At 41.9% G+C, this 144,179-nt stretch overlaps 2 protein-coding genes across 3 annotated transcripts; one reads left to right on the top strand and one right to left on the bottom strand.

Annotated features, from left to right (window-relative positions):
- The first annotated feature begins 5,249 nt into the window (after window positions 1-5,249).
- On the top strand, window positions 5,250-64,095 carry plppr1 (phospholipid phosphatase related 1). Of its 2 annotated transcripts, none has more exons than XM_044012810.1 (8): window positions 5,250-5,443; window positions 24,105-24,214; window positions 36,241-36,429; window positions 46,560-46,692; window positions 51,450-51,700; window positions 54,466-54,642; window positions 61,124-61,255; window positions 61,583-61,783. In XM_044012810.1, exons 2-8 carry the CDS (start codon window positions 24,155-24,157, stop codon window positions 61,586-61,588), a joined length of 948 nt encoding a protein of 315 aa, XP_043868745.1. In that variant the 5' UTR covers window positions 5,250-5,443; window positions 24,105-24,154; the 3' UTR covers window positions 61,589-61,783. The 2 variants fall into 2 exon arrangements, with proteins under 2 accessions (XP_043868745.1, XP_043868744.1); XM_044012809.1 differs by having other exon boundaries at window positions 5,254-5,443; window positions 61,704-64,095.
- Window positions 64,096-65,879: 1,784 nt separating this feature from the next.
- On the bottom strand, window positions 65,880-115,268 carry grin3a (glutamate receptor, ionotropic, N-methyl-D-aspartate 3A). Its single transcript, XM_044011766.1, has 10 exons — window positions 114,199-115,268; window positions 102,834-103,561; window positions 88,590-89,259; window positions 87,064-87,447; window positions 86,327-86,472; window positions 82,382-82,497; window positions 80,689-80,840; window positions 74,020-74,181; window positions 73,834-73,904; window positions 65,880-67,573 (listed from the first exon to the last, which is right to left on the bottom strand). Exons 1-10 carry the CDS (start codon window positions 114,946-114,948, stop codon window positions 67,009-67,011), a joined length of 3,744 nt encoding a protein of 1,247 aa, XP_043867701.1. The 5' UTR covers window positions 114,949-115,268; the 3' UTR covers window positions 65,880-67,008.
- Window positions 115,269-144,179: the final 28,911 nt, after the last annotated feature.

Consider the following 144,179-nt stretch of genomic DNA (forward strand, 5'->3'; position numbering starts at 1 on the left):
ATGCCATTAATTAATTACAGTCATATTTAGCGCGTTATGTTTTTTAATCTAATTTTTTTATCTCTAACTTTACTGTTTTCTGTACGTTTTATAAAATCTGCTTCTTGTGCTTGAGTTGTTGGGCTTGGAAAACAATGGTCAGTCGCACCCTGAAGTTGTCGGCCCAATGAACGGGACATTTACATTTCAGAAACGCCCCGACGGCACCATTAATAAAGGTAAAGAGATAAGCCTTCTGTGTAAGAAGGAGTTAGCTTACCACCGAAGCACCTCAAGTTTAGCCTACCACGTCAATGCTAGCGTTAGCAGCGAAGATGTTAGCAATTTAGCGAGCCATAGCAAAGCTCTGAGCTGCCACAATAATGTAATGAAAATACCTCACGTTGTGGTATTTATAGTCATTTTTAGGTGCAATTAAAAAACGAGATTAATTAGATCAATTCATTACAGGTCATAATTAATTAATCGCTCATTTTTTTAAATCTCTTGACAGCACTAGTTTTAACACATTTGGCTTGTTTTATGTTTTGAGTTTGGGGGATGTCGTTCCGTCCTGACGTCGGGATTAGACGGACCTTGAGAGTCTCCTCATAATCTGACATTGGTTTATGATGACCTAGAGTCTACATGTGACCTATACAAATCATGTGACCTATACAAATCAATGTCAACTTCTGAGTTGACCATTTTGTGCACAAGCTATTTCTTCTTCTACATACAGTGTGTCACATTATCTATGCCCACTAATAATCCCCAGAGATTTTATTTTATTTTATTTGATCAAGTCAACCAAAAGTCTGTCTGGACACAAAACAACAACAGATTGGCCCCTAGAGAACAAAAGTTGCGATATGTAGTCTTAAAGAGACTAAATGGCCACAAAGAGATAGAAAACACAGCGAAGAGACAAGAAAACTAACCATAAAACACTAAAAACACTTTGACTCAAGGCTTCCGTCTGTTTGACGGTTAAAGTTAAACATTTGGCAGAGCAGAAAACAGCTTTCGCTGTTTCTTCTTCAAGGTCTGACGAGTTCAGAAGCGGTGGAATTGCCACCATCATACAGAGCAGCTTATGTGCTTACGCTTCAGCTAAATTGCGTGTTTGTATAACTCCCGTCTGACCTCTCTTTTGTCCACAAGCCTTTTCAGACGTCTCAGGACCGCGGCTGACTCCGCAGCACTTTAGCACAGAGACACTGGAGACACTGGAACATCTGCATGTCACATTTATGAGGAGGATGTATTCCACAAATCAACCGTCGAGAGGAATATGTTTCTCCCGCGATGAGAAACATCGCACACTCAAGATTCTTCTTCTCTTGGAGCAAGTTACCAGTGCTATATGTATATATATATATATATATATATATATCTATCAGAAAAGAAAATGCTGAGGCGGAAATTTCTTCCACAACTGTTCAACAGTGTCTCTCCTGTGAATTAGCCAAGTTATAAAATGTAGATACACGACAATATCAAAAAAAATGGTCCTCAAACTTCCACTAACGCAAACTGAAGGGTGAATTGACATTTTTATGTAGATAACGTTGCAATTGACAGTAGTTTAATTACATATTGAAGTCAAGCGATGGCATTTTACCTTCTATTAAGGTTTATCTGAAGTGTGCTCCTTCCTAACGCTGTCTCAACCTATTATGACTCAAACTCCGATGTGAAATTCATGCCATGTGCATTCCAACCATTACATCACAGCCTTCAGCATATAAACACAACTCTGATGGAACATAGTCCTTGTAGCAATTAGGTCTCCCCAAACATAACTTACGAATAATGAATATAAATGTGATTTCTAGAAAACAAAAAAACGCTTAATACCTTATTGAACATGTACTATGTATCTGCTTTGTTCACACATTCAAAAATTCAGAGGAAAAACAAAACGTGATTTGTTGTTTGTCTGTGTTGAGTCAGTGAATTCTGACAGCAGTTTGGAAATGGACCAATTTTCCTTAGTTCTTATTTTTAGATCTAACGCAGGAGGTCGCACAGTCAAGTCTGTCACGGCTAACTATGTGGGAAGAGTTGCTAACGTTGTCATCGTGGTGTTGGGTGTATCTTCATCCATTAATTCGCTTTAACCTCCACATGAGGGTCGCCGGGGGGGTCCCCATGCTGCCTAACATTGGCAGCATGGGGAACAACCTTGTAAGAGCAGATACGAGATAAATGATGAGCTTTTTAGCCTGGGGATGAACCTTTGGTGGATCAGGAGGTGTTTCCGACACACCATGATATGCCATGCTGTGTCTGTTGGAAGATTTGCGAATTTGAAATCTGAAAAGTAAATAGTTTTCCTGTCAAGATACACGTGTCAAGTGTTAAAGCATTGGTTTAGCCTCTACAAACGATGTCCGCGAGCCATAAAGTGTTTGAGCTAAACTGATAAACGCGACTTGATTGGCTGGTGCCACAGTTGGTACATTTGGATAAGGTGTTTTGACCGACTGACGCTTGGAAGGTTGAACATTTGTGCCGCAAAGCAACAGACCCACAGGGAAGCGTTTCAGTTGACGTCTCCAAAAAAAGTTGTAAAACTCAAACTCAAAATTTGCCCAACGTCACCCTGCGCCACATTCAAAACATTCCTCCAACACATCCCAGCACCAAAAACACCCACAGTCCTGAAGCTGAGGTATGTTTTTCTACTCCTCCGAGTCTGTTTATCAGAGGTTTGTGTTTGTCACTGCAGTGAAGCCAGAACTCAATACTACGCTTGAATGCGTCTCGTGTAGACGTGCGGACGGACGGAGCTGCTGTTACTGCTCCGCTAACAAATCGATCACGTTCTGCTCCACCCAAGTGTAGACACTCGGGTGGAATTTGCTCGAAATCACTGTGGCGGCTATTTATAAGAGTTTTGTTCATTTATCCCCGATTATAAATGGTAATGGTGGCTAATCTTGAAATTTAAACCCAGCACCAGTCCATCACTGCCCTCATTTAGATCCAGTAGAACACCAAAAGAATCTGGCACCGCATTCATCCACCACATCCTCACAGCTCTTAGGCACCAATGTTAGCTATAAAATCACGCTGACGCCACATTTTATGATTTTACAGCTGTCTTTTTTTTTCTGCTTGGTTTGGTAAATGTGACTGTAGGCCATAGATGGGAGATAAAGGGGAGGAGGGGAGGAGGGGAGGGAGAGAGGACTGTACGGCAGCATGCTCTCTGAATCTAGATCACTGAACACACGAGTGGTTCCTCAGAGTCATGTCTTGTTGCGTTGACGAGCACAAAGGTTGGACATCGTCTGTCCCCGCTCTGGCTCCTCCAGCGCACCCTGCTGCCACAAAAACTAGCCGAGTCACTGAGGTGTCGCTGCAAATTTAGACGTTCCCTCCTTCCAGGAGAAGATATATTACGCAATAACAAGATAGAGCAGCAACTGAACGGAGGGAAAAAAGACGGAGACGGCTATGACAGTTGGCTGGTTCCACCGAGAATAGGCTTTAAATCACTGTGTGGGCCTGGAGTGCTTAGTGCATGGAGAAATATTTCATCTTTTGTATTTAAACTGTGTGTGTTGTCGCTGAAGGACACTTAAAGAGATACCTCAGTCCTTTTGATGAAATGCTTTCATGAGGTATTGACACATTTTTCTATACTGACTTCACCTGCAGAGCCTCAGTGGCAACGTGTCTGCCAGCCGAGTTTAGCCAAACAACAGTAGTGTGCATAAGTCTGTGTTATCTTAGGAATATGTTTGCCACTTTATCTCCATGTTAGGCTCCGTCTTATCTCTGCTGGAACACCGTTTGTTTGTACGCCGCTGTCCCTCACCAGAGTCCAGAGAGAAAATCAGAGGTTTTTTTTTTTGGCTCACGGGGAGAAGCAGGAGCTGCTGATTTATTGCTGCATTGTTTGTGTCACTTGGATAAATCCAAAGCAAAGGATTTCAAACACCTACAGTAAGTCACAAAATGACATATGACTTATATATCTCCACATCCACAGCTGCACCAGGAGAAAATATGACGTTTATTTGGGATTTTAAAAAAGTTCAATTCTAAAGCAATCCACCCTGGGCCCCCCAAGGCCATTTGAGTTGAGACCCCTGCTTTGATGTGTCCAACCAAAATAATGTTCTACAAAGGTTCCCTAAAGGTTTTGACAAAAGTAACGTTAGGAGAATGTTCTGGGAACCAAAAGGGAATGTTCTATAAATGTTGAATGATAGTTGTGACAAAAGTAAGATTAGGAGAGCGTCCTAGGAACCTCTAGAGAACGTTCTGGAAACCAAGACAGAACCTTCTCTAAAGGTTGAATGAAAGTTATGACAAAAGTAACGTCACGAGCATGTTCTGTGAACCAAAAGGGAACGTTCTATAAAGGTTGTATGAAGGTTGTGACAAAAGTAACGTTAGGAGAATGTTCTGGGAACCAAAAGAGAACGTTCTCTAAAGGTTGAATGAAAGTTATGTCAAAAGAAACATTAGGAGAACGTTCTGGGAAACAAAATAGAACATTCTATAAAGGTTGAATGTGACAAAAGTAAAGATAGGAGAACCTTCTGGGAACCAAAAGAGAACATTCTATAAAGGTTGAATGAAGGTTGTAACAAAAGTAACGTTAGGAGAACATTCTGGGAACCAAAACAGAACATTCTCTAAAGGTTCCCAAAAGGTTGTAACAAAAGTAACGTTAGGAGAACGTTCTGGGAACCCAAACAGAACGTTCTATAAAGGTTGAAAGAAGATTGTGACAAAAGTACTGTAAGGAGAATGTTCTGGGATCCTAACGTTCCACCAAAAGCTAAAAGTAGGAAAACTTTCCGTGACAAACATTGGACAACCTATGGCAAACCTTCAGGGAAAGTTCCCACAACTAAAAGGTAATGTTCCCAGAATGTTCTGGGAACCAGAACGTCTTAGTTGGATTTAATAAATACATATTTAATTTAACAACTCTCATAAAATTAAATTCACTCTGTCAACAGTGAATCAGTGTTCATAAAAGCAGCTCATCCTGTCACTCTGTGCACGTGGATGCGTGAGAAACTAAAGGCATTCTGCTGCTTCTGTTTCTCTCTGCGGTTTAAAAGAACAAAGTGGACTCGTGTAAGAATAACAAAGTGTCCTTCAGTGGAATGCTCGTGCAGTTGGACTCAGAGAGCCAGACAGCGAGGACTTGCTCTTAACACAAGGTCTCTACTCAGAGTTACGCACGCTCCACCGGAGACGCGTCTTGTCTCCGCCCCCTTCGACAAGGCACAGCATCCATCCTCACGCGCTCTCACGCTGCGTGATCCCCATCACAAACCGAGAGCTGAACCCATGGAGTAGTAGTAGCAGCGGCAGCAGCAGCCTGCTCACAGTGGGGGAGTGCTCACGGCTTCCTTTCGCCCCCGTTTCTCTTCGTTTTTCTCGTCAATGGATTCTTCCTCTTTTCTCCCGGATTCTGCCTCGTCTCACCGCGGTAAGTGTGGGAGGATGCAGTGTGTGTGTGTGTGTGTGTGTGTGTGGGGCTGAACTGAATGGCCGGGGTTGTGTTGGCTATTGTCTGTTGCTGAAGCAAGTTGGGACCGTGATCAAGTCGAGGCAGCGGCGTGTCGTTTCAACGCGTCCGCGCGCGCGAAAAACGGAGCCGATTTCGAAGCGTTTACGCGGAGGAAGTGTCGCGTTTGAACGAGAGGCAAAGTGTCGATATTTAAATGGTTCATTTGTTCACACAGACACCTGTCTCTGGTAGCAACAGTGACCGCCCCTCCCGCGCGTCTTTACGCTTCCACTCAGCACATTTGTGGCGCTAACGTGCACCTCACGTGTAATTTATGCTCTCGTTCAGGGAAACAAAACGGGTTTTTTTTTTTTTTTGCGCAAACGTGTCTCCAGTTCAGCAAACATATTTATTTATTTTTTTTTGCTTTTTGCACATCTCCCCGCCCCCCAACCTCAGAGGCTGCATGACTGTTCCTCCTCCTCCAGCACCAGCGCCCCCAGACAGACAGTGAATGCCTTTCAGATCACTGGATGATTGAAATCTCATGCCTATGATGAAGATTCCTTGATGAGAGCGACAGCATAACCTTGAAATTAATCCAGCGTGTCACCCTCCTTCCTCTTCCTCTTCACTATCAGCATAATTCAGAAAAAAAAAAATCTGGTAAGAGTCAGTGCATCATGTGCAGCCTTGGCTTTGAGCTGAAGCTGGAGAAAATATAGAGACCAACCCCATCTTCTTTCCCTGCACCTGACACACGGAAGTGAGAGTTTCAGTCGTTTTTTGGTCCTGTGATCCTGCATCAGGGGATTTTGGACTCTAAATGTCCTCAGTAGACTTGATTTTCTGTGCATGAGGCTCATGGAGATCAGCTGCATTTGATTTTCACTCTCCATTCATTTCCTGTGGGGAATTTTCTGCTCAAAACGCTCAAGTTGCCAAGTTTCTTGGTGAAATTTAGGCAGAAGAAGAATTAAGAAAATAAGTGCCGGATGAATATGAGTCGTTTTTTGATCATAGCAGACACTGATAATGAAATAAAATGTGTTAAATAGCTACAAAATCTATCAGAAAGGATTATATTTAGTGAACACGTCCTCATTTTCTCAACACTGTACTTCTGCCACCAGACATTTGTCGTTGTCACTGTTGAAATGATGCAGTTTTTCATGGAGAGCGTGTGTGTGTGTGTGTGTGTGTGTTTTTATACGTGACATGTGTTTTCACCTCAAACCCACGCGTGTGACACAGCAGAGCAGAGACAGATGGCAGGTGACTGTGTGTGTGTGTGTGTGTGTGTGTGTGTGTGTGTGTGTGTGTCAGGTGAGCCTCTGCTGGCCTCTTCACTCACACTGTGCCCATGTTTTTACATGAAGACACGCACGAGTGTTAGTTGTAGATCTGGTGCAAACATCTGTTTGTCCTTCCGCGGTCAGTTCCGTCACTTTTGCTCAGTGAGATAAGACGGAGTGATGTCACAATGACATCATCGCACCTGCTGATGTGGCATTTCAGCCTCTGAGACCCAGCGCAGACACCTAATGGTCCTTGACTCGGTTCAGTTGGGGGGCGGCAACATTCAGCCGGTCTGAGTTGGCTGTGAATAACGTGTTCCCCTCGTCGCCAGAGGCGGCGCTGCATCGAGAATTACTGAAGACGAGAAAACGATGAACAAGAGAACTCGCAGTGTGTGTGTGTGTGTGTGTGTGCGTGCTTTCGTCTGACTTTATTTCTAATGTGCGTATGTTTTGGTATTGTTTACCCACAATGCCCTGCGTTGTAGTCCGCTTCCTGTGTTTGCTTCACTTGAAGCAAACCAAGACTTAGGTTTTTGGTTTTTTTTAGGCGGACCAGAGTAGAGCTGCAACTAACGATTATTTTCATAATCGATTAATCTGTCGATTACTTTCTCGACTAATTGATTAATCGTTTGGTCCATGAAATATCAGAAAACCTTAAAGAATGTTGACCGATGTTCGTCAAACCTGGAAATGATGATGTTCTCAAATGTCTTGTTTTGTCCACAAACCAAAATGATGAACTTTGAATGATTTCTTTGTTATCCGAAGCAAAGAAATGAAGAAAATAGTCACATTTAAGAAGCTTAAACAATCGTTAATCTGGTTTAATCATGAAAAAAGCTTCAAACCGATTCATCGATTATCAAAATAGTTGTCGATTAATTTAGTAATCGATTAATCGCTTCAGCTTCAGACCAGGGTTTGCTTCTCTGATGCGTGTCAGAGAATTGTCACCTCCCCCAAATGAACCTGGACTTTCCAAGCAAACGAATTAGGGTTCGGTTGAGAAGGTCTGGTGTCCTCTACGATCCAGTTCAGACCTGACTTTAGTCTTGAGTGACACGCTCACAAGTGGGAGGCTCTGAATTTGGTTTGAAAATGGCGTTCTCTGATGTATCTAACGATGATGCGTGTCAGCTCCGTGACAGAAGTCGTGATGATTCAGGTTCAGTGGGCAGACTTATGCAAACGTAAACAGGAAGTGGATTCTCTCTTGTGAGAAGGAGAAAGAAGAACACATAGAGAAGACCACAGCTGTTCACAGCTGAGTGTCGAGTCTCGGCTGAAGTGAATGAAGTTTAAACATTTCCAGAAGTCTTAAATATCTGTAACGTCTGCAGAAGGCTACAGTATGTATACACCTTTTTAAAGTTATGTGGGTGCAGCATCAGATCTGAGGAAGCACACGGTAGCTCAGTGGTAGAGCGAGTCGTCTTTCAACTCGGAAGGTTGTGGGTTAGAGTCCCGGCTCTGCTGTATGTCGATGTGTCCTTGGGCAAGACGCCACGTCACTCCTGACTTCACTGCCGGCACCGTGTTAAAGATGAGTGACATATTTGTTAATCTGAGATTTTAATGTTTATTCATTGTTTAACAGTTTCAACCCCACACACACACACACACACACCATTGACTGTTCAGTTTGCTCTCGTTGAGATTTCACAGCGAGAACACGTTTGTCTCAGGTTTCTCTGAGTCTCGGGTTGAAGGACGAGGAGCGGATGATTGCGCTGCAACCGGGTTAGGCATCTCATGAGATGTGTCGAAATGAAATGCGGCTCTCCGCTGTGATTGCCTCTTCACACAGTGATTGATCCAAACATACGTGTGGAATTCAACATGCCTCGTGAGCAGTGAGTGAGTGCTTCGGGAAACTGGATACACTGAAGTGTGTTATTTGTGGCGATTTAGAAGAAACGGCTGCCTTTTGTGGCCAAAAACCTACAAAGATTCACGTCACTATGTTGGAAAAGGAAAATCATGTTAGTGTAAAATTAGGGCTACAACTAATGATTATTTTTGATAATCCATCAATTTGTCAATTATTTTCCCAGTTAGCCGATTCTTTGTTTGGTCAATAAAATGTCTTGTTTTGTCCACTAATCAAAATTATTCACATGTGCTTAAACATCACAGAAATGATCTGTAAAAAAAATCAAACCAGTTTGATTTCTCATTAATTATTGCAAGGATAGGCGTTGCACTGAAATGTGTTCCAAATTCAAATATTAAGAGGGGGAAACACCAGGCAAAGCATTATGTCGTTAAAATAAAACCAATAGCAGACACATTCATAGTGGTACAGATGCAGGAAGCAACGACCTCTGAACTCTTGTCTGATGTCTACCGTCTCTTCTACTCCCACACTATAGACTGACTGTATCGTCACATACACTGATGCCAACGCACGCTACACACACACACACACACACACACACAAACTCCTTATATGGTCCACTGGTGGTCGTGTGTGATCACCGCTGTAAGTGCAGCAGTGGTGGTTTTTGTGCAGTAGATGTGTCACTGTGACGTCTCTCAGGGGAATAATTGGTTACCTCTAAGGCGAGGTCAGCCCTGTCAGTAGAGTCTGAGCTGCCGTCCGTCTGTCCATAAGGGGAAGGACCGTCACTGTATATCTTCTGTTGGAATTGTGTGAGCTCCCATAAAGAGGGGTCGGCCTCCCATGAAGGTAGTCAAATTGTATAACTGTGGGGGTCTGATTGTCCTTACCTATAGTAGAGACAGGACAACGTGTGTGTGTGTGTGTGTGTGTACCTTCTGTGAGCGAGCGGATTTTACGAGCGTCGTTGAATGCATCTCAGCCGAGCAGAACTATCTCTCTGGCCTGCACTACTTAACACACAGATTATTATTTTATTATTTTAGTCACTTTAAACAATGCAATGTCTCTAAGTCAAAAGTGTTTTAGAAATCAACACAAATATTATAAAATAAAAATGTTATATAATTATATAATACAGAATACAGACATGGAAATGTAACAGCACTAAAAATAAATATGCAGCATTATTAAGAGCTGCAACTAATGATTATTTTCATAATCGATTCATCTGTCCATATTTTCTCGGTTAATCGATTAATCGTTTGGTCCATAAAATGTCCGAAAACCTTAAAAAATGTTGATCAATGTTCGTTAAACCCGGAAATGTTGATATTCTCAAATCTCTTTTGTTTTGCATGATTTCTTTGTTATCCAGAGCAAAGAAATGCGGAAAATATTCACGTTTAAGAAGCTTAAACAATCGTAAATCTTGTTTTAATCATGAAAAAAGCTTCAAACCGATTAATCGATTATCAAAATAGTTGTCAATTCATGTAGTAATCGATCGAAAGTTCTGTGAGCGAGCGGATTTTACGAGCGTCATTGAATGCATCTCAGCCGAGCAGAACTATCTCTCTGGCCTGCACTACTTAACACGCATATTATTATTGTATTATTTTAATCACTTTAAACAATGTGATGTCTCTAAGTCAAAAGTGTTTTTTAGAAATCAACACAAATATTGTAAAATAAGAATGTATCAGTATTTATCGTTATACTCTCTGATGCTTTTAACAATATTCAACAAGTACAGCTTACACTACGATGTTCTGGTCCTTTTTATGTGAGGATTCTTTTTTAATATTTCATTAAATAACCCCCGGAGTTTGAGCGTCATGTGATGAGGCTCAACATCCGCATTTACACATTTACAAGGACGCGTGACTAATTAGAGGGAGAAGCTGTTCTATTGTTTTACGTTCTTGGCCCGGCTGGTTGTTTTTATAGCTCGCCATAATGTGGCGTGTGCGCGTGTATATAATTAGCCAGAAGTGAATGGGAGCTAATGAAGCAAGAATGACTTGTTTACAGCAGTTTTGTGTCCGTTCATTTTGCAGTAACTTAAATAAAAAATAAGAATAAGGAGCCCTTTTTAACAGCTCGTGTGGAGTAAATAAACATGGCAGCATGATGTTACATAATCATGTAATAAACAAAACGTAGAAGCCTTATTTCAACTGGAAACAAAAACCTAATTCATTTCCAACATCCAAGAAACTTTAAGAAGGAAAAAAACAACTATTCACTTTCTGTAATTATTGATTAAGAAAAATAGAGTGTATAGAGAGTTTCAGTATTTTTTAATTGATATTAGAGACTGTTTTCGGTCCTTTTTCATCTTTTATAAAATATTTTATTTTATTTATATATATATATATATATATATATATATATACATATATATATACATATATATATTTTATATATTATAAAAATTCAATAAAATTATAAGATAATAATTTTATTGATGTAAAATCTTTCAACACAGAGTTACAATGCGTGTGATTTAACAAGATTTAAATCGTAATAAAAATGGTAGGTTAATGTAGAAAAAAGGGGTGGGACCACTTTTTTGTGTCCGATACCGATATCACAAACTCGTATCAGACCGATATCGATTCCTATCCCTAATAGAAAGTAGCCAAAATACAGACATGGAAATGTAACAGCATGAGAATAAATATGCAGCATTTTTCAAATAAATAGATGAATAAACGATTAATCGATTATTACATATTTTCTCGGTTAATCGATTAATCGTTTGGTCCTTAAAATGTCAGAAAACCTTAAAAAATGGTGTTCGTCAAACCCGGAAATGATGAAGTTCCTGTGATGAAATGTCTTGTTTTGTCCACAAAACCAAAATGATTGAGTTTGAATGATGTCTTTGTTATCCAGAGCAAAGAAATGTAGAAAATATTCACATTTAAGAAGCTTAAACCACTGGAAATCTTGTTTTAATCATGAAAAAAGCTTCAAACCGATTAAACGATTATCAAAATAGTTGTCGATTAATTTAGTAATCGATTAATAAGCGATTAATCGTTTCAGCTCTACAATGGTGTTACTAAAAAATATCAAATATCATCATGAATCATCGTCCAAACCAATGAATCAGTCCATGTCTGGTGCTGTTTGTGTTTGGTTTAGACAAATTTGTACAAAGTTTGTTATTGTTATTACGGAACACATTTTTTTCCCTGAAGTTACAAAACCTGAGACTTCTGGGTGCAATTATGTGATTTGTGATCTTTTTTAAAAACGTTGACATCAATATATCATGCATGACCAGCACTAACTTAGAGACAAAGATTTCCCAGCTCTTCCAGCTCACGAGAAACGTTTTCTAATGCAGTGAAAGCTGCGGCAGAGTGATCCTCAAACAACATAAAGAAGAATATGAAGGTTCTGATGTTTGTTTATTGCTCTGAAAAACGTCTGAACACGCCGAGATCAAACGTCTCTTTCATCTAAATATAGACGCCGATGTTACTCAGCATTCCACACACACACACACACACGCTCGCGAACGGAGAGAAAATTCATTTTCTCAGCTTCACAACATTCACATTTATGCATAATGCAAATGCACCTGAAGCATTTGCACTTGTTTACTAATGAAAAGAGTTTTAAAGCGACGGTCCTCGTCCCTGTTGGACTCGCGGGTTTCGTCGCATAAACTAAACCAACTGCAGCTGTGGAACTTGAATTTTAATAGAAAAAAAAAAAGGAAAACTAATTTAGCCTTAATCCCTTCTTTGAGCAATCAATAAATCAATAAAAGTTAATTAAGTCGAGAGGGAATCTCGAAAAAATCTCACATGAATTCATCGTCACGCTGTGTTTATTCACCATTAGCCCAAATTCGATAATCGTAGCTGCTGATAATAATAACGTACCGCGTCTTTTTGTTCTGTTGGAAAATGAGTAGAAAACAGATTTGACACAATCGAGGCTCTGGAGAATGATCAGAAATAAAAAAAAACATTGTGTTTCATCAGGAAAATAACATTATCGGCGTGAACGTCGGGCCTGAAGTCTTTGATATGAAGAAAGTTTTCATCTTTTTATCTTAAATCTTTCTCTCTGGGATCGTTTTATTTCCCACTTTTAAGAAGTTCAGAAGATTCTCTTAAGAGATATTCAACTCCTCTTCCACTTCCGACCTCTTTTCTCTACGTTTGATGTCGTCTTACTTGTGACATTCACTTGTCCTCCGCTGTATATCAGGACATACATCTTTCATTTCCCACTGAAAGCCAATGGTTTGCATGTAATGGCAACTGTGATGAGCAAGAAAACACATCTTTTATTGTGTTGTGTTGTGTTGTGTTGTGTTTGATGGATTATCAAAAATGACGAGCTTCCACAGGAGACACCCAATCTTCTGAATCACCTGCTGAAATTGGATTTATATCGCACTTCAATTGTCTGTCTATACCTGTTTTTGGCTTTATTCTCTGTCTGCTGAGCCGTTGTCTGCCGTGTTAAACTCCGTGGTTAAAAAAAACAACCCAAAAACCAGAGGATAGATAAAGGATTATCTTTTATTGAACATGTACAGATCTCTTCTCTGCCACTGTTTTCCGTCTAAATAAACAAGGTATGATTTTAAAGTAAGCCACAAGGGAAGGATGACCATTTATAGCACAAAACAGCCACACTCTGTTGTGAAGAGTGTTAGCCATGGGACAACTGTGTGTCCATAAAAGTGTGTGTGTGTGTGTGTACGTGTATTTGTTACCTCTTTAGGACCTTATCTGGTATAAACACTGACCTTGTCAGGATCAGTGGCGTGTTACCACCAAGTGGAACAGTTCAGTTTGGTACGGTACATGTTTTTTTTTCGCCCCCAACCGTTCCATTTCTTTGGTAACCTTCTCTTTGGGTACTGTACGGGTGGAGCTAGACCCACGGCGGTCAGCTGTATGGGGCGACAGAAAAGCGTCACTCCCTCGCGACCGGTGTTTCTTCAACGCATGAAGTCTATTCTTACACAAACGGCCAAAAACTGAGCAGAAAGCAACAAGCTGCTGGGTGTCCTCCATAGTTAGTCACGCCGCCTACCAAGTAAAGGTACTGGTCTCTGTCTTTCTCTGGCTTTACCTCTCCAAACCGTACCGTACTGTACCAAACTGAACTGTACCATGATGGAAACACAGCTATGGAGACCAAAACCTGGTCCTAATGAAGTAGAACCTGAGTTTAGGGCTAAGATTCTAATTGTGGCTAAGTTAAGGTTAGGGATAATGCTTTTCTTAGGCTGTCTGAATGATTGGGGTTCAGTGTAATGTCCTTAGAAGAATAGCTGCACAAACGTGTGTGTGTGGGTACTTGTGTGTGTGTGGGTCCAAAAAAACACATAAACCTGTATTTGGGCTTTTTCCTGGTTAAAACCTGGTTTTAGGGATAGGGTTAGAATTGGATATAGGTTTTTGTTAAGGTAAGGGTTAACGTTTGGCACGTTGTTGTGATGTTGTTAGGGAATGCATTGATGTGTCCTCACTAGGATATAAAAATAAGTTTGTGTGTGTGCTTTGTTGCGAGGATTCAAAACGAGCAGTTTGGATTTCAGGAAGAACATTTGATTTATATAACACCTGTGAAAAGAATAAGCCTTTAATGACAGCAGCAAGAGTTTTCTTTTGCCAAGTAAAGAAAAAAATAAAAAATAAAAATCACATCACTGTGTTGTAGCTGAGTTGGCTCGTTTCCCGGCAGAGATTTTTGATGCAAAAATAGCCTCATATGGGCTGTAACCATCCAAGGTGTTTCGATAAGAACGTCTCAAAAACAATCATCAGAAGCAGCTGTTCATAAGCCCATGAAAAATCTGCCTAATTATGGATTTGGCTGAAACTCACGGCACTTTAAATGCATCTGTAAGGAGCAAAAACAACAGTGAGGAGCCTAAAAAGCAGTAAAATTGAAGGTGACACTGAGACGCGTGTCTTTTCTGTCTCCTCTCGGGCCGCAGCCGCAGAGTGGATGTCATCGTTATTTTAAACAATAGCAGCGCGTCAGACGGCGACGTGAAAAAGAGGTCGACAGAGAAGTCGTGATCCAAAATGGCAGCTGTGTTTGGCTTTAAGCAGCTTCACCATTAACGGTGGGAATCATATGGAGAGGCACGATAATGATAATATCATGATACTGGGGATGGGTATCGGTATCGGTCCGATATTGGTCAAAATGTAGAATCCAAAAATCCTATATGTGGCTCGCTTCACTCTGCACTGACTGTAAAAATGTAAATTAAAATCGTCAAAAGCATTTTTGCTGAGTCATGTTTGGGCTGTTCATCACAACAGTATTTGATCCACAGTTGGAGAATTATGTCTTTGGAAATGACATAATTACCAACAAATATTTCCAGAAATTAAAGATTTGTTGATAAATGGTCTAAAATGACAAAATAATATCGGTATTGGCAGATACTTGAGTTTGTGATATCGGTATGGTGGAATGGTGCTGTGAGACAAACTGGCAGAAAGATCTGTAAAAAACACTGGCTGCTGCACAAACACTGAAAAGCAGAGTTTCTCTCCGCTTACGTCATGGACCGGGCTAATGTTTGCCGCTTGTCCTTGGTGAATGAATAGGAGTGTTTTGTTTGAAATCGCTCTAGTAGTGCGTAACTTTTAAATATTGATACCGTTGTCACACGAGTTCACACAAGGTTCGATGAAGCCCATCAAGGCCACATGACTGTGTTTCTCTGGAGGGAAGGTGGACAGATAACAGCGATGCCAGTGAAGTTCTGGACTTTGTGTCCTCCTCTCAGAAATCTTCTCAGGCTTAATTAGATATAGGTGGGAATTAGAGCTGAAACGATTCATCGCTGAATCGATTATTAATCGATTACTAAATAAACCGACAACTATTTTCATAATCGAATAATCGGTTTGAAGCTTTTTTTCGTGATTAAAACAAGATTTCCGATTGTTTAAGCTTCTTCAGTGTGAATATTTTCTTAATTTCTTTGCTCTGCGTAACAAAGAAATCATTAAAAGTCGATCAAGACATCTGAGAACATCATCATTTCCAGGTTTGACGAACGCTCAATCAACGTTTTTTAAGGTTCTCTGATATTCTGAACGCCAAACGATTAATCAAGAAAATAATCGACAGATTAATCAATTATGAAAATAATCCTTAGTTGCCGCTCTAGTTGGAGTCACACGGTACCTCGCGATACATACTACAGTCCACGATACCAATAGTGTCATGATGCAACGATATCTGTCTCACTGAAGAAAACAAAAATGTTTACGTGAAACGTCAAAAGTGCAGGATTTCTATGTAAAGTCTGTGCTGAGCGTGGATTAGCGTAGCTCTCTCCACCATTATCCTGCCGTAAACTCCCTTATTCTTCAGTCAGGTAACTTCCGCCCAAGTCTCCCCTCATTCATTTGAGCAGCGCCACCGAGAGGAGACATGAAGTAGTGACGCCTGCGAGTGAAACTGGCAGGGACTGTTTACTTTTGAGCGCCTTCATTCGTTAATGAAAATATCGATATTTACCCAGGTGTATTAATTATCGTATCGCACGATGACGATATTTTGATGACCTAGTGAGATATATATTAAAAGATGTCGCCTTTTTAGGTGAAAACGCTTTAAATCACCCAAGTGTTTTGGCTTTATAGCTGGAGGTGATTGTTGTTTTTGTTGTTGATGGTATTATTCTGCCTCTGGTTGGTCAAGCAACACTATCAGACCTGACTGAGGGAGCATTTGTGTGTATACAGCTGCGGAGCAGGGGCGAGAGGTGTTTATCCTGTCAGACTGCTGAACGAGCGGGTTTTTTGAGCAGTAGAATTCACGTCTGAAACTTTTCATGGAGCTCGATTGTGTTTTCAGTCGCACTCCAACCTGTTTGCCGTCGCCTCGCTTTGTCTGTATCCTTCAGCATCTTGACATCAAGCAAATCACTTCCTGTCTGCAGCTGTACTGAGGAATACAGAGAGAGTCGCGTTTAAATCTAACCCTAACCCTGTGTAAAAGTTAGGCACTACAGCTTTAAATTCATAATCTGATGTAAAGACACCCTGGACACTTACTGGAACCGCTGTGTGTTAAAGTTTAATACGTGATCCTCCTCTGTTCAAGTGCAGAACAAGATAAGGTCACGATGAGTAAGATGCTGGCAGCTCATTTCATTGTTCCAGCGCCCGTTTTTCCTCTCCCAGCTCTTATTTCTTCACCGTCGTCTCCGCCGTCATCATAACGCTGCTGTCACACTCCACCGTCCTCGCAGCCGGGACGCACTCAGACGGAGACCAGGGGAGACATGGTCAGTCAGACGATGATGTTTCCTAATGGGTTCAATATTTCACAGTCAGCTCATTCTGTCTGAGCGCGGGGGAGTGAGTGAGAGAGAGAGAGAGAGAAAGAGGGAGAGAGAGAGAGAGAGTTTTGGGTCTAGACAAAGTCATCACAGTCGGGCCGAGTGTGGAGGAGACGCTGATGATTCCTGACAGAGCCTGTGGGGCTGCTCGCCTGATGAGCTCGCCGCATGCGAAGACAATCTGATCACCTTTCATGTGACTGTGATAAAGCGGCTCACACAATTGGATGGAAAATGCTCCCCGGTCGTGATCTTTCAACCACTTTTTTTTTTTAAATTTTTTAAATTTGCGATGTCCCGAGGGCTGAAAGGGAAAAGAGTAATCGTGTTGACACTTCACTGTGACCGAGTCCAATTGTTGGGGGTCTGTGGCTTCACGGCGCTGCGAGTCTGTTCTTCTGAGAGACAAATGTAGTGTAAACTCTTTGACACCCTTAAATTTTTCTGATTCAACTCGTCTGTCATCGAGCCCCGAGTCAAATTATCAAGCTCGCAGTCCAACTGTTAAATTGCCAGTTTTCTTTTTCATCGCCCTCTCCCAGTTCGCCCCAGAACAAGGACAAAAAAACAAAAACAAAACATACACTGCTCAGTGTCTGAATATTTCACTGAAATTGTTACAATGCTTTAACAAGTTAGAAACATCTGAGGTACGAAAGATTAAATATTTTGTGGCTATTGAATCACGTCAACACTGAAGACATGCCAATGTCAGTTATCAAGGCGGACACAAAATGGCCAACCATGGGTTGATTTTTTTTTTTTGTACCTTGTGGGTCATTATTTATGCCATTCGTTATTTATTTTGCTTTCTTTCTTGCTTTAAAGTTTCACTTTTTAATGAACAGGACACTAAAGTGTGGGGCAATTGCCCTACGGGGCACCAGCTCTGTCAACTGAGATATCTGGCGCCTCCTAATCAATTCAATTCAATTACATTTATTTGTATAACAACAAAAATCACAACATGCATTATCTCAAGGCACTGAACATAGTAAAGCAAAAACCTTTACGCTATTATAGAGAGGAGAGAAACCCAACAGTTCACACAATGAGCAAGCACTCTGCATCTGCCTAGACAGGTTGGGGTGAAAGGATAAATGGAAGACTGAGGAGAGGTGAGGTCGAGACAGAAGAAACTATTTCTGATGTCAGTTAAGTTCTTACCTTTGGATTAGAATTCATGTTGAATATTTTTTTATACAGAAACTTTGATCAAAATAACACAACAAAACTGTGAAGAAACATCACAATTTGATATTTTCCATGTCACGGGACAGATTGAGCTCAGCAGGAAAATTAAATTCCAAGAAGACAACATATGTATACAATATTTCAACACATCCGGACACTGACAGAAAAGGAGATAATTCAAGTTTCACATTTTACTGCTTTTATATACTTTTATGAAGTGCCATAAAAAACTAAGGGTTGTCACTTCTTGTTGCATGTTTTTGTTCGACCTATCTGGCTTTTTGTTTATGTTTTGCTCAACACTTTCATATTCCCTGGAGACTAAAGGTCTACGTCTTAGTTAATCTTATATTTATGCACTTTGTCAATGGTTTCTGCTGTTATAAGATTTAGTTTGGGCTAATATGAGTATATATATATATATGTGTATATATATGTGTATATATATGTATATATGTATATATATACATGTGTATATATATATATACACACACACACATGTATGTATGTATATGTGTATATATATGTACATATATATGTGTGTGTATGTATGTATATGTATATATATACACACATATATATGCATATACATATATACAGTATACAGTATATATATACTATTCATAAACTCGTTAAAATGGGGGTTGTCACCAGTGGAATACATATGAAGCTATAATGTAGAAGAATCTGAAGCCTGTATTCTCGTAAATGGCCATCAGGGTGCGACCTCACCAGTAGCAGACGTGATTTTATTTTTACGTTTCTGAAAGAAAATTGTCTCGATTCTCACAAATGGTAAGAGTAACCGTTGTGTTGAGTAATTTATGGTCCCCTTTGTTACTTTCAAGTCTTCCATGATACATCATGACGTCCATTTTGTAAATTATGCTGCCACTTTTCCTCTGAGACAAATATATCCTGATAAAATCATTCTTTCAGTGGAGCAAGCTGCAGTAATGATTAATAATTGATTTCCGGTTAGTGGTGCTGTTAAAAAACAAATTAATAATCATCACATGCATAACAGTGCTAATAAGATTAGCATGGTCAATTTACTATTGCTTTTATTTTCCCACCACCACCACATTATAAACCTGACACCTCAGCTTCTCCTCGGTGTTTGAAGTGTCTCCACCTGTCGTAATCTGGAAAGTCACTAAGTCCACGTAGGCTGATTACACCACTAATGCGTGCCGACTGTGACGGATAGCGTGGATGCTCTGCACTCGCGTTCCTCAGGGATTTACTGAGTGCAATTAAATTTACACGGGAACAAGAGTTTTCCTGGTAGCTGCTTGTGGTTTTAGTGAACCGGGGCATCCATCAATCCTGCCTGACAGCTCTCCACCCTTCTTACTCTAACAGGAGAATAAGCTCTGCGGTGAAAAGTGGAGCTAATTCCCCTATAAATGGAGATAAAGATGTGTTATAATATCTCTCTTTTGCTGCTAAATAAGTGTTCAGTATTTAACGTCTTCAGTCTCCCGCGGAGACACAGGCGAGTTCAATCAATCAATCAAAGACGCTAACGCACTTTAGTTTTGCGGAAACTTGAGTGAAGCACAGTAAGTGCTTTTGTTGGGGAATTTTGCCACCAAGGTTTTGTAGAACATTAAAAAAAGGCCCTGGTGTCGGTGATGAGTGAAGTCGAAGGACTTTATTTGAATATATTTGGCCAAGGAGAACAGAGGGAACATCAATCTGCCTTCAGTTGTGAAGATTAGCCTTCAAGATGACACATGTAATCATCTGCCTAATGACCTTTTTCATATTTCCTTAAAAACAGAACGACATACACTCCTTTGGCTCTATCACATGTTTTGGTTTACACCAGGCTCTGATTGGCTTTTTATTGGGAAAGAACCTGTGGCCAACCTTGAAACTAGTCTGTACAATAACATGTTCTCCTAATGCTAAAGGCTGACCGTATGTATTTGGGTCACATCTTTCACATGGGCTAGCACCGGCATGGTTTTACACCTTATTTCTGGATCTGTTTCAGTTTGGAACGTTGGTGCACTTAATGAACCAGCTCGCGTTCCAGAGGTTCCACCACCCTTCATCATCAACAGAGAGCAACGGTTGCATGGAGAGTGTTGTCAGCCACATTGAGCTTCTGCGAGCTGGAGTTCTAGGCGAAGCCCAAATTCCAGGAACTTGCATGATTTAACGTGACTTCAGAATATAAAGGTAGCTGTTATTTGTGCGATGTTTTGTGCTGAGAAATGCAAAAAAAGAACTGTGGATGAAGTCACGTCTGAGAAGACGGAAGCAACTTGTTCTTGTACGGTTACGGTACGCAACATTTATTTCCCTTCCATCCTTCCATCATCTACCGCTTTATCCTCCACCAGAGGGTCGCGGGAGGTGCTGTGCCAATCTCAGCTACATCGGGCAATAGGCGGGGTACGCCCTGGAAAGTTCGCCAGTCCATCGCAGGGCCAAACACATAGAGACAAACAACCATTCACTCTCACACTCACACCTATGGTCAATAGGGTGTCCAATTGACCTAATCCCCACATTGCATGTTTTTGGACTGTGGGATGAAGCCGGAGAACCCGGAGAGAACCCACGCACACACAGGGAGAACATGCAAACTCCATACAGAAAGGCTTGAACCCGGGTCTTCTCGCTGCAAGGCAACGTTGGTGCACTTAATGAACCAGCTCGCGTTCCAGAGGTTCCACCACCCTTCATCATCAACAGAGAGCAACGGTTGCATGGAGAGTGTTGTCAGCCACATTGAGCTTCTGCGAGCTGGAGTTCTAGGCGAAGCCCAAATTCCAGGAACTTGCATGATTTAACGTGACTTCAGAATATAAAGGTAGCTGTTATTTGTGCGATGTTTTGTGCTGAGAAATGCAAAAAAAGAACTGTGGATGAAGTCACGTCTGAGAAGACGGAAGCAACTTGTTCTTGTACGGTTACGGTACGCAACATTTATTTCCCTTCCATCCTTCCATCATCTACCGCTTTATCCTCCACCAGAGGGTCGCGGGAGGTGCTGTGCCAATCTCAGCTACATCGGGCAATAGGCGGGGTACGCCCTGGAAAGTTCGCCAGTCCATCGCAGGGCCAAACACATAGAGACAAACAACCATTCACTCTCACACTCACACCTATGGTCAATAGGGTGTCCAATTGACCTAATCCCCACATTGCATGTTTTTGGACTGTGGGAGGAAGCCGGAGAACCCGGAGAGAACCCACGCACACACAGGGAGAACATGCAAACTCCATACAGAAAGGCTTGAACCCGGGTCTTCTCGCTGCAAGGCAAGAGTGCTAACCACTACACCACCGTCTGGCCCCATTTAGTTCCCGTTATTTGTAAATATCAAACATGTTTGAGACTTGAGACCCTCACACTACGGGATAATTTGGCCAGACAATCTGTTCAAATCAGCCTAACATCAGAAGACAACCACGATTGTCGGAAGGGCCAGATCGGGACAAAAATCTGATCCTCCAATGTGGGGCGGGGCTTTAGTGAGACTGTCTGCAAGCTTTGTTTACAGGATACAGGTGATGGCATTTATTAAAAGATTTCATAAAGCCCTATATCTTTTCCGAGTGAAGATCGATATATCTAATATATCTTATATATCTTATATTATTTTACCTTGATAATACTCTGGGAGATGTTTGACACAGACCCGGCAGATGTTGCAGTGAAGATGACATTCTGAAATGTTTAAGCACGGACATCACACTGAGTTTTAAATAGATTTTGGATGTTTCCAGCAGAATTGCCACTGTGACAGTGTGACTGCTTCTGCTGCTGCTGTGATCCTCCTTATCAAACTCACTTTTTTTGCGGTGGGATTTTTTTTCGTTTGGTCGAGTTTTGTTCAGATCAGAGCAGCTTCTCTTCCACAGAACTCCACACCGTATGAATAAAAAGCAACAAATGTGAAGGATATGTTCCACATTTGAGCGGAAAATAAGTTTTGATATTCAAGCGAAATATAAAAGAAAGAAAGGGAGAATGAAAAGAGCAGTTCATCATTTCAGTGTCTCCACTATTTATTACTTTCATATCGTGCACTGTGACTCACGCTCTCAATAATAAACTGTTAAAAGAAAAAATGTCATGTCACTTTTTGTGACGAATAATACGAAGTAAAGATAAAGCAGGAGAAATAAGAAGAGGCTTGTTTTAGCCTCAGCTGGTTGTTTTACAGCCTGGAGGAAAAGTTAAAGTCTGATATGATTAGAACAATATGATCTCTTCAGGGCACTTAGGGTCTTAGATGCAGTGATGTTGGGGGGGAAAAAAAATGCAATAAAAGCTAATGTAACTGATGAGAAGTGGAAGAAGAAGAAAAGGAAGCAGCTCATAAGAGTTTTTATGATTGAGATCCACAAATCAATCCGTCCCTTGTGGATAACGATGAACCCAGCGGGCGTTTATTTGATTAAACATTTAGTATGTGAAAGGAAATATATTGCAAATGTGATTATGTGATGCTGATGTTGTGTGTCTTGTTTCAAATACGAGCATCTTCTGCTTTAAAGGTGCAGTGTGTAACTCTTTGGGAATATTTTGTCGTTTTTTTTTTTCATGTTATTATTCTGCCTCTGTTTAGACTTTGTGAGCAGAAATAATGTGACTGTAATTGTACGCCGTGTCCTTCATCTGAAGATCATGTGTCGAGCAGTACTGTCACTTCTGACTGAGGGAGCGGTGTGAACGTGTGTGTGTGCAAACGACATCAATGGGTAGAAGGAGTAGGAATGGAGACTGTGTCCATGTTGCCGCCATCTTAGGAGAGACACTGAGAGCAATGTTATTATACACAATAAAATAATTGTCTGCAATTTTCTGCCGTGGAGTATAAAATGAATATAAATCATTACATACAAAAAAAGATGCTTCAAAATCAGTTAAATGTCAGTAGTAGTGTGTTTTTTTTTCTCTATAGTAACTTTTTTCGCTTTGCTCGCACTGTGCTAGCAAAGCTAACCTCTGTGCTTCCTTTGCTCGTATTCCTTCCTCCCCAGACTTAAACACTGATATACTTAGAAACACGGTACAAGTTGAGCATATGACAGTGGTTTAAATCAAACGGACATTTATTTATATTCAAATGTTGGTCACTACAGTTTTATGTCTGTGCAAATGGTTAAAGAAATGCTAACGCGAGGAAATGTCACAAATCTCTGACAAGTTATAGGCTAAGGAAGAAGAGCTTTTATTGAAAATAAGAAATAAATCAATTAATAACGATGTTAAATGTTGATGATGGCGGTAGCGCATACGTGTCACTGCTACATGTCTGTTGTTTATCCTCGTGTCAAACTGCTGACTCGCTGTTTTTTCTGAACATCAGAATTCACTTCTAACACTCTTTTGTGGACACGTCTGACAATTTACAGAGTAAAAAGTGTGAGATTTATTGAAAATAAGAAATAAATCACTTAATCATGACAACAGTTGTTCACTGCAATGCTAGCGGGAACCAAACAGGTGCTTTTAGCAGAGGTAGCTTTAGCAGAATCTCCCTCTGGAGGTTTTTATGGGAACAGGACACAGAGTAGCTTGAATCTTATCGCTTTTCTGAATTTTGTTGGGATCCATTAAAAGAAATTTGTAAATGAAAAAATGGTCGTTTCATCATCCCGTTAGTTTACCACTGGGACCAAGAGAAGCTGCTCGTTAGTGAGAGGGCGACATTAAGGGGAAATTGGTTTTTCGGCACATGAGAAACCTTAACCGCCTTCTTTGTTTATTTATCTTAATTTTGTTGCCGATTCACCCTCTGACAGGAAGTTCAGTTGACTGTTGTCGCGTTAAATATGATTTCAATGACGCGCTGCTGCAGGCCGCCGCCTCCCGCGACTCGTCTGCCCGGCCTGCAGTCGCACAGGTCAGCGTTGTGTTTGCGTCGTGACGAGATGCCGATGCCGATGCTTCCTGACACTTGATGTTTTCCGTCTCCACAGAGTGAGCTGCCGCGAGTCCCGACAGGAAGAGTCTCCCAACAGGAGACAAGATGGCGTCCAACAACACCCTGCGAAGCTACTCCATCATACCATGTTTCATCTTTATCGAGGTGAGACACTCTGTGAGTGTGTGTGTGTCATGTGTATGTGCTCTTAAATCCCGGGTTTAGAGCTTGTACATGGATGTGTTTGTGTGTGTGTGTGTGTGAGGGGGCAATTTAGCTGTTAGCAAATTACTTCTTCTGGTAAATTATACAGGACTAACCGGAGCGTAAAGTGCTGGAATGAGTGGGGAAAACTGTGTGTGTGTGTGTGTGTGTGTGTGTGTGTGTGTTCCTCCATATTTAATTACCATGTCGGCTGAAAGTCCTTAATCAGAGAGATGTCTCAGGACGCCTTGCCCTCTCTCTCCTCTGACTCTCCTCTTATTTTACGATCTTTCCTCACTTTCTCTCTCTCGCTCTGACTTTCCTCTCACACTCCTGTTACCTTCATCTTTGCACCTTCGCACATATTTCTCACATTATATGGAAACGATCCGTGACGAATGTTCCGTGTTACCAAGATGACGTGTGCTGTGTTTGCACGCAAACACGCGACCGTGTTTCTGCTCGAGAGCTGCAATCTGCGGATTAGTTTCATCATGGATTAATAATAATTGTTGATTATATTCTCGATTAATGGAGTATTTGTTTGCTCAGAAAATGTAGATTGGTGGTTCTGCGTCAGTCGAGCGTTGTCCACACATGTACTCGATCTTGTGTTCCAGTAGAGATGATTTCTCTCTAGAGTTTTTTGTATGTCCATGTTTTCTTTGAGCTTTTTTGGTGCGGAATGGTTCGGTTTGATATGGGTACATATTTTTTTGCATTTCCATTAGAAATTGTACCAAACTAACCAGCCCCAAGTGTGCCAGAGTAATGGTGCGGTACAGAAAGGTATCACTCCCTTGCGACCGGTGTTTCTTCAACCCACACAGTTCAATTCTGTTCTCATACAAAGCTTGACGTCTTGTAGCGTCGCGCTACGTATCTTGAGTCAAAACGAACTGTACCATGATCAGGGTTCCCACGAGTCCTGGAAAAGTATTCTCTTCTCTGCTTCTAGCCAGGGCCGCGCTCTCAGATTTGCATGTCCTCCAGAGCGGTCCTGCAACCCATTGTTTCCATTTGACTACATCATTAGATTTAGCGCCTTTTCAGCCCCCATTAAGGACAAAACTAGTGACCTTCAGTTGAAAAGTGTTGCCAGCGTCGGTCCGCGACAAAGACTGTGTCGTCCACAACTCGTCTGTCACTCTGAAGCAGCTGAAAATGTCCTGGAAATAAGTTCAAGAAGAAATTTGGGAACCCTGATAATGGAAACACGGCTTGAGCACCAGCAGATGTTGTTGCCAAACCAGCTGGACAGGAAGTAGTCGCAGTCCATGTGGAATCCAACCCGAGGTGTGCACAGATTTGTCCACACAGGGTCCACCGTGGTTGGACGATGACTTTATTATCCCGTGGAGCTTCATGTGCAATTACTTTGACTGCGATTCATGACGTTTTCATCTGCTTCTCTTTACGTGAGTCACATTATTGTTTGGCACACACGTGAAACATGAACTCGACAAACCCTTCCTCCACCTATTGATTCGTCGGATATCAATAATACAAGCTTTGTGTCTTCGCTGGAGGACAGATGGCGCAAAAAAGGGGGGGGAGAAAAAAAAAACCACGTTTTAATGATGTTTGTGACATTCATTTTATTTGATTTCAGCTCCCCCACATCATCCAGGGAATCAGGGTGTGAAAGATTGCAGTTTTAATTTGATGAATTAGCTTCACTCTAATGTATTAACGTACTGTATTCCATAAATCAGTCAAGAAAAAAAAAGATTTAGCATTAAAAATGCGAGGAGAGAAGAGACATATTGGTGATTTATGGGTTTCATATGATTGTAACTGCCACATTAAATCACACGTAGGCAATTAAATCTATGCCATCACATGAGAAATCTCACTCACTCACTCACTCACTCACGGCACAGACGCTCTAATAAAACACCGACTCTGATTCTGGACACATAACGATCCCGTCGTCAACGTACAGCTGTTTGCTCATTTCCAGCTGTCAACAGTCTCGGCTGGATTTCATTATAAAAAAGTGCCGTGAATCAGTGAACGAGAGCGTCGTGTTCAAACAGCGTGGCATCATGGGAAATGGGGCTTTGTTTTTCTGACCTCGGACCTGCTGGAACTTTATCTTTTCCCCCCAAACCGTTCTCCTCTTTTGGAATTTGGACACGAGATGTTTTGGAGATGAGTGAAATGAAAACAATGAAAATGGTTGTTTTTAGCTTAAGATTTTGAGAGGATTTGCTCACAAGGTTGATGCCAATCTGCCTTTAAAGGGCCACTGCAACACATCTAGTTTATCAGCCATTATTTAAAGATGATATCATTATGGTTTTCTCAGGTCATTTTACATTTTTCAGCATCTAATTCAAGTTTTATTCATAAAACACTTAAAAAAACAAGCAAACCCCAACCCTAATAATATCATTCTGTAATAAAAACTAAGAAAAAATGTGCTTTTAAAGGAAGGGTTTCAGGAAAATATTTAGAATACAATTTGAAGTTGATTCTGAAGTGCAATTAGAAAAAGATTATCCATAATAATATTTGATTTATTTAGGTGTTTCAGTGTCTTATGGGAAATGTAGTTGTAGTGTTTGTTTGGCTGGAGGTGAAGTTTGATCTCAGCTCCCTCGGTTTTGACCACATTTTCAAGCATCTCCTCCTGATTGGTCGGAGAGTGTCGTCACTGGAAGAGTCCTGAGCGCGACGTCCGACTCGAGAATCAAACCCAACAATGCCGAAACTGTAGATTAAAGTTAAAAAGACTTAAAAATCCCTGAAAACACGCGTTAATCCCCAACTTTTAGCAAAGGAAATGTCTAAAATCTCATGATTTGTGTCGCGTATAGAACGCCGTGCAGCCGCGCTATGACGATGAAGCAACAGCGTTTCTGATACCAAACCGAGTAGAGCTAGAACTGTGTCGTGGAAAAGAGCCATTCGAGTAGAATCTTTTATAGAGATGGAACAATATGTTGTTGCCATAGTGATATAATGTATAACATATACTATATATCCTGATGAACGCTTTCATGTGATTTAAGCCTTTATTTTATCCAGCGTTGATAAAACAGGCCAATAATAATCATTTGTGTAAGCTGTTTTTGAACCATCAGTATTTTCTTGTGCAGCAGCAGCAGCAGAGTTTGCCACATCAGCAGCTTCCTTTGACTTTATTGCACTGTTTTCATTTATTCCCTCTTTCCCTTTTTCGCATCTCCATCCATTATCCCTGCCGCTTTTCTCTCTTGTTGTTTTTTTTTTTTGTCTCCCTGTTACCTTGTTTTCCGTTTCCTCCGCTCTTTGAAGTCTCCGTCACGTCCTCGCAGCGCAACATTTCCCCTCACTCCTCCCTTTTTCCTCTCATGGCATCGCTGAAGCTCTGCCTGTCGCGGAACAGAGCGATTATTTAAAAAGAAAAAAAAAAAACAAGAAACGAGAGGGGGCAGCCGCAGCGCGGTCACGTGACCGAATGGCGACGTCCTGGTTGGCTGTAGCTCGGCGCAGTCGTGGAGCGATTCTCGCTGGGGGGGGACGCGTGTTTGTGGCCTTTTGTTTACAAAGTCGTGCTCTGCTTTTCGTCAGTTACACGAAACCTCCAGAGCTTCGGTGGGTTTGTTGTCACCGTTTTGTCTCGGCTGGGGAGTGAAGGAGCGAGTGGAAGGGGATCTGTGAAGAGGTGATACCTCTCTGCGGAGGAGATTATGTAATCCACACAACCTGAGGCTTTCGCGAGTCGAACGGCAGCCGCCGCCGTTGTGTGTGAAACTCGAGCAAAATCCCGATCAACTTGAGATTTATTCGACTCATGCTCCCGTTCTCAGCGCGCTGTGATATTTTCCAAGGCCGTCTCTCGTCCAGAGACGAAAATAGAAATCCTTTTCCCACAGGGATCGTCTGTTACTCTGTTCCCTCGCTCTCTTTTAGCCTCTCTGATGCAATGGGGATTTTATTTTAACCCCCCCGGGAGGTTAAGATGGTTGAGATTATTTTTGGAAAAGCACACACAGCCTAATTAAACCCATTATTTTTATTTAGACTTTTCATTTTTCCTTTCCCTCCTCCTCCTCCTCCTCCTCCTCTTCTGGTCGCAGCTGGAAAAAAAAACATCAAATGGGAATAAACACGTTGTGATGTTCGGCGCTCCCCCAATTTACCAACGCTGGCATTACTCGGCATAATTCCGCAGCGTGATTTATCCAAGTGTACTAAAAAAATGAATGAATGAACAGATGACTCTGCGATTTTTGCAGCTTTTTCACGCGGCAGTTGAGGAGACGATGATGATTTTTGGTGGATCTTTATGTGAAATGAAATAAAAAAAAGGAAATGCACAGCTCTGATGTCAGCAGGAGGCAGAAGAGAAGAGAAGAGAAAAGAAAAGAAAAGAGACTCATCACGCTGTGACACCAGTACCTGCTTTAACTCCAAAGCTTTAACTAAATTTATTATGTGAAACAGGCTGAAAAGCTTTATAAGACGGACTCCACAGGGACTGCATGACCCTCCTTGAAATCCTGAATGACACAACATGCTGTACTTAACATATTAATGAGTGTGGATGACGAGAGGAGCCGTTTTTCTGTAATCTATTCACTGTTTTTTTCAGTAAAGCTTGTAATGGACACAAATCCAATCTAATCCAGATTTATTTCTATAGCATGTTTAAAAACAAAGGGCTGTACGTCGCATAACTACATGAAACAGACAGGGTATGAAACAATGTAAACTAAGAGCAGTATATAGAAAACCTCCAATAAAAATGGAATATAAAAGCATTAAAACACAGAAACAATGTTAATAAAATAAACTAAAACTGCCAACTCTTATATACTCTACTATTATACTTGCTATTAAAGCAGAGAACTTTGCAAGTTTGGCTATGGAGCGCCCCCTACAGTTTTGGAGTACATATTTTTACGAGAACACCTTAAACCTGTAGTAAAAACTGGAGAAAAAGCCATGTCCATGACTAAATCCACTGTGATCTGTACGTTGTTATGCAAATGTGTAAACGGTAAACGGAAAAATGTGGAGATTCTGTTGTTTATAGGTTTGAGTTTGACATCTCTGGTCGAAATGAACACTCTCACTGCCTTATTCTTGTAGCCGTTAGCTTTTTTTCTTGCAAGACCCCAGACTTTGTGAGACCTCCTGATGATTCTGAGGGTTTCCAGGTCGGCGGCCCTGGTCTTGCAAGGCTGTTTTTCCCCTAACAGACAGTAGGGGGCAGTAGAGACAGCTCCCAATCTCCCCGCAAGAAGACATTTAACCATCGCAATAAGTCAGAAGCTGTTAAATTGCATGTTAATGCTGCAAAGTTCTGCTAACTATTCTTCAATAACTCCACTATGTGCTGTTTTCTGTGCCGTGTGAAATGGATTTCCACAAATGTGAAGTGTTCTCAGTTCATTCAGGTCTTAGTCATCTGCAAACACGTTTTTACTTCTCTTCCAAGAGGCTTCTTCAGTTCTGGATGAGAAGTGAACCATGTTTAACACGAGAAAGTGTTGCCTACAGCGACTGAAACACACCAGCACCTGTGCAGCGAACCATTGTTTATGTCTGAATATGAGGTCACGTCATGTCATTCCCACTGTGTTTCATTTTTGCACTTCCTGATAGGGATGTCCCGATCCGATATTGGTCTGATATCAGACAAAAAAACGAGTATCGGATTATATCGGATTATATCGGGCTGCCTTTAAAATCTTCTATATAAGCGTTCCGGTACAAGCAGTCCATTCCGCTCCAGCACTTCTATCCAGCAGCGCCCGTTGTGATCACGTGGGCTCTGCGTGTTGGATGCATGTAGATCAACAGTGTGTGTGTGGATGCATGTAGATCACGTGATCACAACAACAGTGTGCTACTGCTATATCTCAGAGGCTACGAAGCCGCACAGCGAGTGCGAGCTAGCCATTAGCGCCACGCTAGCTCATCCTGAGGCGAGCTGCTAAAACAACGTTATTTCATAAACCAGCGCCACCTGTCGACTTTCAACAGCCTTTGTTTGTTAATTATAATTATACCCCAAAAAACAGCCATGCCAAGAGCTCTGTGTGTTTTAAATGTGTCCTGAAGCTCCACACACGGAGCCAAGTATGTCTGCAGGGCCGGTCCCCGGGTTCCGGGTTTACCTGCGGGACGAGTCACTCACCCTGTGTAGGTTGGGCTAATCCAAAATAGTGAAAACAAGGGGGGTGTTCTCTGAAGCTAGAGCACCCGTGTGAAACACCCCTGTTAGCACTTGGTACTTTCCTCCTGATAAATTAACCATAGACTGTATGAAATTAACATGGCAAAAAATCGAATTGTCTTTTGTTTGAAGGTTAAAATTGATGTAACCCATTGGTTAATAATAAATGGGTCAGTTTTTCCTCACACCTACTGTGTAATTCTCAGTAATATAACTTGATCAAGCCTATTCTAACATTCCATACTACAAAATAAGTCATTAAAGTACTGTATGTATAAAAATTGTGCTGATATCAGATCGGTATCGGCCAATACTCACGGCTGCAATATCGGTATTGGAAGTGAAAAATCGGGACATCCCTACTTCCTGAGTGGTGACAGATAACACTAAGCCTCCTCCTCATCCTCCTCCTCCTCCTCCTCTATTCAGTGATATACATAAAGCTCACGGGTAATTGAATTATTTGCAGTAGCCGCAGGAAGTCCTCGTCCGCTCCTCCTGTTGGAGCGAGCGGAGGTAAACGTCTGCACCAAACTGTCGTGTCACATAAAGGAGATGAAATGTTTCCTCTGAGGGGAGAAGGATGATGGTGTTACCATTTCTTCTTTTTTTTTACGACAGCCACTCTCGACTGTCTGCCCTTCACACAGCTAATGTAGCATGATGCCGGCTGTGGGGATATAATGGTGTGTGTGTGTGTGTGTGCCATAAACTTGTCCACACACCGAGGAGGAGACACTCGTCCAGGTGTGGAGCTGTCACAGGAAGAGCAAGCTCAGGAAGAATTTACAGCAGTGGTGAGCAGCCCTCGGGGGGAGGGAGATGAGACTGCACCGCCACTGACAGTGCAGGCATACGCTGACATATTTATCAAAAGATAATTATTGTGCTGACCCACAACCGATCCGGCCTGACAACAGGGACGAGGGCCAGAGCCTGTTTTCTTGTGGCATGTTGTTGTTGTTGTCGTCTGACGGCTCAGTTTGTTCAGAAGAAATATTCAAGCGTTCTGAGCTCCACATCAGAGAGTATGAGGGAAGTTTTAAGGTAAACATGGTGGAGAACTTGCTCAAGGACGTCTCAATCTTCTGAAACTCCAGCTCCATACTTTACAGCAGCAGTAGCAGCTTTTAAAGCTGCAGTATGTAACTCAACCCGTCTGTTGGCATGCGCACTTCTCGTTACCGTAACTCCTAGACTGTTTTTGACATGTAGAACATTCAAAAACTATCCAGTCCAATCCTCAACATCTCAAACTGAGTCAAAAGCCAAAGAGAAACAAAATGTGTTTTAAAAGAGGACTTAAGAACAGGAAGTGAGTCGATGTGCCTGATGTGCAAAGCCAACTCATTCCACAGTTTTCGGAGCAGCGACTGATGATGCGCGGTCACCTCTTCGTTCTTGGGGACGACTGACAGTGACTGATCTGAGCGTGAGGGTGTGTTCGACTGAAGCAAGCCGGTCAGATAATGTGGGGCGAGACCATGAAGACATTTAAACTAGAGCTGAAACAATTAATCGATTATTAATCGATTACTAAATTAATTGACATCTATTTTTTATAATCGATAATCAGTTTGAAGTTTTTTTTCATGATTAAAACAAAATTTCTGATTGTTTAAGCGTCTTAAATGTGAGCATTTTCTTAACTTCTTTGCCCTGGATAACAAAGAAATCATTAAAAGTTAATCATTTTGGTTTGTGGACAAAACAAGACATTTGAGAACGTCATCATTTCCAGGTTTGACGAACACCGATCAACATTTTTTAAGGTTTTCTGATATTGTATGGACCAAACGATTAATCGAGAAAATAATCGACAATGAAAATAATCGTTAGTTGCCGCTCTAATTTAAAGACATCCATCCATTTTCTACCGTTTTATCGTCCACATGAGGGTCACCGGGGGAGCTGTGCCAATCTGTGCTGACATAGGGCAGTTAGCCAGTTCATCACAGGGCCACACAACCATTCAATCCCACACCTAAGATCGGTTTAGAGTGTCCAATTTACCTGCATGTTTTGGGACTGTGGGAGGAAGTCGGAGAACCTGGAGAAAACCCACGCACACATGGGGAGAACATGCAAACTCCGTGTAGAAAGACCCTTGTTCCAACTGGAGCTTGAACCCGAGTCTTCTTGCGGTACAGGCAAGAGCGCTAACCACTACACCAACTGTGTGACCCTCATTTGCAAACATACCAAAGAATTTTAAAATCAATCCGCAAACGAAAACTATGGACTGGCGAATAGTCCAGGGTGTGGCCCCGCCTTTCGCCCTATGTCAGCACGGATTGGCACAGCAGCCCTGCGTGACCCTCATGTGGAGGATAAAGTGGTAGAAGATAAAAATAAAAGCAGAGAAATAGAGTTTTCCGTCCACATATTTGTCGTAACGGTAGAACCTCAGGATTTCTGCGGAATGACCGTCCAATTACGGACGAGATTCACCAGCGCGTCGCGCATCTGTGACGTCAGCTTCTCAGTACGTAACTCCTAGACGGATTAAATAAGTACCAGGTATTGAAAGTGAAAGATATTTCGGTAAAAGGGGCCGACACAACACTCACTCATCAAAATAAATCCAGGTTATCATGATGTTCATAAGTGACTTATTTTGGTTGTTGTTGGTTCTGTTTGGTCTCCGTGAACAGAAACGATGGAATGTTATTCATATGCTTCTTTATTCTTCACTATCAGACTAAGGGCTAAGGGAGTGTTTGTGCGTATACAGCAGCAGCACATGGGCGGGTGGAGACAATTAGAGTTTGTCCCGTTAAACTGCTGAACAACCGGGTTTTTTCAAGCGGTAGAATTCACCTCTGAAACCTTTTGTGGCGATTCGTGCCGTCTCGCTTTACTTGCACAATGTTGCTGTTGCCTCCCTCTGTCTTGAGATAAAAATGAAGCAACAGTAAGAAACACAGAGACAGACAGACAGACAGAGAGAGAGAGAGAGAGGGAGTCGTGTGAGTGAACTCCTGTTTGAGTCGTTAAAAGTTCCACACTGCCCCTTTACGTCTCCAGGCCCCCGCTGAATTCACACAAAAACTGTGATTGCTCTTGAAAACAAGCCTGAGGGGGAAGCTCGTTTGTTTCAAAAAGCAAATAAAAAATGAAGGTCAAAGTTAATGAAATTCCAGTAATAATAATTCAAAAAAGCCTCGAGTGCATCCCTGTAGTTAAAATGTCAGATTTGCGTCTTTCCTGTTGTGTCCTTGTAAACCTGACACACGAGTCATTACGTGGCATTTCACTGAAAGAATTTACATATTTTCAGAGGAGGCTCGTGTGTACATTAGTGCTGGGATTTACCAGGAAATGAAACCTTTATCGCTCGGTCTTGGTGATGATGGTGATGGAGGATTTGTGTGTGTGTGTGTGTGTGTGAGTTGTTTTACTTGGATGATTGCTGTTGGTTGTGTGTCTGTGTGCAAATAAAGTGTCGGCCAAGTTTTTAGTTTCCTCTCGCGGCGGCTGTTTGCACGTTCTCCTCGACAGGAGAACGCTAAAACAGCGACTGAACACAAGATGCTGACTCGCTCCATGTTCATCAGAGAGTTGGCATGGGAACGGGGAAACACACACACACACACACGCGCGCGGTAAAAACACGTAGTGTACCTGGCACCTTCACGTCGCCATCTGTCACTGGACGAGATCTGCCAACATTTCTCTCCTGTTCTCGGCTGCTTTTGTTACCGACGCTCGTACCAAACACAGTTAGTATTAAATTATTAAATAAATTAGACGACTCCGCTATCGTCCTTTAAAGCGTGGGAATGGACGACGTGAGAGTAAAACAGCAACACACTTTAATGTTAAACAAAAAGCCATGAGGTGGTTTTGACCTGAGTGTGCTGATGTCATAAAATAAATAATAATAATTATAATTTATTATTATAAATAATAATTCAACATACTTTAAGCATGTTTTAATACATTATCAAACAAGCAATTTATCATGTACGCTTACATAAAACGTATTTACATGTTGAGTGTTCCACTCCTTGTCAGTAGGAGGTGCATGTCCCGCGCCCCATGTGGACGTCTGTCTGTCCTGTCCCAGTATCAAAGCACTCATGAGGGATTTATTGATTATCGTGTGCCCGCCTCCACTCCACTAGGGGGCGAAACACCGCCTTCCAGCTTGTTCGTATGAGGCAGTTTCTGGTTTAGCTTCCGGCTAGTTGTTAGCATGTCTTTCTACCGTCCACTCACTTAAAAATATCCAATTCTTAAAGCTGACAGAGCATAAAATCAGTCTCCTCGTCTGCCCAAAACAACTGTCTAATTCTTTTTTGTAAGTTTCAGTTTCTTCTATTACTTGTGGGAATTACCTGGGGCGACTGAAATGTAGCACATCAGCAGAATGTTCTGGTTTGATTAAAAGTTAACACGCCTTAGTAGCTCAACTTCCAAATGTCTGGTTTTAGTCAAATTGACAATAAAACCTTTTTATCTCATATAATGTAAGCAAATACTGACGGTCTGAATCCCTCCAGCCATGTTGTCCATAATTGTCTCATTGTTTATTTAGCTGTTTAATACAAAACTACAGAAGACATCGATTGTGCTAAGTCATAAAATGAGCACAATATGTCATCAGAGATTAAGGGAACATGTTAAAGTGAAATAATGGCTTCAGTGATAACAGTTTACTCACAATTTACATGTCTTTTTATGTTCCCGTGAGTAAAACAGCTCACAGTAATATAATCTCACCAAACCATCACATACTTTAACCTAAGCTTTAATTAAAATATGATTTGGTTTAACTGAAAGATTTCAGGTTTTGTTAACGTAGGCGAACGTTTGTTGATTTCCTTGCTCGTAGTTATTTTGCAAACTGATATATTTGGTTTAGCATTTGTTCAAAAGCTGCAAATATCACAACAAATGTGTAACGTTGCAATGTGTCTTAAATTTTATAATCTCTGGCAAATAAAATGTGGTTATGATGTTGTGTTTAATGTCCTTTTCTTGTGGATTTATATCTTTTATTTTGTCTGATGTTTCAAAATAAAAGACTCACTGGAGTTTTGACCTCCTGTTCTTGTTGAAAGAACCCTTTTGCGGTGGCACAGTGACACCTTGTGTTGCAGCACCGTATTACATGAGGTTGAGGTTAACCATCACTTAGGAACCACTGACACACATGACATTATTAAAATGATCATTTACCCCAAACAAACCTGAACAAGTGCCATATTTATGATGATTAATCATTGAATCAGTGACAGATCTGTTCTTATGCCTCTGCAGTTTCTCATTAATATCAAAAACATGAAAACATGTCATTTTGTTTCCTGTGACGTTTCAGAGCAGAATATTTTTGGCAGAATTTTCCCAGAAACCCTCATCAAAAGCCTTTGCTGAGCAACGTTCGTCATCAGTGACTAAAGATATCGTTTACCAAAAAAAAACAGAAAAACAAAATGCCTGCAGCCAATTCTGGAGAGGGAGAGAGAGTGAAAGGAGGCCAGAGACAAAAGATTATGTTGGAGGGATAAAAGGAATGGAGGATGAGGGAGGAGAGGAGGTGGTAAGTGAGGATGATGATGATGATGGTGGTGGGTGCTTGTATGCAGCGTGAGGCGGAGAAAAAGAGAGAGAGATGCTGTTTTTTGAGGATTTAGGACGTTGTTTTGTCTTAGGAACGCCGAAAAAAAAACAGCCGACGGAGGAGCGGAGTCATGATCAGACGCCGTCTCGTTTAGAACAACAACGACGACTTTTTAACTCCTGAAAACTTCAAATAAGAACTCTCTTCTTCTTCTTCTTCTGCTTTTCTTCCGACATGTTTTTCTTCCAGCTCGTCATCATGTCGGGCACGGTGTTGTTGGCCTACTACATGGAGTGCACGGACCTGTTCAGCGTGCACGTGCAGGGTTTCTTCTGCAACGACGCGGAGCTGATGAAGCCGTACCCCGGCGCGGAGGAGTCCAGCTTCGTCCCGCCGCTCATCCTCTACTGCGTGGTCGCTGCTGCTCCCACGGCCATCGTGAGTAAAACCCCATTTCACGTCGCGTTTTAAAATAGACGCCAGAGTGTGAACGGCGATAATCAGATTAGACGTGTTCGTCTCCTGCTTTCACACTTTTCACATCTGATCCTGTCTGAACCTTTGATCACGTGACACGGGGCCGGGAGGGCACAAATCTGATCAAATCTGATTTTTAGGCATATCCAGATTGTATTTACGCTGGATTCTGGACAGCTCAAAGAAAACACACAAGATCCAATTTTTCAACCTGAACGTCTCGGTTGCTCAGAATCAGATTTCCAAGTGTCTTCCCCCAGGATTCCACCGTCTCCGTTGGGAACAGATTCTGTCGTTGTTCCGCTGAGAGTTCTATTTTTGCTGGGTGACGCAACGCGACGCTTCAACTCTGCAGAATTCAGCACGAGCGGGACAGGAAGTCAAACACTGATACAGCCATTAAGCATCCGTTTTCATCCATGTGGAAGTCTAGACCAGACAATATCGATGTGGACGCGGGCAGATCGGGTCTGATCACTTGCAATATACTGTATAATGTGAGCAGTTGGTCAGGAAGATCAGATTCTCATCAGATATGCTTACAAATCTGATTTGAGCTGTAGCCTAAACGAGGCCTCAGTGCCTGGCATCAGCACTCCTGTGCACAAATTAGGCCTGCCAAGATTAGTCACGATTACGTCGACTGTCAAATTCGCCAGCAACAAATTTAGTAAACGACGTAATCGTTTATTTTTCGAAGCTTTGTTTTTCTCACAAAATTGCCGCCGCGTCTTCCGCCTGTCTCTGTCCTTGATGCACTTGTAGTAGTTGTAACCGGGGTCAGCCGTGATGTCAGCCGTGTGGTCACCAGCTGAGCTCTGCAAGGCAAGAACTTTGTGGCTGATTACGTTTCTGAGGAAGAAGGACAGTCGTCTCGTAAGCTAATTGGCTAGTTAGCTGGTAAAAGTAACGTCAACAGTGAGCTACTTACTTAGCCTTAGCGCACACATGTTATGTGTTTGCTGTAACGTGATAACAGTGATGTCATGTTTGAATAGGAAATGTGATAACACTAATGTTTTATAATATATATGTATATAATATATATTCATAGCGCATAGTTTTTTTTAAAAAATGTTAAAGGCCAGAGTTGTGCCTTCATCTTATTTTATTTATCACATTAGAAAATGTATGTAAAGAAATGCTGCTACAAGCTGCAAAGTTCATAAAAACTTGAATGAACTACCATCTTAATTGTCTAAAATTATTTTGACCTTAAACACTTCAAGCTGGAAGCTAATGAAGGTGATATACCGTAAGTCCAGCCGCATGCCGGAGCGATAAGCTGCAATTTACGTATAATCCGATTAGTTGACTATCGCAAAAACAATCGGTGACTAGTCAATTATCGATATAACCGTTTGCGGCAGCCCTAGCACAAATAAATGTTAGCGCACATTAACAACATCAGTAAAGTTCATATTAGTGAGACCACTCAGTATTGAAGTGGGAAATATTTAATGTAACATAAGGAAAGATAGGAGAAATGATTTCACTGCTCTACTGTCATGCAGGTTGTGTATTTCAGAAAATGAATTTTTTTTTTTACATTTATGCGACACATATCATTTCTTTCCTCAGACAAAATACGTTTATATTTTTGAAGAAGCCATTAAAATGTACTCTGACTGTAGAAGTATAGTATCATATACATATTTGTAAAATTGGCACACATGACAAATACAGTTAATACCACTAACAATCTAGTTTAAGCCTTGACACGAGTACATTCACACAGAATGGAATGCAGCCCTTATTATCATTATAACCTATGTTTGCTGCTATGATGAAACAAAAACATCTAAAGTGAAAAAGCGTCTGTTAGAAATGTGGTAATATGATAAAGACAGGACAAATGCTGTGTAGCTGTCATTCACCCTTTTACCACCAGGTGTCACTTTTGCTCCATGTCTCCTGATTCCACTCGTCCAGCTGAGAACATCAGACCAGGCACCACTTGTTTCTGTGCTTCTGAGTCTGTTTGTTATGAAAGTCACGTCATACATATATATATTTATATATATATATATATATATATATATATATGTATATATATGTATATATATATATTCTAAACACTTCACAAAGAGCGTCTGCATCTGTCTGTCCACATTTTACTCAAGTCCTCCGACGGAGACGTATACAGTAATCTGGTTAGTTCTGCTGTGAGTAGCCGGTTCCTCGTCAGCCTCAAACGGGCTTCAGTATGTTTTATTCATTATGTCGTGTTTTATTCAGTGGGTCTGTGTTAAAAGATGTCAGTCAGTGAGTTTGACATCACTTCACTCGCGATGTGTATGAAAAAAAAAAAGTGGCTTTGATTTTGGTGAGCACCATCTGACGAGTGAGTGAGGTGTTGAGAAGAAAATGAAAGGATGTTGTTTTTGTGCAGCACTGAGTTGAAAAGCGGAACGAGATGATCAGATGCTGATTAAAGAGTCTGTACCTCTCATTGTCATAATTATTACCACATGATTTGGTTTGCAGTGTCACTAGAATTATATTTTTGGTTCATACCCGTTCTGGGTTGTTCATTTGGGATTGACACTCTCTGTCCTGAGCCCCTCCCATCAAATTAAGACAAAAATACAGACGCACCAACAGACTCGAGGTGATCTGTCAAGACGAGTTATATTGCACCCGTTGTCCAACTCTTTCTTTAGACTCTTTAAGATTGTTGTTGTTTCCTCATCAGTCCACGTGTTCCTCCTCTTGTCGGCCATTTCCAACATTTTTCTAGTTCAGTGAAATCTGGAGTGATGTTTCAGTCTGTTTCCTTATAATTGTCCAACCAACCACCCAACTAACCAATTATCCAACCAACCATCCAACCAACCAACCATCCAGTAGTCCAACCAACCAACCATCCATCCAATTGTCCAATCGACAATAATCCACCCAACTAACTATCCAGTAGTTTAATCATCTAACTAGCCATCCAGTAGTCCAATCAACCAGCCGTCCAATAGTAAGATCAATCAATCATCCATCCAGCCAACTATCTAGTACTTCAATCATCTATCCAACCATCAAATAGTCCAATCAACCAACCATCCACCCAACCAACCAAATATCCAGAAGACCAATCATCTAACCAACCACCCAACCAACCATCCAATTGTTCAACCATCCATCCAACCAACTGTCCAATAGTCCAATCAACCAACTATCCACCCAACCAATCATCCAACCACCCACCCATCCAACGAACCAATCAATCAACTGTCAACCAGCCAACCAACTAACTAACAATCTAAACTAATCTCATTGTATTTGGTGAACACTGGGTGTATTTAAGTGTATGTTACGAGTGTGTGTCCATTTAAAATATCCCAGCCTTTACAACCTCCCCAGCTTCCTTTTTCTATTACACTTCTGAAGAGGCACTTAATCTGGGATGTGATTGTTCAAGACGTCTAACTCCTGGACACACGCCACCCATCTATCTGTAACCGGATGAGAAATCACCGTTCTGCTGCCTCTTGCTGCGCTTCCTGTTGTACTCGTTTATTATCCGGGACATTTTGTTCTTCCTGAGTGCTGTCACTGGGCATGTTATGGCACAATCTGAATTAGTGCCACTTTTATTGGACAAATAAAACCACGTCCTGTGCCTTGTACATCGTCCCTGCGACTAAGTGGTGAGGATACACAAACACATTAAAATGTAGGCAGATTTTTTGCAATTGTAAAAATCACCATTGTGCAATTTAATTAGTTTAGTATAGTCTTGATTTATGTTCACGTTAAAACATTTGTTTTTCCTAGAAACTTAAGAAATCCTGCTAAGTCAACAAAACTTAATTTTTTCATGAAAAAGTTTCATTTGACAGAGTTAAGTTCCATCTATCTAATATTTAGGTTATACATTTAATTTAATTTACAATATTGCAGTACACTGCATTGCAGACACAGATGAAAGGTTTTGTAAATAAATGCTTAATTAAGTTGAGCAGTTTTACAAATAAAAGAAGGCATTTTTTAAAATTCTTAATTCTTTCAGATGGAGAGGAACAAAATACAGAGATATTGGCGAAAACATTGGCATCATATACTAGCTGCAGAGTGAAAGTGATGAAACGTTTTGATTATTTCACTCAGTCAGAAATGACTGTTTCCTTCAAACACCATGTTATTTTCTCTCTTCTGTAACACTTTTATTCTGTGTGGTTTTACATAAAACCCATTAAATCCCAATCGATAAACACTAGTCTTGCTTGTGTGCTGTGTCAGCAGTTTAAGTTCCGTTTAACGCTGTTGGTCATTTCCCATAGTTCCACCTGTCTATACCTCTGTCACTTTGTATCTCACGATCCCTTCGTCCATTTCCTTACACCGTCACAAACTTTTTTAATCGTGACCTTTTGAGAGTGCTGTGTCAGACGCTCGCGTCGTGCTGCGTTGTAAATCGCTCCGTCTCCGCATGCGTCATAAATTTGGAGACGTTTACGACCAATCGGAAATTAACGATGTCAAGGCTGGGATGTTTGGCCAATTAGCAGAGAGGCAGTAATTAATGTGAAGTGTTCCACATGGCCGGGTGAGTGGGAGGCTGTGGAGGTTAGTTAGGTCGTGCTCCTGCAACGATCTATAAACCATCGTTCACGCTCAGAGTCGAGATAATGAAACGCAAGATGTTCTTCTTCTCAAGAGAGGGTACGACAGAAACAATCTGCTGACTAATGGAAGGGAAAGCGCAATTTTAAACAACGCAATTAGCCAAATGCAAAGGCTGCAATTTAGGCAATGTTTTATGCAGAACAAGTTTATACTTTTCTGTTGAGAAGTAATTCATATCTTTAAGTTTTTATTCCTTGCATTAGTGGTTAATCAGCTTTGTATGGCGTGGTTGTAATGGTACAGTATATGCTGATACACAGTTAGAAAAATCATATTGTGATTATTTTGAATAGATCACTTTTGCATCTCCACTGTCTTTGTCATAAAAGAACATAAAAGTTATGATTCATTGCAACAAAAAACTTTGTTTTTGGTCCAGTTAATTGCAGAAATTCAACACAATGCTGTTCTGTCACACATTTGACCTTTATTAAATAATTGCAGTGTCTTTCAATTTGAATAGTATACTACGTGTTCTTTTTAAAATATTTGTTTATTTTATGGTTTAACTGGAAAGATTGAAATTAATTTTGGCTTAAAAAATGTATTCCATTTAAAGAAACATTGCTTTAATATTTATTTTGCCCAAATTATTGATCCCCAGTCACGATAAACTTCCTTTTAAGCCTGTAATATATGTTGGAATAAATGAAACTTATTGGCTCATTTAAAAAGTGATAAAACCAGCATTTTGGTGAGTAAGCAAAATCAAGCATTCACACATCGGACAGACACATGCAAAGCGGCATTAGCATTAGCTCTTTTGGTGTCATGTTTTTGGTCCAATTTCCACTCTTATGTTAAGTGTTTTTATTCTTTAACTGCTGTTACTTTTTGCTGTCAACTTTTACCTTCTATGATTCCCTTTTTCTGTCATTTCGCTCATGTAGAGCTAACAGCTAAGCTAGGGGAGTCAGCAGAATTGTTAGCTAGTGTGGTACAGAAAGAACCTGAAAGACTTTCACATACAAACACTGCTTTTCACACGCTTTGGTGTCATGATTTATTTGCTCAGCGTGTCCACAGTGCCAGTGTCACCAGCTCCTCAGTAAGGAAAGTAGCTTTAAGAAGCTAAGCTAGCAGTCACTAAATGATGTCATCCCCTGTGTATTGTAATAGACGTTATGGAGGATAACATTGTGGAATAGACAAAAAGTGAGTAAAAAGCACCCTAAATATGTTTAGAACTACAAAAGAACTTTCTTCTAATGCTTCTTGTGTCTTTTAATGGATTCACAGCTAACCAATGAGAATGAGCGTTGTTGATGACGTATACAGTTGAACACCATCAAACCATTGATTGCTCGCTGTAGTGGTGTAATGGTGCTTCAAAATACTTTTCACTGACGTTCGCTCTAATTTATTCGTCTCTTCGCATCACGCTTGATGTGCATAGATAAGCTAGATTTGGCACTAGTTGCTTTTTTGAAAAGAGTCGCCAGCGGGGTCTGAATACTCAATGAATATACTAACAAAGTCACAAAGTCTAGAACTTAATTGGGATTTTAAGGCTCCAGTTTGAACCTTCTCCCAACTTTGACTGTATATCCAAATTTCAGATAAAAAAAAAAAAAAACACTTACCCACTGTGTCCTTGACTCATTTCCAGTTTTTTCTCGCTGGTCTCTACATTTTTCTCATTACCAGTTGCTGCTATCAGCGCTCGTCTGCTGCGGTTGTAAATGATATTGATGGAGGGGAGGTTTGGTGGCAAAACAATGAGCTGAACGACACTAAAAAACGCTCCATAAATCTGAGGGGGAAACTGCGGCGTGTCGTGACCTCTGCGGGTACATCACTGCGAACTACCACCATTTTCATTTTACACACCATTATTTCCCCCATTATTTATTCAAGAACATTCATGTGCAGATTTAAAGTTAGTTGTGGTTTATACCGAACGATCAATCCGACCATCTTGAACAACCAGTCTATTTATATTTCACAACCTCATACTGTGCTGATAAATTAGAAATTCATTCTGATCATGAAATATAGTGAACAGGGAAAGATATAATTTATTCCTATTTTTAATATTTATATATATGTGTATATATATGTGTATATATGTGTATATATTATTATTATTATTATTATTATATTATATGTATATATGTGTGTACATATGTGTATATATATATGTATATATCTATATATGTATATATATAGATATATATATAGATATATATATATATATCTATATATATATATATAAGCCCGTTTTTGAGAGTTGCCGTAGCTGCCCGTACTGTATTTCTAAATAAGAAATGAATCAAAGGACATTAACGGCTTTTAAACGACAACAATCAACACGGCATTGTTTCTCTGCTGCCTGAGGCTGAAGACTTGATTGTTTTCTGATTAAAAATTCTCCGTTTTTTGGCAGCGAGTGTGGTGAAACAAACCGCACCATGAATCATTTATGGTTCTCCTCTGGGTGCAGCAGTCGCTGTTTAATGAGTAAAAATGCATAAAAAAAAAGAAGTGATTTTCCTCAATACTTTGGGCTGTTACCGTCTGTCATTTTCCTCAGTATTTTATGAACTTCCCGGGGAGGAAATTGTGAACCTGAGCTGCCATTAATCTTTTACATTCAGTGAGTAGGTCACATTCTGAGAGGAAGACTTTTTCTTTCATGTACTCAGACTTAGTTTTCCTCCGTGTTCCCTCGTTGAGTCTGTAACCTTTTCATTTTTCGTTGCTCAGATATCACCGTGTCAGGTTTTGTACAATTTGGAGGTGAATGTTTTTTGCCACTTTTCATGACATGAAAACAGGCATTTAGTCAGTTTTGAAACAAGAAAGTTGCTTGATGAGACGACTTACCTGAAAGGAAAGTTGTGTGTTAACAAAAATGTCCCAGTTTAAGCGGAAAAGTGTCATGAAGTGACTGCGTGGAAATGAAAGCTGAATATGAAGGTGTATGAAGGTTCACATGTAGTGTAATGTTATTTATGGATAATAATTAGTTGAACCTAAGTTTGTGTTAGCTTGTAGTGATTAATTGATTTAATTGCCAGCTATTATTATTAAAAGAAGTTTCTCTGATTTTTCAGCTTCTTAAATGTGATGTTTTCTGGTGTCACATAACAAATAAGTCATTAAAACTGAATAATCGTGTTTTCTGAACAAAGCAGGACATCATCATTAACAAGTTCCGAGTTTGAGAAACACTGATGAACATTTTTACATTTTATGGACCAAACCATTATTCAGTTTTTTAAAAATTAAAACTGTTTCTCTGGTCTAGTTTTTGTGAAACTATAATTTTTGCTTACAGATAAATCAAGACATTTAAGAGAATCATTATTTCCAGGTTTGGGAAACCCAGATCCTCATTTTATGGACCAAATAAATAATCAACATATTAATTGTTTATGAGAATAAGCTCTAATTAGACCCTCATAAAGCTGCGTAATAACACAGTGCAGAATCAAACAGCTTACAAAGAAGGACATGTCATTCACAGACTATTATTTAAAAGTCACTGATTCAGTAGCAGATGGATTTCTTGAAGATGTTTCACCTCTCACTGAATCAGTGACTTTTGGATCACTATGACCTGGATGAATGAGAATCTACACTGACTTCCTAGAATATAAATAACATACAATAAAAAAGATAGGGCAAAAACTTTTACACCTGCTCCTAAACGCGTGAAGCATTTGAAGGACGTCGCCTTGTTCTTCAAAGAAAATCTGAATCTTGATGACACATTTTAGGGTTTATTTTAAATGTATCTGCTATTTATTCTACTTTTCTACACATGAATTTAATCTAAATCATGCTGTTTTATTTCAAACTACCTCCACAGAGCCTCAGTATGACAGAAAGTCTTATTTTAACCCTCATGTCGTACCCTTTTTTTTTTTTAACCTTTTGTTGTCTTTCATATGTCTGTATTTGCCTGCATAGGTTCATGCAGATTCTGTGATTCTGTTCAATCATGTTTTACTACTACACCTACCTCTCAGCCACAACTACACAAGCTGCTTCCTCCCGCAGTTACACTCAGTGTGACCGATGTTTTTGGGTCATTTTACATGAAAAGTTGGATTTCCTGTGTCAGGATGCGTTCGGTGATCGCTCACGAGTCATTACTCGCATGCTTAATGTCACACTCGTCATCCAGGAGGAACAACATCAACAACAACAACAACAAGTGGAGGAATATTATGAATTCAGCCTTCACGCTGACAAATCCTGACGGAGCTGAATCCAAACATTCATATTCATGTTCTGTTGGAGAGCTGCCACTCCAAAGAAATCACGACATTGGTTGATGACGATGAAAATGGAGCCACAAGAATATGTTGATGTTAAAAAAAGGGGGTTGTCAGCAATTCTGTGCCTAGAAAGTCTTTTGTGAACACTATACACCAACTTTACAGTGTATATATATTTATATTTCTGGAGTAGCTGGCAACGAGTTTCATTTTGTGAGTCCAGCAGCAGCTTTTCCATTAGAGCTGATGTAATGTCCACACTATAATGGAGCTGAACAAAGGCTGCATTAAGACACTGGTTTGTTTTCACAGGCCAGACGAGGGCAAAGTCTTCCTCAGGTCGGAACGTCTAATATGTTTTGGGTTTTTTCCTCTTCCTTGTTCCTTGATCTGTGTGTGTGTGTGTGTGTGTTAGGGCATTAGTGACTTCTCGTTTCTTCAGGTCGACGTATCGGTCAATGAAGTGGAAAGTGGGGGTCAACAAGTCGTTTGATGGATAGCGCCGAATCATATCATACATTATCTCAAGGCACCGTACATCGGCAACATCATCGAGAGCAGAATTCACAACAATTCACACAATGAGCAAACACTAGGCACCAGTGGAGAGAGAAAACTCTAAGATGTGCGGCCATCTGCCTCGACAGGTTGGGGTGAAAGGGGAAAATGTGGGACAGAGAAGAGTTGGGGGAGAGACGGAGGAAAGAGACCAGGAGCAGTGATGACATGTTTGTAGAACTACAATGTCATTTATACAAGCAGGATATGAAACTGGATCTGGATCCTGCAACCTGCGAGATGAGGACACAGAGAAAACACAGCTGTACAACAAGAAGTAAATTTTTCTCTGTCTCAGTTCTCTGTCTTTGAGAACAGGCCTTCTCAAAGACATTTAAACAAAGCATAGGCTAATATCTTGAATTTTCAGATAATTTTAAGTGCACAACAGATTAAGATCTCTCCCACCCGGCTCTAGTCTGGGCTACATCCGTATACGGAGGTGTTCCTGGCCGCCGTCTACGCACCGACCGGGTCCCCAACTCTCAATTAAACCAGAGAGATTTCAGTGTGTACACAAGTGCACACAGAGAGAGGAAAAAAAACCCACTCATCCACTCCCCAGATGACTTGTTGACTTGCGCCAGTGACGCCGACGCGTCGGCTAATCGGCTTTTCTGTTAATGTGTGTGTGTGTTTAATTTCTTTTCCGTTTTTTTTTAAATTTAATCTCAATCTCATGTGCAGATCTTCATCGGAGAGGTCTCCATGTATGTGATGAAGTCGACGAGGGAAAGTCTCCTGGTGCAGGAGAAAACCATCGTGACGGGAGACTGTTGTTACCTCAACCCGCTGATCCGCCGCATCATACGCTTCATAGGTGAGACGTTGTATTTAACATCATGTGCCCACAAATGTCAGATTATCCTTGGTGTATCCTATTTTTTGGGGCCAGAGCAGACAAACAAGGTTGCTTTCTGTCTCATTTCTATATTATTCAATCTGGGAAATTGACTGGGCTTTGACCTCTTTTACTTCAACATGTTTTTAAGTTTGCATTTAAAACATGGCTTTGCAATATTAAGAAGAAAAAACACATAACACAATTAAAAATGACAAATTTGTGATTATTGTTAATGATTAAGCTGAGATTATTCAGTTCAGTTTTCTAACACATGACCAATGACATTGCGTCTTAAATGTTACATTTGAAAACATTTAAAATAACTGCTCCGGCTTCCTGCAACAGTGCGAGTAAAATTACCGGAATAACCCCATGGTGGCTTTGACGTACAACTTCTCAGCTTTCAGAAACCGCTGGAATTGTTCCGATAACACAAACCGTTGCATATTTGCAGTGATGCAAATTGCGCTTGTGCTTGCGTCTACAATACACTCGGTGTGATATGAAGCAAACTCAGCAGGTTACAGACGGTGCCTGGTAAGAATAATATCTACAGAGCTTCCATCTTGCAACTAACCGGTAACGTCTTGGTGGACAGAAGTCTTCATTTGCATCCACAGAAGAAGACAAGTGTCATTTTCAGCTGTTTCTCTCAGTGTATTAAGAGGCAGCAGCAGCAGCAGCAGAAAACAGACTCCACACCTTCACCTTCTCTCAGCAAAGCAACTGATTCATCTCGCTGTGTCCTGCTGTTCTCACACTGACGCAGCTTCTGGAGCAAACTCAGATCACAGGTGTTCACAGAGCGATGGGAAAACGTCCCTTTGTGAATGACATAGTCATTAGAACTGCATTTTTAACTGAGTTTGTTTGATTGTTGTTATGTCACATGCAGGGATGTTTTTTTTTTATCTCAAACTATACGTTACGACACGGCCTCTGTTTATCATATGTCTGAAATACTCCACTTATCTCTTGGCCTCCATCCCAAAAATCCCTGACCAATTACTGCTCAATAAACGAAATTTATATATGTACTGTGACAGACTAAATAAACGTGTTGCAGAGATTTTACATGTGGATAAAAAAAGGTTTATGACACACTGAGGGAGAAGCAACTTGAAAAGCATAATGTGGGCACTTTTAGGTCACTCTCTGACGCTTCCTGAGCACAAAAGTCTTTAAGTAGAAGATTAATGGCTCACTAAGTCATGCATCTGTAAAATCACAACTGTTCTCTGTGACTTTCACAGTTGTGTAGTTAGTGTTTGGGCAGCAGTGTGTGCTGCTGTTCATCATGGCTGACAGTTGAATGCAGGTGATGTAACAGTTACCCGTGACTCCAGAGGAAAGAAAAGTTACAAACTCGAGTGTGTCACGCTGATGATTCAGTGTCATTTCTGGGAGGAGGAAAGTTTGTTTGTTACAGAGAAAACTAGCAGGGACAGCTCAATGTCACTCTTTAATACCAATATCACAACATTGATACTGATTCCGACACTGATATGACAACATTGATACTGATATCAAAATATTGGTACCAATACCAATATCTCAACATTGATACCAATATCTCAACATTGATACCGATATCTCAACATTGATACTGATTCCGTTACTGATATCAAAATGTTGGTACCAATACCAATATCTCAACATTGATACCAATATCTCAACATTGATACCAATATCTCAACATTGATACCAATATCACAACATTGATACCGATATCACAACATAGATACCAATATCTCGTAACGATGATGCCGATATCACAACATTGATGCCAATAACACAACATTGATGCCATTATCAGAACATGGATGCCAATATCTCAGCATAGATGCCAATATCTCAACATTGATGCCAATATCTCAACATTGATACGATATCATAACATTGATACGATATCACAACATTGATACCAATATCGCAACGTGCCATTATCCAGAACATGGATGCGATATCTCCAGCATTGATACCAATATCTCCAGCATTTGATGCGATATCATAACATTGATGCCGATATCATAACATTGATACCCGATATCTGGCATTGATACCAATATCACAACATTGATACCATTATCAGAACATGGATACCAATATCTCAACATAGATACCAATATCTCAACATTGATGCCAATATCTCAACATTGATGCGATATCATAACATTGATGCGATATCGCAACATTGATGCCAATATCACAACATTGATGCCATTATCCAGAACATGGATCACGATATCTCAACATTGATACCAATATCTCAACATTGATGATATCATAACATTGATACCCGATATCATAACATTGATACCGATATCACAACATTGATACCAATATCACAACATTGATACCAATATCTCAACGATGATGCCGATATCATAACATTGATACCGCGATATCACAACGCATTGATCACGATATCGCAACGATGATACCAATATCACAACGTTAGTACCATTATCAGAACATGGATACCAATATCTCAACATAGATACCAATATCTCAACATTGATGCCAATATCTCAACATTGATACCTGCGATATCCATAACATTGATACCGATATCACAACATTGTCCTGTTATCAAGAACATGGATCGCGATATCTCAACATTGATACCAATCTCAACATTGATACGAATGTCATAACATTGATGCTGCGATATCACAGCATTACGATCACCAATATCACAACGTGATACCAATATCTCAACATTGATGCCGATATCATAACGTGATGCCGATATCACAACGATGATACCGATATCACCAACATTGATACCAATATCACAACATTGATACCGTTATGAGCATGGATACCAATATCTCAACATAGATACCAATATCTCAACATTGATACCAATATCTCAACATTGATACCGATATCATAACATTGATACCGATATCACAACATTGATACCATTATCAGAACATGGATACGATATCTCAACATTGATACCAATATCTCAACATTGATACCGATATCATAACATTGATACCGATATCATAACATTGATACCGATATCACAACATTGATACCAATATCACAACATTGATACCATTATCAGAACATGGATACCAATATCACAACATTGATACGATATCACAACATTGATACCAATTTCACCATGTAACCCTCCAGTTACAAGCCCACTTCCCCTCGGTGTCGCTTATACATACTGTATATGACACTGAACCTTGAATATTTTACAGGCACTTTTCCAGCAAACACATCCACCTTCTTGGCTTTTCTGACTTAATCAAAACAGTTTTGTTGGTTTTTCAAACGATTCGTCTTCACTGTGTTGTGTTGTGTTGTGTTGTGTTGTGTTGTGTTGTGTTGTGTTGTGTTGTCAGAATCACATTAAGGAATTCATATGATTTTTTTAACTCCCAGCTGCTCCTGAATAATCTGCCATAATTTCATGGTCCTCTGCAGCCCCCATCTGAGAACACACACTGCGCTGCACGCAGCAGAGTAATTTCATGGCTAAGCAGGTCAGATAATCAACAGTCATATTTCACAGTAACAGAAACTCTGGTTCTGCTCTCAGTGTTTTCCTCTCTCTCTGCCTGATGTTCGCTCCTCTTCCCCATTACGGTTTTATTTCATTTGATTTCAGCACTGCTCCCTCTTTACGACTTTACGAGGATTTAAAGGTCCAGTGTGTCACATTTACAAGGTTTTATTGGCCAAAATCGAGCAAATGACCCCATGAGTGTGTTACATTTGAATTTGTTTGGGGTTAAACCAACTAAGAAAAGGGAGGAAACAGCAGCAGAGACAAAGAGGGATAAAAAGCTACAGTAAGTTTGTCCATCTGGGATGCTGTAGAAACATGGCAGCTCAAAATGGCCTGAAAAACCTATTTTTTGTATTTATCACTCGTCTACTTCTGACTCTTTTGCTGTAATTTTCCCCAGTTTGGATCATTAAAATCTAATTTAATCAAAAAGGTTTATTCTGAGGCTATGAAAACTAAAATATATAGTATTTATTTTAACTGATTATACACTTTATGCACAGTATATTCCATTTTTCCCTGGACGCTCAGGTGGAAACGAGTATTTCCTCTTTATCCAACCAATATTTATTTCTTTTTTTTTGTTCTTAAAACATAACATTTCCTTGTACATTTCTCAAAATCAATAACTGAGAAAATGGAATAGGCTGGAACTTAAGGCTTATTTTGGCCTAACCTGTACAATGAATGCAATTACCCCAAATATCATAAAACAATAACCACAAAAACTCAGTGCCATTATCTCAGTGCCTTGAGATAATGTATGTTATGATTTGCCGCTATAGAAATAAAATTGAATTGAATTGAAATTGAAAAAACAAGTTTTTAAATATTTAAAAGCAACAAACAACAGCACACATTAACACTGCATTTACGCTCACTTAATTTTAAATGATAATCCTTGACAATTTTAACAATTTTGACTCAATGATCATATAATAACAACACTCCTAAAGTATGATTTGATTTTCTTAATGCAGGTTTTTGATAAATACATACTGGAAAATAATATTTACAACATTTTAGAGACACAATATCTGAAGATTTTAGAAAAGAGGACCTTTATGAACAACTTATTTGTAGATTTAAAGCACCAAGTTTAATATTACCACTTAAAGTAGGAAAGACAATGACGTGTTTAAAAGTCAATTTTAACCCCATATTTCTCACTGTAACTGTCCGTTTGTCTCCGTGTGTCCAGGTGTGTTCGCGTTCGGCCTCTTCGCCACGGACATCTTCGTCAACGCAGGTCAGGTGGTGACGGGCGGCCTCTCGCCCTACTTCCTCTCAGTCTGCAAGCCCAACTACACCGGCACCGAGTGCCGCTTTAATCACCAGTTCGTCGTCAACGGCAACATCTGCACAGGAAACCCGGTCGTCGTGGAGAACGCCCGCAGGTCGTTCCCGTCCAAGGACGCTTCGCTGAGTGTTTACTCCGCTGTTTATCTGACGGTAAGGACCACGATTGTGCCACCAGAGAGAGAGAGAGAGAGAGAGAGAGAGAGAGCGCGTGAATAAAATAAGTTCATAAATCAGTGTAACCACCAAGAATGAGGCGGCGAACAATTCCTGATGTTGTTTGTCATGAAAACAAAACTACAGTGTGTGAGTGAGGCCAAGAGTAAACGTGAAGCATGAAACAAACAAAAATAAAATCAATTTCCTTTTCCCAGAGTGTCAGAATGATATGTTTCCCCTGAGTGGAGTTTGGTACGTGACGTCATTCTGAGAATCTCAACGGCACATTATCGTTATCATTATCATTATCATTACCATTATCATCATTATTATTATTATTATTATTATCAATATTATTATTGTTATTATCATTATTATCATCATTATCATCATCCTTATTATTTCCATCATTATCATTATTGTTATTATTATTAGTATTAGTATTAGCATTATTATCATTATTATTATTATCATCAGTGTCATCATCATTATTATTATTTTCATCATTATCATTATTATTGTAATTATTATTATTATTATTAGTAGTAGTAGTAGTATTAGTATTATTATTATTATTATTATTATAATCATTATCGTCCTTATTATTATTATCATTATATTATCATCATTGTTATTATTATTAGTAGTAGTAGTATTAGTATTATCATCATTATTATTATTGTTGTTGTTGTTATCATTATCATCATTACTATTATTATTGTTATTATCATTATTATTATTATTATTATTATAATCATTATCGTCCTTATTATTATTATCATCATTATATTATCATCATTGTTATTATTATTAGTTGTAGTAGTATTAGTATTATCATTATTATTATTGTTGTTGTTGTTATTATCATTATCATCATTACTATTATTATTGTTATTATCATTATCATTATTATTATTATTATTATATTACATAATTTCTAACTTTGTTGCCGCCTGTCAGGGCAGTTGTAGAAATCAGACTCTGTGAATGAATGAATGGATGAATGGATGAATGTGTGTGTGATGAGCTGATTTTTATCAGACGTAGAGACGAGAAGAGGCGACAGATCGCTGAAGAAGACGAAGAATGAAAGGATTTGACGTGTGTTGCTCCTTAATTGAAAGGAGATAAATATTCATGAAGAGAGAGCGTGTTTGAGTTTAAATGTTACCTTTGTTCTTTTTTGCTCACACTGTCAGATTCTCACACTCCATTCCTCTTGTCATCTTTTATTCCCTGTGAAAGACAGAAAGAAAAAAACCTTTGTGGGTTTGTTTTTTAGACTTGTTTCACTGACATGATGTAAGTTTTTGACATCTTTCGCCGTCGTGACACAGTCAAATCGTACAAATGGTCTCTGTTTTTGTTTAAGGAACAACTTCACATTCTAACAGCACCTGTAATTCTCTTCTTTCTGCTCTTTGTAACAAGAACATCATTCAGCTCAGCTGCACTTTTGCTGACCACGACCAGAAAGAGAGAAACACACATTACACTCTTTTTGAGGTCATTACACTGGCTTCCTGTTTGTTTTATTTATCTTTTATTAGTTTAGAAAGCTCCACTTATTCATCAGATTTGCCTGTAAGGTTCTGGTTATTATGGTCTGTCTCTCGGGAACAGCCTCCCTGAAGACGTGAGGTCAGCAGAGAAAGTTCATATCTGAAAAAACAAAAAAACTACTTCACATCCGACTTTTTTTGTTTTTACCAAAAACAAAAACACCTTCACCAACGTAAGCAGCAGCAGCTTTTCTTCTACACCTGTTCCTCTCTTCCTTCTCTCCCTTCCTACTTCTTTTCCTCACTTCCTTCTATCCCTTCTTACTTCTTTTCCTCTCTTCCTTCTCCCACCTTTTACATCTTTTCCTCACTTCCTTCTCACCTTTCCTACTTCTTTCCCTCACTTCCTTCTCCCACTTCTTACTTCTTTTCCTCACTTCCTTCTCTCCCTTCCTACTTATTTTCCTCATTTCTTTTCCCCACCTCCTTCTATCCCTTCTTACTTCATTTTCTCTCTTCTTTTCCTCACTTCCCCTCACCTTTCCTACTTCTTTTCCTCTCTTCCTTCTCCCACCTCTTACATCTTTTCCTCACTTCCTTTCTCACCTTTCCTACTTCTTTCCCTCACTTCCTTCTCCCACCTCTTACTTCTTTTCCTCACTTCCTTTTCTCCCTTCCTACTTCTTTCCTCATTTCTTTTCCTCGCTTCCCTCTCTCCCTTCTTACTTCTTTCTCTCATTTTCTCACTTCCTTCCTCTCCCTTCCTACTTCTTTTCCTCACTTCCTTCTATCCCTTCTTACTTCAATTCCTCTCTTCTTTTCCTCCCTTCTTTTCCTCTCTTCCTTCTCACCTTTCCTACTTCTTTTCCTCACTTCCTTCTCACCTTTCCTACTTCTTTTCCTCACTTCCTTCTCACCTTTCCTACTTCTTTTCCTCTCTTGTTTCCCCCACTTCCTTCTCTCATCTCTTACATCTTTTCCTCACTTCCTTCTCTCCCTTCCTACTTCTTTTCCTTTTCACCTTTCCTACTTCTTTTCCTCCCTTCTTTTCCTTCGCTCCCTTCCTACTTCTTTTCCTCCTTTATTTTCCTTCTCACCTTTCCTACGTCTTTTCCTCATTTCTTCTTTGATTATGTTTGTGTCTTTTATTTGAGTGGCATTGTCCTGTATGAAAAGTGCCGTGTAAATAAAGTTTGATTGATAAAGAAACAGTTAATGATGTGAACTGTGTTCTGTGTTTTTTCACCTCTTTTCCAGATGTACATCACCAGCACCATCAAAACCAAGTCCAGCCGCCTGGCCAAGCCGGTGCTGTGTCTGGGAACGCTCTGCTCCGCCTTCCTCACCGGCCTCAACCGGGTCTCGGAGTACCGGAGCCACTGCTCCGACGTGGTGGCTGGATTCATACTGGGCTCGGCTGTCGCTCTGTTTCTGGTGAGAACAATGGCCGGGTGAAAAAGTTTTTGGGGGTGGGAACGAGGAGGGAGAGATTAGACGGAGAGCGGAGACGATTGTTCTGCTCGTGAAACTATTTTCAAATGATTGCAACAATTTTCTGCTCAGTTTTGGAACCGACCCAAACGAGTAATTAAATGATTAATCCGGGCGCTGCTGCAGAGTGGGTTCTCTGCCATTTTTAAGTCAAGTCCTGATGGAAATTTATTTGCTAAAATTCTCTTGCACTGCAGATTTTTTATTTTTTATTTTGTGCTTAATGTCTACTTAGATTTTGAAAAGGCAGGTTTAGTGTGAATGTGTGTAAAAGTGGGAGCCAGTTCACTCTGTTTTCGACGGCGAGGGGAATTCAGGTTTAGTGTGGACGTCTGTCGCACAAACACAACAACACAACGCACACTCCCTCAGACGTCAGGTGACCCTGCCGAGTGTTCTGAAAGCACGACTCTGTGTCCATATTCCAGCCGCTCTCGTTCAATATTTGTATTTAATATTTGTGCTTCCATCTTCCCTCCATCACTCCTCATGTAAAATGCATCACCCTGTGTCTCCACAGACACAGAAACAAAACACAGAGAGAGAGAGAGTCAGCATTGTGTGAACGGATTTGACCCTGGTTTAAATGGAGAAGACATTTGTTTGTGTTTGAAAAGTTGCAAACTAGAGCAGGGGCCTCAAACTCAAAATGAACTTCTAGTCTGGTCAAAATGAACTGTTTAGTGATTAAAAATGAATATTATGTCTTGATAACCTGTCATGATGTTGTAATTTGACATATTTAGGATGATATTGTGCTCCATTTCAAAGTAAAAGTGTTTGTTTTGATAGGGTGACAGTTATATACGGCCACACGGTGGTGTAGTGCTTAGCACTCTCGCCTTGCAGCGAGAAGACCCGGGTTCGAGCCCCGGTTGGAACAAGGGCCTTTCTGCATGGAGTTTGCATGTTCTCCCCGTGTGTGCGTGGGTTCTCTCCGGGTACTCCGGCTTCCTCCCACAGTCCAAAAACATGCAATGTGGGGATTAGGTAAATTGGACACTCTAAATTGACCATAGGAGTGAGTGTGAGTGTGAATGGTTGTTTGTCTCTTTCTGTGTCCCTGCGATGGACTGGCGAACTGTCCAGGGTGTACCCCGCCTATCGCCCGATGTAGCTGAGATTGGCACGGCACCCCCCGCGACCCTCTGGTTGAGGATAAAGCGGTAGATGATGACTGACTGACTGACAGTTATATACTTACATGTAAGTATATAAATGATGAATGTATAAAAGGTTTGGGCCAGTTTTCATTACAAATTCAAAGTGAAGGGCCATAGGACATAGACTGGGCAGCCACATGTGGCCCACGGCCCGCAAGTTTGCTACCCCCGGGACAGAGTGTCCCCATTCTCCATTGAAATTTAGTCACAATTCAAATAGCTCCAATTCTCGTGGTCCTTGTTCCTTTTTTTCCTTGAATTTCGACCAAAATGATTGACGAACAACGAGCCGTAGTAAAACAAATCAGGGTTTTGTTCATGATTAAAACAAGATTTCTGAGCGTTTCAGCTTTTTAAATGTGAATGTTTTGCAAAGAAATCATTAAAAACTGAATCGTTTTTGTTTGTGGACAAAAACAAGAACATTACCAGGTTTGACAAACACTGATCAACATTTTATGGACCAAACGATTAATCGATTATGAATATAATCGTTCTACTTCGGGAAAATTACTGGAAAAGCAGAAATATTATGTGATTTTAGAGAAGCAGGAATAGGTTCAATAGGCTGTCGGACATGACTCCTGGGGGGGCGGAGCTAACTCGACTATTTCCCCCCTTTTATTTTGTCTGGTTAAGGTTACTTAATTAATTCCTGTGGGGGAAATTTGACATTCTCTCCTCCTCTTCCTCCTCCAGGAACCTTCGTAGAACTATGATGTCATTCTGATCAATGTTTCATAGCGCGACAGCTCGAGTGACGGATGATGAAGCAGTCGCATTAATTCTGATTCTCCAGAGGCAGCGGCGACCCCCAACACGTGTGTCCTTAAAATCCTCAAAAAAATGCCTCGTCATCATTCAACGAGCTGCCTTTACACTGACGTCTGAAACGCTGCGAAGTGATCGAGTTGTTTTAGGCCGAAAAATGAATTCTCTCTGATGCTTCATTACTTGATTGTCAAAGGGCAATGAGTGTAAAAGCAGGGGAGCGGGGGGGTGGGTGTGAGGAAGAGGAGGAGGAGGGGGGAGTTTGGCTGATTCGATTTCTTCTTGATTAAAAGAGAAAGAATCAAATGGCCCTTTTTCAGCTGTGATTCATCATAATAACTTCACTTTAAATGACACTATTGCACGACCTGCTGGAAATGAACGTATAAGACGGCACGAGCGTGCGTTTGAAGAGGGTAGACGACGAGATGAAGCCCAAGATCTCCAAAATCAGAGCATCTCTCCATCATGATGGATCACTTTGAGTCATGTGATGTCCGCTTTGTGTCAGTAGGTGGCAGTAATGAGCTGTCATTTTAATCAAGTAAAATCCACTCTTTACGACCCCCTTCTTTTCCAGGTTAGTAAGCACATGGTTGTAAAGAAAGAAATAAAAGTGGAATTAGCTTAATGCAGTTTGTTAAAGTGGTGTTAAACGGGTAAGCGACGCTCACTCAGCTGCTTAAAGGACTTTTATTTTTATTGAGCAAAAATAAATGCCCAGTGTTTGGTGTGTGAATTAAGAGTTGTGTTTAAGATAAGGATAATTGGGTTACTTTTAAGCGCAGCATAAGGGATTTAAGCAGGAAGTTAAGAACCTGGGCAGCAGCAGCACAAATAAAACAACGTGCTGTTGACGTTGAAGACAAAGAGAGGACAAAAAAAAGCAAACGTTGGAGGAACTTGTTCAACTCGACGTCTCAGATTCAGCCTCCAGTTCTTTTTATTTGAAGTTTAAAAGTGTTAAGTGAGATTAACTCGGCCTTTTCTATGCCGCGGGTGCAGAAAGTACAAAAGTAGTTTTTCTCAGTGTCAGTGTGGACAGAACAAAAGGCCTGAGAACAACGAGTGTTTACCTCTATATTTGGTCCATGCTGAAAGGAATGAGACATGAGAGGAATGAGGTTGTTTAACAAGCATTTATTATTAACTAACGTTAAAAAAAATCCCCGCGTTACAGTCGGCGGGATTCAAACTACGGAGCAATCGCACTAATGAAGTGAAAACTTAATTAAGAAAACGTAATTAAATATGTCCGAGCAGGAAGTGCATGTAGATCACTGCACTCTGTGCGTCTTCTCTTATAATAATCATAATTATTTCCTGATTTGTTTCAGTAGTTTAGATCATTTTTGGCTGACGGAAGAGCAGAAAACGTCAAAAATATAAAACCACGTGTGCGTTCTCTGCTGATCCACGTAAAATCATTTCGCCTCAGAACAGTTGTCTTGTCCTTGTCTTCTTTGCAAGCTGCTATTTACTTCTGTTTTAGTGCATTTTAAAATCTTTATTCGCTGTGATTATTGGATACCAGGCCTCAAATTTCTGTCAATTTAGTAAATGATGGTCCTATATGAGTGGACACCAGTGTGATTGACAGCTAGTGTTGACCAATAGGAACCTGGAACCTTACGTCCAGGTCGCCTTCTAAGTGAAGTCATTTTCCTTCACTATCTGTGTTTGAGGAAAGCTTAAAGCCGACAGTGTGTGGTCACCATGGAGCGGCTTTGTCCTTGGATTATGAGGAGGAGGAGACCACTCATGAGGCTCTAATGAGGGATATAGGCTTCCAATGATTGACCCTTAAAAACTGACATGCGTGGAGTCAGTGATCTCCAGGGAAACATGAAAACGGCAAAGTCAATCGTCACCTCAGCAGTTTTGAACCTTCAGCGAAGGATGAACTCGGGGGAAATGCCGCTCCTTCGCTTATACGTGGACCTAATGGTCCTGAAGAAGTTCATCAAGGTCTTGTCACGTGAGGAACGAGGCGGTTTGATGGACAACCAATCTTGAGGGGCGGGATTAATTGGCACAAAGAGGAAGTAGAAAGCGGGTATTTGCTCAAATCCCTGTGGATTTTTGGATTGTTTCCTGAGAGCAGATTTAGGGATCAGTGGCAGGGAAGTTGGTGGTGGAGCTCCAGGATGATACCGGCACCTTTCTTTGATCTGAGAGTCCTGTAAAAGGAACCTTTAATTCAAGGCCTTTTGTAGTTCTGTACATGTGCGATGTCTTATCATGGAATTTCAAGACCAAATCCCGTTGTTTTCTCCCTGTCACGTTTTAAGTGGCTCCAAAACACAAACGTGGATTTGGCTCATCTCGATTTTTCGTGGTAGAAAAAAAAAAGAAGCACCTTTTATTCATACGAGGCTCAGAGCCAAACCTCGTATTGTCAGTATTTCCATGGCAATAAGCTAATTTCACTTTCCACACCTGAGGCATTAGATTACACAGCGTGGGTCGGAGAGTCTGTCTTGGCATGGATGACAGGACACAAAAATGAAAAGGGAAAAAAGTAGCCATCTATAATCTTTAGGGATGCAACGGAGTGAACAAACACACACACACACACACACACACATAAATGGATGCTGTATTTGGAACAAAGACCATGTTTGGGGTTTAAACCGGTCGCAGCCAGGAGTTGATAAGAACAGTCCTGTGAAAACAAAAGGAAATCTGTATAAAGTTAAGCTTCATTTTCAACATCGTTGACTTGCCGGATCAATCATCAGCACAAGTAAAATGACAGAATTAACCAAAGGGTCAGTTAACCTCCACTTCTGAGGCGGCTAACTCCGCCCACTGCAGCCGTAGAAGTGCAAGGGGGTGTGGTGTGGTTGTGAAATCTAATGTCGAGTTGTCGCTGTGTGAACGAGAGTGTTTGTAAAAGAGGGGGAGGAGTCTGAGACAACGAGGTGATTGCTGACTGCTGATTGGACAAGAGCGGGATGTCAGAGTGGACCAGTGAAGCCAATGAAAGGTAGTGACACACTGGCGTTTGACCAGAAAGACTTTAAACCCCATGGTTCTCAAACTGTGGTGTGTGTACCACCAGCGGTACGCGAGCTTCCTGTGGTGGTACTCGGGTACTCAGAAATACTGTATATACCAGGGTATGTGATCGGGGTTTGGCTGAGGAATCGTTGTGTTTTTCTGACTGTTTTTCTTTATAATCACTTATTAATGAGCCAATAACTATCAGTGAGTACAAGTTTTACACTTATCTTTAGGGCTTAAAGCAGGGGTGTCGAACATAAGGCCCACGGGCCAGAACCGGCCCACTAGAGGGTCCAATCCGGCCCACTGGATGAATATGTTATGAATTATAATTTAATCGTAATGTGAAGTATTAGATTTTTCACTTCCAGATCACCTGTGACTAAATGCTTGTGATCTGTAAGTTATAGTGCACATGTGTATATGGTCAATTTAGGCATCATATTGTTGAAATTGCACTTATTTCTCCAAGAGACATCATGTTTTGTAAAAAAAGATTTGAAATTCTTGTTTCTAGGTTATTATGCTTATTATTTCACTGGTCTGGCCCACTTGAGATCAAATTGTGTTGTATGTGGCCCCTGAACTACAAGTTTGACACCCCGAGCTTAAAGGGAAGTTTATCGTGACTATGGATGAATAAGACATAGTAATAGTGATTCTTCTCATGGCATGGTTCTCAAACTGTAGGACGTGTCCCACCAGTGGTACGTGAGTTTCCTCTGGTGCTGGTAATAATAAATAAGACAACAGATGATAATAAATCACATAACAATAATAATGATTAGATTCATCTTTTATCTCTCTCTCTCCATCTTAATTTAATTTTACTGCATCAGTATATGAAGTGTATGTGAGGATGATGAGAGAGTGAATTATCTTATTGGGAATAAATCTGCCTCCTGTGGAAAGTTCATAGCTGGCTCAGTGTTTTCTCAGGTGGTACTTGTTTTCACATGAAAACGTGGTTTAAGGGTGAGGCGTTGCACTTTTTAAGGAAAAAGTGTTTGTGATGTGTCCAATCTCTGTGATTCACTGGTTTCCTCGGTGTGGGTGTACGAGAGATTCAAGTGCCACAAACAAGGAAACCTTGAGCATCCTCCGGCAGTGAATCACCCTGCTTCATTTTCCTCCTGCAGTGCTGCCGCCACAGGGCATGATTGCCCCGGAGGTTTTTGGGGGTGAGACTTGTCTCTCACTCTCTCTCTCTCTCTCTCTCTCTCTCAGTCTGTCTTCTTTGATTAACTAGTCCACAGAGGGGTTCAGACACGCGGCAGATGTCTCTAATGACTGATGGACAGTGTGCAACGAATTGAACGGAACCGCTTTGTGGAGACGTGGCTTTAATATCTCCTTAAAATGAACCTCGCCATCCGAGTGAGATTTCAGCCGCGCTTCAGTTCCATGTCGGGGCGGCTGTCGCGTCCCTGTCAACGTGTGTCACCGTTAATTCCCAAACTCTTCTTTGTCCTTCTTTTTCACAGGGTATTTGTGTCGTGAACAACTTCAAAGGCGTCCACAGTGCGGCGGTCAAACAGAAGACGGAAGACTACCGCGGTCTGCCGCTAATGACTTTCCCACGCGTGGAGAGTCCTCTGGAGACGCTCAGCGCACAGGTAGCTAACAACGCCTGACCTGGAATCTCATGAGACAAAAAAAATAAAACTTTTATCTATTATACGATGTGATTTATTTTACCCGCAGTAATTGGTTGAGCTCCCTCAAGGCCTTTTTTTTTTTCTTAGATGAAAACTCACACCAAAATCCACACATTCCTCAAACTTATAATTTGGTTTACTGGAAAGTCGTTTTGTACTTACGTTTTCTGTTAGTGTAATTTTGCTGAAATGAATTCAAAATTCCTTTTGAGTTTCACATATTGAGTTCACCATTTGTTCTTTTTTTCTTCCTTTCTTTTTTCTTTTCTTTCTCTCACACAAAAGCAATGACACATGCACATGCATGACTTAACTTTTTTGCACTACCAACTCCTTTCCTCTCCCCTCTCCTCACCTCTCCCTTCCGTCTTCCTGCGTCTCCCTTCACCTCCCTCCTTTTTCGCAGAACCACTCGGCATCCATGACGGAGGTCACATGACTAAGGGGGCAGCACCGGGTCACGTTTGCGTCTCCACAGCACTTCCAGACACAATGACGAGGACGCATGCCACGTGGCTCCGAATGCTTCACACACACTGAGAAAAGGAACACGCCCCACTCCTGATATTATATCTGTTTCATTCACCTACGTAAGGGGGGGAGGGGCAAAATCCACCATGTTTGTAATGGTTCTCATCTCGTTGAGCTATGCTCAGTTACAGCACACAGATTAGCATCAGAACAACAACGACGACAAAAAAAGAGAAAATCACAAAACAAAACTTAAGCACAGATTATTTTTGAAACATGGGACATTTCCTGCCCCCCCCTCCTTTTCCAGGTGTGTGGTTTGTAGTTAGAGGACAGTGTTTTGTACATTTTGTATGAGCGAGTGCTGTAGCCTAACCTGACGGTGTTACACCCACACACTTCCTGTCAGCTTATTACATCACAGCTGAGAAACGCACCCCCCCCCACCCCCCCCGTCCGCGTGTCAGTCACCGCATCCGTCGCCGCTCTCAGTCTGGGAAAAAAAATAAATCTGTTATGTAAAAAAAACAAACATAAAAAACAGACCTATCGATGTTGTTGTTCCCGTGATGTTTGTCCTTTGTACAGAAAAAAAAAGAAAAAAAGAGCGAATCCTTTCTTTTGTTATCTCACTGTACATTAACTTGACCGTGTCAGGTCATATTTTGTAAAGATTTTTGTTAATCTGTATGACTATTATGATCCATATGGACCTGTTTGCCTGCTGTAAACCTGGATATGTTATGGTATCAGTTAAGTGTTTTTGGAGGGGTGGGAAAGACCCCTCTCTATTTTGGAGGAAATGACGAGGAAGAGTCTGCGTCATACTCTGAGTCAGGAAATGGGGTTCAGCTCTTGTAACGCCATGTTATCAGCCATTTTATGTGAAAATACTAGTCGAAAGAAAGGCCCAATCCCATTTGTACCCCTTCCCCCCTGGAACTGAGTTACCAGAGGTAAAAAAAAAAAAAAAGTGGTTAAAATTTAACCCTACGAATTGGGACTCTCCTTCAAGAAGCAGGTGCGACAGTTTTTTTTTTTATTATTCCTGGAGGTTCATTAAATAAAGCCGCTGTCAGCTGTTCAGCTGTTGTGTTTCCGCTTGTATGAACTAAGATAATTATATACCTGTCTGAAGCAAAGCTGTCGGAAAACCTTGGGAACACTCGAGGAGCAGTTTGTGGCGCTTACAAGAGACTGCAAAGAAAGTTTTGTTGTGTTTAGCATAGCTAAACCTGCTAATGAATGTTATCTTACAGTTTCTTTGGATTTGGCTAATATGTGAAAAAATTATGTTAAACAGTGTTGGCTTCATAAAGCTTTCCAATGTTAGCCTTATGAAGCTAACCAATGTTAGCTTGACAACGGTTAGTTTCTTTGGATTTGGCTAATATGGGAAAACATTGATTCAAGTCAACCAACATTAGCTTCCCAAAGCTTATAAAGTTAGTCTTATGAAGCTAACCATTATTAGCTATATGACAGTAACATTAGTTTCTTTGGATTTGGCTAAAATTGGGAAAACATCTCTTTAACACCATTTATTCCATCATTATCTTTATAACTTAGCTTCTTTAGTTTGGGTTAATCTGGGAAAAATCTCGTACAGCGAACCCATAATAGCTCTGTGAAGCTAACCAACGTTTGCTTTGTGACTGTAACATTTGTTTCTCTGGATTTGATTAAATGTAAGTGGGATTCTTTTCACCCTAACCCTCGACAAGAACAAGAACACATGAACGTGTAAAACGGAGAAGGGCTAAGTGGTCGGGGCTGAGGGTGAAATGGGTTTGAGCCAACGTTTGTTTCACCCCAATTTCCTGATTCATTGTGATGTTAATAGATGTTGCTGTACAGAAATGTCCGGTGGGGCTCGCAGCCTGTGCCAGGTCTACCTTAGAAATTCTCATTTTTAAGATATGATGGGGGGGGTAAAAGAGATACAAATGCTTTTTGGAGTGAAACTGAGTTATTAATTTGCCCCTTGACTGGCCCTTTTACAGAAAACAAGGCTAATGACTGCTTCACTTTTCCTCCTCGAGGTCTCTCTCTCCCCCTCTCTCCCCCTGTCCCTGAGCCTCCGGTGGATTGTGATGCAATGTTGTGACTCCATTTCCTATTGGAAGATACAGTTTGCCCCAGCATGAAGAGAGAAGTCGAGATGTTTTATAAATATTCCTGATTTGAATAACGCTCATTATCATTGTGATTATTATCATATTTTACTTTGAGAGCAAAAGAAGAAGCGTTTCGGTTTGAAATGCTGCATATATTTTTTTTTTTTTCTTGCTTTGTCCACAAATTAAATAGTCAGTAGCAACAATGTGGTCTTTGTGTGTGTGTGGTGTGTGTTCTAAATATTCTCTTCTTCAGCATTTTCACACTGAATTGAAACATTAAACTTTAGGATAATCTGGGTAACTCATATATATTTACCAGTGAACAGTGACTTAAAAGGAATCTGAGGATAAATCTGGGAGTGTTTAGAGTGTAGAGTTTGTATTATCTGATTGTGTTCCTTCTCACAGTTAAACAACCTGAAAAGAGGTCATTTATAAATCCGTTTTATAATCAGGGAAAACATCTAATATGGTTTGAATCATCAAACATTTGAATGTTGGCCCGGTTAAGGGAGTAGTTGGCCAAACCATGGCACACTAGACGTCTGAAGATGTGGTCGTTGGAGAGACTGTTCTCTTTCTATCACCTGAAACCAGTCTGGTCGTTACACTCTTCGTCTATAAAGCATTTTCACACAGCGCTGCTGCTCGCTGGTCATTTTCTCTTTAACACGGACCATTTTCTGTGAACCCAAGAGAGGATTTTCTGCTTGAAAATCCCAGTAGACCATCAGTTTCTGAAAGAGTCGGACTCGCCTCGTCCGGCACCAACAACCGTGGCTCGCTCAAAGTCACTTAAATCACATTTCTTCAACATTTTGATGCTTGGTTTGAACTTGAAGGGATCACAGTGACCATGTCTACACTCCTAAATGCATGAAGTTGGAGTGGCTCAGTGGTTAAGACCCTACCTTGTGTACCAAAGACATCATGGTCGCAAGTTCGATTCCACCCCTGGCTAAGTGTACTTGATTCCATTGTAAGTCGCTTTGGATAAAAGCGTCTGCTAAATGACATGTAATGTAAAAGTTGCGTCCTGTAAACAAGCAGTTGAGAAAAACGTGTTTTTTAGACCATTAACATATCTCTGAATATCTACTTTTGTCTCGTACAGTCTCACATCTTGTGAGGCGACACGTTTCACAAATTAGACCCAACAAACGAGCAGCGATGGCTTAAATTTCTTAAGTTCTTCCTTTGGTTGACACGTCTCGCTACGACCGCACCGACGCACCGGCGACGTGTTGAAAAAGTCCCACTCACCGACAGAGACACACAGGACGTGCTCTCTTTAGCATCGTCAGGTTTCAGCCGGCGTTCACCCTGCAGACACACTGGCTAAATAGATAGGAGCTGCCTCTGTGTGTGTGTGTGTGTGTGTGCGTGTGTGTGTGTGTAGTGCAGCAGAATTTGACCAGGCCATGTTTTTGTCTGAATGTGTCTGTCATCCAGCCCAAACAACTCAAATATCGCTTTCAATGGAGGCAGCAAAGCTCTGAGTGGGTTGTTTATGAAAAGCTGCAGGGTTGTTGGGTTTTTTTTTTATTATTATTGTTATTATTTAAAGTGACAGTGGGAGGAAACAAGCAAAAGCAGGTTAATCTCAACGGCCAACTTGAAAGAAGTAATCCCTTAGTTTTACCTGTCAGTAAAAGCAAATGTAGTGCTTTCCCGAGTGTGTCAGTGAGCGACTGTGACCTTCAGACTAACAGAATGGATGTCGTTCTTCTTCATTTGCATCATAAGCGTCCACCTCAAAAGACAAAAATGCACATTTTGTCCAGTTATGCTTCTGTAGAGGCATCGTGTCCCAAAATGGCAGTAAATTACTTATAAGGATATAAAGGATATATGAGGATTAAGTGGTAGAAAATGGACGTTGAGAAGAAGAACTCAGGGCTCCTCGCTCAAAGGAACGCCTCACCCCGATGAGGTCACATGGTCTACAACATTAAAGGTGGACTGAAGGAAAACATAAGTTGCAATCAAAGTAAGTGCAAATAAGAGAGGTAATCTTTAATAACAGAACACATTAAACCCAAACAGAAGAAATAAGGAGAACAAGGTCTCAGCACAGCGGGGCCTGCTTCAGTGTATTCAGGTTTTTTCTTTCTTTCTTTTCTAATTCACTAACATGTCAGACGGTATTTGTGTTGCCCTTTGAGGAAAGGACCATATGGTTAATTTACTGGTAATCCCAAGTGTGTTGGGTTGTGTATCAGATTAAGAGAAGGGGTCTAAAGGTGTTGGTTTTGGTCCCTGACTAGAAAACGTTCTAACATAAGTTAGAAAGAAGCCATTTGACTTCTTCAGATTTGAGTGTTGTTTATAACCCTGAAGCCTTTACATATAGATACAAAAACCAAAAAACTGGACCAGAACTCAAACTCTGACAAGGTAAAGGATGACTTGTAGGTACAGAAGTGCATTAAAGTGATCAAATCCACCACCAGATGCTGACCAGGTGTTGGTCATAACGTCATTATCTTCTACAAGCCAGTCAACCAGGAAAAACAGCCAAACACTCAACTGTCAAAGGCCCGAAAACATTTAATTATCAAGGGTAAAAATCATCAGCGTCACCAGCAGTTCTTCTTCTTCTTCACCTCCAAAGACATGAGGGTTTTCAGCAAGACACGAGGACAGAAAGACTTCAAAGAGGTCACTTCACACCCTCGGTGAATCTCAACGTAAGACTCAAGAGGTGAATTAGTCCATTAAGCTTAAATACCGAGGAGTCTTCACACGTGTGATCGAGGTCATGGCAAGCAGATCCGTGTGCCCTTGAGGAGGCGAGAGAGGGTTGAAGGAGGAGATGAGAGAGAGAAGAAAGAATGGAGGGGGACGTGACGAGGATGAGGGGGGGTCGCACACCTCTTCAGCAACAGCAACAAGCTAGTGAGATCAGGTTTGGTTCAGGATCCCTGGTTCCACCTTTGGTTCAGTGCCTCACGTCCAGCACATCTGGAAAGTGGAACATCTCAGTCCAGCCCTCCCGAGCCTTAAGGAGGATTTCGCTTCCAGAACTCTTCCAGGTGAGTATCCCTTTTCCTAGGTTCTGGAATCTGGTCTGATGTCAAACCAGGTTTCTCCAGGCAACAAAACAAAAGAGCGGCGCTTTCAGAACTCCGGGAGTGTGTTTGTGTGCTGGTTAGTCTGTTGGTGGGCCTGCGTGAACTGAGTGAACTGGTTGGACTGGAGCGCTGTGACTTGGCTGGGCGCAGTCTGGTTCGCCGTCTGGTTTTCCGATTGGTACTGTTCTATCTCCCTCTTCCTCCTCATCGCCGTCTGGAGCTGCTGCTTGATGATTTGGATTTGACTCTCCAGTTCTGACAGCTCCTGCATCATGGGGTTGCGGCCGCAGTCGCCCGCGGCCAAACCCCGGCACTGTGTCGAGGCCCCCGGCCCCGGCACGTGTCCCTGGCTCAGAACCCGTCCTAACAGGTCAGAGCGGCCGTTAGACGCGGTCACTACGGGCATGTGTTTCCCCAGAAGGGGGAGAGAATGCGTGTGAGGCAGGGCGGACGGGTTAGAAGAAGACGAAGAAGACGAAGTAGGAGGAGGAGGATCCTGTGACGGACGTTCCAGGTCGTTCTGCATCTCCTGCGGAAGGAACCTCCGCCTGTTGCAGTGCGAGGACCCGGCCGGATTCCATGACGCGGACTGGTTGTTCCCCTCGTTGCACCTGAAGAAACAGACACAGAGAAGAAAAATAATAATAATAACAAAAAAAACAACTTCAACTCTTTTCTTACCAAGAATAACAAGGTGGAGAAGTTGTTTATCGTCTGCCTGGATTCTTACAGGCTGAACCCTTCATTAGTCCAGAGCCTCAGGTGGCATCTCTCTCTTCTTCTTATATATATATATATATATATATATATATATATATATATATATATATATATATATACATATATATATATAGTACAGTGCAGAATTATTCGATGCATGTTGATGAACATGAACAAAAAAAACAGAAGAGAAATGTTCCTTGTCTCCCTTACTCAGAGCAGAATGATTGGTCACCAAGATAAATAAAAAAAGTGTTCTCACTGACAAAAAAACCAACTCCTTTTTGTGTGTTTCTGTTTCTGTCATTTCAGTGTCATTACCAGGTCAAAATCTGAATTGCTCTCATATCTTGACAACAACAACAAAAAACTCCAATCGCCTTCTCTGCCCACTGCCGATGCTCCGTGTTTAAACTCCCGGAGTCGCCTCGACCAGCGGATAGTTACTCATTTTTGCATTAACAAGCAAGTGGAACAGGCGTACCTATTAAAGTGGCAGCTCCGGCACCCTCCCTGTTTCCTTCTATATCCCTCACATCTGTCTCTTTCCACCAGATACTCTCCACGTGTCTCTTTTCAAAGTTGCCGTATTCTTCCCTTCATTTACATTTTCATAAATATTAATCCCTCACCATAGGCCTACATAGTTATGCATGTCCTCGCAGCCTACAATAAATCCAAGGCTGCTTCTACTCGACTACTTATATTTTTGTGTGTAAACCACGATGACAAAGTCAATATTCAGCTCAAAAACCCAGCTCACTTTGTGTTTCCCTGCGTCTGTGAGACGTTGCAATATGACACAATATTTCACCGCTAACCACTATTTCCCAGCGCATCTGTCAGTGCAGCTGCTGCCACTGCCAGTCAAAAACAAAACATGGGCACAGCTTGTAGCTCTGCTGAATAGGTGGTGGTGGTGGGGGACGGGGGACGGGGGGGGACGCCGTCCTTCAAAGAGCGGGGACACAGGTGCTGCGCGGAGACGTGCAACCTGCTGAAGAGTCCTCCCGCCTGCTTTTAAACGACCTTTCTGACAGATTTAGTCTCGGGTAATTACACTTCTTTTGTAATTGAGCTGTGCTCCAAACGAAAAGGCACGTCAGGAGTGAAACAGGGACGCACAATGTGAGCTTTGTGGCTGCTTTACTACCATTTTTGAAGACGCAAACCGACCATTTATCAACCAACTAATAGGTGTTTGTTTAATGAGTAAATCACAGCTTCAAGTTATGCAAGGTTTAAAAGAAATAGCCACACAATTCTGACGTAAATTGGTCACTTTATTAGATACACCTAGTCAGTTCATCAATTTTGTTACGTGTCTAAGATTAAAGTCAGAATTCTGAGATTAAATTTAGAATTCTGAGGAAAAGTCTGAATTTTTAAGATTAAAGCCAGAATCCTAAGAAAAAATCAGAATTCTGAGGAAAATAGTCAGAATTCTGAGGAAAAAAGTCAGAATTCTAAGATTAAAGTCAGAATTCTAAGAAAAAAGTCATAATTCTAAGATTAAAGTCAGAATTCTAAGAAAAAAGTCATAATTCTGAGATTAAAGTCAGAATTCTGTGATTAAAGTCAGAATTATGTGATTAAAGTCAGAATTCTGAGGAAAATAGTCAGAATTCTGTGATTAAAGTCAGAATTCTGAGGAAAATAGTCAGAATTCTAAGATTAAAGTTAAAATTCTGAGATTAAATTTAGAATTCTGAGGAAAAGTCCGAATTTTTAAGATTAAAGCCAGAATTCTAAGAAAAAGTCAGAATTCTGAGGAAAAAAGTCAGAATTCTAAGATTAAAGTCAGAATTCTAAGATTAAAGTCAGAATTCTGAGATTAAAGTCAGAATTCTGAGGAAAAAAGTCAAAATTTTGAGGAAAATAGTCAGAATTCTGAGATTGAAGTCAGAATTCTAAGAAAAAAGTCAGAATTCTGAGATTGAAGTCAGAATTCTAAGAAAAAAGTCTGAATTCTCAGAATTCATGCTGTTTTATTTTATTTACTTTTTCTTACATAATACTCGACGACACCAGGTGCCACTCTGTTCCGCCTTGTGTACCTAATAAAGTGGCCAGTGAGCGTATTCTTCATCTGGAGTTGTTCACACACCACGGACTATAATTGAAAAGTGATGTACGGCAGTGAAAATAATCCCTACTGGAATAAACGTGTCAAAGCGTGAAATATTTTAGTTATTATAACAAGTATAAACAGAGGAATCGATCGCGCTCTCCCGGGACAACATCTCATTTAATACGGCAGTTAAATCATAATTATTGATCTTATAGTAACAACGGATAATCTTGTTTGAGTGTGGTTGTCGGTTTAATCTCTCTCTCTCTCCCTCTCGACCTCAGCACTTACCACTGGTGCTAAATGACAGAATCTTATTGGCCATCAGGCGAGTGTTTCAGGTTATTACGGAGTCTGCTCTTAATTCTGTCACTGAGACACTTGTCTCACGCCTCAGGGTTCTTTTTATGTTTTGAAACACAGCCACTTGAGAAATGAAATATGATTCTCGACTTAATACGCGGTTTAAACCATTTCATTTCTTCGCCGTGAGCAGGTTCGCTTATGCAATAGTGTGTTAACTAACATTGAAAAAACTGAAATACAAATCCAACTCAAATTGTAATTGTAAATTAGTTTCATATGTAAGCCGTTTGGGTTCATCATTCATCATACAATGTTTTTGTTTACAATGTGAGACACAAGGCGACAGAACATTCATTCATCGAAGTGAAGCAAACTTCTCGTCTTTTATTTTTGAATTTTGCTCATGTTTTTCCTCAGATTGAGCTCCTGCTTTAATAAACTACAATGACCTTTTTGAATCTTGCACCTGGGAAATACTTTGTACTTTACTTTGTTATTTATATTTCCAGCAACTTTTACTTTTACGCCACGACATTTCCTCTAACTGTCTTTGTCGCTCGTTATTACCAAATAAAACTGTCCAGTGGTTTTTGAGCTTAATGCAAATATATAATATAAGTCAGACTAATAGTGAGGTTTGGTGGCCTGGAGAAACGCCTGAGGGTCTGCATGAGTTCAGTCCAGGGCTGGAGCAGGGAGCAAAGTGGAGGCAGAAAATCCTCTGAGAGCAAAATAACTGGTTATTGTCTATAAAACGAACCAAAAAAACAATCTGGTCCACGAATTAACAGCTAGAATAGACTGATTTTGTTGCACGACAACGATGTTTTCACATGCAGGACATGAGACATTTTGTCAAAATACTGGGACGCGTGAAAGAGTATCTGTACTTTACTTTATATTTCTAGCAACTTTTACTTTTATTCCACTACATTTCCTCTAAGTCTCTTTGTTACTTCCGAATAAAATCATTTGAAAAATCCAGTTGAAAGACAACTTGCCCTACCACTGATCCACCATGACTCCTAACGCCTCACTTTTTTATTTTTAATACGTTTACTTCTAAAACTTAAGTACATTTTATATCAGAATAAGGACTTTTGATACTACAGTATCAACTTTAAGACTTTTACTTAAGTAATATTATAAAAAAGTGACTTCAACTTCTTTCAAAGTAATTTTCTGGGTAAGATACTCGTACTTTTACTCTAAACGTATCCTTTAAGGTACTTTCTACAGGACTGTTTATACTCAGCGTGCGTCGTCCCTTCAGAGTGTGGAGCTAAACTGGAGCAGAATATTTCAAAACTAAATAAAGTTCCAGTGTTAAAACTGTGTCTCTGCATGACGCTGAAGGTTTATGTAACTAATGAGAACAAAGAGTTTGGAAAAACTGTCCCCCCCAAAATGAAGCTCTCATGATTCACTAAGTCCTCTCCTCCCTCCTCTCTGCTCCTGCTGTGACAAACAATACTGTGTAACATCAGCAGGAGATTATTTCCCTCCCGACTCATAATTAGCTTCCATCTCAGTGACCGACAACTCCACTGTGTCTCTGATTAAAAGACGTCTCTTCACTCGCACTCGTCACTTATTCTCACCCTGATAATCTGGCCAAAGGGAAACACGCTGAAACATTCTTTTGTAGTGGGAATAAAACAGGGATTACACAGCATTTTATGCTATTTATTATATTTTATATCATTTTGATATATTTAGTTTATTTTTTACTTTGTTTTATTTATTAAGTTTAGTTTGTTTTTTTAAAATGTAAAAAAAAAACTTTTTAGGAAACTGTTTTTAAACTAAATCAAATCTGACTATTATTATATTGTTTATTTGTTTAACATTGTACACATTTGTGATTCATTGTAGATAAAGCATATGTTTATACTTTTTTACTTTATCTGTATTTTTTTACTTTTTTGTAAATATATATGTAAGCTATATATATATAAAGTTAATATGTATATTGTACTTTTCACTTTTTATGCTCTTTTTTGAACAGTTTTATTCTAAGTATTTTCATTTCTTTTAAAAAAACAAAAACCTTTTTATTGAATGTTGTTGAAACTGCGTCACTGTTTTGTTTTTATTCTGTTCATAAAAGTGTCTCGTGAATAAAAGCCTCACGGTCTTATTTCATTGGCGAACGTCACAGTGATTGTTGATTGGCTCGTGCACAGCCAATCACGTTCGTCCAGGTGAACGGCGGCGCGGACACTTGACTGTGTGCTCCCCTGACTGTGTCTCTCTCTCTAATCTCTGCTTCACCTCTCGGATTATTCACGCCAAAACAAAGGATTACAATGGAGAGATTAAATAAAATAACCGGATGTCACCGCGTGTTTTCTGATCGTCTGTCATGAAGCTCGTGAAGCTTGTGATTCCACGTGGATGAAAGTTTGGGGTTCCTGTCCACGGAGTCATCTCGTCACAGGCGCCCAGAGGTGAGTGTGCGTGCGTGCGTGTGTGTGTGTGTGTGTGTGTGTGTGTGTGTGTGTGTGTGTGTGTGTGTGCTGTTTTTGCTGAGTCATGCTTTTTTGGCTCAATTCAACCCTCTGTGTTTTCTGTGTCTGTGTCACAATAACGCGGCTGCTCTGTTTAAGCCGATGATTCAGTTTCATGATGCGCGTGAAGAGTCCTCTCACAGCTGAGGATGAGGATGATGATGAAGATGCGCAGTTGTAATGTGCACGTGATTTAAAAAAGTGCATTTAAAATGAAGCAGCAGTTGAGGTTTTTGCTTGTCTTGTTGTTGTAAATTGTTGTTGTTGCTGCTCTGGACAGCAGGATTGTAACAGTTAATCCTTATTTAATTCAAATTAAGTCTGGTAATAATTTTGATAATCTGTGAATTTTCTTTTATAAAAGTAAAAGAAGAATCTGATTTCATATTTCCTGCTTCGTTTGCACCTTGATGATGATACAGTTTATGTTTTAACGCATTTGTGTTGAAATCAACATTTTCTCAAGTATTTTACGCACCAAATGACTAAGAATTATTATTATTGTTTATTATTATTATTATTATTAATAATAATAATAATAATAATAATAATAATAATCATCATCATCATAATAATAACAATAATAATGATAGCATTATATCGTCAGGCTCTTCATGAAGCTTCTCGACAAACAAATAAAGCAGACACACACTTGAATTTATTTAAAACACAAACAGACACACAATGACAAACAATAAAAACAAATTTGAATGATGATAAAGGTATGTTTTTTAATACTTGATGTAAAGGAATCTGCTGACTCTGCATGTTCATTAGTTGACTGTGAATGTTAAAATTATTATTTTGTCCACAATTTGCCCACTTGGCCAGGAAATGTTTTAGTGTTTTAATTTGTCTAGTGGCCAAAAATAGCACGTGTTTCCCCACAAAAATCATAATTATAGGACTATAAACAGCATGGATGTTGATCCGTTTTCAGTGGAGTGACTCCTGGGATATTTCTTGAGATATTGTAGAGTTTGCTTGAGGATTTTATTTGTAGCAGTGACGGCGGGACTGAAAAGTTTGGTCCTAAAACTTCATACTTTGTGACTTCTGGTAGATTTTAACGATGACATCAATCCATCATATACGCTCAATTTAATACTAACGTTGTGTTGACAATATACGGTCATCTTGTGTGAGTCTGTCTGACTTAATTTTGTTCAGGTGTGTTTTTCTTCTCTTAGGGTAAAAATAATCCCGAAGTCACTCTTGTATAAGTGTGAATGCTCCAGAGCAGTTTCCGAGTGCCTGAACTCACCTTTTCTCCGGTTTGGTAACAGTTGGCAGTTTGTCATCAGTGAAGACTGAGTTGAGCGCTCGGTGTAATCTCTGCAAAACAAAAAAAGCACGTTAAAAAAGACGTTACTGGTCTGGTGTCTAAAAGTTCTGCTGTAGTTCTTCTGCGCTCTTATTTTGAAATGTCGCTGTGGCCTCGGTCTCTCACCTGACTCGTGTGCAGCCAGTATTTGTAGCGCGGCTCTTTGACTCTCGGGATGACGAGCTTGTACACGATGTGTTCGGCTATGGTGGTCAACAGAGACAAGGCCACGCCCACACACAGCATCACAAACAGACCCGAGAAATGTTTGATGCCCATCTGCAGCGTCTGGACAGACGGAGACACAGACACAGAGACAGAGAGACGAAGAGACAGGGAGATGAAGAGACAGGGAGTTGAAGAGACAGATAGACAGAGACACAGAGAGACGGAGACAGAGACAGGGAGACAAAGAGACAGAGACAGGGTGACACAGAGACAGGTAGACATAGAGATGGAGACACAGAGACGGGTATACAAAGAGTCAGAGAGACGGAGACAAAAGAGACAGAGAGACAAAGAGACAGAGACAGGAAGACAAAGACACAGAGACAAAGGGACAGGGAGAGAGACCAAGAGGCAGGGAGACAAAGAGACATAGACACAGAGACAGAGACAGGGAGACGGAGATAAAGAGACAGGTAGACAAAGAGACAGAGAGATGAGACACAGAGACAAAGAGACAGAGACAGGGAGACGGAGATAAAGAGACAGGTAGACAAAGAGACAGAGAGAGAGACACACAGAGACAAAGAGACAGAGACAGAGACAGGAAGACAAAGACACAGAGACACAGAGACAAAGGGACAGGGAGAGAGACCAAGAGGCAGGAGACAAAGAAGACACAGAGACAGGAGGGGAGGAGATAAAGAGACAGAGACAAAGAGACGGGGGAGAGACCAAGAGACAGGGAAAGAGAGGCAGGGAGACAAAGAGACATAGACAGAGACAAAGAGACAGGGACAAGGATACAGAGACAAAGAGACAGGGAGAGAGACCAAGAGACAGGGAAAGAGAGGCAGGGAGACAAAGAGACATAGACACAGAGACAAAGAGACAGAGACAGGGACAAGGAGACAGAGACAGGGAGAGAGACCAAGAGACGGGGAAAGAGAGACAGGGAGACAAAGAGACAGAGAAAAGGTTTAAGGTGGAAGAATGTAGGACTTATTTAAATGAATTCTATTTATAGAACAATAATTATAATAATGAACGTTTCTTTTATTCACTGTGTTTGCAAACTACATCATTCACAGTCTTCTGTGGCAGTGATAGTGAAATCTATAGGAGTCTATTTCTGTTTCACTTAAGTTGAATATTATATTTTTACTGCAATAACTAAGTAAATAAATAAATTAGAAGAAGTGGAGAAGAATATTGGAAGAGTCTGCTCATGCAGCCTTATCTCACTGAAGCAGATGCTTTGCAGTCGTGGCAGGAAAATTACCCTGAACCCGACACTGTAACGACAGTAAAAGCATGTGGCTCATTTTACAATTGTTGATGTTGTTATTATTATTGTTGCTGTTGTCGCCAGGGAAACGTGTGTGAACTCCACAGGTGTGTGTCCGACCTCCTGCGAGTCATCGTCGACATCGCTCTTTGTTTTTAAAGAAAAATCAGCTGCGTCAGACAAACGTACTGCGTCGTTTCTTTTCCCCCTCTGACATCATTTCCTCGTAAAGTCACTGTAGCTGCAAATTGAACAAATGGATGTGAGACGAGTTGTGAGAAATTTACAGTTGTCGCAGCGTCAGACGCTCGCTGATGCAAATGAAATATGACGATAAATACTATGATGAGGCAGATTTCTTTTCATTTTTTGGTTTAATTATCATCAGCCACATTTTAATTATATACTTAAGGAGCATCATGTTCTTAGGAAATGGATATATCCAATTTATTTAATATTCATGTCTACCACTAGGGGGCAAAACAATAAAAAAAGACCCGATTTCATGATCCAGTGTGGGATCACGAGCTTCAGCTAACTTCCTGATTAAGTGACTGATCCTCTTAGTCTCTTTTTCCCAAAGTTGTTTTGTCTTATGGACCAATTCCTGGCATTGTATTGAGTACAGAGGAGGATAGATTATAAATTTTGTAGATATAGAGCAGGGATGGCCAAAGTCCCGCCCGTGGGCCAATCACGGCCCTCAGTCAGATGATAAACGGCCCACAGCTTCAGTTTCATAACATAACTTTCATAACTTTCACATCTGACTCCAGATGTGAAAGAAAGGCAGAATTGTTTTCATTTATTCACTCCTGCGTGGCTTAGATTTGGTTACATTGCCGTTTTAAAAATGATAATTGTGACAAGGAAAATAAATCAGTGCAGTTGTGTGTAACTTTTACTCGGGAATCTTCACATGATCAAATCTGGCCCTCGTGAACCCTCTTATGACCATCGTGATAATCAGGGCATCTGGATTTATTTGGGTTTTATGGCTGTAGGCATTGAGTGAGTGTTTTTTCTGCCCCTTTTTCCAAAATCTGTCAGTAATTCAACCGTTTAGGAATTACAGCACTGAGAAGTCATGAGCGTGAGCAACGTGACGCGCTGGTGAATCCTTTGTGGAAGCCCTGAGGTTCTACCGTAATGACAAGTGTAGGGGCGCAGAGCTCTATTTCTCCATCCATCCAATCGTCTTCTATCGCTTTATCCTTCACATGAGGGTCACGCGGGGGAGGTGTAGTGCCAATCTCAGCGGACATATGGCGTCAGTTTTTGAATTTTCTAAATGTCACAAATGGTCTAGGAGTTACGGTAATGAGAAGTCCACATGCCAAGACGACGGGTCGTTGATCACCCTGAGGTTGTTAAATGGCGGTAAATGAAAAGGTTGGTTCTTCTGTACAATACTAACCTTCTCTACATAACATATTGACCAAAAACTGACCTGTATTTACTGATTTCCTGCCCTGAAGATAACCATTTATCCTGCTGTCTCTTTCTCGAATTATCCTCCTGTTTGTGATTTTCTCTCCCCCCCGCCCCTCCCATCTTAATTTGCACTTGTTCTTGTCCTGAATGCCTCAGCATAATGAAACCCTGTTTAGACGCGTGTTTATCACTCTGTGAGTGCAAGAGCGGTCGTCTTCAAATGCAACATCACACTTTCCCTAATTGAGCACTTGGTGCTGTTGTTCGCAGGAATCTCTCTCTTGTACTGCAGACGAGAGCGAGCGAAGCACGGCTCGTGATATAGTAGCGGTGGCGGTGGCGGTGGCGGCGGCAATGATTGCGGTATAAAAGTCCTTCTGGAAAGGAATACGTGATGGATTCTATTGTGAGTGGCTGAGCTCGCTGTAATGAAATTTCCCGCCGAGTGGTTTGTGGATGATTATTATTGGAAAGTTGGGACGATACAGACGGAACAGACACATTTAACTGCTGGAGATTCCACTCAGACGAGGAAGATAAAGCTACACCTTTAGAGCGAGACTCTCCTGAACACACACACCGTCCATAATATTGCTCACACTTCCTGTCATCGTCCTGAATAGAACCGCTGTGTTATCTCGCGCTGGAAAAAGCAAACGGGTAATCTGAATAAAAAGTACATTGCACCCAAAAAAAATCTGCATCCTCCCTTTTCTTCATTCACGATCTATTTCACGGTGATGTCACGTTTGCTCCTCTTCATGTTAGCTAATTGAATAATATGTCTTTTTTTTTTTTGGTTATTGATTTTATTACTTTAATAAGATCAACTTCTTCGGGGTGACAGAGCGCTGGTTGGATGCCAGAGCGAGTTTGGCTGACTCACTCGAAGCAATCCATCAGATACATTCTTTTTTTTTGTGTTTCCATCTTTTCCGGATCCTTACTGCTGCTGCTGCTGGTGTAGCAGTCATTCATCAGAATTAAAGATTAGTATGAAACAAAAAGAGTTGCTGAGCTGGACTGAACTGAGCCAACCTCGTCACTAATTCATACGCGACATGAATTCTCCACTGATGTCGACCGTCAGTGTTCGTTCTGACAGCACTTTGTCGGAGTTTGGAGGCAACGAGGAAGCTCCTTTTGTGGGAGAATGTTAACATCTGCCAGGGCAGCCTGTCGCACACGAGAGGATTTTCAAATTTGACTTTTAAAAACGTGGGGGGCGACCTCAGACACAACCAACTTTGTCAAAGATTTTCAACGTTTTAATCCTGAGAAAAAGCAAAGACTAGACGATCCAGTTTCAGACGCACGACCCACACACTTGGGGAATTCAGGGAGGAGATTCCAGGGATTTGGGATCTCGCAGAAACTTGCGTGATATACCGTGACTTCAGAATGTAAACAGACTGTCGGTGGCGTCGGTTAATAGCTGTTGTGTGTGCGATGTTTTGTGCGGAGAAACGCAAAAAGCCTGTGGAGGAAGTCATGGCTGAGAAGACAGAATCAACTTGTTCTTTTACAAGTTAAATTAAATAAATGAGTTGTTTATCAGTCCCACAGGGGAAATACCTTCTCTACATTTAACCCATCCTCTCCTAGAAACCTTCCTAGAATTAGGAGCAGTGGGCTTGGGTTGGGTCCTTTTCTCAGGGGTACCCCAGCTCTTTTTTGACCTGGTGGGGACTTGAATTGGCTGCCCCATGTTATGGTTCTAAACAAAATTACATTACAATTACATGTCATTTAGCAGACACTTTTATCCAAAGCGACTTACAATGGAATTGAGTATAATCAGCCAGGGGTGGAGTCGAACTTGCGACCATTGCGACCATGACGTCTTTCGCACTTAGGGTACCGGTCTTAACCACTGAGCCACTCCACCCCAGCATTGTCTGTTTCCCGGTCCTCTTGTTCTCATTGGTTATTGCGGGGTTCTGCTCACGCTCTAACTGCTGCTCAGTCAAAGATATCAAAGATGATCAATATTTATGTGTTAGGGTTAGACCGATGTTAGTCCCTCACACTACAGCATAATTTGGCCAGATAATCTATTAAAATCGGCCTAAAATCAGAAGATATCCATGATTGTTGGAAGGACCAGATCAGGACCAAAATCCAATTATCCTTTAGTGTCGGGCAGACTAAAATTATGTAATCCACAATTCTACAGCTTAAATTAGTAATGGCTTTAGACTTGGGAGCAAGCACAGCTCCCAGATTAGGGCTGCAACATTTGATTGATGAATAATTGGTTTCTAAGTTCTGGTCAAGGAATGGGTCAAAATATCGATTGGGTGATATATTGTCGTCCGTCACTACTTCATATCTCCTCACAGCAGCGCTGCTCAAATTTAATGAGGGGAAACTTGGGTGGAAGTTACCTGGTTAAATAGAAAAGGCACTCTTAGCTTACTGTCGCCAACAGGATACCCTTAAGTGGTTAAGGGAACAAAAATGTTTGTGGACAAAACACTGATCAACATTTTCTACCATTTTTTGGACCAAATGTCCAAAAAGGGAATACAATGAGAAAATTACTGTCAGATTAGTGGATAATTAACATCATTCTAAGTGGCATCCCTCTTCCCAATTTACATAAAACTCGAATATAAAAATAAGCAAATAAGTGGCAACTGACTCATTGCCTGAAAGAGAAAAACAGAGATGTAGTAAAATCACAACAGCAGACTTTAAAAGAAGCTAATTTAAAATCTGCCAGAGAAGTACAATTGAAAAGTTTAAGTGTAACCATTGCAGAACACCATGGAGCGAGATAAAATCAAAATAGCTTTTTCTGATAGAATCGTGTTTTTCATGTGGGACTTAAATGAAGACACTGACTCAGATGGTCTTATTTTCTAGGGCAGGTCATTCCAGTCTCCAGGCTGTAATTGCAAAGGAATCTCAAACGCAGAGAAGGCCAGTGCCCAAGGATCTCAGGTGAATTAGGGATTAAAGGTTCTAAATCAAATATAATCTGTGGGCCAGGCTATGGAGGGATTTAAAAAACGATTTATAGGACATGATTAGAATCAATTCAGGAGCGCCTCCTTTCTTTAGTATTTGGGTTATGCTGCTCACAAATGTGGTCAAAAACATAACAAGCCATTTCCTCGACCAACACATTATTATTTGTTGAAATCCCTGCAACTGCAGTCAGTGTCTCGGTGATTCTCCAGCCTCCTCCAAATCCGTGGCACCACAATGGAACACGTCGACTCTTGCGAGACTCATGCGTTGGTGATTTACATTTACTCGCCGGGCACTTAGGCGACGCTGTCATTCAAAGGCACACGCCATGAGTGCTTCCTAATTAGATGGGGGTTATATTGGCTGTCGCGCCTCAGCTAAGAAAATAAATAATGGAGGGAGTAAAGACGGAGGAAGAATATGGGCCAGAGGACGAGGAGAGCGAGGAGAGCGAGGAGAGCGAAGCTACTTTTCAATTCAGGCTGGGAAATGTGGAGAGTGTTGAGTCCATACTGAGCAAGGAGACACATTTGGGGATTTCAAAGTCACAGCTGGGTTGAGAGAGTGTACGGCTGCTAAGAGAGCTCAGTGCTTTGAAATAGCAGTACAGCACGGAGGGACCATTGGGCCTGAAGTGCTTAGGTGTTGTGATGTTATGGGGGCACAGCTTGGTTAGCTACTCAGGGGTCAGGGGCACAGGGTCCGACTTACAAGGGAGCAATTACTGTACATGGAGGTGGTGGAGGTAGTGCCCGGGCAAGAGTGTTCTGAGAGGATGGAGCCAGAAAATGATGAAAATTGGTGATTTGAAGGACTTTGGACAAAAATACTAGATAAGATAAGATAGTCCTTTATTAGTCCCGCAGTGGGCGAATGTACGTTCCATTTTTAATGAAGCGTGTTTTGAAATGTCCCGGTGGTGCCGGACTTACCTCGGTCACAGCGAAGCTGCGCTTCCCGCAGGGCACGACCTTGTACCATTTGTCGTGCAGCATGTCCATGAAGCCGTCTGACTTGTACTGGCTAACAAGCTCGGAGAAGTTGGAGGTGAGCGGCGAGTTCTGCGGGAGGCCAATGCCGTAGCCTGGTGGACACACCATGGGGAGACCAAAAAAAAAATTGTCAAACCAAGAATAAGGGGCCGTTCACATGACATGTCTTTTGTGTGCACAAATTCATTCATTCATTGATCTTCTACCGCTTTATCCTCCACATGAGGGGTCACTGGTGCCAATCCCAGTTGACATTGAGCAAAAGGTGGGGTACACCATGGACAGGTCTCCAGTCCATCAAAGGGCCACACAGAGACAAACAACCGTTCACTCTCATGGTCAATTTAGATTTTCCAATTTACCAAATCCCCAAATCTGCATGTTTTTGGTACTTTGGGAAGAAAGTCCATAATACAAGGAGAACCGGGGTCTTCCTGTTGCAAAGGCAAGAGTGCTAACCTCTACACCAACCATGTAACCCGTGCACAAATTGGATGTGCCGTCATCTTTTAGGGCTGTGTACTTGTACAACCTTATGATACGATACGTATCACAATTCAGAGGCGATGATATGATACGTGAGCATGAGATTTGACAGTCGGGGCGATGGAGCTGTCATCATAGCGTTTGCTGCCTTATGGATTCAGTAATATCTGAATCAATTCATGCATCGACAATCATGATATTCGTTTGGCCCAGTCCTATTTTCTTTTCTTGGTGCGTTCACATTGCAACGCAGCTCGTTCCCGTCAGAGCATGGTGTGATACTTGGGCCAAAGAATTTACATCAAACCGGTGTTTGCGCATTCTGAAATGAGCTTTTAGGAGCTCACACCACCCTGATGGAAACCTTGAATCAAGGCTGCTGTGACGCAAAAGCGATGCTGGTAACCCATCGTCTGTTTTTATTTCGTTCTCCGTTGAATGTGTTACTTAAAACAGTTTAACTGCAACAACAACTTCACGGCCCTTTCAGCAGCTCCCTGGTTTTTGTTGCTTAGAAACAACAGATGCAACGGGAGTGACACCCCAAAGTACCTTGTTTTACAAACACGGTTGGTTTAAATGCTGCGTGTGAAAGGTCCCTTAGAAAAATCTCTGCGTAAGGTGAAAGAATTGGTCTTTGGTTCAGTTCATATCTCAGATCGTCGCAGCGTGACCCATTCAACAGAGCTCTGGCCATTTACAGGAGAAACCTGCCTTGGTGGGGAAACTCACTCTCCGATTGATTTGAATTGTGTCCTGGAGGCTTTAAAGGTGCATTAAGTAATTAACAACACTGCTGGAAACTGGCACTGTGCTGGCCCATAATGGACGAAACCACCATGGGAAGATTTCTCAGAGAGAAGAAGACGCTGCTTCCTAAATGGACCGGAGATTAAGTGGAGAGAAGTGAGCTTTTCAAAGGCAGATTGATATTGTTAGAGTTAAGGGGAAAAAAAACCCCCACACTCATGGTTAGTTGGTCTTAAGACTTAAAACATTTGCTACGGAAGAATACACGCTGATGTTTTACTTTTAATCAAAAAGCAATCAACCCCCTATCTGTGTCATTAAAGAAATGACCATTAGAACATAGTTTTATGTCCTGAACGAGCAATAATGTTTTGTAAAAGACGCGTCCGAGTGTTACCTTCTATTGCAAAGGGTTTTCCAACGGTCAGAGTTTTACAGTCGGCGTCGATGGAGACCTCGTAGTCCAGCAGGGCTTTGTCCATGATGAATGCGTCCAGTCTCTGAGGGTCAGCCCTGGAAAGACAATGCAAGGGAAAACAAAGTTGTAACAGACACAAAATGGAGGGATTTTCTTTATTCCTTTGAACCGTAAAGGTGTTTCTCATGTAAGTAAAGGATGATGAATGTAATATCAGCGGCAAACGGCACTAACTAAAATCTGTACCTGTAACACATGCACATTTCTCATAATGAGCCTTTAACATTCACATGAAAAATGAACCTTTAACAGCCTGCGAGACTTAAACTTTAAAAGAACCTTTACTCACTGCCGTCTTTACTCCTGGGCTTCTAACTTTAAAAGACTTATTTTATACATATTTCTCGGCTTTTATCCTCTCTTCACTCGTGTCCTTGTGCTTTTCAGACTCCATACACGCAACACACACACAAATTGGGAAACTGAATAAGGCATGAAAGTCGTGTGAGAACAGTTTACTTCTGCTTTGCGGGCTTTTTTTTTGTAAGAGTCTTTCAGATGAACGGCGTTCAACAATCACTGGAAATTTATATGTAAACAAAACTCTCTCTCTCTCAACCTTTGGACTTACCTGCACCTATAATTTATTTTTTGGCCTGTATCTTGTTTTTTTTTTTTTTTCTTTCTCTCAGTTCATTTGTATTCCACATTTCTTCTCGCTGCAGGCCTTTATACAGAGGTGAGATATTAAGCCTGGACACTGTGTGAGCTTTACAAATCAGCAACCTTAAATGTTTTCAAAGCCTTCTGTGACACAAAGGCTGCAAATAATGTACTTTTTATGTTTTTTGTTCTTTTTTTTTTATCAAGGACGGTGATATAAATTCAACACCAGCTCTTCTACCCACGAGTTGTGCGGTCAAATTAGCTTGTAGCTTGTGTGTGTCCTTGGACTTTCCATCAAAAGCACTGTATATATTTTATGATCTGCAAAACCCTGACATCAACCTGTTAACTAACCCATAACATGAATACACAATGCTTACTTTTCTGTATCACACTCCCGCGGTGATACTTGTAAATTGAATGGAGGTGGCATCTCAGTGGCGTAAATGGAAAACACGGCCACCGCCGCTGCTGCTGTCGTCAGCAGAATTTTGTAGCGCGGCTTTATTGTATTTTATATGAGGCGAAACTTTGGACTTGATCAGGGGAAAAGTCTTTATCGTGACAGATGACCTGTGAATTAAGCTTTGTGTTCTCCACAAATGAGACGTTACTCGACAGGAGTGGAAGAGCAGCATTTTCAAACGTCTCCTCCTTCCAGTCGCCACATTCTCTCTCCACAAAATGCTCTGATTTAGAGCAGACAACCTGCAGTCGGTTGGTTCGAGCAAGTCTCTAGTCGCTCAAAGTGAATATATTGATCTTAACTTTTCAACTTTTCAGTGATTTTCTTTGGCTGTCACTGATGTTGAGAGATGGATTCTCCTGCAAAATATGATTTAGATCACTGTGACATAACCTGATTTATAGAGAAGCTGTACACAATGATGCATCGCTCACAATGAGATGTTCTCAAATTCACCCTAAAATCTAATTTTATCATTTAAACCCTATGCCAACGCTGCACAAAATTAAAAGTTAAATATTCGACAGAAATGCTGCTGCACGTGTTGTTTTCGTCACATAAAACACAACAGTTTCCTAAACCTGTTATACAGGGAACAGGTTTTTAAAGACGGCCACGCTGTGTTACAGTACATTTCACTATATAAATCACGGTGATAGCAAATTTGTGCAAAGTATAGTTTTTTTAAAGCCTTTTCTGTAACACTGACACTGTATTTCTAAAGAAATGTACTGCTAAAAAAAATACTGTCAACTTTCAATTTACTATAAATGAACCCAGTAATTATTATTTATTCATTATTATTACACACCGCACTAGTGGCTGTTAACTTACGACAAAAGTTCTGTCAAATATTTCAAATTTTGAAAAGAGAATGATATTCTATCTCTGGCAAATGAATCACAACTTCATTTTATGCACGTTATTTAAAACATGTACATACAACAAACACTTGGAACGAGTCCAACTGGAAACGATCTATGGATATTTTGCAACTCAAGTAAGTGTTCGTGAGGTTAAGATTAGGGCTAAAAAAAGACAGGATTAGGCAGTAAATTACAGACAATATCATACAAAAATGAACACGTGCCGTGGTATCATGTGCAAAAGTCTAACATGGGGGTTAAACCTGTGTGGACCACACCAAAATAGAAATGCTTTAACCATTAATCAAACTTCTGGTGAAAACCGCGCTGAAGCTGCTTGATAGGAGGCGACCACTAGGGGCGCCTATTTTAAAAATCTACCTGGGTCTTAATTCCCGCATATGACCCATAACAACACTTAAATTAAAGACTGAAAAAAGTCCTGCGATCCATCTGTTGGTCCTGACCCAGTTTCTGTTTCTGCACCAGAGTCATCCAATCATATTATAGCGTGATTCACGTTACACACACGTGTCACACTGGGTAATTTGTAGCTAATGTCAGATCCCTGTCAGACGTAAAAAAACCCCGAACGCCGAGTGTTCACACTCGCATTGTCGCCTCGCTTGTTTGAAGTCCTGTTCATTTTCCCACAGATGACATTTGAGCTTGAAAACTCCAATCAGCACTTACACAAGCTCAGTAAAACCAAATCTTGCTTCCTCCATTTAAACTGTGTCATACCCTGCCAACGTTCCAGCTGCCTTCTCACACAATATTCGCGCTTTGCTCCGCGGTGGGGGGTGGACGCCGGTTGAATGGCGAAGCGGCTTAGGATGACAGTGGTGGCAGGGTGAGGAGGAGGAGGGTGAGGAGGCGGAGGAGGAGGGGGGTGACATCTGAATGTGAACAGGCTGACCAGCAGTGGGGAACAACAGTAGTAGAGGCCAAGATGACAGGAGATGATAAAGTGGGTTTTCTTTTTTTCATATTTTTCAGCAAGTGATTCCCACAGAGTTTTGATTATCTGTGTTGGTAGCTGCCTGTGCTTTTGTTTTGTTTTCAATCATTCAATCATCTTCTGCCGCTTTATCCTCCACATGAGGGTCGCTGGTGCCAATCCCATCTGACACCCTGGACATCTGGTCACCACTCCATCACAGGTCCACATAGAGACAGATGACCATGTGTATATATATATATACATATATATGTGTATATATGTATATATGTATATATATGTATGTATGTATGTATGTATATATGTATACATGTATATATGTATGTATATGTATATGTATGTATATGTATATACATGAGGATGTGGCAGTAAAAAAATAAGGTAATCAATGGGAGAAGCTGCTTTGCGACTACTGGGTATACAGTATTGGATAAATGACGAGGGATGGTTAATGAAGGGCAGGGATTCTATTGAGACTGGTTCCACATTGCTCAACACCAGACGTTCAATAAGCGTATAGACAAAAAAAATGCTGTCCATATTTCACATTTATTAACTGATTAACAGTGCTAATCCTCCATGTAGCCTGATAGCTACAATGCTAATGACTGAAGCTAACACTCCTTAAAGTTAATGTGTAGCTTCTTATGGTAATTTAAAATGGCCGTCACAGGGATTTGCAATCCTTCACTGCAGTGAAATTCATCGCTTTTTTTAAAATAAATAAAAGAGCTTGCCCTCTAATGGTGAGTTAAGACGTACACGCTTCCTCAACAGTTTTCTATCACTGAGTTCAGGCGTTCTCCTCACAAAGTTATAGTATTGATAAGAGTATTTTAGGCATCACTATCCATATTGATAGTATATTGACATTACCCATCCTTTCAAATGACAAGGGAATTTGGTTTAATAAAGTGCCATTTGTGCAAACAAGTCTTTTGTGTGTGTGCTGTACGACATCTTACTTGAGATGATGAATGCCATCTGGTGTTGCCGGGACGTTGTATCTCCTCATGTATTCATGCATCTCGGGGAAACTGTTCCTGACGTAGTCTTCTGCGCTGCTTTCTTTCACTGTGGCAAATCGGAATCCCTGAGAGGGATGGTGCAACTGCAGGAAGGAAGAGGGAGAGAAAGAAAGACTCAGAGCGGATTCTGCTAAAATACCCACATAAGCAGTAATATTGCTCAATAATGATTTTCCATATTTAGGTTTTTTCCCCTCTTTTTTGTCGTTAAAATTGCCAGATGCAGGAAGAGTGTCTTTTCTTTTTTGTTCTCATTCCTGCATTCTTGTGATTCAAAGAGTTGGTGAGTTGGCAAAAAAGAAAATGATTTCCTTGCCTCACTTGCTCTGTAATAAGTTGGTTTATGTCGACTGTAGAGATACCAGCATTTCTGGTCAATAGCTGAACTGATGCTCTTTTAAAGTGGATAAATCATTATGAACTCGGCCATGTCTGTCTGCAATGTAGAAATGTCAAAAGTCTCTGACATTTAAATACTCAAGACAAATGAAACTGAATATCTAAAGTTTAATTCTCTGAAATATCTGCTCCATCGTGGCTGTATTTGTCCAAATGTAACCCATCAAATATCATCAGACTCTGATTCTTTATACATACTTTCTACTACTTTCTTTGTCCCACCCACAATAATCAAATGTTGGTGTAGTCAAATGAATATTTCTGGCCTTTTATACCTTTGGGTCATGAATCCCAGAAAGTTGCTCGTAGGTCTTCTCCCCGACCATAACGGCAGCGAGGTTAGCGGTGTAGGTAGACAGGCAGAAGAGGCAGAAGATGGCCCACAGGTTCATCAGCAGACGACCCGTCCAGCACTTGGGCGTCTTGATGGCCACTGTCCTCCCGAAGAGGATGGCATAGCAAACGTTGAGCGCCGACGAGAAGGAGAAAACCCGGTCGCGGTTGCGCCCGCGCGGCGTCATGCCAAACGGGCTGTGCCACTCGTAGAGGGTGAGGAAGATGGCGGTGACGTGGAGTGAGACGAAGATGCCGAGCCACATGGACCAGTGGAGCGGCCACATGAAGGCCCCGATGGGTGCGGCGGTGTCACGGGTGCGAACCTGGGCCCGGGGGCACAGGATTGAACAACTTACACAATAAATCATATGTAGTTCAATTTTAGCATTGACTTGTCTTATTCTCACTTTTTAAATGTAGGTGTTAGGGGTGGGAGACAAATTATGGGATGGAAAGAAATAAACTAGGCAATATGGGCAATATGAATCCTTTCATTACCCTGTTTCATATGGAAGTAAATCTGTGTCACCACATTTTGAAAATTTAAAAAGCCTTAAAATTTAAAATGATAATGAATGAATTCACATCCCAAATTTCAAGGTAACAAAAGTTTCAGATTCATCGTCCGAGATGCCAAGGATAAGCATTTGATTTTGGCTCAAACTGGATCAATATTTAGTTATTACACATCGTTAGTGTTGGCAGACATGGAGTCGCTGCTTATTCTTGATATATTGAATGCTCTTTACCTTGAAATTTGAATTGTGAATGTGTCCTTTTTAATTTAGGCACATTCAATTCATATTGTTATTTGAATACGTTAAAACTCTGAATTATTAACAATTATTTTCACAGTTTAAAATAAAAGTGACAATCAGATACGGAAATTTTAAAGAATATGAATCAAAAGACGCTGAAAATGCATCATTTCCATGCAAAAAAAACGTCAATGCTACAGATTTAAACTCATAGCTTCCATAGTTGCATATTAACACGAAAGCTACACTTTCTTTAACCTTTTCTCAATGGATAAAAATAAAAATAAAAATAAAACAGTTGATCAAAGCTAAACTGCACATGCACCTCGAGAGGAGAAGAGGAGAGAGAGGGATTACCATTATCACAATGCTGTCCAATATAATGCAAAGAGCTGGTAATAATTGCAGGGAAATCGTTGCCCCACAAAGCTGCACACACGTCTGTATCCCCCAAAATGAAGAATTACATTTGGTTCTCAACAACCATCTGATTTATTGTACAGAATAGGTCCCTATGCGGACATTTACCGTCTTGTCCTATGTATTAAGAAAGGGTTCACAGTAAAAAAACGATTTTTACACTGACTGACCATACCAAGTGGAAAGTGTTAAGGTGAGGTCAATGACAAAGCAGAGAGGGATTGACCAGAGAGGAGTAGGAGTAAGAAGAATCTGTATATAATGAGGAGAAAAATGGCAGCACTCACCAGAATCCCCAGGCTGGTGGAGAAGAAGGGCGAGGTGAAGTCGATGACTTGGCTCCTGGCCGAATTAATGCTAAAAGATGTCACCGCTAAGTGGGCAGCTCCGCTGAGCAAGTCCCCCACCAATCCTGTCCAGCGACCATTCTTGAACCCGCCGTATTTCCCATCGCCGACAATATAGAGGTCAAAGGTGAAGCCCATGTCCTCGGCCAGCTTCTCCAGCAGGTCGATGCAGTATCCGTAACAACACTTCTTCAAGTCAGTGGGAACAGATCCATTGTGTCCCGCAAGGTTCTGGAAAAGTCCTTTCAAAACGGACGTTTCATTAGTGAGCGGATCGAGGCACAGCTGGCCCGCGGGACACAGTCCGTCCCCGTCCACATCTCGGGTGAAGACAAATGGGTGCTCCACGAGTGTCACCACCCGCATGTGCAGCCTGGCGGATCGGCGCCAGTCGCCGCCGCTTCCAGAACCTGAATGGTTTGGCCAGGCCCTTTGGTCCATCAGAACTTTGCCCCTGCGCCAGCGTCCCAGGCGGGTCCAGGTTGGCTGGCCTAGAGGGTCCAGCTGGAGCGACCAGATGTAATGATGCGCCTCTGAGATGATGTTCTGGCTGTGGCTCTCTGTGGATATGAAGCCGCTGTGGCCTTCAAATGATGTGTTGGACAGAAATCTGGGGATTGATGGGGAAAGAAAGGGAGAGGATTTAGAGGAGAAAGAAGACAAGTATGTCGTTATGTTTCACAAAAAACAAAGAGCAAAAAATTATCTTTTGAGACCATATTATCTTTAGAAATTTGGGGTCCAGATCTACAGGGCCCTTGCGAACTTCAATCTATTTAGCATCACATATCAGAAAGGATGTCCTTCATTATTTTCCGTACATAGTGAGCTTCAGTTTCAAAATGCTAATTGCACGTACTGCCTGGTTTGTCCATTTTGCTTGCCGTAGAAACATGCTAGAACAAGATAACAGCCTGCATAAACCAAGGCCCTTGCTTAAACTACTCATAAAAAGGCTTATTTCCAAGGCTATGAAGACCACATTTTTATTTTAAGGCTTTATACTCTTATATAAACAGGAAGTATACCCAGTTTCTGCCAATAAACCCTCTGTGTTACACACTGGAACTTTAAGCAACACGTTGCCCACCATGTATTAGTACAGGCGATCCTGTTTGTAAAATAAATCAAAAAGTCTATCGTTAAGACCAAAACATGTGGTGGAATTTAACATTCACACACTTCGGTCTCATTTCTCTACAGAGAGAAAAGACATTTGACCAATATCTGAAATAACTGCACGATGACCCTCAGTGTGTCACCCATTCTCACGTTTGATGCTAACACCTGATCCCTCGCTTCAATCCTCGTGTTTTTCACTTCCTGACAAAGATTTCCAATCTGTGTCCATACACAAGATTCATGTTTGACACTGAACATGTCTTTCACATCCATGGTCCTCTGCTGCTGCTGCTGCTGCAGCTGCTGCTGCTGATGACGGTTTTGAGTCAAGATTGTTCTGTGACAGACACTACTCAAGCCACAGGAAGGTCTGTTATGTCCACTATTGTGGACTGAGTTTAAAAAGTTGGATGTAACGGTTCGTGCTCGTGCTTCAAATGCGGTTGAAAAACAGCGAGGTGAAGGTTGTGGTTGTGTAAAAAAATGAAAGGTCACTGCTGATGGGAGTGGAGCAGCTGCACACGTTCTAGCCGGGAGATAAAGCGGTGGACCATGGTGACCTGTGCCTGTCCTTGTGTGCACAGACATTTAGTGGAGAAGAGAATTCACACTAAGTGAAAGAGACAAGAGGAAGAAATGTGTCCACGTGTTCTGGTTAAGACTGAAGCAGGATCAGTGACTGCAACTAAAACACTACACAACGTAAATATGGCTGAAAGGGAAACTACACGCTTGATAGTTTGTACTTGCAGTTTATTGGTAGGAGTCTTTTTTTTTTTTAATGAAGTTACATTTTATTTTATACAGTTTTTTTATCTTCTTTGTGCTCTCACAAAGCCTTGCTTTGTTTCTCTGTTTAACACAAGCGGAGAGTTTATGAGACTCATTTTAACTCAGTGCAAACAAATTATGGAAATATGCAGCAGCTTAAGAAAGTTCACTCTTGGCTTCTTCTTTGTCTTCTGCTTTCTTTTTGAATTAGCCAATAATAAAAATAAATAGATCACCTTTTCCGGGCCACACGGTGGTGTAGTGGTTAGCACTCTCTCCTTGCAGCGAGAAGACCCGGGTTCGAGGAACAAGGGCCTTTCTGCATGGAGTTTGCATGTTCTCCCCGTGTGTGCGTGGGTTCTCTCCGGGTTCTCCGGCTTCCTCCCACAGTCCAAAAACATGCAATGTGGGGATTAGGTAAATTGGACACTCTAAATTGACCATAGGAGTGAGTGTGAGAGTGAATGGTTGTTTGTCTCTATCTGTGTGTGGCCCTGCGATGGACTGGCGAACTGTCCAGGGTGTACCCCGCCTATCGCCCGATGAAGCTGAGATTGGCACAGCACCCCCCGCGACCCTCTGGTGGAGGATAAAGCCGTTAGATGATGACTGACTGACAGATCACCTTTTCCAGACATAGTTTTAAACATTGGTATGTGTGTGTGTGTGTGTGTGTGTGTGTGTGTGTGTGTGTGTCTGATTCGGTATCTGGCACTGAGACAGGCAGTAGCACGGCTCAATGACAGAGATGGTGTGATTACTGGAGCGTGGTCAGTCTTATTCTACTTCTTTCACTTTTACACACACAAACACACAATTTGTGCATCATTCAAAGTGACGACCTTCATAGACCTAATGCATTCCCTAGTCCCTTATTCTAACCTTAACCATCATAACTAAATGCTTAACCCTAACCTTAAAACCAGTTCTTAACCCTGAAAAAGCAATGATTGGACTAACCCTTTAATGACGGACTAACCCCAGCCCTCTAACCCCTAACCCTAACTTTTACCCAGACCTTAACCTAAACCCAATTCTAACCCTCACCCTAAAACCACATCTTAACCCTGAAAAAGCCCTTTAAAGATATGAGGACGAACCCTCGTCCTCTCACCTCTATCCCTGGGGGTAGCCTACCCTACCCTAATCTAGATTTTTGATTATCAGTGATGGAGTTTCTGGAGTCAGTGATGAGTTAAGTTGAAAAGCTTTGTTGAGGACAGCTCAGATCTGAGGAGAACTTAGACGATGCCAAACATGAACAAGGAGATGTTAACGGTTGGGCATCCTCTGTCATTATGCCTGTGAATCTCAGAATAGAGGTATATCTGTAGTTTGGAGGAGAGACTTCAGTTCAAGAAGTCTGGCACCTTCCTGTGCTGATACCTCGAGTCAACTTTGGGGAGGACTGCGTAGTCGAGTTATCGGTGCTTTGCCCCAGTGAAGTTAAAGCCCACATAGACCGGAAGCTCCAATTAACGCTGCATTTGTGTGTGTATCTGCGTCATTACCTCGTTTATGAAACCCTAAAGTTTCAGAACAAACAGTTCAGCCACTGCTGAGAAAATAGTGTTGTATTGTTTTCCTGGGCTCTGCGAAGCGGATCGGCACTTCCTTAATTTGATGTCGTCATCAAAAATCCTCACCACTCCTCTCACCACCGTAGCTCCTCCTGGTGCGGGCACTAGTCCGGGCACATCCGGTTGCGTACATTCAACCGCAGAAGAAGAACTACTCTCGTTGTAGCTGCTGAGATGCAGAGCATCCACCGTGCCAGAGGGGGAGCTGTGTATCTGAGAGCTGGCCTATCTATTACGTCACTTCCAGGTGCCCTGCCAATCACAGGACAGTGGGAAAGCTCTCGTTGGCTGGCCAATCACAACACAGTCCACATTCTAGGGGTGTGGTTTTGGTCTGAAACAGCGCGGCTGACGAGAGCGTCAGTGAGGAGATATTTTGATCGGCTCGTCTGCAGCGATTAGGAGGTTTTTAACCATGTAAACAAGTTAATATATGTAAGTAGACCTCCATAACTAACATATATGTGTGATACAAGCATTCTATGTCACCTTTAAGTTCAACAAAGATATAATGAGGAACACTCTGTAGACAAATGATGGGTGCTGGTGTTACAGCGAGACCTTTGTGATCTGCCAGTTTCTGAATAATACATTTCTCTCTTACAACCTTTACCCTGACCCTAACCCCTTTAAAAATGTGAGGACCAGCCAAAATGTCCTCACTTTCCCAAAATCCATGACGGCTACACTGGTCCTGACAAGGTTGGTGTTTAAGGCAGAAAAGGTAACAAATCCTCTAGTACACAAACACACATACCACTGGTATTGAGAAAAGGAACACATAATGGACAGAGAGAGAGAGATATTTCATATCCTGATTGAACTTGCATATCCTGTTGACAGCGCACACTGAAGAGGCCATTGTGCGCAATGGCTTTGTCAACATGATCAGTCAAGACGTTTCCGTGTGTTTGACCCGTGAAATCTGAAGTGTAGAGATGAATAGCTGAGGTTTATCGTATTTATTTTTTGAAGTGGAGTCGTACGAGTCGTACTTATGTTTTCGTCTGCTGCGGGAAATCTCTGAATCTCTGAAAGACGGCTTCTTTTCACTCAAAGGTCTAATAAACACCACTGTTTCTGGACCACAACAAGGAGGAGGCGGCGCGGTGGTGCAGTGGTTACAGCATGGATGGTACACAAGTTGGATAAACTGAGCTTATGTGCTGTTTTTCTATGACAACGCAGGGTTCTAGCCAGGATTTAATTTTAGCGTAATGGAGAGGGAGCGCAGTACCAAGCGGGGGGTTGGTGCAGAGATTTTACTTTAAGATGAAATGTGGCCATTCTAAGGGAACCCAAAGGGGAGCAGTGTTATTTTTACACCATATATTCTTTAATGGGTAATTTTTATACCTTATATCTTTTAAAGAGTGGCTGAACTTGTTTACACTGGTGAAATTCATACACTTCAGCAAACGGCATTCCAGGCGGCCGGCCTTCTGAATATGGTAGAAGGCCGGCTAATCATGCTAACGTCGTGATTAGTTCTTGGAGTCTTTGGGCCCGCACGCGGCATTGTATTTCGGCCATCTCGATTCTGTCTCAAAACAACGTTTTTCACATTTGATCTGGTGTTATTACACAAGTGAATACAGTCAAAATACTCTTACACTGATTGATGTAATTAGCCTAACGTCCTCAATTTTGCGCTACCATGCACTAGCTAACACCCTGCTAAGGGACAATTTTAGACTTCATGGAGCAATAAAGTGAAAAGCCAGTGTGAATTTAAGTGCTGCTACGACACTCAGGTATAGTAAGGGTTTACTGTGCGTCTCCCTTTAGTCTGGCAGACACAGTACTGATAAAAGAAATATGATTTTTGAGTTCAATCATGGATAAAATGTACAAAAATACAGTGTATATATACATAAATACAGGAGAGGAGAGCAATTTAAGTGCCACATTGCAGCAACAGTGAGGGAAATGGTGTGGAAACTTTATCGATCAGAACATTTCTTCATTATATTGAGTGTAATGAGTAACTCCGCAGTGACGCTGAAGTTTTGTTGTTTCTAAAGATTCTGTATGGCGTTGTTGAGGTGACGTTAACTTTAGTTTGAGCTCATTTTTTTATTTCACCGAGCAAATATCGTTATGCAAAATCACATTTTTGAACAGACTGGCCCCCTCTAACCCAAAATAAATAAAAAGGCTATAGATGTTGAATAGATGAATAGATTTTTTTTTGAATAACAAAAAGTTCCAGGTACCAGAGCAGGTGCTGAGTTTGCTGCAGCGTCTCCTGCATTTCAAGTAAATAAAAGGAAACTTTGAGCTTTAATCGATTTACATAATGCTTCATGATTAATGTCTTCCATTAAGAAATGTTTATATAAAATATAAAATAATGCTTTAGGCTGGAAATCAATATTTGGGTTAATCTCAGTGATTGAAAACAACGCTAACTTAATTTTATGTTTGTGTGTTTTTTTCTTTTTAGTCTTATGCGTCACCTAAAAAAGATTTTGAGGAGAAAGAACCATCTGGATTTTACTGTATGTTCCCCATTAATAACTTAATAAAATGAATAAAAAGGAGAATTCCAAATTTTACAAAGTTTGCAGAGTATTGAAACCACATTGCATGTTGATTTAAAGTATGAAATATCTTGTTTTTAACACAGAACCATTTAATAATACGCAAATTCTTATTTTCTTTTTTCTTGCGGTGTATAAGCCAGAGGCATTCCTCCTTGTTAAAGCCAGTCTCTCCCTGCAGCGAACAAAATGTGTTTTACTTACATTGGTTGAGGGAATATAAGCTGCAGTGGGGGGACATTTATTATATAGCTATCTTCCATCTTCATAGCTCAGCTGGCTGGCACATTCAGGGGAAATGTACTTGGCACTGGAAGGCAAGCATCACTTTTGAAATGATTTTTATCAAGAAGGACGGTCTGGTGAGGGGGGGTACGGTTAAAAGAAAAAGAAAAAGAAAAAAGAAAAGAAAGAATAACCTGAAATGTGTCCAGGCTGTATCTTATCTGTTGTTACAGGACTGTACTTTATCTGTTTGTGTGCATTTCTAAGGCTTATACAGTAGTTAATCTTCCTCTGCTTCTTCTATGTGTTTTGGTTTTAATCTTTTGCTGACTCAGGGCTTCTTCCCTCAGCTTCTCAGTGTGATGACCAATCATTGCCTCCAGTACGTACTGTAGACGATACACACCCTATAACTGTCCAGCAGGTCACTTCACAGGTGACTGACTTATATCTGTCCCACAGTAGAGGACTTTTCAAATCTGACCGACTTTAAAAACATGGGAGACCACAGACGCAACCAACGACTTTCTCGACGTTTTAATCCTGAGAAAACCCAGATTAGACGATCCAGTCACGACGCAGGAGGCGTGGAGGAGATTCCAGGGATTTGCGATCTCACAGAAACTCGCATGATTTAACGGGTCTTCAGAATGTAGCTGTTTGTGTGTGTGTGCAATGTTTTTGTCCTGAGAAACGCTAACAAATTGTGGTTGAAGTCATGGCTGGGAATGAATCAACTTGTTCTTGTACAAGTTACGGCCCCCACCCCCCAAAAAAGGCGGCTCACCACTTAATATCATGATTTTAAACACAATACCATGTTTGCTAGCAGTATTTTTCATAATAGTAATAATAAGACATGTAGTTGCAATTATCACAGTATTAATGTATTGCCTATAACATTTAATGACATTATTAATGTAGAAATCTGGCCAATTATCTTCTAGGGTTCGACAGGGTTAAGGGCACCAGTGTGTGCAGTGCCGTCTGCGACTTTGTTTGGATAAGAAAAGCAAGATATATCGATACTAATCTATCTAAAAAGACAATGTTCAGGTTTAACTTTGCCACACATACCAACAGGATATATATGATGGAAAAGTGGCTAAAATAAACCTAGGATCTGATCTTTTTCGAGAGGAGAAGATAGGACAAAGAAGAAAATAACAATCCACAGAAGCAACATTGTTATTTGGTTTATTGTGAGCGACTCTGAGAAACCACATCCCAGCGCACTCGCTGTAAAACCTGCAACACCTTCAGGCAAAAACAAACCAATATAGTTTATCCAGTATAAAGTAATGAGGATTGTCCTGACCTTTAACGTTGGAGAAACCAAACATCGACTGCATTAAACACATGGCACAACTTTGAGGAGCTGACTCCTCCAGACAGCACTCAGCTGTCCACTTAGACTTGTCTCTCACTGGATTCATGTTCGGGAACAGACCTTTTTTCCCCCACATGTTTTTACCATGGTCAGTTTTTAAAGGAAATCTGACAAACTCTCTTATGACCATCAAGATGACCATGCCTCCTGGCTTCATCTTGATTTTATGGCTGTAGAATTGTCAAAAAATGCTTAGTGAGTGAGTGCTTTCACTTGTGTGACGTGCCGGTGAATCTCGTCCGTGATTGGGCGGTCGTTGCGCGGAAGTCCTGAGGTTCTATGGTAATGGGCACAAAGCTCGACTTCTCTGCTTTCCGGAATCCATCCATTTTCTACTGCTTTATCCTCCACATTCGGGTCACAGAGGGTGCTGTGCCAATCTCAGCTTTTGCTAGATATCACAAACGGTCTAGGAGTTGCGATAATGAGAAGTACGCCTGCCAAATCCGGTTGGCAATGACAGGATGGTAACAGAAGGGTTAAACATCCACATTGAGCCTCATTAGATCATAAAACGTCAGCCCTTTATCTATCCTGACTTGTCATTTTAGGTCAAAATTTCATGATAATGAGTAAAAAGCCAATTTAATTGTATTTTATTTAAAACCCTGTCTTTTATAAAGTGCAGACAGTGTTGTGCAGGGAGCTCACTGACTGAATTAGGACCAATTTAGGCCCATTACACTGGATATACGAATGTCTAACGGCACATTTGTCATTTTAAGTGGAGCCAGTGACACGACAACAAAACAAGCTGATGCTGATTGTTTTTCTCTGCTCTGCGTTTGCCACCGACTGAGTTCTGCTAATGAGCGAATCATACGCACAGTATTCCAGTTCAGTAAACATCGCCCAACTCCAGTCAACCCCCACAGCCATTTAATCATCAGTGTCACTGTTGAAGTCCCACATCTGACACCTGCTGTCTGGTTTTATCACATCGCCCGGAGCAGGACATCTGTATAAACACATCTGGCCAAGTGTTTGTGTATTTTTCTTCTTCTTTGACTTCACACTGATCCTTGTACAGTTGTCATGACGACTGCAGAAATTGGTGAAAATTCTTGTGCAGCAGGTCCACACATTAGGCTGTGATTTGTCCCGTTACGGCACAGATTGGGCCGAGACGGGACTGGACTGGACGGGAGGATTATTTGTGTTGCCAAAAAACAAAATTCATAGATTGAAGGATTTACATTAATGTCTGTTATATTATTCAAATGAGTGCACATAATACTGATGAAGCTCCACACGAATCTCTCAAGTTACAAACTTGTTTGTTTTCTATTCATTAATATGTGCATAAAATTTTTATTGAAAATGTGAAATATTGCCTGTATTTTCACTATTGATTGTTTGCACCACGCTGTCTCATCAGGTTTTGTACTTTTGTTAGATACTTCGCCAAGCCCTTGTCTTTTGCTAGTAGTTTTTTTCTCAAAAAATAGTGTTTATTTTTTTTTATTTGTTAGCTTTAGTCCTTGTCTGTTGCTAGTAGTCTTTCCCTTGAAAGAGTGTTTTTTTGCTTGTTAGCTTTAGCCCTTGTCTTTTGCTAGTAGTTTTTTTCTCGAAAAATAGTGGGTTTTTTGTTTGTTAGCTTTAGCCCTTGTCTGTTTCTAGTAGTCTTTCCCCGAAAGAGTGTTTTTGTTTGTTTCTAGCTCTTATTTTTTGCTAGTAGTTTTTCTCTCATATGAGTGTTTTTTTTGTTTTGTGTTTGTTAGCTTTAGCCCTTGTTTTTCGCTAGTAGTTTTTCCCCTGAAAGAGGTTTTTTTTGTTTGTTAGCTTTGTCTCATGTCATGAAATTGGGTCCAAGCCCTTGCTCAGTTGTGACCTTAAACAGTTGACCACTGAGAATATAGATGTACTGTTTTTTCTATTGTAAAATTGTAAATAAGGAAACCTCATTATCATAATTAACTGAGAGTATGTCTGTCTTGTATAAGAGCACAAGAGAAGATTTTCCAGGAAATGCACTCTATTTATTTCCTTTTTTGTCCACCAACCATGTTTATTTAACTAGGAAAAAGTCAGTCATCACCTACCGCTTTATCCTCCACCAGAGGGTCGGGGGGGTTGCTGTGCCAATCTCAGCTACATTGGGCGATAGGCGGGGTACACCCTGGACAGTTCGCCAGTCCATCGCAGGGCCACACACAGATAGAGACAAACAACCATTCACTCTCACACTCACTCCTATGGTCAATTTAGAGTGTCCAATTTACCTAATCCCCACATTGCATGTTTTTGGACTGTGGGAGGAAGCCGGAGAACCCGGAGAGAACCCACGCACACACGGGGAGAACATGCAAACTCCATGCAGAAAGGCCCTTGTTCCAACTCGAACCCGGGTCTTCTCGCTGCAAGGCGAGAGTGCTAACCACTACACCGCCGTGTGGCTCTAGGAAAAAGTACCATTAAAAATTAAAAACCTCTTTTTCTAGTGAAACCAGACCAAGGCAGGACGCAGCACAAAAAATAAGGTAGAATGATGGACATATGTGTATTGTTAACACTGTCCTGAGTCTGGATTTTTAATATCCTGCTGTCATCGTAGTATATGTCACATTTCTTTCGTGTGCCAGCGCTGAAACTGGTTTGGCATTTCACTGTTGGTTTCCTCAACGCCTCACCTGACATAATCCCCCACTGATACACTCGTCTGGTGACAAACACCTCCATCCATCATTAGATTCTTGCCCTTCGCGACTGCTTGATTGCTTGACCGGGTAACTGTGCTGTGACCATAACTCCATAATAATCATGCCATAAATTCCTTGAAGGGGTTTCATTGTGCAGCTTGGGAACTGAACGGCCACCGCCTCTTGGCTGCTCATCTGTCACATGCTTTCTGGCTCCGACACGTTTGTGGTGACAGCACTCCGCTCCAGGTCGGCTCATCCACCAAACACCTGATACCACAGTTCCTGGGCCTGAGGTATAAAAAAAAAACAACCAAATACCAAAGCAGCTGAGGGAATCTAAAATGAGTGGAAATGACAGGATTGTTTAGTACGATGAAGTTCAGTGAATTTGAAAGATGTGAGACACAGGATAACTGCCAAGTGTGGGCCGCAGCCCCACTGGACCAAATTTATTGAATATTGGGCCTCTTTCAATGTTTGCTTTTATGTTGTGCTACATTCTTGTAAATTGGGGTTGAGCCTTTAAAGTATTTCATATTTATTTAAGGACATCAAACCTCTTAAGTTTGGAAAGCCCTGTATTATCCATCCATCAGTTATCTACCACTTTGTCCGCCACATGAGGGTCGCTGGTGCCAATCCCAGCTGACATAGAGCAAAAGGCGAAGTTCACCCAGCACACATTGTCTATTCAGTTAGTCTTGTAATGTAGTTGGTAATGTAGAAAATGTAGTTTTTATTGCATTGCACAGTTACTACACAGTGTGAGACGTTTAATTAAAAAATGTATGCTAGTAGTCATAGATGAGTCCTGAAATCAACCTAGTTTGTCTTGTCCAAAACTTATGGAAATCTTTAGTTTTTATTGCATCTTTAAAATGAACAATTCATTCGATTTAAAAAGTGCCAATGTGGGAAATTTAACTTGAAATTTTTAAAACTGTACAGTAAAAATGTCTGATTTCCAGTGTTCTAGTAGTCATAGATGTCCAGAACAGAAACTAGTCAGTCCTGTCCAGAACTTATTAAATGACTTTGTTTTTGTTGTATCAAAAAGTTGAGAATTTTTTTCGACCAAAACAAACTTAAACTGTATAGTAACTAACTGCATGTTTTTGGACATGGGAAGAAACTGGAGAACCCGGAGAAAACCCACAGTTTCAAGGTTACTCTATTGTTGTATTGGTCTTTTATGTGACCAACCATCCAATAACATAACTAACAGTACTTATTACCGAGTAATACTGAGCAACACTGAACCTAAAAGCCTCACTACCTCCCTCAAAAATGTCTCGACCAGAAGAGAACTTAAGCTAAGCTTTGCTATCGCTCTCTCTGGTCCTATCTTTAATTTTGGAGTTGGATAATTAACGTATATACAGTACTGCCTTTATGATCAGTAAAGTGCAGCGTAAAACCTGGCAACCAGATTTAATTACTTATTCAAGTAACTATTTTAAAGTTCTGACACCAGACCAATTTACAGCTGAGAAGGTCAACAAGCTCCCAAACTTCAAATCAAATTGAATTCATTGTGACTCCATCGAGAGTCTGCAACGGGGAATTCCATTAAATATACAACCTTGACGTTCAGTAACTACAAACACAACAGGCAGAACAGTAGAGGTCACAGCGGCTCCAAGCTCAGGGTTGGTTTATTGATGATATTTGTAATTGCAGTGTGAAATAAAAAAAAATCTTCGTGGTAATTGTGTGTTTCTTCTTCTTTTGTTGCTCTGTGGCAGCGGCGCTGTGGTGCCATGGCAATTTGCTGCTAAGGGGTGGAGAATTTGGAATCAATATATATTTTAACTCGCTCTTCTAGTGCTCAATCACTAACGCACACTACCAGCAAACCCACGGTAATGCACATTTAAGGTGGTTCCCAATGGACGATAAACCCACCCGTCCCCAAAATAACACACACTCTACTGAACCTCCTGACAAACTTTTAGTCAGCTCAATTTTTTGTCTGTTTTCAAGTAGATTTATATCAAATCTAACTCCGTCGCCCACAGAACCAACCGAGCACACACAGACCCATGGGTCTGAAGTTCTGTTGTTGGAGAAATCAGTCAAATGACTAGAGAGAGGTAACCACAAACATGCACACAACAACACAAGCAGCAGCAGCAGCAGCAGCAGCAGCAGCAGAAGAGAGATGAAACCACAGAGATAAAAATAGGAAGCTGCAATATTTAAATGTAAAAATCAACACTTCAGAGACAAAACAACTCCAGAATAAAGAGAATCAACTTCCAAGAGGGAAAAACATCCCAATAAACATATGATGAATGAGTCATTATGTTCAAAAAATAATAATTTTTGGATTAAACGTTGTCTTATATTTTAAATACATACTGTTTTGGCCTGAAGGTATTAATGTGTGGGACGGAAGAAGAAGCCAAAACATTGGTTTTACTTTAAGGATTCGAGGTGACACCATTTTTCTGACCGGATAGATAATAACGCTGACACATTAATAACGTTATCATATTTCAGAGAAAGAAATTAAGCGTTTTAGACTTTTGTGGAACAAAAACGTTAACGGTTAATTAATGACGATAACAAATCTGTTTCAGTTATTCCTCTGATCTTTATAACCTGGAGAGAAATGTGGAAATTGAGGAAAAAAAAAGCAGAATTACTCAGTGTCTCTTTCTGTCCCCGGAGATAGAGACTTATGAGACATTTTACAAAAATCGCTTAAGAAGGCGTGATACGACTCTGTCTCTTCAGCTATAGTCTTCCACATACTGCTATCTAATACAGATTTACCTGAGCTGAGCATATGCGATTTTTTTCCTAATCCTCCGTTTTGAATTACACCCAATTTCCAATCTCGTGAAACTAAACCTGCTCAGGTAAATCCTCTGCCTCTGCAGGGTCAACGAGAAACCTCCTTACAAACCTGGCAAAAAGATCCAAGTGTCAAGTGTGTTTTTCCATTCCGCAATCGCCGCAACACTGAGCAGAGACTAATCAACATTCCATAAGCAGCTTAAGATGAAAGTGAGAAAGAGTGTAAACACAATCAGAAATCGTCCATCGGCGTCGCTGAGCTTCAAATAATTCACTTCCTGCGATGATTGTTCTGCTGATTCAGGCGTTCTGAGGAGAATCCCAGTCGGGAAAGGTCAAACTCTGATTGTAATGCAGCGGTGTGTGTGATCACACTCTCTCTCTCTCTCTCTCTCTCTCTCTCTCTCTCTCTCTATAACTGCAGATTACAGCGCTGAGGCTCAATGCAAATCATCACACACAGTAACTTTTTATCGCCACAGTTATTGCATGTATATACTGTACTATACAATTTTTTGTGCTTTCATATGCTTTTGAAAGCTGGAGCATAATATACAACTGAAGAACACGGACATCCTTGGGAGGAGTAAGTCCAACGTTTGGATCTTTTAAGCCAAGTTAACACCAAAGCCTCAAAATGTCCGCTTGTCAATTTTTCCAGAATAATTTTCAATATCTGGCAGTTGTTTACTATTTACTGCTAACATGCAGTAAATATGAACACCAGATTTTGAATTAAATTTTAAATTTACAGCATAACATTTGTTTGAGTTTTTGTCTCAATGTGCAAAAACAGGCCAAACAAATGGAAATTACATGGAAATGTACAGATGTTTTTTTCCAACTCTTTCCTCCTTATTCTCCAGCTTCCTGAAACAGCGTGAGTGAAATTACCGTAATAACCACACATTGACGTGCAACTTCTCAGCTTTCAGACACTGTTGGAACAAACCGTGGCGTAATTGCAGCGATGCAAAGTGCGCTTGCTCAAACGTGTCAAGTAGATATTTGTCTTGGAAGACGTACAAGAATTATACGTCATGTCTTGCTGTTGCAGAAACAATCCATGTACAGTACAGTTTAGAAACATAAGGTACTTGATTCCTTACCTTGACAGATATTCCGCGGAGCTCCCGTTGTTCTCCTGCACGTCCATACAGTTGGTCGTCCCCGGTATGAGAGCCAAGGCGGGGTTCTCCAGGGCAGCACTGCCCACCGCCCGCGCCACCAGCTGCAGGGAGTCGTGCACGTAGTTATCCTGAGTCGGCGACCCCATCACCCCGTGGGCCAGAAGCCCCAGGGGCAACCCTTCTGTTCTTAGCTCCACCACATTCTGACTGTCCCCCAAAACCCAGTGAAACTCTGGAAGCGTCATCCGAGTGGCGAGCGTCCACAGCCGGCGCACCTGCCGTATATCGCACCCAAATGTCACCACCCCTGTCGTGGTCGACGGTTCTCTCAGGGCCTCCAGCTGCCGCATTATAACTTCCTGCTGGTCTAACTTTGTGGGGGACGAGGCAGCAGCGGAGGAAAAGTTGGGCAGAGGTGACGATAAAGACAAATCCTCCTCTCCCGTCGCGACACCAGACGCCAACCCGGGGGATGACGGTGAAGATGGAGACGGCGATAAAGTGGAAGCGGCGGTTGTTAGGTTGACGAGAGTTCCCAGGTGGAAGCGGGTGTTGTTCTTGATGAGGAAGAGGAAGTGGCTAATGTCCCATTCCTGGCAGAGCAGGACACTGATGTCCCACCAGCCATTCATCATCAGTAGGGAGCTGAGGAGACGGGACGGCAGGGCCTCCACGCTCTGCATCGCCATTTGGAAGTGGAGCGGATTCTGCAAGGGGAGATAGCATCGGGAGGATGTGATGGAAGATATCAGGGTGTGTGTGTGTGTGTAACGTTTAAACCGAGGAATGTGAGGTGATTGTAAAAGATAAATTCAAGAGGTAAACAAGGATTAGTGTACAAGGTGAGAGGGTGAGGAAGATTAAAGAGAATACAGAGGAAGTGGAGGGGGTTTGAAGATAAAGAACAAGGAGCGGGGGAATGGTGAAGACGAGTTGAAGCAGGGGGATAGATAACAAATAAACAAGGGATCGCCGAGGTAATGGAAATGTGAAGGAGTGATAAATAAGAGGTGATGGGGAGGGTTGGTCCGGGTCATTTGGATTTCATAAAGGGCAGAAAATAGTGGGTGGGTTTGGGATAAATGGCAGGTTTTGCAAGAACGAGAGAATTGATGTGCAAAAGTGGTGCAAGATCGAATGATAATAACGGGAAGGAGAGATGAGTGGGGGAGGAAGTGGCGAGGCAATGTAAAGGAAGAGGAGGGACGCGACGGGATGCGAGCAGTGAGATGAAAAGATGTAGTCGAGCGGAGAAGAGATTTGGAAGAGAGAGGAAGGAAAATGGGCAATGGTTATAAATCCCAGAGTGGAATTATTTACATCTTTGAATTCAATTTGAATACAAACACAGTCTGCTGGACATAATGGATTTCTGCCCTCACTTACCTGCTCCCATGAATATCATTATTCACATCAGAGTGTGTGTGTGTGCACTTTTTATTTGTGCTTCCGCTGCTTCTGTTTTAGCCGAAAAGCCGAGGATACACAACAGGGTCTCATTTCAGAAGGGTCTTTTCACACTTTGGCTTCAAGGCCTTGACTCAATATGATTCAACAACCATGGAGTTTTAAAGGCTTTTCAACTTTTTAACTCATCGCTCTCTTCAGACGTTTTCAACTTTCATAAGAAATCCTGGAAGAGAAGAGGACGCGCCATTTATAAACTGAGTTGAGCCTTCGATGTAGAAGAAGTCAACGATTTGATAAAAAATCTCTGGTGGTATTTATTTATGAGTGAGTCAGATTGAGTTGCTTCAGGCTAAAAACTATCATTTTTTGCTGACGGAGCATTTTTTTTACTGGTGTTTGCAGCCATCATTCTCTCCCATCATGCCCAGCACATTTACACGACATCAGAAATTGCCAAATTATTGTGTTCGTCTGACAAAAAAGCAGGACTTTTAAAATACATGTTAGTGTGACTGAACTTGTAATACATTGAATTTGTCAAAATTGGACTAACACACCCAACTCGTACTGTTGGAAGATGATTTGATTGATTGTTTCTTTAATGACCACACAGCCAAGCCGGTGGAGTTTGTTCTTATTACCGGTAAGTGCTACGACCGAAGAGCTGGGTCTTCAAGCGCTTCTTAAAGATGGACAAGGACACACCAGTTCTGGTATAGCGCTCGGTCCAAAAGAGTCTGGATTGTCTTGTGCGGGGTGTTGGCACCGCCAGGCAACGATCCTTTGATGGTCGCAGTAGTCGAGGGGTAACATAAGCCCTTTAGGAGAGTTTTTAAAGTGGGATGTTCTGGAGGCAATTGTCCTGTCGTGCCTTCCAGAGGGCAGTAGCTGTAATGCGTGGGGTCTAAAAAGATTTTGCGGGCCCTGTTCAATGTCCGTTTGTAGAGTGTAGCTCTATTACGGCTCTATTCTTGATGCTCTGCTAATGTTTCGCTGTCATTTCCAGGAGAGTATGTCAAGGCTAAACTGCCAAACTGCTTTGAACGGTGGCTGCGTAGAAGTGGAGCAGAAGATGAGACCTTACTCTAAACTTCTTGGGCTGTCTGAGATGGAAGAGTCTTTGCTGTGCTTTCTCCGACACATGTGGTCTGTGTTTGTTTTCTATTTCAGGTCATTACTAATGCGGGTTCCAAGGAATTTGAACGTGTCAGTCATGGAGATACAGGTGTTTTGAGGGATGACAATGAGTTTGTTTGTTTCTGATGTTGAGGTGGAGATCAGTGTCTATGCACCAAAGTCACTGCTTGGACTTTCTCTTTCATTGTTCGTGATGAAGCCTATAATGTACTGTATATGTTTCACTGGACCCAAACTAGCTGGCAGTTTCTGCACTTGTTTGACCCAGAACTAACAAAAGAATGAGATGACATTGAGAAAAACATGGTGAAATAAAGATCGATTAGGAGACAGTGTTTATGCTCTGTTAGCTTAAAGAATTTTAATATTTTGAAGTTAATGGATATATGGTTGTTTTGATCAAACTCCTAACAAGGTGAAAGGGAGCACATCGCTAACCTAGTGTAGCGGAGTCGTCCAGTAATAAGTCAATTTCCAGCCACTGAGGACAAACACTGCACGACATAATGTGATGAACATAACCTAAAAGCTTTATGCACAGACTTGAGCAGCAAGACGTGGGACCAGTGGTGCACCAGCAGAGTCACAGTGAGCCGAGGAAGATCAGAGCAGATGTTCATCAAAGCTGACGGTTATTCCATTCAAAGCTACAGATGAATTCATTCAAGCTGCGTGAGCTGAGGGTTCTGCTTCAGTGTAACTTGACACAACTGAACTTGACACAACAACATCCCAGTCTCTCCTGGTTATCAATCACTTATTCACTGGACTCACACAAACACACAAACACACACACAAACGTGTGTGTTTACAGTGGTCGTAGTGAGGACCGCTAACCTTGAACACCTAACCCTCAATAAGTCCTGTAACTAAGTGCTTTTGCCCATTTTTCCCAGAATAACTCCCAATATCTACATTTTAACTATTTAAAATGAAGAAAAAGTTTTATTTAGAAAAACAACATTGCAGTTTGCAGTCACACACACACAGTTTGCGTTTGTCTTTGGCCAGAAAATGAGCTCTTGCCTTTGCAGCAAGAAGACACTGGTTCAAGCCCTGGTCAGAACAAGGGTCTTTCTGCATGGAGTTTGCATGTTCTCCCCGCGTGTGCATGGGCTTTCTCCAGGTTCTCCAGTTTCCTCCCACAGTCCAAAAACATGCAATATGGAGATTAGGTAAGTTGGACACTCTAAATCAGGGGTTTCCAACAAGTAGTTTGCGAGCTACCAGTAGCTCCCAGTCCCCTTCCAAGTAGCTCGTCAAAGGTTTCAGTAATTGAACATAAACGTGCTTACATTTTTATCCAATCCCCCACATTCAAGCTTGTGCAGTTTGGTTGGGTTGAAATGAGCTATGAGAATAATGTTAAAAACAACACGAGTAGTTCTCGGCCATTTTCATTTTGTCAAAGCAGCTTTCAGAAGAAAAACGGTTGGAGACTCTTGCTCTAAATTGACCGTAGGTGTGAGAGTGGTTGTTTGTCTGTATGTGTCCCTGCAATGGACTGGCGATCTGTCCAGGGTGTGACCCCGCCCATCGCCCTATGTCAGCTGAGATTGGCACAGCTCCTCCCACGACCCTCCTGTGGAGGATAACGTGGTAGAAAATGAAGACTATGTACAGGTGTTTTCCTGTTCTCTCCTCTCTGGTGATACAGACGCTGATTCTTCCTGAAAACAGCGCAAGTGAAATTACCGTAATAACAATACGTTGGCTTTGACGTGCAACTTCTCAGCTTCCGAAAACCATCAGATTTTTTAACGCTAGCACAAACTGTTGCATAACTACAGCGATGCATAGTGCGCTTGCGCAAACGTGTCAAAGGGTGTTAAAGGGTTAACCATCACAACTTAATAAGCCCCTCAAAAAGCCATTTTAAGGGGTAACAGAACGTGAGGACCAGCCAAAGACACATAAACACACAGACATACACACCCACACACACACACACACACACAGTGAGAGAAAAAGCCCTTAAAACTGTTGTTAATTGACTTAACAACTTGCACATAAGCTTTGCAATGAAGGTGTATTAGATTAGATCCATTGGTTCTTGTTATTCATCCCATCGTTCACTCGATCCAATGGGCTCTCCAAATAAGACTCTTGTTATTCAGCTGCTTACTGCATATATACATATATATATATATATATATATATATATATATATATATATATATATATATATATATCGCCTGATGTAGCTGAGATTGGCACAGCACCCCCCGTGACCCTCTGGTGGAGGATAACGCGGTAGATGACTGACATACTGTACATATATACACACATGTATGTATGTATGTACGTACCTACATATACACACATTATATATATATATATTTATATGTATATATATACATTTATACATATATGTAAATATATATATATATATATATATATATATATATATATATATATATATATATATATATATATGTATATACATATCGATTCTAATGGCAAACAAAAGGGCCAACAATAGCAATATAAAGCTTTTTAATTCATGTTCCCAGGAGAATTCTGTCCATGGGGCATCACACGCTCACCGTCAATCACCCTCTCGGTAAATTGCAGTTGTTATTTTTTCTCTCACTTCAGCTCAGATCACCAGATTCTTTCCCACGTAAATAAACCAAAAAAGAACATTGCAGATGTCCGTTGTGTTTCGTAAAGACGGGGTTCATTTGTTTCCCAAGAACACTGTTGTCACTGTTGTGCTCTCCTGTTCATCATTCTTCCACCCCCCCAATGTACATATTTGCTGTGAGTTTGATCCAGAAAAAGTTGCAAGCCTTGCTGTATAAAAAGAAACCCAACAACTGCTGAGCTCGGCACAATCACGAGCCCAGTGGACAAATCAAGTAAAGACGTAATAGCTTAGTTATTGGTCTTTTTCCCCTCAATCGTAGATTCATGTGACAGTTTCATATTTCTGATTAGCTCGTTCCACGATGAAGGAGCACATTTTTAGAGAATGAGAACGTAGTTCAAAAAGCAGTGAGACTTTGAAGAAGACCGAGTCTGATTTGTGATCATATTTTTTGGGAGGGAAACCCGAAGGCATCAATGGTTTGTCAGTCATGCAGATTGAAGCTGCTACTGTAGTATTTATGCTTAAACCTGTGAAAAACGCCATAGATTATTGTGCTCCTTTTTCTGTCCTGTGTGGCTGCAGATTATCGTACACCACGAGACGTTAGGTAGTTCACTTATGGAATTAGATTTGTGTCAATATTTTCAAACAACAACAACCATTTAAGAAGCAAATAAAATGTTGATTTAATCATTCAAAAATATTGTATCTTATAGTTTGAAAATACACTAGTTCTTCGCACTCCCTGATGTTTTTTTTGTTTGTGGGCGGGCCTTAGGAAGCTGCCTGCTGATTGGACTGAGTTTTGGAGGGACAGCTCAATGGACTGGAAGGTGTCGCAGGCTTGGATTTGCTGTCCGTCTGGAACTTGTTCCCCAGGTTTTCCCCCGCCGACAACCGACAAAATAATTGTAAGTACCTAATGTTTATAATCTGACAAACAATAGATATTTAAAATTATTTTATTTTCGCTACAAAACTGAGTAGCCAATCAGCAGGCAGCTTCCTTGCCCGCAATATTTTTGAGTCATTCAACCGATATTTTATTTGCTTTGTGAAAAGTGTTCTAATTCCAAATCTAATTCCATTCACCCAACCAACACATTTTCCACATTTAATCCAATTCTCGTGTTTATTCCCTGAAAAATTCAGAATTCTAGAACTCCTCAAAACTTGGTTTCAAATACTTGTCTCATTGCAGTCACTGTCCTCCATCGTCCAGTCAAGTCCAGTCAACTTTATTTCTACAGCACATTTAAAAACTGACTTTACAGATTTAAAAGCACAGCAACATAAAAGGTATAAAACATAAAAGCAATAAAAATGGAAGTAAAATAGTGACATAATAGAATACTAAAATGGTAAAAACTACATTACAGTGTCCGGGTTGACTGTTATTGTAGACAATAATAATGCTTTGTTTTTTATGTCTTTTAATTTATTTTAGTTGTTTTAGATGTATCTAATGGCCTCATGTGAGCTTCTGTGCCTTTTTATTTATTATTCTGTACAGCACTGCGGTTGTTTTAAAAGTGCTTTACAAATAAAGTTGGATTGGATTGAACCAGTCAAGTTTTCGCGCAGGTTCAAGCCGCGAAAAAATGCGATAATTTGTGTCGATACATACGCTTTCGTCTCTGTTTTTCCTATTTATTTTTAATGGGTTTTCTTTCGGTAAACATTTGAAACACGCTGCCGTAATTTACACAACCTGTTATTCTGCAGAACCGTATCATAACCGTTGATCTATGATTACAGGTTAAAAGCTGAGGAAACAATTACACCAATCTCATAATCTACAAAATTAATTATCCAGGATGTAATAAAAAAAAGGAAATTCAGGTTTATTTTATGATTCTTCGTGTGTTTTTATGAAGACCGTCCTTCACACAGTCGCACACTCTCATGTCTCGCCTCATGTTAGTTTTTTTTTAAGTGTAATCATTGTTCATTTTCATTAGTGCCGAGACACTGAATATGAATCAATTAAAACCACTTTGGCTGAGAGTGACTCAGGCTCACTTTTAAGTGCTGTCTGTGACACTGACACTTTCTCTTCCCTGAATGGTGGAAAAGTTTGGGACATATTTCTTTTTTTATACAAATTGTATTAATTTAAATTGGAGTGGTTGGAGATATTTGCCCGCACGCTCCAAGCTTTCGGTGGAGATTTCAAATTTTTTTCACCACTGAAAATGGGACACAATTCTATTTCCAAATTAAAGACCACATATCAAAGACAAGTGAACTCTTCCCCCAGAGTTTCGTCTTAGCTCCTGGTCGTTTATCTCCAATATTCTCTCACTATCCTTCCCCACATGCAGCTTTTAGTCCTGTTTCCTCTTAGTTAACCTTATCTGTTGGCCATTAAAGGTCCCCATTCTCGCGCAGCCTCATTATTCTGACACTTGCACACTCGCTGCTCCGTTATAATGTATTAGTTTTGACTGTGGTGGACTCTGTTTAACCTCGACAAGCTTTTAAACTCTGTCTGCATGAACGGGAGTTCACCCGAGGTCACGGAAATGAACATGAAGGAGATTATCTCATGACAAAGGCATTCACATTTCTGAAAAACAGTTTTTGGAGAAACACTTGGAACTTCTTCGCCTTATAGAAACCACACTGAGTCAGAGGGGAGTTAAGCCCTTTCCGCAAAATTCACACTCTTTTTTTCCTGCTGCCTGTTTAGTCGTTGCCCTTTCACCCGTTCATATATCAATCGTCCGCCAATTACTCACTCTCTGTGAGACGCTTTGTCTGCTACATCTGCATCCACGTATACCTGTCATTTCACTTCTCCAGAACCTGTTTGGTCTTCGGACACCTGCTGTTCCCTGGCAGCAAAATGCTTCCTTGTGCTCGGAGAGAGCAGGAAATGAGATATTACACACACACACACACACACACACACACACACACTAGCTTACTTGGTGGCATGTGTCCCAGAACCCTTCAGTCTAACTAATGGTTCTGATGTGTGTTTGTGTGAGTGTTGAAAGGAACAATGATGCTCTTTGCCCCACCCAAGACGCACACACACACACACACACACACAAACACACACACACACTCAGGTTTGTAAAGCTTCTCTTCTTGGGACATTGCATTGACTGCCATTCATTTGGACAGCCAACACACAGTGTTATGCCTAACTTTAACCATAATCAGTTATTGACTAACACTAACTCTTAACCTAAACCCTGACCTTTCCCAAAATCTAACCCTGAAACCAGGTCCCAAGTCCTAACCCTCAAAAAGTATCTTAAAGGTGTGAGAACCAGTCAAAATGTCCTCAAAACAATAGGTTTCAATCAAAATGTGTCCTCATAGCCCAGTGGTTCTCTATTATTTTCTGGCATGCCCCAGAGGACAGAAATGTTTTCACGCCCCCCACCGAATGGAAATACTATTGAGAACCTGATCATTTTTATTTATTTATCTGTATAAACCACTGTATGAGTTGTCCTGCCCTGTCTCTCATGAACCCCCACGACACCTCACTGTGCCCCCCCTGGGAGGCACTCCCCACTATTTGAGAAGTACTGTCATAGCCTACCACAGACACACACGTGCATACACACGCACTCACACACACACAAACACGTTTGCACAGCTAATCTTCTTAAGACATTGCATTGACCGCCATTCATTTGGACAGCAAACACAAAGCGTTATCCCAAACTTTAACCACAACCCTCTAACCCTACAATTCTAATCTTAACCCCAAAACTTAACTAGTGCCTGAGAAATGGGGGGTCCTGCCTCATTAGGACCAGGTTTTGGTCTACAAGCTAACCTCTACACAACTCTAACTCCAACCAAAGCCCCTTCCAAAGTTCTTAACCTTAAAGAAAGCCCTTTAAAAATGTGAAGACCAGTGAAAATGTCCTCAAAAGGGGGTTTGGATTAAAATATGTCCTCACAGACTGCCACACACACACAAACTAACATACACACACAGATATGCCATAACTACCCTGTGATTGCCATCAAATTTAAGTGGTTGCACTAAATCAGTGTGTGTGTGTGCGCACACTTGTGAAACACACACACTCAAACACAAATGCACCCACTGGGAGTTTTCCCCACATAATAATTATTGATGAATCAGCTCAGTGATTAATTCACCGTGTTTACACTTCTTCTGATGCTCCCTCCCTCCTTCTCTCTCTCTCTCTCTCTCTCTCTCTCCCTCTCTCTCTCTCTTCCTGTCCAGCTGTAAACTGATAATCCTCTCCAGTGTTTGTGAGAGTCAGACTCACTGGTGTCCAGGATAATCCCGTCTCCTGTCACATACCAAAAGTGATGTTCTTTAAACATGAAAGTTAACCAAACTGTTGCATTTTTCTATGTAAATCGTATCGTCATGGCTTTCTATGGAAGCTACATATTACCACTCTGCTGCTGAGCCAAACACCATGTGACACACACTCTGTTCAGCCAGTTATTCAGAGCTATATCTATGTCCTCTTTTGTCCAAATGGATGCTTTTACCGTGGGTTCTTTGTTAATCACAAGGACCATGGTTTAAAAAAAGTCCCTGTGACTTCATGTTCGTTGCCAAGTGCAGAGGAAAGACATAGCCTTGTGTAGTTAAATCTCTGAGGAATTCATATGTGGAGCGGGGAGAAAATGATAGATGTCATCAGGTGCTGTGTCATACCGTGTATGAGTGACAGCGTCTAAAGTGGCTTCTCTGCAAAAGACACAAGAGCAAGAGCTGTGTACAGGAGCCACTCTTAACCTTGCCTCAGTGAAAGACGAGGAAATCCTCTTTCATCCTTCTCTGCATGCGTGGTGTGCAAACGGACAGTCGGCTTTTACTCTCCATGGTCCTGGTTTTAATGCTGTTTTTTCAAATACAGGTATATATAGTATGAGAGTCAAGAACAGCATGTGTCACACACAGGAGCCTTGACTGCACACTGAGCCAATACAGTGGCATAGGTTTCAGCACCATGGACAGAGCCCCATTGTTGTGTTGGATTTAATGCAAAAAATCTTGAACTTTTAACATGTGGCACACTTTTTCTCTGCTGCAGGAGACAACGTTTCAGTGCCATGGTGTTCTGTCCTTTGTCTTGTTTGTAATGCTTTATATTTACAAATCTGGATTTTCACAATCTCTTCATAATACAGCACCATGGACAGAGTCGGCTTTTACTCTCTCTATGGTCCTGGTTTAAGGCTGTTTTCAAAGGTGTATATATACACAGTGTGAGACAATCAAGAACAGCATGTGTCACACTTCGATTGCACACATAGCCAATACAGTAGCATAGGTTTCAGCACCATGGACAGAGCCTCCATGGTGTGGAATTTAATGCAACATAGAAAGAATTTTAATATGTTCTACACATCCTGTATAGTGCCATGATTGCTGCAGGAGACAATGTTTCAGTACCATGGCGTTCTGTCCTTGATGTAATACTTTATATTTTTATACATGTTTCACAATACTTAATGATGCAGATTTCAGCACCATGGACAGAGTCTGTATGTGATTTAATGACGTATACTGTAACATGTGTGACGTGTTAACATATTCATCTTCATAGAGACTGTTTGGCAAACAGGAGACTACACTTCAGCACCATGGATAGAGTCTGTTTGTGGTCTCTTTCCATGGTCCTGAATTGAATGGTGTAAAACAATGAGAGAAACATCAGATTGTGAGGACAAAGACATGTCCCTCCCTCTCTCCTGCAGCTGCTGTCTCAGATGTAGGACACTGATAAGGCCTTAATCCACTTGGACTGGTTGGTTCTGCTCAGATCTTTGGACTGAGTTGACCGTGTACAATCTATTGGTTTGTTGTGGCTGATTACCCTTCACCTTACCCCTCACTTTTTAAATATGCTGTAGAACCTATTTATCCTCCAGTTTGCATCAAAACTCAAAAGATGTGTAGTTTGTCCAAAATGGTGGCCTCCATAGAGCTGACCCTGCTCATTCTGGGGTGTAATGACAGCAGTTCACTCAATCCAAAAATGGTCTAACAGTTGATAAAATCAGGTTAAATGTAATTATTTTATCTTCAATTTCTGTCAAAAAATATTACACACTAAATCTAGATCGCCCTGAGTCCTGCTTTCATTGGTTTCGTTTGGTCTTGATTCACTTGTTAGGTAACACCTGTAGGTTACGTCAGTTAGAGAGCAAAACAATAGGTGCAACTTTTTTTATTATTATTGTTGTTACCTCACTTTGGCGCGTAAACTCCCTCTGCACCAGACTAACGACTGGCACACGAAGCGCCAGAGAGACGAAATCCGACTTGACAAACTCGTCCCGGTTCCGTGGAAAGGCGATCATGGCGGAAACCCCCTGCACCACCACGGTGTGACACACGCTCTCCAAGAAGGACAGCGGGTCCTCATCCTCGGGGCTGTCCGTGTCTGAGGAGAAGGAAAACGCGGGCAGTTCTCCGAGTCCCGATCCCACAGCCATGACCAGCTCCAAAGACAAATTGTAGGGTAGTAATCCGGCCCGGTTCAGAGCCTCGACAGCGAGCAGAACCGAGTCCCGGGGCGCAAACACCCGGGTCTCCTTTGAGAGGTTCTCCTCCCGCTGCCGTGCTTGGCTCTTACTCCTGTTGGCTCCCCGCTGGTTCTGAGTGGAGCCTCTAGTCCTGAGGCTCCCGTATCCAAACGCACTGGCACTTAATTTTACCTGCTTTTCCAACTTCGCCCTCCGCTCCCCACTCCCCGTCAATCCTCCATCGCTCTCCCGGTCCTCAGAGCCGGCAGACAACAAGCGAGGCTGAACATGCAAAGCCCCGACCCGAACCGTGTGGCCGATTCTTTTCAGCACCTGGCACGGCTGCGGGTGAGAGTGAGCGCGCGGCGGGAGGAAGATGAGAGCGCACATTAGTAAACATAAGGACAGCGGAATCCCAGAGACTGCACGAGCTGTCGGCCCATTCATCATCGTCATCACCACCGTCTTCATCGTCTCCGCTCCACAGCTGCGCCGAATGCGCCGTCAATCCGCAGACCGGCCGAACACCGTGGCCGCTCCGCAGGTCCCCCTCCTGGCGCCCCACGTGTGGCCCTGGTGCGCCGCTCAAAGCAGCTCCAGGTCCAGCTCCTCGCGGCAAAGTTGTGCTTTTCTCCGCGGACACAGACAACAGGCTGCCGAGGCGCGAGATCAGGCACGAGCCGCGCACAAGGAAACAATGATCCCCAAAAGTGCTGTTTTTCATCATTCAAGCATTTTCATAACTGAACAGATCAACAGGATTCAGGAGGTGAAAATATGTGCCCATATTCCAGTGGCAGAAGAAAAAAAAAAAGAACATGAAGCACAGTGTGCAAAACCAGAAGAGGAGAGAAAAAAAACAGGTAAATGCGCATTAAACACATTCCATAACAGTGAAATCCCCCGCTGGAAACATCTTTCGGCTTGGAAGGAAAATTATCCCATTATCATCCAGAGGTCACGAGGCAAAACAACATCACTTCATCGCGGTGTTTACGTTTAAAAATACATCATTTTTTCCTCCTTGCGAAACACCATAGCAGAAGCTCTCCAGAGCGCGCGCGCTGCTTGGCTCAAATCATTCTCTGCACTGACACTTGTACCAGCGAGACCTTCGGCACGAGAGCGCGGTCAGTCTGCGCACGTGCCAATGTGATTTAAAAAAAAAAACGTCCTCACATTTCCTCCGCCCTCACTCATTCAAACACTGACTCAACCACACGAACACTTATACTGTAGGTGAACACATGAATGAATGAATGAAGGGGGAAACATAACAAAAAACAAGTGCTTACAAATATTGCTCAATTTGCAAATATATGTGTAGAATGGAAGACAAATAAATACAATATAATGAATGTACATAAACTGTATAAATGTGACAAAAGCTGTTCTTTGGGATTCATCAAATCTGTCAGAAAATGTCAAATCAACAGCTGCATTTTTTGAACAATAAAAATAATAATAATATAATAAATAAGAAAACATTAGAAAATACAATCATCAGATAGCCACAAAACAAACATAAAGCAGGACAAACAAATCAATGGAACAATTTTTTACATGGAACAACTTTATATTAGCAACTGGAAAGAGCAATTAAGTAATAATTAAATATAAGTAATTAAATAAGTTTTTTTGCTCTAAATCATTAAAACTGTCTTGTAGACAAAACAAGAGATTTTTAGAACATCATAATTTCAAGGTTCAGGAAGTGACAAACAACATTTTGCCACGCTTTCTGGCATTTAATGGACTGAAACAAATAAGAGAGGAAAAATAATCAACCGACTCGTGAAAATTATTGTTAGTTTTAGCCCGATAAATGTCTCAGAAATATGTGTCCCCCGTATATCAGCTACCTGTTTTATTCTAAGGGATCCAAACAATTAGATCATTAGCTATCTATCTGCTGGAGGAAAGGGGCAGTGTTTTGACTGATGTGTGTCACGTTGCCTTGGAAACCCCCACAAATGTCAGAGGTCACCGCTGTCCCAGTCAGCAGCCTGCGATTAAACAGCGGCCCAGATTAATGATGGACTAATGGTTGCATCAAGATTGATGATTGGCTAATGGTCTGGCCTGAAATGAGTGCTGCACACGGTAGCGTTGGGAAGAGCGATGATCCCCGATTGATCTGATACTGCATGACCTCAAAGTATGGAGTGGGAGAGGAGTCCGTCCCAGCAGGCAAGGCAGGAGGAGGAGGTGACCAGAGGGGACAGAAGAAGAGGAGGGAAGGAGAGGTGATGGAGAGCAAAAAGGACCATGTGGGATCGATGGCAGGAGAGGAGACGGAGTGAAAAGAGGACAGAGACAAAGAGTGGGTGATGTCAATGTGAGGGAAGACACTGTGAATCCTGTGAGGACACGAGAAGAAGAAAGAGAACTGGTGTAAAATTAGTAACAACAATACCCAGTATTTTTGAGTAATATTATGTGGGTGAACCCAAAAACTGAAAAAAACTAGTCAGAGGAAGGAGGAAACATCCTGGGAGTGAATGGTTGTGTGTGGCCCTGCGATGGACTGGCGAACTGTCCAGGGTGTACTCCGCCTATTGCCCGATGTAGCTGAGATTGGCACAGCGCCCCCCCGCGACCCTCTGGTGGAGGATAAAGCGGTAGATGATGATGATGATTATATTATGTTATGGTTCCGCCTCGCCTTGTTATGGCACGGCAAGGTTTTGGTTGTCACTACAAAAATAGTACCTACTCAAGGTGGGCGGAGTCATCACCGCACAGCTGCATGAAACTGCCGTGACTTAGTTTTACACGCGACTCACACACAAGTCACACGAGTGACTAGTGACTTGTTTTCAGTGTAACTGAATCATTAGAATCAGTTCATTAAAACTACAGTCACGAGACGGAGGGGAGGCCAGTTGATTTTCAGGTGGTAATAAAATAAAGTAAGATATCAAGCTCAGTCCCAAGTGGCAGAAAGTAAGGTGCCTGGCTAACAGCTATGCTAACTGTCAGAAGAGAAATGCCCGTTTGACTTTGTGTCACGGCCAAAAATGAAATAACCGCGTTTGAGCTGAAAAATACCCAAATTTCAAAAATTTCAAACATTTTAACCAGTGATGATGGTGAGAATAATGTAGAGTAACTGGTAACATGAATCAAATGTGCAAGAAAAGGCTGTTTTAAGGTGATAATACACACGAGGAAGAGAAGAAAATGGAGAATCTTAAATAACATAAATAGCAAAAATGTAAGTGTAAAATATTTGAAAGAGTACAATTTTTTTTTATTTTTTTTCCCCCTTAATTTTCTTCTGGGGCCATTACATTTTTGATCTGAGTATGACATGAATTGGAGTCTCACAGGTCTTATAAAGGCAACTAGCATATATGTTCTGCACCTCAGAGATTACTTACTAGATTACTTTCCTTGCCACCAGATGGCAGTAGTCTGTATCCTTTATTGAAAAACAGAAACCTATTTAGCGAAGGTGCATGTAAAACGACTATTGTCCTAGTTGTATTTGTGCCACAACATTCAAATTATAAATGTATGGAAGATACAGTTCGTCTGCAGTATTTGTCCTCTTGTCTGCTACTCCTTGCGTGCTTCTGTGTCTATTCTCTCGTCTTCTGATTGGCTGGAGTTTCACGGCCAGTCAAAGTGGACAGCGATGATGGGTCAACTTGCTGAGTCATGAAACCCACGTCATCGACTGTGTCCCTGGCTTTAAAGTCAACTCACGTGGAAGCCATTTGTTTCCAGTGACTCGACGTTACCTCGAGCACAAAGCACTTGGATTTCTCACCAGTCAAGAGTGTCCTGTCCACCACTGGACCTTACCACTGAATAATAAGCAAGATTCTTGTAGCGCTTGAGTTGTTTTTCCACCAGCTTTTTCTCCTCTTCACTGCTGACTTGTGTCTTTCTTCCACTCTTGATTTATGTACGTACACAACTTCCTGTTTGTCTTTGTTTGGTCATCCAGCCGACTTCCTTCTCGTGTTGTGACTCATCAGATTTCAGCTGCATGCCTGTCTATCTAGCCCTCTGTTTTGTCCTTGTCCATGTATTCATCTGAGGCCCCATGTGTCTGCTTCGGGCGTCTGTTCTGTTGACTATTTCCCGCACCTGTCTGCTGTCCTGCTGATCTGCACACCTGTCTGACCTCATTACATAACTGTCTGCTCATCCGTCGCACTTGCCTCCCTGCTCACTCGCCTGCCTGCCTGCTTCTCACTCTTTCACTTTGTTGACCCTTTCAGCTGCTAGAAAAAACTCCCCCATGGTTCGAGTCCCCTCTCCAGCAGCCAGCTGTAACCTGAATAGTCAGAAATTAATAAACAATAAAGACAAGGTTAGAGCACCTGGTTGCACAGGTTGATAAACACCAACATCACACAAACAAAACAGATTAAATCTAGTTTGACTAACATTTCATTTTTTTAAGGGAAAATGTGGATCAGTGGTAGAGCAAAACAGGAAGGTTACGAGTTCAATTCTCTGGGCAAGAGCCTAGTTAGCTCTTGATGGCTGTGCTGGCAGCATGTGAATGGCAAAACTGCTATGAGCAGTCTTCAGGACTAGAAAAGGAATATATCAATTTTTTAAACATTGTTTAAAACAAGAATGTAATAGTTACCCTGGATTCACACTGGACGCGGAACGGCCGCGGCGCGGTTCTGCTTCGTCCTCTCCCAAACGCCAATCCCCACCGGGCGCGTTACGGCAGCGGCGCGGAGCCTTGGGAGCCAGCGGTATTCACGGAAGATCGCGCGATAATCTCGAACGGACGCGAGATCCCGCGATAGACTGTGTGTATAAAGGAAACAACACAGCTTCTTTCATTCTCCGACGTGGACGAACTGTTGATCTGGCCATCTATTTTCGATATTGTGCTTCTACCATGTGGAAGTTTGCTAGTCAGTTTCTCTAGTTGCCTTGTTTTATGTAGTTTCATTATGTCCTGATTGTCTGTGCAGTATTGACAATGTAATAACATAGTTAATAAATTAGTTAATAAACGTATTGTGTTTTATTTTGAAAGGGGGGCGGAAGTGTTTTACTTTGATACTGTGTCGGACTTCCTGTCTTGTGCGATCTGCTTCGTTGAAATTTACGAAGTTCAGCAGCGGCAACGGAAAAAATAGAACTGATTCCTATCGATAGCGCTGCAGCGCGGCCGGTGGGAATGCTCACATTGATTAGAATGGAAGCGATTTGCAACGGCTACTGTTCCGCGGCCGTTCCGCGTCCAGTGGAAATCCAGGGTTAGATGTAGCTGCAAAAATGTGCTCACGTTATTATGAGATAAAAGATATTTAAATGCTATTGATGCCATTGCCACTGGTATTGGAATTAAATCAATACTAGTGTTCTGTCATCGATCATTTTTTGGGGGTTCCTGCATATTCTCAAAGGTTGTGGGTAGCTGAACAACTATGGTCATATTGAAAATAAATCCCACATCTCTATTTCAACTGGGTCTATCTCCTCAACTCACCAGTAACAGCATGGGTCGTTTTTGGAATTTTGCATCTTCTTCCTGGTGTACTCGTCTGTCAATTTTCACGGAAGTTCATGGGGGGGTTTGCCACTGCCACGGATGGGGGTTTGCAGCTGACCTGTTCTTGGTCACACAACAAGGCCAAGCCTTGTCTTATGAGCAGTAAGAGCAGTATGGGCTCCACTCCACTTTCCCGTGACCAGCCCAAGACTTAGCCTCAGGTTTTGAGTCACCTGTCCAAGCTGAAATTGCAGGCTTACGTGTGACGCCCAGCTACAGTGAGTCTGAGCCACCGCTGTCCAGCTTTCTGGCCTCACTCCACTTCTGTCCATCAGTTGGCATCAGTGGTCAGGCCGACTCCAGCCCCTTGCTTCCAGTCGGTGGTGCAGCTGAGGTCAGTCCCCAAGCCCCAGTCTACAGCATTGTTGTCTGTTCTTGATCCTCAGCAAGAGGGACCTTCTTCTCAAGTCAGATCTGGGTGCTAGTTCCCCAGCTGCCCTCAGCTCCTGACCTTCCACTAGCAGGGCTGCAGTTGATAACAGCCATTGGTCCTCTATGGAGTTTAACGACATCTAAAATGTTGCATTGCATCTTCTTGAATTTGAAAACTGCTTCATTCATTTGGTGGTGCCTCAGCTGAGACCTGGCCTTTGTTGGCACCACCACCAGCTCAGCCGACAGAGAGAAACTGCCTTCACAGTCTGCCTCTTGCTTGGCCTCCTGAGGTGTTTTGCCTTCCCAGTCGGCTTCCTGCTTGACCTCCTTCTCAACTTCTTGACACCTCTAATGATATTGAGATTAACCAAAAGCTTCAGAACTAAAAACTTATTACAACAGGAAAAAAAGTGATAATATAACGCCTACCAAGCCTATTATTATTAAGGCCTGAATTACATTGGTGATGGCATTGTAGTAGCTGGAGCAGAACGTTTTTGGGCCCCCTTTTATTTCAACATTGGTGTGTTTCTGGATGCAGTCAGCGATGGTTTGCTCAGTTTCTGGGTCTATTTGAAGAAGCGTTTGATTCAGTGTTCGACGAAATGTCTTCTTAAGCTCTTTGGTGACTCTTTTTCCCACTGGCTTGTACATCCTGACCAACGGAGTGTTCCCATTCGCTAAAGTGAGCTTTTCGTGTGACACCTTCACCAGACGTCTAATGTGTCTATCCAGTGAGAGCTCATCCAGGTCCTTCAGTGAGCCAGTGTTCTTGAAGACACAGTGGATCGTAAGGACGAGGAATCTTTGAATCTGTTTCTCTCTAGCCCGTTTCCTTCTGACTGTTCTGCTCACCACCGTTCCCCCAACTGCTATGCTCTCCACTGCCTCCTCAAATACTCTGTCCTCCATTGTCCCTTCATCTGTGCTGTCTTCCTCTGACTCTTCGCCTGCTCTGTCCTCTTCTATTGTTTCCTCTGGACACTCAGCTGTTTTGTCCTCCACAGTCCTCTTTCCGTCCTCTCCTGTACCCGCCACTGCTGTGTCCTCCACAGTCCTCTTGTCGTGCCCACTGTCCTCTGCCCTTACTTGGTCCTCTTGTGTGCCCTCCTCTGCTCTCTCCACAGTTGTGACAACAATGGTGTTGTCAGCTGTCCCATCGGCTTTCTTGTCTTCCACACTCCCCCCAAGTGTTATGTGCACTGTTCTCGCTAATGACCCATCTGCAGCCTCCTCTGGACTCTGTGTGTGTGTAATGACAGTCACAACTGCAAGTGCAACTGTTTGATCAATGGCTGTTTTTTCATTTGTTGTTGCCTCACTTACTCTGTCCTCTACTGAAACTGCTTCTCTATGTTCATTCTCAGAGCACACTGAAAAATTGTCTGTAACTTCCACTACTGTCCCCTTAATTGTCACATCTTCCAATATTTGAGGGGACCTTGGAGAACAGCTAGAACATTGCTCAATAGTCACCAGACCAATGTCCTCCACTGTCCCCTCGACTGTCCTGTCTTCCACTGTTTGAGGGGACCCTGGAGAAAAGCTGGAACATTCCTCTCCAATGTCCTCCACTGTCCCCTTATCTGTAACTTCCACTGTCCCCTCAACTGTCACTTCTTCCACTTTTTGAGGGGACCTTGGAGAACAGCTGGAACATTCCTCTATAGTCACCTGACCTTGAATGTCCTCCACTGTCCCCTTGTCTGTAACTTCCTGTCACGTTTTCAACTGTGTCCCACTGGAGGGGACATGACTGCTGGAACATTCCTCTATAGTCCTGACAGGAGAATGTCTCCACTGTCCCCTTGTCTGTAACTTCCACTGTCCCCTCAATTGTCACATCTTCCACTGATTGAGGGAACCTTGGAGAACAGCTGGAAAATTCCTCTATAGTCAACAGACCTATGTTCTCCACTGTCCCCTTGTCTGTAACTTCCACTGTCTCCTCGACTGTCCTGTCTTCCACTGTTTGAGGGGACCTTGGAGAACAGCTGGAACATTCCTCTGTAGTCAGGTGACCTCCTATGTCCTCCACTGTCCTCTCAACTGTCCTGTCTTCCACTGTTTGAGGGGAACTTGGAGAACAGCTGGAACATTCCTCTATAGTCATCTGATCTCCTATGTCCTCCACTGTCCCATTATCTGGAACTTCCACTGTCCCCTCAACAGTCCTGTCTCCATTTTGCTTGAGGGGACCCTGGAGAGAACAGCTGAAAATTCCTCTCATAGTCATCAGACTCCATGTTCCCTCCCACTGTCCCCTTGTCTGTAACTTCCACTGACCCCTCAACTGTCTTCCACTGTTTGAGGGGACCTGGAGAACAGCTGAACATTCCTCTATAGCCTGATTCTATGTCCCCTCCACGTCCTAGGAGCTTCCAATGTCCCTCAACAGTCCCAGTCTCCATTGCTTGAGGGACCTGGCAACAGCTGGAAAAATTCCTCCATAGCCTACCAAGGACTCCCAAGGGTTCTCTCAACGTCCCTTGCCCGTAATCCCACTGTCCCTCTAACTGTCCTTGTCTTCACTGCTTGAGGGACTCCTGAGAACAACTGAATATTCCTCTATAGTCACCTGACCAACGTCCCTCCACTGTCCCTCAACTGTCCTGTCTCCTCTGTTTGGAGGAAACCTTTGAGAAAAGCTGAAAATCTAGTTAGTCTGTAAATTCCCACTGCCCCTAACCAAGGCGCCGGGTCCACGGGACTTCCACTGTCCCCTCAACTGTCGTTTAACTCCTCCACTGTTTTAGGACCTGGAGAGAACAGCTGAATATCTAAGATTGCTCCGTAACTGCCACTGTCCCCCAACTGCCATCCAACCGTAACTTCAACTTCAATGCCTAGAATCCTGTTTGAATATCTAAGATTGTCTGTAACTCCACTGTCCCCTAGTTGCAGTTCTCCACTGTTTCAGGACCGAGAGAACAGCCACCATTCCTACCATTGTCTCCCGGCACCTCCATTGTCCCCCTCAACTGTCGAAGTCTTCCTGCTTCGAGGACCCAGAGAACAGTTGGAATATCTGGGATCCTAACTTCCACTGTCCCCCAACTGTTGCGCCGTCCACCGGGTCCACCAACTGCTGTGTTTGAGGGTCTGTGATAACAGCTGATAATTCCAGTTGTTCTGTAACTCTGTGCATTGTTCTCCTTTTAACTGTCAAATCTTCCACTGGTTTGACTTGATGTTGACAAAGCTGAAAATCTTGAGGAGCACCACTGTCTCTCAGCACCGTCATGTTCCACTGTTTGAGGGGACCTGAGAGAACAGATGGAATATCTAAGATTGTCTGTAACTTCCATTGTCCCCTCAACTGTCGAATCTTCCGTTTTTTGAGGGGACCCTAGAGAACAGCTGGAATATCTAAGATTGCTGTAACCCCACTCTGTCCTCAACTGTGGTGCCCACTGTCCACTAACTGTTTCATCTTCCTGTTTGAGGGACCTTAGATACTGAAGGGAAAGTAGTTGTCTGAACCTATAATTGTCCTCAACAGTTGTGTCATCCACTGTAATCTCCACTGTCCTCAACTGTCATGTCCTCCACTGTTTGAGGGAATTTGAGACAACAGCTTTGGAATATCTAAGATTGTCTGTAACTCACTGTCCTCAACTGTTAAGGCCATGCACTGTGGGTCTCCACTGTCCCCTCATGTCAGTGCGTCTTCCACCGTTTGAGGGGACCCTGACAGAACAGCTGAATATCTAAGATTGTTCAGGGTCTCCACTGTCCCTCAACTGCCTAATCCTCCACTGCTCTGAGGGGACTCCAGAGAACAGCTGAATACTTGTCTGTAGTCTCCACTGTCCCCGTCGGTTCCTACTGTTTAGACTCTTAGAAGAATAGCTGGAATATCTAAGATTAATTGTAACTTCCACTGTCCCTCAGCTGTCGGTTCTCTCCACTGCTTCAGGACCTTAGAGAACAGCTGGAATATCTTAGCATTTGTCTGTAACATCCATTGTCCCCTCAACTGTCATGTCTTCCACTGAGGACCTAAGAGAACAATGGAATACTTCCAAGACTGTCTGTAACTCTCACTGTCCCTCTAGTTGCCTGTTCTCTACCGTTTTAATCTTTAGAGAACAGCTAGAATATCTAAGATTGTCTGTAAATCTCCTATCCCTCAACTGCTCTAATCTTCCATTGTTTGAGGGACCCTAGGAGAACAGCTGGAACATTCTATGATTGTCTGTGGTTCTCCACTGTCTCTCTAACTGTCAGTGTCTTCTACTGTTTGAGGGGACCTTAGAGAACAGCTGGAATATCTAAGATTGTCTGTAACATCCACTGTCCCCTCAACTGTCATGTCTTCCAATGTTTGAGGGGACCTAAGAGAACAGCTGGAATATCTAAGATTGTTCAGACTCTCAATCGTCCCCCCTCAGCTGTCTGTCTCTACTGCTCAGGACCTTAGAGAATAGCTAGAATATCTAAGATTGCCTAACTTCTTACCGTCCCTTCAGTTGTCGTCTCCACTGCTCTTAGGACCTTAGAGAACAGCTAGAATATCTAAGATTGTCTGTAACTTCCATTGTCCCCTCAACTGTCGAATCTTCCATTGTTTGAGGACCTTTGTGAGACAGCTGGAATATCTAAGATTGTCTGTAACTTCCACTGTCTCCTCAACTGTCGAATCTTCCACTGTTTCAGGGGACCTTAACCAAAAGCTTGAAAATCTGAGGATTTCTGCAACTCACCGTCTCACTATCGTTCTTCCACTGTTTGAGGGGACGCTGGGAGAACAGCTGAACATCTAAGATTGTTCATTATCACTGTCCCCCATGTTACCGCCATCTTCCACTGTTTGAGGAGACCTAAGAGAACAGGATGAATATCTAAGATTGTCTGTAACTTCCATTGTCCCCTCAACTGTTGAATCTTCCATTGTTTGAGGGGACCTTAGAGAACAGCTGGAATATCTAAAATTGTCTGTAACCTCCACTGTCCTCTCAACTTCATGTCTCTCCAGTGTTTGAGAGGGACCTTAGAGAACAGCTGAATATCTAAGATTGTTCATATCTTCCAATCAGCCTCCCTCAATTGTCATGTCTTCCACTGTTTGAGGGGACCTTAGAGAACAGCTGGAATATCTAAGATTGTCAGTAACTTCCTCTGCCTCCTCAACTGTCAAATTTTCCACTGTTTCAGGGGACCTTAGAGAACAGCTGGAATATCTAAGATTGTCTGTATTTTCTGTCTGCCCTTAACTCGCCATGTCTTCAAATCGTTTGAGGACCTTAGAGAACAGCTGGAATATCTAAGATTGTCTGTAACTTCCACTGTCTCCTTAACTGTCATGTCTTCCACTGGTTGAGGGGACCTTAGAGCAGGGAATACCCAAGATTGTCTGTAACTTCCACTGTCCTCAACCGTCATGTCTTCCACTGGCTGAGGGGACCTTAGAGAACAGCCGGGAATATCTACTGCCCTACCTGCCCATGTGTCCCCTTAACTACCGAATACATTCCCACTGTTTCCCCAGGGACCAGAGAACAGCTGGAATATCTAAGATTGTTCACTTCCACTGTCCCTCAGTTGCTGTGTCTTCCACATTTGAGGACATTTGAGGAACAGCTGAACATCTAAGGTTGCTCAGTAACTTCCACTGTCCCCGGCCAAGCCAGCGCCTTCCACTGCTTGAGGACCCAGGAGAACAGTTGAACATCTAAGGCTGTCTGTAACTTCCACTGTCCCTCTCAACTGTCGCGCCTTCCACTAGTTTCCAGGACCGTAGAAGAGCTAAACACCTCTATTATCACCCTCACCTCCATGTCACTACCGTGCACACATGTCTTGACCTCCTCGTCTCCACTGTTTGAGGGGACCTTAGAGAACAGCTGGAATATCTAAGATTGTCTGTAACTTACACTGTCCTTTCAACTGTCATATCTTCTGCTGTTAGGGGGACGTTGTGGAAGAGCTGGGACATCTAAGATTGTCTGTAACTTCCACTGTCCCCTCAACTGTCACATCTTCCACTGATTGAGGGAACCTTGGAGAACAGCTGGAATATCTAAGATTGTCTGTAACTTTCACTGTCCTTTCAACTGTCATATCTTCTACTGTTAGAGGGGACGTTGTGGAAGAGCTGGGACATCTAAGATTGTCTGCAGCTTCCACTGTCCCCTCAACTGTCAAATCTTCCACTGTTTGAGGGGACCTTAGAGAACAGCTGGAACATCTAAGGTTGTCTGTAACTTTCACTGTCCTTTCAACTGTTGTGTCTTCCACTGTTTGAGTGGACCTTGTAAAACAGCTGGAACATTCCTCAATAGTCACCTTACCTCCTATGTCCTCCACTGTCCCCTTGTCTTTAATTTCCACTGTCCCCTGAACTGTAAAGTCTTCCACTATTTGAGGAGATGTTGGAGAACAGCTCGAACATTCCTCTATAGTCACCTCACGTCTTATGTTCTCCACTGTCCCTTTGTCTGTAACTTCCACCGTGCCCTCAACTGTGGTGTCTTCCACTGTTTGAAGGGTCCGTATAGAACAGCTGGAACATTCTCTATAGTCACCCTCCCCTGTGTCTCCACTATCTCTCTCAACTGTCGCGGTCTCCACCGTTTGAGGGATGTCGAGGAAAAGCTGAACATTCCTCTGTACTCACCTCACCTCTTGTGTCCTCCACTGTCCCCTTGTCTGTAACTTCCACTGTCCCCCCAGTTGTCGTGTCTTCCACTTTTTTTGACGACGTTGGAGACCAGCTGGAACATCTAAGATTGTCCGTAACTTCCACTGTCCCCTCAACTTTCGCCTCTTCCACTGTTTGAGGGGATGTTGGAGAACAGCTGGAATATTCCTCTCTAGTCACCTCACCTCCTATGTCCTCCCTTGTCCCTTTGTCTTTAACTTCCACTGTTGCCTCAACTGTCGCCTCCTCCACCTTTTGAGGGGATGTTGGAGAACAGCTGGAACGTTCCTTTACAGTCACCTCACCTCCTATGTCCTCCACTGTCCCCTTGTCTGTAACTTCCACTGTGCCCTCAACTGTTGCGTCTTCCACTGTTTGAGGGGACATTGGAGAACATCTGGAATCTGTAAGACTGTCTATAACTTCCACTGTCCCCTCAGTTGATGTGTCTTCCACAGTTTGAGGGGATGTCGGAGAAAAGTTGGAACATTCCTCTGTTTTCACCTCACCTCCTGTGACCCCCACTGTCCCCTTGTCTGTAATTTCCACTGTCCCCTCGACTGATGTGCTTTCCACTGTTTGAGGAGACGTTGGAGAAAAGCTGGAACATCTAATATTGTCTGTAACATCCACTATCCCCTCAACTGTCACGTCTTCCACTATTTGAGGGGATGTTGGTGAATAGCTGGAATCGAAAAGATTATCTCTAACTTCCACTGTCCCCCCAGTTGTCGTGTCTTCCACTGTTTTTGACGACGTTGGAGAAAAGCTGGAAAATCTGAGGTTGTCTGTAACTTCCACTGTCCCCTCAACTTTCGCCTCTTACCGTTTGGAGGGGATGTTGGTGAATAGCTGGAATCGAAAAGATTATCTCTAACTTCCACTGTCCCCCCAGTTGTCGTGTCTTCCACTGTTTTTGACGACGTTGGAGAACAGCTGGAACATTCCTCTCTAGTCACCTCACCTCCTATGTCCTCCCCTGTCCCTTTGTCTTTAACTTCCACTGTCGCCTCCTCCACTGTTTGAGGGGATGTTGGAGAACAGCTGGAACGTTCCTCTATAGTCACATCACCTCCAATGTCCTCCACTGTCTCCTTGTCTGTAACTTCCACTGTCCCCTCAACTGTTGGCTCAACGGGACTTGAGGTCATCTGGAATCTCTAAGATTGTTCAGAACTTCCACTGTCCCCAGTTGAAGTGTCTTCCACAGTTTAGGATGTCGGAGAAAAGTTGGAATATTCTCTGTTTCACCTCCTCACCCCTGTCCTCCACTGCCTGTTCTGTAACTTCACTGTGCCCTCAACTGCTGCGCTTTCCACTGCTTGAGTGGGAGTTGGAGTAATAAGTGAACATGGAAGATTGTCTGTAACTTCCACTGGCCAGTTGAAGCAGCACAAGCTTGGAGGGGATGTCAGAGAAAAGTTGAACATTCTCTGTTTTCACCTCCCATGTCCCTCCACTGTCTCCCTTGTCTGTAACTTCCACTGTGTCCTCAAATGCCAAGCGCGCCTTCCACTGCTTGAGGGGAGTTGAGAAGTGGAACATGACATTGTCTGTAACTTCCACTGTCCCCTCAGTTGGCGTCTTCCGCTTGAGGGGATGTCGGAGAAAAGTTGAACATTCCTCTGTTTTCACCTCACCTCCTATGTCCTCCACTGTATCCTTGTCTGTAACTTCCACTGTGCCCTCAACTGTTGCGTCTTCCACTGTTTGAGGGGGAGTTGGAGAAGAAGTGGAACATGGAAGATTGTCTGTAACTTCCACTGTCCCCTCAGTTGAAGTGTCTTCCACAGTTTGAGAGGATGTCGGAGAAAAGTTGGAACATTCCTCTGTTTTCACCTCACCTCCTATGTCCTCCACTGTCTCCTTGTCTGTAACTTCCACTGTGCCCTCAACTGTTGCGTCTTCCACTGTTTGAGGGGGAGTTGGAGAAGAAGTGGAACATGGAAGATTGTCTGTAATTTTCACTGTCCCCTCAACTGTCAGGTCTTCCACTGTTTGAGGGGACGTTGGAGAACAGCTGGAACATCTAAGATTGTCTATAACTTCCATTGTCCCATCAACTGTCGCATCTTCCACTGTTTGAGGGGACGTTGGATAACAGCTGAAACCTCTAAGATTGTCTGGACTTATCACTCTCCCCTCAACTGCCGGGTCTTCCACTGTTTGAGGGGATGTTGAAGAACAGATGGAATATTCCTCTATAGTCACCTCACCCCCTATGTCCTCCACTGTCCCAATGTTTGTAACATCCACTGTCCCCTCAACTGTCACGTCTTCCACTATCTGAGGGGACGCTGGAAAACATCTGGAATCTCTAAGATTTTCTGTAATTTCCACTGTCCCCTCAACTATCTGGTCTTCCACTGTTTCAGGGGGAGTTGGAGAACAGCTGGAACATTCTACTATAGTAACCTCACCTCCTTTGTCCTCCACTCTCCCCTCAACTGTCGCATCTTCCACAGCTTGAGGGGACGTTGGAGAACAGCTGGAACATCTAAGATTGTCGGTAACTTCCACTGTCCCCTCAGTTGTCACTTCTTCCACTTTTTGAGGGGACCTTGGAGAACAGTTGGAACATCTAACACTGTCTGTAACTTCCACTGTCCCCTCAACTGTCACGTCTTCCACTGTTTGAGGGGGAGTTGGAGAAAAGCTGGAACATTCTTCGACAGTCACCTCACCTCCTGTGTCCTCCACTGTCCCCTTGTCTGTAACTTCCACTTTGTCCTCAACTGTCACCTCTTCCACTGTTTGAAGGGGAGTTGGAGAACAGCTGGAACATCTAAGATTGTCTGTAACTATCACTGTCCCCTTAACTGTCACATCTTCTACTGTTTGAGGGGACGTTGGAGAACAGCGGGAATATCTAACACTGTCTGTAACTTCCACTGTCCCCTCAACTGTCGGGTCTTCCACTGTTTGAGAGGGAGTTGAAGAACAGCTGGAACGTCTAAGGTTGTCTGTAACTATCACTGTCCCTTCAACTGTCACATCTTCCACTGTTTGATGGGACCTTGGAGAACTGCTGAAACATCTAAGATTCTCTACAACTTCCCTCAACCGTCAGGTCTTCCACTGTTTGGAAGGGGGTTGGAGAACAGCTGGAACATCTAAGATTGTCTGCAACTTCAACTGTCCCCTCAATTGACGCTTCCTCCACTGTTTGAGGAGGAGTTGGAGAACAACTGGAACATCTAAGATTGTCTCTAACTTCCACTGTCCCCCTGGCTGTCGCGTCTTTCAATGTTTGAGGGGACCTTGGAGAACAGCTGGAACATCTAAGATTGTCTGTTACTTCCACTGTCCCCTCAGCTGTCGCATCATCCACTGTTTGAAGGGATTTTGGAGAACAAGTGGAACATCTAAGATTGTCTGCAATTTCCACTGTTCCCTCAACTATCTGGTCTTCCACTGTTTCAGGGGGAGTTGGAGAACAGCTGGAACATTCCTCTATAGTTAACTCACCTTCTACATCCTCCACTGTCCCTTTTTCTGTAACTTTCACTGTCTCCTCAACTGTATTGTCTTCCACTGTTTTAGGGGACGTTGGAGAACAGCTGGAACATCTAAGATTTTCTGTAACTTCCACTGTGTTCTCAACTGTCTCATCTTCTATTTGAGTGGACGTTGGAGAACAGCTGGAACATCTAAGATTGTCTGTAACTTCCACTGTGTTCTCAACTATCATGTCTGTCTCTGAATGAGGGGGAGTTGGAGAACAGCTGGAACATTCTACTATAGTAAACACACCTCCTTTGTCCTCCACTCTCCCCTCAACTGTTGCATCTTCTACAGCTTGAGGGGACGTTGGAGAACAGCTGGAACATCTAAGATTGTCGGTAATTTCCACTGTCCCCTCAACTGTCACGTCTTCCACTTTTTGAGGGGGAGTTGGAGAACTGCTGAAACATCTAAGATTCTCTCCAACTTCCATTGTCCCCTCAACTGTCAGGTCTTCCACTGTTTGGAAGGGGGTTGGAGAACAGCTGGAACATCTAAGATTGTCTGCCATCACTGTCCCTCAACTGGCCGCATCTTCCATTGTTTGAGGGGGAGTTGGAGAACAGCTTGAAAATCTAAGATTGTCTGTAACTTCCACTGTCCCCTCAACTTTCATATCTTCCACTGTTTTAGGGGACGCTGGAGAACAGCTGGAACATCTAAGATTGTCTGCAACTTCCGCTGTCCCCTCAACTGTCGGATCTTCCACTGTTTGCAGATGAGTTGGAGAATAGCTGGAAATTCTAAGACTGTCTGTAACTTCCACTATCCCCTCAACTGTCGCATCTTCCACTGTTTGAGGGGATGTTAGAGAACAACTAGAATCTCTAAGATTGTCTGTAACTATCACTGTCCCTTCAACTGTTGCATCTTCCACTGTTTGAGGGGACCTTGGAGAACAGCTTGAACATCTAAGATTGTCTGCAACTTCCACTGTCCCCTCAACTGTCGGGTCTTCCACTGCTTGTGCGTGAGTTGGAGAATAACTGGGACATCTAAGATTGTCTGCAACTTCCACTGTCCCTCAACTGTCGGGTCTTCCGCTGTTTGAGGGAGTTAGAAAACAGCTGGAACATCTCGATTGTCTGCAACTTCCACTGTCCCCTGGCTGTCGCGTCTTTCAATGTTGAGGGACCTTGGAGAACAGCTGGAACATCTAAGATTGTCTGCAACTTCCACTGTCCCCTTAACTGTCAGGCCTTCCACTTTTTGAGGGGGATTTGGAGAACAGCTGGAACATCTAATATTGTCTGTTACATCCACTGTCCCCTCGGGTATCGCGTCTTTCAATGTTTGAGGGGACCTTGGAGAAAAACTGGAACGTCTAAGATTTTCCACAATTTCCACTTTCCCCTCAACTGTCGGGTCTTCCACTGTTTGAGGGGGAGTTGAAGAAAAGCTGGTACCTCTAAGATTGTCTGTAACTTTCACTGTTCTGTCAACTGTCACATCTTCCATTTTTTGAGGGGGAGTTGGAGAACAGCTGGAACATCTAAGATTTTCCGTAACTTTCACTGTCCCCTCAACTGTCGCATCTTCCACTGTTTGAGGGGACATTGGAGAACAGCCGGAACATCTAAGATTGTGGGTTATTTCCACTGTCCCCTCAACTGTCGCATCTTCCACTGTTTGAGGGGATTTTGGAGAACAGCTGGAACATCTAAGATTGTCTGTTACTTCCACTGTCCCCTCAGCTGTAGCATCTTCCACTGTTGGAGGGGACATTGAAGAACAGCTGGAACATCTAAGATTGTCTGTAATTATCACTCTCCCCTCAACTGTCCCATCTTCCACTGTTTGAGGTGACCTTGGAGAACAGGTGGAACATCTAAGATTATCTGCAACTTCCACTGTCCCCTGAACTGTCACGTTTTTCACTGTTTGAGGGGGAGATGGAGAACAGTTGGAACATCTAAGATTGTCTGTAACTTCCATTGTCCTCTCAACTGTTGCGTCTTCCACTGTTTGAAGGGGAGTTGGAGAACAGCTGGAACATCTAAGATTGTCTGTTACTTCCACTGTCCCCTCAGCTGTCACATCTTCCACTGTTTGAAGGGATTTTGGAGAACAGCTGGAACATCTAAGATTGTCTGTTATTTCCACTGTCCCCTCAGCTGTCACATTTTCCACTGTTTGAGGTGATGTTGGAGGACAGCTGGTAAATCTAAGATTGTGTGTAACTTCCACTGTATCCTCAGCTGTCGCATCTTCCACTGTTTGCGGGGACGTTGGAGAACAGCTGGAAAATTCCTCTATAGTCACCTCACCTCCTATGTCCTCCACTGTCCCCTTGTCTTTAACTTCCACTGTCCCCTCAACTCTTGTGTCTTCCACTGTTTGAGGGGGAGTTGGAGAACAGCTGGAACATCTAAGATTGTCTGTTACTTCCACTGTCCCCTCAGCTGTCGCATCTTCCACTGTTTGAGGGGACATTGGAGAACAGCTGGAACTTTTCTCTATAGTCACCTCACCACCAATGTCCTCCACTGACTTCTTGTCTGTATTTTCCTCTGTCCCCTCATCTGGAGGATATAGAAGGTGAAAAGAAAGAAGAGGACCTTCTTTCTTTTCACCTTCTATATCCTCCACTGCCTCTTCAGCTGTTTTATCTTCCACTGTCTTCCCGCCTGCCTTGATTTCTATATTACCCTCATCAGTTTTATCCTTTGGGACTGTTTTGTCGTCACCTGTTATGTCAGCTTTTTTGTCCTCCACAGTTTCCTCATTGTACCCACTTTCCTCAATGCTTACTCTCTCATCTCCTGTGCCTTCCTCTGCTCTGTCCTCTATAGTCCTGGAGACTACAGTGTCCTCAGCTGTTCCAGTGGCTGTTTTGTCTGAAAACAAATCAACCTCAACTTCCTCTTCACCTGCTCTGTCTTCCTTTGTACACTCAGCTGTTTTGTCCTCCACTGTCCCCTCCCTTTCTGTGTCCCCCATTGTTTCCTTAATTGTTTTGTCTTCACTGTGTACATGAGCTTTTATGACCTCTATTGTCCCCTTGCCTTCTATGTCCTCCACTGTCTCCTCAATTGTTTTGTCTTCACTTGCTACATCAGCTGTGTTTTCCTCCAAGGTCCTCTTTCTGTGTCCACTGTCCTCCACGCTATTGCTGTCCTCTCCTGCAATGTCCTCCATGATCCCCTTGCTGTCAAGGTTGTTTACTGACCCCTCAACATTTTTGTCTTTCACTGTCTCTTCAACTGATTCATCTTCCTCCATCCCCCTGTCTGCTATGTCCTTGACGTTCCCCTTAACTATTTTGTCTTCCTCTGTTTCCTTATCTGCTCTGTTATTCACTGTCCCTTCACCGGCTGTGTCCTCCATTTTCCCCACATCTGTTTCATCCACAAGGACTGGTTTGTCCTCATCTGCACTCTCACTTGTTATGTCCTCTATAGTCCTTGGAACAGTTTTATCCTCTATGGCCTCTGAGAGTCTTTCGTCTTCTCTCCCCTCGCCTGGATTATCTTCCCTTGTCCCCCCAGCTGTTTTGTCCCCCACAGTTTCTCTGCCTGCTCTCTCCTCGACGGTTTCTGCAGCTGTTTGACGGGCCTGTGGAGGACCCCTGGAGCAGTCTTCTACAGTTCCGTCACATGCTCTTTCTTGCACGTGACTGGGGGTTGTTTTGTCCTCCACTTTTCGTTCACCTGCTCCGTCTCTGCACCAGTTCTGTCAAGTCTGTTTGCTCTTGGTGTTTGTTGTCACTGTGTTTCAGGGTAGTTGATTTGGTGATTATGGTTTTTGACATCAGAATTCTTCCATAATGTTGCATTGCTGACTTTTCTGGGAATTCTCTCTTCTCTTATTTCCTCCTGATGTGATGTCATCAAATACCTTTGATGTGCGAGGTTTGTCATCAGTTGTGAAAATAAATTGACCCTTTCGCCAAATCCCAACACCCCCTGATATGATGTCATCAAATGCCTTTGAAGTGCAAGGGTTGTTGACCCTTTGTCTTTTTTCCAAAATCATGCTCTCACTTGGGCTTGCGTGTAGTGGGAAACTATCTCTGACAGTGGCAGACAGTATGCAACCCATAGACTACAACGTATTGTGATATTTCACCTTTTTGAATTGTCTGCGTTCCAACAGACTGACAGAAACCCACTTACAGCGTTAAGATCGTAATTAAACTACAACCATCCTTCACTCCAAAGCTCAGTTCTATCTATCAGACAGGCCAGACAGTCTCACTCCAGATAACAAACCCAAATTTGGCAGCGTAGAACAATACCCTTATTTGCTGTCGGACACCCATAGGACATCATGGTGCCACACAGACCAGACTGCCTGGTCTCATTTCTCACAAAAAAATTCTCTTCTCCTTGCATTTCATAGTTTTCCCCATTTCCATCTGTGTGTTTCACAATCTAACATTTAATCAAAGAAGCAAAAAAAATTATGGTGTGAAGAGAACAAAGTCCCACACAAAATAACAATTGACACAGCAAAAACCTCAAAAAACTGCTTTATACACAGAACACATTTCTAATCCTTAGGTGGGCATCATGAAAGACCACAGATCTTCCCTGATGGGATAAAAAGATATAAGTTGTTGCTTTTGCATATAGTATATTCACAGGCAGTCAGAGGTGTGAGGGAAGTTAAAAACTTGCAGGAGGTTTAAAGCTCTTTGATTTGATGATGATAGGAGGCACTTCATATATCTGTGACTGGTGCAGAGACAAAGCAGAGTATTCAGGCAAGAGAGAAATGAGCCCAATGATTCTCGCCTGCCAAACACTAGACTGCGTATCAGTCTCATCTGAGATTGAGGACGAGTCTGGAAAGTATGTCCACACCTCGATAACCAACGTACACAGATCCATTTGCCTCTGCACACAACTGGATAGGCCTACAACCAATCAGACCAATGATCTGTATGATATTATGTGCAGGGTGACGGAAAACGTGCCAACAAACGTACTTGTTGTAGTTTTCTTGGAGCGATGGCTATCTAGTAACCGCGTCTAATGACTTTTGCCCGGAGGAGCTCTGTGGAACAGGTCGCTTAAAGCTGCTGCTAGGCATTGTTGCTTCTCTGTCATCATCGCATTAAACCCGCCTATAGTGCGCCAGGCGTTTGTGATTGGTTCCCCCTTTTTTAGGAGATTCTGAAGTTGGCCAATACGGTGTCTTTGCCAAATGTGTCTTCAGAGTGATATCAAATCGCTGGCAGACTCAGCTGGGTTCATCCAGGCTTCAGTGATTCATTTTATGGCACCCATTTACACTGCAATATGTGGGACTTCCTGAGTGGAAGGAAAATGAACTTTAGGCATCTGCGATCTGGATCAAGTCTGCCCTTTATTTTAGGGACAGGGTTGTCCCAATATTAAAGCAATGAAAGATTAAAATTAACTCTTTTATAGTGACATCTGTTCACTGGCAACAGTTGATTATAATCAACCTTTTTTTCTGTCTTTTAGCGCAGATGGGTCTGTCATTTTTAGTCTAAGATCATTGGTTTTATGTCATGATAACCATTTTGATTGTTTACATGGTGTTATACATGAGTGATATAATGTGCTCGACTTTAGCACGTGTTTCATTTTGAGGAAGTTACCCTTCACATTTCCCCGTGTGTGCGTGGGTTCTCTCCGGGTTCTCCGGCTTCCTCCCACAGTCCAAAAACATGCAATGTGGGGATTAGGTGAATTGGACACTCTAAATTGACCGTAGGAGTGAGTGTGAGAGTGAATGGTTGTTTGTCTCTATCTGTGTGGCCCTGCGATGGACTGGCGAACTGTCCAGGGTGTACCCCGCCTATCGCCCGATGTAGCTGAGATTGGCACAGCACCCCCCGCGACCCTCTGGTGGAGGATAAAGCGGTTAGATGATGACTGACTGACTGACCCTTCACATGAGGACGGATAATGGTTAGCTAACATGTAGTCGTGCTACAATGGCTGCAACCACGTGGTTAAATCCTTGATTCCATTTTTGCTTTCAAAGGTCGAGATTGTGACGTCTTTTCAGTCGATATTCGATTTGCAATTGAGATTGTGACACCCCTATTAAATACTATAGTCAGTCATCAACTACCGCTTTATCCTCCACCAGAGGGTCGCGGGGGGGTGCCAATCTCAGCTACATCGGGCGATAGGCGGACAGTTTGCCAGTCCATCACAGAGCCACACACAGATACAGACAAACAACCATTCACTCTCACACTCACTCCTATGGTCAATTTAGAGTGTCCAATTTACCTAATCCCCACGTTGCATGTTTTTGGACTTGTGGGAGGAAGCCGGAGAACCCGGAGAGAACCCACGCACACACGGGGAGAACATGCAAACTCCATGCAGAAAGGCCCTCGTTCCAACCGGGGCTCGAACCCTGGTCTTCTCGCTGCAAGGCGAGAGTGCTAAACACTACAACACCGTGTGGCCCAAAAATGACAAACCATCATCTGCTACATTCAAATCATTGCCAAATTAATTCAAACAGTGCTGACGATGACTGCAAGCAAGTGAAAGCACAAAGAAGTGCCCACTAAATGATTATAAACGCTCCCTTGGCATGGTCTGATAGTATCGCTCGACTGCGCCCGTTTTCAGATGCAAAAACAGAGACAAAAATATTAACAATAAATTGTTGCTATCGTTACTTATACATATAACTTGAGTCAATGACAAGTGACCAAATGCAACATTCTCAGGTAATGTCAAATATACTTTATTGTCCTCACTGGGAAATTGTGCTACAGCAGTTGCAGAACAAAACAGAACCTACAATACAAATCACCTGCCCTAAAATCACGTTTATGCCTTGATTAGATTTGTAGAGGTTTTTTGTTTCCGTGTGCCAAAGTTAACTCACCATTTTCAAATCATATTACTTGATTGAAGAGAAGCACTCAAACTCCGCCGCCTCATCTTGAATGCACTGTTTGTGATCCATACTGTGTTAGGTAATTGCTTCAGCAAACACCAGCAAATACCTGATCGATACTTCTGCCTCATCTCAGTGAGATGCTGATCACAGTGGCTCATGTGCATTTCCATTCATCCAGCAGATGACACCGACAGGGACGGGGGAATGCTAATCCTGACACAGACCAGAGACCCCCATTATCTCTGACGCTAATCTCACACTGGTGTTAGCGTCATGCTAATACTTAACATGTGATTGTCTCTTACCCCAGAAAAAAGGACGCTGCAAATGTGAATAAAATTCTGATCGTTTCACCTAGATGCTAGAACTTGAATAGCATTCTGACATTAAAGACAACACTCATCAAAAATTAGTGAAGAAAAAATGAAAGCCTTCTAAAGTAAACAGTCCCTGCCAATATCAGTCTCTGGGCGTCGCTACTTCATGTCTCCTCTTGGCGGCGCTGCTAAATATGAACGACGGAAACTTGGTTGGAGTTTCCTGGTCCGAAGAAGAGGATGTTTTCAGAGGGATAATAGAGAAAGCTACGTTAAGAGATGCACTGTTCTCTATGTTGTGAATAAACAGAGCAATCCTACGCTGTTTTTCACATGAAAGTTTTGTTTTGATATTATTGTGATATTATTAGTATCGTGGACCGTGTATCCTATTGTCAGTTACACTTTGATTCCCACATGGAAATAATAACTGCAACAAGTATTTTACCAAATGTACATAAAACCAAATCATTTCTATTTTACACAAAATATTCACTCATACATGCATACAATTTCTGCCAATAAACCGTCTTAAATGTCAGCCTGCCCTGGCCTTCCTTTTAATCTTTCTGTACCTGGAGTGCCGTGGCACCTTTGATCTTTGCCCCCCCCCTTCATGCCTACAGGGTTGTTTCTCAATTTTACCCGTAACACTAACTCAAAATGTTTTGGGAAAGCCATAGCATATGAATCACACATTTTTGTATGTGAATGTTTGTGTAATAAACACAGAAGATTAGGCATGAAATTAATTAATTCATTTCAAAATTGGCAGAAAATGAAAGATTTTAAGTAACAAAAAACTTTCACGTCAGCTTAAATGTCGAGAACAATTTGATGCCAAAATAGATGAAATAATGTAAAAGTATGCAGAAGTCGGTGAAGACCGAAAAAGAATGTACAGAGCGACCAACAATGGAAAAGAACTAGTGTAAAAATTGGAAATGCTGACTCAGTTTTCCCAAGTAATTATTTTGTGTAGTAGGTGCATGGCGAGGGAGATGAGGCGTGGCGAACCCCCAGGGTGATGTTTCCTGTGGAAGATGATGGATGGCTTGTCGTGACAAAGTCGGGACACTCAGCCTGACATATCCAAACATTCTGTGTATATGAAGACAGGGTTTGTTTTCCACGACAAGAAACCATAGATTATTGTTATTGAGCTTAAATACAGTATGCGCCGCAGATAAGGACTCAAATTGTGGTCGAATGTGATTGTCACCTGCAGCGTCAGCGTGCTTGTGGGAGTTGCTGCAATGACTGAAGTTGTATCACATTAAACTACGAAAACTATGAATAAATGATGATGACGGATTACCAGCGTCACCTTTCCCCCTCACCTCAGCTTTCTTTGCCGTGTCTGTGTGCATCCTCACCGCCTACTGATTCCAGAAGAGCTTTGTCTGGATGATGGGGGTTCAAAGCCCTTTCACAGTGGACAAAGACCAGGTTGACCTACTTCTTTGACCCAAATGATAAGCTGAGAGCACTCGCTGCACTGCAGATATCTGAGGTATTTTTCAGGTCTGCTCAATGTGCACACACACCCAAAAAATAAAGGATTGCTGGAGACGACAGTTGCTCTCCAACTTGTTTTATGCCAAGAACTACCTGAGAAAATATTGAGCTCTAGAACCAACACCATTATCGGCAATGTTAAAATACAGTGGTGTAAATATGCCCAGCGAAGTCAGCTACAGACGTTTCCTCAGCTCCACTCCGATCACATAACAGTAGAACAGTATTTACGATTTACCTCCAAGTACCACCAGAGGAAGCTCGCAAACCACCCATGATCCACGTCCTACCACAGTTTTAGAACCATGTCTTCAGAGGGCTGTTGAAAGGTCATTGTGCCGTTTGTTTAGTGTCGGGTCATCGTCGGCTGACACCTGTGTCAAACACATAATGTCTTGGAGGCAAAGGGCTGAATCGTGGCCTGGAGATGTCCAGTGTTAATCTCCTGGCAGAGCTGCAGCTGATGGAGGGAATCTATGTAGGGGATGACACAGAAGAATTTAGGGAGATTGCAGCTGACGACACCTGCAGTGTTCTGCGCTTCACTCAGTTTAGAGTTGGGCTAAGTCGCTGATACACCTTTATCATACTTGGTTTTATATATGGTTTTAGTCATATCATGAATTCTTGTGTGTTCTTTAATTTTCAAAACATTGGAACTGCGGTGGCGAAAATAAACAAGAATCAATTTCCCATATAGTCTCTATAATGCGTAGAATAAGTTCAGTCAGTTGTAGTAATGATTTCAAATAAATTGATATGAATTTAATACAGTTAACCCTTTAGCACCCACGCCTTAAAATGTTCGTCCTTGCCTATTTTACCCATAAAAGGGCTGGAAAAGTTCCTGTGAGTGAATGTTTTTGCCCATTTCCCAGAATACCTAGAACTTTGAGTATCTCACAGTTAAAACACTGCAGTTGTACATGAACAAGAGATCGTGTGAGTTAAATTTGAAATTTTAACAGTACAAAAAGAATTCCGAGTCTTCCCCCCCACCCTAATAACCAACAAGTGAAACGTCTCAGCTTTCTGAAACCGTGCTCGCCCAAACCTGTCGCCGGCGACACAAAGTGACCCTCTGGAGTAATTGTGCCATTCTGGTTGTGCCTGCTGCCTCCATACATTTATCCAGCACCCACTCTTTATTATATCTGTTCATATATACAGTCAAAATGTGTAATTATCTGTCAGTTAAAAGCCATTTGGCCCGTTCAGAATGATGTTTTTTTTTGTTGTTGTTCATCCGTCTATACTAATGAGAGCGGTGTGATTTATTAATACCTTGATCATTCTCCAGCAGCAATACCAGATTATTCATATTCATTTCAAAGAGAGAGCAATTTCTTTCTACTGCTGAACCTGTGCCGCACACAGGACCTGTTTTCTGCAAATAATGAGTGAATGTTTATCTGGATGGGTTGTCATTGACAATAAGCGCTATTCCATCAGATAAAACCAACACAGCTGTCTGGGATTGTCGCGTCGCACACAGACATATTTAATTGGCAAACTCGGATTGAGGAAAGTAGAAACCAAGCAAAAGATTTGAGACATGCTGGAGTGCTTTTAATTAGGTGTGCACAAAATTGGTTAATTTGTTAATACATTAGGAGGGCTCATAACCAATTCCTATATATACATCTTTCCTTTGGCCCAACTGCACAGGTCATTCAGTATATTCTGTTGTGCAATTACCATGCAGCAGATGTGGATATGAAATACCTTCATTGTGCAAAATCATCATCATCATCATCATCATCCTCCGCTTATCCGGGGCCGGGTCGCAGTTTCAGCAAGGGAACCCAAACTTCCCTTTCCCGAGCCACATTGACCAGCGCTGACTGAGGAATCCCGAGGCATTCCCAGGCCAGAGTGGAGATGTAATCTCTCCACCTTGTCCTAGGTCTACCCCGAGGCCTCCTCCCAGCTGGACGTGCCTGATACACCTCCCTTGGGAGGCGCCCAGGAGGCATCCTCACCAGATGCCCGAACCACCTCAACTGGCTCCTTTCAATGTGAAACCTGCGATCTTGTTCTTTCGGTCATGACCCAACCTTCATGACCATAGGTGAGGGTAGGAACGAAGATTGACCGGTAGATCAAGAGCTTTGCCTTCTGGCTCAGCTCCCTTTTTGTCACAACCATGCATTGTGCAAAATATCATCATCAAAAGAATAATAGCTGTAGGGGGCGCTGGCATAGAAGTCAAGATGTAGCAGCTTTCTCAGCCTACTGTTTTAGTTATTAGTTGTATTGGCTGATCATGGCGGGTTTGCGGATATCGGATCTCTTTTAAAGCCGATACTTTACCTATAATATCCTACATCCCTACTTTTAGTTAATATAAGAAGTTATGGACAGAAAATTATCTTAATTGTTATTGTATGAAATGACAAGGTCAGATGGATGTTCAATCAGAGCCGCTGCAAATGAGTGCCACAATGGACCAACCGGACCAAACACGATTGACACGTTGGCCCAGAGTCGCCGTCAGCCAAAAGCATTGTTGCACTCTGTCTAGAAAACGTCTACAGAGAAGAAACTATCGTCTTGTGTGGTTTCACAACACAATGCAGACCCGGTGAAACCCGGTTTCTTCTCTGCAGACGTTTCCACAACAGTTAAAGTGTCGTACAGTTCTGAGTTTCCACACAAAAAAATAATACGTTTCCCCCGAGCACTGGCAAGTACGTGACGCGATGGCACGATATTGTCGCGTTGCTCGGTCCGGCCGGAGTGAATACACCGTCTGTGCATTGACTTTGTATGTAAAGTTTTTGCGTCCGGTGTGAACGCAGCATAGCATTCATACATGTTTGGATGGTGGAAGGAAACCCATGCAGACACAGGAAGAACGTGCTAACTCTACACAGAAAAAGGTTGCTTGCCTTCTTGCTGTAAGGCAACAGTGCTACCAAAAATAGTCCAACAGTGATTTTTTTATACTGGGTATGTGATTTTTTTAAAGTCAAAGTTCAATAACGAATTTACTCTCCAGTGTTTAAAAACAAGGATGTTAACTTAAAAATAAGAACTTTTCCCCTGTGTGTATTCCAAGCAAATTGTGCATTGCTACCGCTTCCTTTCAAAAGTCAATTCCTGACCCAACTTTCACAACATTACATCAAGCTATTTTCACCAGAAGGAGATGGAAAAGCCTGAATGAGCTCGTAATTACACGCAAACACCCGCAGCGACAGACAGTGACACATCCCCCGGATCAATAGACGTGACTGATCAGGGCCTTATCCTGCCCTCACTCCCTCTGTGCTATTGTGCGCTGACAGCCATCTGAAGGCTCCCCGTTTGAACCGGTCCAAGCTTTGAAATTCAGTCGGTCAAATACAGGTTTAACAGAAAGTAAGTAGATGTGTTTTTGTCCAACAGAGGCAGAGGTGCTCGGGAACCAAACCCCAAATAATGATGAGCAGGATTGAGCTTTGGCACCTGAAGCTGCATGTAAACTGTGAACGTCGACAACTTAATGACTTTGTTCGGAGTCAACAAACGTAGAAAAGCACACGATATAAACACAGTGATGGAATAATCTGAAAACATACAGACGCGTGTGTGTCTTAAGGCTGTTTTTTGTAGGAAGCTTGACTCAGTTTACTGAGGACACTGAAGAAGAAACTAAGCTGTTTAACTCATATTATCTGATTTAATACCTAATAGTAATCTGAATAAGAATCAGAACACGAAGGAATTTGCTATGTTTAATTGCTTCACACTCTAAAGAATACAATAAATTACTTTAAATTACATTACTTTAGACTTTAGATTAGACTTTATTGATCCCACATTGGGGGAATTTCCCTTATTACAGTAGCAAAAAAAGACAGGGGGTAGAAAAGTGACCAGGACAAAAAAATTAAACACATGAAAATACAAAGTACAATGTGCAACTTTTAAAACATGAATAAAGTGCAGTGACTCAGGTTTTATGTATTAAAAAAAAAAAAAAGTGCAATTACAGTAAATGTAGCAGTGGCAGCCATGTTAGAATTCCTTGTTGAAATGTAAGGAGGTGAATGATTCGTCTTCTTTTCATCTGTTTGTGGTTTTGCCACAGACAGATAACAGGTATGACAGGTTATTATTCTTCGCAGACAGGATTTGGCATGCGTACTTCTCATTACCGTAACTCCTTGACCATTTGAGATATCTGTCCAGGGTGTGACCCCCACCTTTCGCCCTATGTCAGCTGAGATTGGCACGGCATGCACCACAAGACCCTCATGTGGAGAATAGAGCGGTAGAAGACGGATGCATAGATACCAGAAAGCAGAGAAATAGAGCTTTGCGCGCCTATTTACTTGTCATTACGGTAGAACCTCGCGGACGAGATTCACCAGCGTGTCACACATTTGTGACATCAGCTTCTCAGTACCGTAATTCCTAAACAGTTGATAAAACTGTCAGATATCGAAAGTATAAGTTATCTTACACCAAAAAGGAGCAGAAAAACTAACTGAATATGTTTTTGACAATTCTACAGCCATAAAATCAAAATAAATCCTGAATATCCTGATGGTCATAAGAGGGTTAACAATAATACCTGAGTCATGGTGTTGGTCAGCTACAGAGACAACAGAGTTTGTCCTCCCCTCATGTGAGCATAATATTTCCCCTATGCTAAATTATTCAGCATATTTGAAGCTCGGACCGGTGAGAGAATGTGGCTGTTAGCAACCACTTATAATTGAAGACCACAGGGTACGTTCACTGGCTTCCACTGGAAACACTCACAAGCCCAAACATGGCTGAATATTTTAGGTCTTTGTGCCTTGGGGTAAATTGTCAAAACTGTTTATTCAAAGAGACCGAATGTTTGACCTGGAGCTGCTTCACAGGATTGACACTTGAGGCCAAGTCATGGTTTATGTATATGCACACAGCCCGTGAGGGTCTGTCTGAGTCCACAAATGTACATTTTGTAATCTGGCAAATTCCACTATAGACGCAGTGT

This window comes from Solea senegalensis, linkage group LG21 (genome assembly GCF_019176455.1).
Source record: "Solea senegalensis isolate Sse05_10M linkage group LG21, IFAPA_SoseM_1, whole genome shotgun sequence".
In the NCBI taxonomy this organism is placed as follows: Eukaryota; Metazoa; Chordata; class Actinopteri; order Pleuronectiformes; family Soleidae; genus Solea; species Solea senegalensis.

Coding starts and splice junctions, on each gene's coding strand:
- grin3a (XM_044011766.1), bottom strand. CDS start 114,948: ATGAAGACGGTGGTGATGACGATGATGAATGGGCCGACAGCTCGTGCA. Junction 87,448..88,589: donor CCACCAGCCTGGGGATTCTG/GTGAGTGCTGCC, acceptor CCCCGGGCCCAG/GTTCGCACCCGTGACACCGC. Junction 82,498..86,326: donor GATGGCATTCATCATCTCAA/GTAAGATGTCGT, acceptor TTGTCTTTCCAG/GGCTGACCCTCAGAGACTGG.
- plppr1 (XM_044012809.1), top strand. CDS start 24,155: ATGGCGTCCAACAACACCCTGCGAAGCTACTCCATCATACCATGTTTC. Junction 46,693..51,449: donor CCGCATCATACGCTTCATAG/GTGAGACGTTGT, acceptor CCGTGTGTCCAG/GTGTGTTCGCGTTCGGCCTC. Junction 61,256..61,703: donor TGGAGACGCTCAGCGCACAG/GTAGCTAACAAC, acceptor CCTTTTTCGCAG/AACCACTCGGCATCCATGAC.